This window comes from Plectropomus leopardus, chromosome 3 (assembly GCF_008729295.1).
Source record: "Plectropomus leopardus isolate mb chromosome 3, YSFRI_Pleo_2.0, whole genome shotgun sequence".
In the NCBI taxonomy this organism is placed as follows: Eukaryota; Metazoa; Chordata; class Actinopteri; order Perciformes; family Serranidae; genus Plectropomus; species Plectropomus leopardus.
Window position 1 is genome coordinate 28,093,039 of NC_056465.1, and position 137,604 is coordinate 28,230,642.

Below are 137,604 nucleotides of genomic sequence, written 5' to 3' on the forward strand. Positions count from 1 at the left end.
AAAATATGAGTACGATTTTGTACCCAAGTAATTGCATTAGTTTGTATAACCTGAGACTTATTTGTTTAATCTTAGTGTGTAACAACGAGTTACAAATACTCAACATGCAATTTGTAATCTTTCACTGACAGTATAATGTTGTGCACCGTGTAACTAAAACTATGTCGACACCTGGATTTCTAACATATAATAAACATGTAAATCAAAAAGCATGAGCTTTACCAAAAGTACACAAAGTATGTGGACGGGAAAGTCTACATAATTTTGGCAATGTGGTGCAACTATAACATAATCACAGGAGCACTTTTATTCTCATTTAGCCTAATATGTGAAAATAAAGGAACTTAACCTTAATCAAGCACTCAAGCTGACCCTGCCGATCAGGAGGTATTTCAGTGAGCTCTCACTTAATTCATTAGCTACATCGGCATTATGTTAAGACGTGTAACAATGGGCCTCATGAAATGAGATATACCAGCGAATTTTCTCTTATTTCTGCTCGTATCCAGGATTTGCTCTTTTTACCCATTTATTTTTGGGTTTCACTAATTTTTTTTATTTTTGCTTTTCTCTTAGAAAATGTAAGTGGTCAAGAACACTCATACCAAGGTAAGAGAAAAACATCTTTCTTTCACAGTCCACAAATTATTATTCAGCGCAAGGAAAAATAAGTTTTACATTAAAGGAACATTTTTTAAAAGGTTAAGAGGTTTTAGAGTAATTATAATGACTATTATTACATCTCAGGTCTAGAGAAATTCAACTGTACTTGTTGCATTAATCCCAGTTAGACCCACTGTAACATCAGTTACTGTGCGTCCCTCTGCTGACCAGAATGTAACTAAGTGCATTTACTCAAGTACAAATTCGAGGTTACTTTTCTTTTATTTGAATATTTTAGTCTCATGCTACTTTACACTTCTACTCCACTGCACTTCAGAGGGAAATATTGTACTTTTTACTCCACTGCTATTATTAGATAAACACTTTACATATTAAGATTTTAACACACCAACCAAAAATAGGACAAATATACAAGTGCAGCTGAGACAAGTAGTCGATGAATTAATTGGCAACTATTTCTTTCTTTGTGTAAGTCATTTTTCATGCAAAAAACATCTCATAGTTCCAGCTTCTCATATAAACTGTATGTATGAGGACCTGCTGTTTTATTTTTGAATTATTTAAATAATATTGATTTATTTAAACCTTTGTGCATGTGTACTTTTACTTTCAATACTTTAATACATTTCCCTGAAATAACATTTACTTTGTTTCTATATTTAACAGGACCTACATGTCATTACTGCAGACGTTTTTTTTTTTTTTTTTTTACAACCTTTTTGGTACCATTTCTCCAGTCTTGGTCACGTGCCAGAGACGTTGTACATGACACAAAAACTACAGTTTTATAGTAAAGCCACACCTGTGCTAATAAGTGACTTATTATCAGGTAGGATACAGCATTGAGCACACCTGCATAAGAGCAGATTGGGATGGTTAAGAACGTTTGGTGCATTTGGAGAAAACATCTCAAATATTTTGTCTCTAAAAACTAAGAGACTCTGCACGAGGCCCGTTGTGACGCAGCTCGATTTATCTGTGATCTTCTAACCAGGCCTTAAACAACGATGATCGCTCCCTCGCGATTAGCTTGGTCTCATTTAAGATGGCTGCCTAGTGCGGAGAAATAACGCGGTTATTACATGTCAACATGTCACTTCTCCGAGTATGTGCCTTCGCTAAATGTCTGAATCGTCGCAGTTTATTTGAAAAATGTGCTGTTCGCGTGTCCCTGGTGAACCACTTTCAGCTGTGTTTGTCGTTAAGAAACGGAGCAGTTAGACGGATATCAGGTGAGTCTGTCCCAGCTTCATGTCCCAGTCAAAGACACTGTGATGGACATGTTTGCCCAGTGTCGTCGAGGACTTTGGTGTTAAATGTAGACGTGCTTACATGTTTATTTAATGTGGGGTTTTAGCAAATAGGTCCCAGAAGAGTGTAATCGTTTGATAAAGGGATTTATTATTGAGTCCAGTCTGAAGATGTTTTGTTTGTGGACAATAACTGACCAAATAATGGTTAACGCTTTTCACAGAGAATGAGTAAATATTTCAGGAGTCTTTGTTGCTGTATCGGTCAGCTGAAACAACTTAAAGGTGATGTAAGGGACTGTTCTTTATTTTAACAGAGGAGGCAGGAGGCTGGGGTGTGACTTGGTTTGTTTGGGGTTTTTTTTACCCTCCCTGAAGCTACAGATATGTTTCTTTGTGCTTCCCTGAGTGACTTAGAAGAAGTGCATCACCCCCCTTCACCATAAAATAGTTGTTAGATTTGAAAGACTTTTATTTTGAAAGTTATCGACACGAAATCCCTGGAGTTGAAAAGAAAAGCCTCGTTTTTTCGCTCTTTCATTGCATGCTGGTTTGTTAGTGCAAACGGTTTCACTATTTTATTATGTTGTAAAAATGTGATGTAGACATGTAGAATGATGTTATTTTGATGAAATATTACTGTTACAAAGGTAGATTTGGTTATAGTGTTCGTCCCACATAAAGTTGTTCGAGGACCACTGAAAATTTGAAATTTTGACATTGATTGAAAATTTTTGTTTTGATGCTTTCTGTCTGTGATAAATGGCATAATTTTGGTGATATTTATTAATTTATTTATTATTAAAAAAATAAGAAAACATGCTTTCCAAACCCACCTGCAGGTTCAGAGTCATGTTTTTTTTTTTTTTTTTTTTTTTAAAAATAACAGTTGTGAAATAAATACAAAATAAAGCCATTTAAAATTGCATGCCTCTCCCCTAAGCCTCTAAAATGAAGAATTTAAGTCCCTCCCTAGTGCTTTGAAATGCGTGTCCCTTTTTGCACCCCCCCCCCCCCAATCCCCCCCCCCCCCCCCCCCCCCCCCTCATAAATAACAAACAGTCCTAAACTATCACTAATATTGCAAGGAACTCTATAAGAAAACCTTCTTGACTGCTAATGATGATGTCCTAAACCAGTAAATTATGTAACCATAGCAGCAAAATTAGCATGTTAGAAATGTTAGGAGGACTGTTCTTTATTTGTCAGAGGAGATGCCTGCAGTGTGACATGGTTTTTGTTTGTTTGTTTGTTTTTGTTTGTTGTTTGATGTGACAAATGTTTTCCTTAAGCCTCTCTGAAAATGCATGACTGTTCTTTGACCATAAATAGAAATTAAGGTTTTGGATCCAATGTAAAGAGCAAACAGCACAGAATTTAGAGGTGTAACAAAGCTAATTTCTTTAGCAAAGAAGATTCTCCTTACAAATAATATCTTTATCATACAAGTTTTCAAGTTTTCATATTTTTGGTCTAAGATAACCAGAGTGATTTATACACCCATTTCAAGTTGTATGTTCTTCCCCAAAGGCAAAATGACAGAAAAATAAGACTTATTATGTGTAATGATATATTACTGTTTTTGTTTTTTTAGAGACACCCTTCAAGCTTCAAAGAAGAAATGTTTCATTCGTAATCCCAAGGAGGGAAGATGCAAAGAAACGTGTACTGGAACAGTCTCAGTTGTTAGACGGTATGTTATTGTGTATGGCAGACTGTCAAGCTGCTACATCTCTAACCCTCAATTCCACAAAGTAACATACAATAAATAATAACAATTTCATGGCAAACACTGTTATGTGAGAGTTGCCTGAGGTTTTCTTCTGTATGCTGCCATCTCAAACTGCATGTGTTTCTGTTTGGTGTTACTTACTTGGCCCTTTTGCGAATTTAATAAGTAGATCTGTCTTTTTGAGTCTGTTACTCTAAAACAGTCTATTCAGTGATTTTGTTAAGACACCTTTTCTGTCTCTCTCTCTCAGTGCTTGAGGCCAGGATCCAGCAGCTCCAATCTGACACTGTTTTAAATGTCCAACATGCAAAGGTGCAATTTGTTAAAGCCCCCTCCTCTGGAAAAGTGGTTTTATCTGGTAAAGGTCCCAAAAGCACCCCTAAGGAGAAAACTGATATTCCTGAACCAGGACATACTGTTGCTAAAGGAGCTTCTAAATTTCAGCTGAGCCGCTGGATGGAAAAATTAACAAAGGAGGAGAAAAACAATCTCAAAATACAGCAGGGCCTCAAACAAAAAACTAAGACGAATGCGAAGAAGAAATGTGTGGACAAATCTAAAGGTAGCAAAGGCAGCTTGATGCTCCCGGTACATCACACAAAATTATATCTACCAAAGCTAAAAAGACTAAACCCTTGACTGCAAAAAACAGAGGTCAAACTGAATTGAGTGATAAGATTACTGCAGTTTCTCCGACACCACTTCCCAGTGCAGAAGGCCCAAAGCAGACTCTTGCTGATGCTGATGCTGATGCTGATGCAGATGTTGATGTTGAGGCCATGGCCAATGAGCTGGCTGAGGTGGAGGAGGCTGAGTTGAGGCTTGATCAACAAGAAAGCCAGTGGGAATCTTCAAGTGGACTGCAGCCTGTCAAGAAGCGCAAGAAGGGAACTGTGTGTGAGAACATGCAGCTGAGCATTCGCTGTTTCCTAGAGACTTGTGTGTTTGTTGGGGACATTGAGAGGGCACACAGGGTCCTTCTCACCCAGCACAGAGCTTTGAGTCGACGTAAACATCTGAACACAGACATCAACAACATCTTAATGAGGATGTGGGCCAAGAAGGTGAGTTCAACAAGTGGTACTTTGCAAGGTTTTTTGTTTCGCTAACCGATCAAAGCAAGTTTAAGAAACTTCAGAAAGATGACAAGTGAAGTATTAAAATTCTGCATATGTTTCCTTGTTGCTGTTGATGACTGATGGCAAACTTCCTCAGGATGGTAATTTCTGACTTGTGAATGAGATAATGTGAGTGTTTATATTAAAAATAACTGCACATTCCCTGGTTTTCAGGTAGCGTTTTTGATTCACTTTATTGCACTTTAAATCTCATCTTTGTTAACTTGTCAGATTTCCATGGTGTCTAAACATTTCTTGAGGAAACATCGGTATAAAGAGAACGTTTAAGCAAAGTTTGATGGTCCTCCCATGCATCTCTCTCTCTCTGTTTGCAGGGCTCATTAAATCCTCTTGGACGTATATTTATTCTAATAGAAGAAGCTGGTCTAAAGCCAAATGCAGGATCCTACTGTGCTGCCTTGGAGTGCATGGGCCGCAATCCCAGCTGTCCCCCAAGGGTCATCACAAGGTACACACACTCACACACACACACTAATGCCACCCAAGAGAAGACTCATTAACACCCGTGTTTGTGACAACAAACATTTACAAGTGAACACATTTGATTTGAATCTGAATTATTTTATATTTTACCAACCAATGTGCATTTACAATAAAAATGAAAATCTTTCTGTCAATATTTAGAATTTGGAATATAACAAACTCCAACACAAAACTTAATGTAAATGAATTAAGTAAATGTCGAATCGAAATTGAAATATTCATCATCATATACAGCAAGTTCCCAGGAATTTTTTTTATGGAGTCAAGTGAAAATTTAAATAAAAAATTGAATAAATAAAGAAAGGTCCCTGGGGTTTTACAAAGTAAAAGTTCCCCCCATTCTGACACTTTCTTTGCACTATTGGTATTATTTGCATTTTATTAACAGGATAAACTGTTTCGGATAATAATGACATATGACATATCTTTCAGACATTCTGCAACTGTGCTCACATAGGAGACCATAAATGTATACCATTTCATACCATCGGCAGAGCATTTTTATTTAATATGTCATCTTTTGCTTTAGAGCAACTATGGTATTACTGTAAGGTCATGGGTCAATGTTTGAGTTTGAAAGGTGAGTTGTGGTAATGCAGAGACTTACCAGCAGGGGTCATGCTGTGCTCACAGTTTACACTTGTGCACATCCTTCCTGAGTTCTTGCATATAGTATTTCTTCATGATTGTTGCCACGATTATCACAACTAATGACCATTATGATCTATAAATAATCAGAGAAGTAACACAGTGTAAGAAGTATCCCAACAGTGGTTTTTCTATTTTAACTTCTTGTGTTTTTCGTGGTTGGGTTGTTGTTGGTTTAGCTGAGAGTTGGAGGATAGCAGCAGTGGTCAGGTGGTGGTTTTCCCATTTTTGTAATATATTCTGTAATGATCTATTTTTATGCTGAATTTGTTTGGTTTTGTTGTGGCAATAATGATTTCCGCTGGGACATTCAGAGCTTCTCCTTGCCATCATGGCTCCGTCCTGACTGGTTCATTTGTAAAAACCAAGCAGTGTATGAATTGTAAATTTAAGCATGCTTTAGTGCTTAACAGTTTCATTGTTCAGTGTCTCTCCTGCATTAAGCTGACAGAATCAAGTGTTCCTAACATTTTGTACCTTATTTGCTGTGCCTCTCTCTCATCGCTGATATTGTTTCCATGGCAACTCGGCATCACAGGGTTGTTCCTTAAATTTTTTGTCGATTGTGAATGTTTCTGTAATAATTATTGCAGCTTTTCACAAAGCCACTTAGAATTGTTTTGGTTGTGGCAGCATGCTGACACAGTGTTAATGAGGTTGTCTTCAACTAATTAAATTGTAACAAGACAGCTGAACTCTGCTGTCGTGCACTGTGGTGTATTTAATTAATTTTTGGTTAGACAACCCTGGAAGTTATTGCAACTTTTTTTTTACAAGGACAAACTTGACAGTCAGTAGCCCAGTTGTGTCTCAGTAGTAACTAGGTCATCCTGACAACTCACTTTTAAGTATTATTAATCATGTTATTGTAAAGACCGTTTCAGCTTCATTCTTAGATTTATTACTTGACATATAGCACATACAGTATACACCTACTGTGCACAGCTTCAGCACAACACTACATGTGTCACTCTGTGTGTGCCTGTTTGATGGCTGTCGATACAATCAGCTGGCCTGCTGCCCAGACAGTGGCAGGCTCATATTGACTTTTCTGTTTTTTCTTAGGGGCCCTGACATTAGTCTTGAGTTATGATAGCAGGAAAGTACAGCACACAAGCTATATTTGTTTTGTTTATCCTAATGCATGTTGATATAAAGACCCTGTTGAACAATGCACTTTCATGCCCTCTTTTAAATATGTTATGTAAGTCATGTCTTAGTTCAGGAGTCTCCTCCTTCACAATGTGCATTTTAAGAATACAACATGTAGACAGGGCTTTCCTAATCCAAAAGCTTTCAACTCTCAATCATTGATATCTGAATCACCCTCAAAAATCTATTTGGTCCTAGTAGTTACTGTTAACTCAGTACATTGCCTGCCAGTTGTGAAAGACACGAGAACATGTGGAGTGAGCCCCTGTTAGTTGCCACAAGGCTTAGGTAGTATCAAGGTATTACTGTATACAGGGGTATTTAAAAATCTAAAAGGTATGATTTTCAATAAGGTCAAAAATAGATGCTCCTCTTTGTATTGTATTGATACGTAGATGCTATATTGAGGTGATGTGGTGCACAGTATGTGCCACCAGAGGTCAGTCTCCACTGGTGGAAAAGTAAGCTGAGCTGAGGAAGATGGCAACTTCGAGTGGTGGGGATAACGTTACAGGATTAATTAAAAAGCAAAATGCCTCTGCTCCTGTTTCGGAGTATTTACACATATAACTATATCTTGAAATGGCTTCTTCAAACAACAAAAGCAGTTTATTAGCTGCATGATTTCAGGGACGGCTGTGGCTCAGGAGGTAGAGCAGGTCGTCCTCTCATTGGAAGTTTAGCGGTTTGATACCCGGCCTCTTCAGTCAACATGTCAAAGTATCCTTGGGAGAGATACTGAACCCCAAATTGCTCCTAATATCTGCCATCAGTGTGTAAATGAGTATGAATGATTAAAAAACTTAGTAGCAGGAGGAACCTTGTTTGGTAGCCTCAGCCACCAGTGTATGAATGTGTGTGCGAATGGGTGATTGTGACTCTTGGTATCAAAGTGCCTTGAGAGGTTAATCGACTAGAAAAGTGCTGTAAAAGTGTAGGTCCATCCATTTATCATGTTATCCAACACATCGTCTCCATTGAGCCTACTGATGGGTTAGTATCTGCTCAGTGTTATCGGGTCCACCAGAAAGAGATGCCCTTATTTCCGATCTGTTCATTATTCTGTGGATCATAAGTATTTAAACTTAGATTGCATATTAGAAACACAGCATACCTCTACGACATTGACAACCATGGCCAGAGACATTATGTTATCGGGTACCTCCCATTCTCATGAATGCAATATCTCAAGAATGCCATGAGGGGATTTTTTTTTTTTTTTCAAATTTGGCCCATTGTCCACTTGGACTGATTAAAATTTGGTGTTTAAGAGGTCAAAGTTTAGGGTCTCTGTGACCACACAAAACTCAAGAATTCATACACTAATTATGAAAAAAATTTCATGCAAATGTCTAAAAGGATAAAAAGATGAAGTGATGCCTTATATATCCAAAGGTTAACTTCACTGTGACATCATAATGTTCTGCAAAAAGCTTTTCTGGCCATTATTCAATGTCATATCTCAGGAACAGAAGGGGAAACATTTGGTCAGACACTGAATCTGGTGACACTCTGAATCTTGGGTGGCCACCTTGAAACTCTGCTGATTCCCGGAGAGAAGGTGCGTGTGACATATTCATGTTTTTACAGACATGGATATAAACTGTACCTGCAACTTGACTGTTTGCGGAGACATACAACCACTAGGTGGTAATTCTAGTTTTTGTTTGTTTCATTTTACATTAATACCATAAAATGCTGTACACCCTTGTGAAATATCAAGAAGGTATGAAAAAAATACATACAACCCAAGCTTAGCTGCAACTTTGTTGGTGACATTGAAAAAAAACTAGATTTCTTTCTTTTTTGAGTTTATATGTTGACAAAATCTGCCTGAATACACCATAACCACACACCATTTTGGTGATTTTCATTGCGAATGTGAGTGCAGGTTCAGCCCAAACCCTTAAGTCTTCTCAAGGTCTAACCTTTAAGCCACAATATGTCCTTTGATAAAGGCACCGTGTCAACGGGGGCACAGCTACTGTAGTTTGTAATCACGCCATGCAAAGTTGCTCATTCCTCCAACATGATTTTGCAGTGAAATTATTAAATATATCACTCCCGTATGTCACTGCAGGCTTGATTAGTTGTTTGTTAGCTTCATCAGCCTCAGTCATGTCAAGTGTGTTTGCACAAACTACACAAAGAGTGACACACATACTTTCTTCCCTTGGACTCATGGGACATCACCCTATGCAGAATGGTCCAATAGCGGGACAGGTGGCAGGGAAGTAGGGTTGTGGGTAGGTATCTGGTTGGTCCATCGATCACTGTAAGCTGATGCTTGTATGACATTGTTGTTCTGCAGTGGTGCACTCCTGCTCAGTCTCAGGCCAAGCAGCCTCTCTTACAGTCGGCACTGTTATCATTTTCTCTGTCACACAATGTGTTTATAGTGCCTGTTCTTTTCTTTACTGTGTTGTCTCCCCCTTTATTATGGCCAGACTGCTGTACTCTCCTAATATCACTCTCGTCTGTGAAGTCTCCCCTGCAGCATCCTTGCCCTCAATGTACCAATCTGTTCCCCTCTCCTCTGTCTCTTTCACACACATACTGACTCACGCACACGCTCACGCACACACTTATCCCTTTAAGTTTTCCCTTTTGTAAGTGCTGTGTCCTCCAGAGCTCTTTGCTCCCTAGGGTGCAGCAGAGCAGTCACCAGGCTGATTATGCTCTATCTTTCAACCTCTCTGCTCTCTTTGTTCCTCTGGACCACAGTGCCAGCACCCAGACTAATCCTCTCTTTGTTCAAGGCTCTCTCTCATTTACTCAGACCAAAATTGCACATTGCATCACAAGAGACTCCGAGGCATGAATGAAAATACTAAAAAAATTTGACCTCATTGGCTTGCTTTAGAAATATACACTTTATAACTTCAAACACTACAGAAAATTGTAACGCAATGCTTTCTTCATTGTATTCATTCATTCATTTGCAGAAGCCTGCTCACTTCTGATTAGATTAAGTTGGCGGAAGTTGCTGAGCCAAGGTTTCCTCCAGATGGTAATTAGCACGCTGTTACCTATAATTGTCTGGAGGAAAAAGGTGTGCAGGGAAAAGCAGAGCTCTCATCCTCTGTGGTCGATGACAAATGAGTTTTGCTCACTTCTGTCTCTCGGCTTAGTCATGTAGTTTCTGCGTTAACCTCTAGGGAGCAGTGCAAGCAAACAAGGCTCCTCAATCGTTGGGCAGCGGCTTTATACTCCAAATTGTGCATGGCACTAACAAGGTTTTACCCCTGTAGACATACAACAACTATAATTACACATAAGAAAAAGTGCACACTGTAGGTCAAACAAATACCTTACAATGCCTGGATGAAATTCAGTTATTGTTAAAAATATTGCATTGGCCCAATTTTAAGACCAAAAGAATACATCAGTTTACAGCATAATAACATTGAATACCAAAACCCATAAACAGCTTACAGATATGTATCACTTTAGCCAATGAATCTCACTGATCACAGAAGAATGAAGATCCACCAGGCTGAAAATATAATTCACAAGCCCTCTTAGGTAACATATATCAAATTGAGTTATAATATAATCCTGTTATTGCAACTCTCATTTGTATTCCAGGGACTGGTTGCACATTAATATTATCTGCATTCTGCAGTCCAGTCATGGAGACTGTGCTTTCTCTCTCTAGGAGATTGTATTTAAATAAACATTTCACTGATGTTGTCAGTGCCCATCTGCTTCTGGATCAAACTCATAGTATGAGTCTGACAGAAAGGCCCTTCAATGCAAATACTTAGATTGATATTCTGCGACTGTAGATTAGGGTGGGTGAGGCATATACAATGATCCCACTGACAAGGGAGTTTTTTTATAAGCTGAATTAATCAGTAGCTCAGGAAGTTATATGATTATCTTACTCCCATTCCCACATCAACAGGCAGGTCACAAAGGTTGTGAACTCTGGACTCGTGATCAGACTCCAAAGTCTGTTCCATCATAATAACCATAATCTCTCACGTAAATGAAAATCCACTTTTTGTGTTATCTGATGGGCTGGTTCTCTTTCTGAAAACATTTAGCTACCCTGAGGAAAAGGAAGAGTGTTGTAATTATTACCAAGGGCCACAGAGTTGCATGGAGGTTATGTTTTCTTAATGTTAGTATACTGTATACTATGCATAGTATATCAGTCTGGAGACTGTAGACTGTCTCTTGTTGGCACTATATGAAAAACTGAAGACATTTAGTGGATTGATATCCTTGCAAGGATATAAGAGAATCATATTTGAAAAGGTATTATAAGTTTCAGTTGTTTTAACCAAAGTTATCACACTCTCTGATTTTAAAAGTAAATTAGCATGTGAAAAGCCAGCATAGTTTCATATCAATGACTGTTGGAAAAATTAAAGACAAACAAGGATTACTTTTGTGAGTTTTTTGTTGTTGTTTTTAACTTTGAATTAACTGTATTTTACACTGATAAAATTCTCCATTATATAAGTGAAGTCTGGTGGCTTTGGCAGTAGCAATATTCGGGCTGTTTCTGGTTTTACACAAATGATCTTCCTCTTTAACTGAAAGGTCTGTCTCTGTAGGGATACTTTCCATAGCGGTGTTATACATTTAAAATAATGATCTTTAAAGTGGCAAAAAAGCACTTTTAGTGTATGTAAAGTGATCTTGCACACTGCGCACATGCAGGGAGCAGCTTGTTTTACGGCTGCCGCCTGCAGCTCTCTCGCTAAATACTGGACCAATATCAGAAATTGTGGTTAACATTAGTCACTTAGGCACAAAAACATGGAAAAAAGAGCCCAGGTTGAAAAATACAGAGGTTACCCGTTAATATTCTTTAATAAGCTACCATAACACTCTTTATTGATGGTGCTATTGGTAATTCTTAATTATAGAGCCCATATTAGTCATCGGGGAGTGACTGGACAGTATGAATTTATTCCAAATAAACTCCAATAAGGGAGATAAAAAAAAAATGTCAAATCTCAAAACCTGACAAAAGTGAATTGTTAAGTCACTTGTTCTGATGAGCATTCCCTAGTCTCCACAGATGAAGCATGGCTGCTTAAGGGTCAGTAAAAATCTGATACACCAAATGTCCTTGTTTATCCAGGTGCCTAAAACAGATGGAAGAGGATGGCCTGTCTGTCGACGACCTGTTCAGCCAGTGTATGTTCCGGCAAGATGAGAGAGAAATGGTGCTAAAGGCCGTGCACAACGTCCGGCCCGACTACCAGCCCAGCTTCAGCGCAGAAACAAAGCAGTACATCCCAGCGCTTGTTCAGGACTTCTACACTCAGGTATCTCGCTTTGTCATGTACCACGTTTGCAGTTATTGTAATACAATACACTCAATCAGCTCATGATGTTAAGCGATGGTCTGCTTTATGAACATACAATTTTCTACCGATGTTCGAACAATCACGGTTATTTACATAAAAGATTTCTGTATTTGTGGTATTCTCGCTTTTCTCACTAGGCAGTGCCTGTCAGAAAGAAAAGATCAAGTTGTGCATTTCGAAGCACCATTTAGAGTTAAGCAATTTTTTTAAAATCAAAATCGAGCAGTTGATTAGTTAGTTGCTCATGTGTTCAGAACAGTGTTAATCAAACCTGATAAAACCACACCCACATAATCCCAGTGTTTTGACTGTCAAACTCTTAACAAGTAATATGGATGTTTTTTTATCAGACTTAAACTTTGTTGCTCATTTAGTAATAAAAATTTGATTCCTGTTAAATATTTCAGAATTTAAACCAAGTGTATAGGGGCTCTAAGAGGTAAATATATTTGTGTATCTTCGGTGTATATTGGAATGAAAATGATAGTGGGCCTTGCAGCAGTCCTTGTAGTCCGCCAAAGCTAACTTTGACATAAGAATTCAGATATGCATGGGCTTTGCATGCATCATTACTCAAAAAAAAACCCACTTACCAAGTGGCCTTGGCTAAAACTACATTTTCACCACTTTGGGTATAGTACCCTTAAAACTGTATGTAACCTGTCAGACATGTACCTCAGTGGAAGATCTGTTTAGTGTTTCCACTGCAGACATAAATCTTAATGTAGGTTGGGTTGATTACAGTTGGTAATAGTTGCATCACTGCTTAATCCAGCTCTTACTGTAATTCCTCCTCACAGATGATTTCTGCACCTTGCTGATCACCACCGAATGTTTGCATGACATTTTCAGAACAAAAAAGACCAGGGTGGAGTGTTTAGAGCAGGGTTAAAGTGCTATTGCACTGCACAGGAGCAATCAATGGACTGTGATTTTTCTAGCTCCACGTTTTTATATCTGAATAGTGTGCTGGGTACTTCATATGTAGAGTAATGAAAAAAATGTGACAGAATGGAACAGTTTCCATGGTACCACCCCTAACTTTGACAATGAAAATGCAAAAATAACCATTCTAATGTGTAACAAACTGAACCAGACTGCTTGGTAGAAATAAGTCTTTAACAGAGATGGATGAATCACCTGAAAAGTATAACGAACATCTAAGTGTTAGCTGCTGGTCTCTAAATTTAGTGGCTGTTGCAGTAACTACAACATGCTAATCTTTTGATGGCAGATGTTTGCTGTAATCATAAATGTTATACCCTTCTTACTTTAAAAAGATGAGATGTAGAATAAGCGTCCATACCATGACATGCATTTCATTAAGATTGGATTTCAACCTAAAAGCATTAAAGGATGAGTTAAATTCATTTAGAAACTGCACGGGGCTTCATGTTAAAGAGTGATAATGTATGAATGTATAAATAGAGTAAGAGTTTTTTTTTAACGCCAAGTCTTGTGTATGTTTCGAGAGTCAAAGCACCAGAGAGCTGGGAAAGCTGTCAGAAGGCTCCAGCGTGACTACGAAAGATTTGATTGTCACCCCTTCACAGCCAGACAGGCACTGGCCTATTTATAGTGAGCCAACTCTGCTTTCTAATGGGTCCGCCGCATTCCTTGCCTCTCCTCCTCTCACCTCTCCATCTTTTTGATCCACCTCACTTCCACTCCTGATTCTCACATGATTCATTAACAACAACTTCTGTTCAATTGCAGTATTTTTAGCTTTAATGCTTGCGCAACATTCACTTTGGTCTTCATCTGAGTGACATATTTTTGGTCTACTTTATGGTAGCAATCAGCAGGTTGTGTATTTTTATCTTAAGAGTGTATGCGAAACTATGCCACTTAGTGAAATGTGAAACAGGTCAAATGTGACTGCTCCATTACCGTTGCCTCTGATTGCATTTGTAAGGCCGGTTATCTGACTGTGACTTTCTGGCAGGTTGATTTAATGACTGAGAAGCTGTCCAAATAACTGGTCCACTAGATAACAGAGGAGCAGACTGGATGGTCTCCGGAGAGTTTCGAATCAGTGTCAGCAGCAGACACACAATCTAATTAGAATATTGTTTGTTGTTGTGAGATGGAATTTTGATTAAGCTGATGCTTGTACAAAATGCAGTTTGATCTAGTTTCAACTCGCCATCAGAGATTGTTTGGTATTCTATCATTTGATTATTTTCATCTGGAAGCTGGCCTATATGTGTTCCCATTTTATCAGAACATTTAATTTTGCTTACCTTGCAATACTAAAAGTAGATGCCAAAGTCTCCTGGTCAAATTTTGTTAATCCATCCAGTGAGTGCATTGTAGGCGTATTAAAGGTCCAGTGTTCAGGATTTAGGGGGGTATATTGTCAGCAATAGAATATATAACATAGAAAGTAATTTTCTTTAGTTTATAACCACCTGAAAATAGGGATAGTTGTGTTTTTGTTACCTTACAATGAGGTGTTTAAATTTACAGAGGGAGCAGGTTTTCGTCTACAGAGTCCATCATTTTGCATCACCATGTTTCTACAAAAACCCAGAATGGACAAACCCTGTCTCTAGAAGGGCCATTAGCATTTTGGTGTTGGCCACCATAGTTGGCAGTTGAGTTTGCAATCTCAACCCGAGGTCCCGAAAGCCAGACAGGTTGGACTGGGTTCGGGCTAAAAATGTGCGCTGATTGGCCAGGTCGGGTAGGGCCCACACTTTTTTTCTTTTTCTTAAATAAATAATATGAAAAAGTGAGTACTTTGCACTTTATTAATTTAAAATGATTTATCTGAAATGTAAATCCAACATTTATTATAGATGCTATATATTCGTTCGGATTGGAGTTGTATGTTTTTCAGCCTGTTAAGAACTCGAGTTGGCAGCCCCTCCGTGATGAGCAGCGTCAGAAACACAGCAGGGTTTTTTTTGTCAGTGTGGACAGTGTGTGCTTTATTCACTGTTTTCACTGGTTTAATCAACCGGTCCATTTGTTTTGGAGAGAAGAGACCTCTGTAGATAATTCAGCCCTGATAAAAATCTCCTGAAGTTCTTGATCTTATGTTATTAGAGAAATATGTGAGCACACATTAGCAAGTGCTGATCTAGTGGCCTGTCTCACTCACAAACAGCATCCGAGAAATACTAATTTGTAACATAAAACTGCTTTATTCCGTGTTTTTACAGATTTAAATCACCTAGTTTGTTTGTTTTGGAGAGGAAGAGACCTCTGTGGATAATTTGGCTCCCAGTTAAAACCTCCTGAACAAAGAATACTGAAGGAAACAGGGAGAAGTATCTACTGGTTGCAGTGTGTATTCCTCACTGCTGGATGCCAGTAGATCCCCCTAAATCTTACACAATGTTCCTTTAATTCATTTTTTTTAATGAAGTAATCAAATAAAATCATAAGATTTCAGTGCAGTCCTTTCTGTGGAGCTTTTTTACTTTTTTCTTGTACACCAGAAGCTGCAAGTTTTTATTTTCAGGCTATTGTGCCAGCACATTTTTCATTAGCTATCTATTGATTTTACCCCGCTCTGCTGATAATGTGGTGTTAGCGTCTTTGCTCATTTATTGTACTGAAGTTGTAATATTCTTCAAGAGCTGTCTGGTGAGCAATTTATGTGCCACACTACCCAAGCTTTGCTCTGGCTGCTGCCCATGCTCCATCTCTCCGAGGCCCGATTTACAGTCTATCTTCTCTGCCGTCTATGAGCTAATAAATGTTCTCACTGCTGTACTACATCCACTCATTTCTACAACCCTTCAACGATGCGTACAGATAATGAGTTCTTGGCAAGGTCACCATGTCTTTAAACAATAATTGACTTTTAAAGCACCCACTTAAAGCAAAAAATTTGGCAATGTCTGACAAGTCTGTTGCTTAGTTGGTCACCTTGTCAGCACAAACTGCTTTGATCTGCCAAGATTTGAGGAACAGCGTTTTAGGGGTCGGTCAGGAAGGCGTTTTGATTGTGAATGGTTGATTTACTCAGCTTTATTAACACAAATTATTAGCGATCAATATTGGTTTTAGCAGACCACTTTGTTTGCTGAATTTATTTCCAATTGTACAACAAGGACTCCAGTCCAAGCTGCAGGTCTGCTAACCTAGATAGATAGATAGATAGATAGATAGATAGATAGATAGATAGATAGATAGATAGATAGATATACTTTATTGATCTCAAAACTGAGAAATTGCTAATAAATGTTCACTCCAGTTTTGAAAATGATAAATAATGAGCTCTTTGTTTGCTCTCTAGCAATACTGAGCAATACTGAGCCACAGCTTGTGATGTTGACACTCTTCTTGGCAGCAGACTGAATGGTTTTATAAAGTGGCCTTTGCTCATTGGCCCAAAAATACTTATTTTTTTTTTTTACCCGCATTGGTCCTCAGGTTGTGAATTAGCAACTTTAAGCAATTAAATGGTTACATTTTGGTTAGAGGTGCACAAAGTTAAGATCAGAGTCTTTAAATCTTGGTTAAGGTTTAGCACAGGGCAAGAGCCCCCTTAATGTCTCAGTCACTGTTTTTTTGTTTTTGTGTTTTAGAGGGCAGACCACCATTACCCTAAACTGGACTTCACTCGGGTGGAGCTTCAGGAGCGTTTCAAACAGCAGCTCAGGGTGGAGCAGGCCTGCAATGTCACCATTGACTCTGTGGAAGATACCAAGCCAATCACTGAGAACATGGCGAAAATGGTAAACAAGCAGCCTCTCTTCCTCTTCCTCTTCCTCATACTCATACTCTCAATACACTAAACTGCTAGAATTGTAGATTTATAGTTCTGTGACACTGAAAATACACAAATTCTTTAAAAAAGGTGTGTGATGAAATGGAGTTCTTAATCAACACAAAACTGGATTGACATGAGTTTTCTTGTGCTGCGTTCAGACTCCTTTCACAAGCTATTTGACCTTTTCAAACCCTGAACAAACTGGTTTGATTTCTTTCAAAAACATGAGGAATGTATGTATATATATCATTTATTTATTTTTCCAAGTCATTTTCTTTTTACTTTTTTCAATTTGTTTGCTAATTTTTGGGACACGTTTTGTTGTGCTGCTTTTTGCCTTCTCCCTATGTTTAAATGAAATTAAACCAACTTGTTCAGGTTTCAAAGGCTTAATATGTGGGTTAATATTAGGTTATACCAAACCTAAAATCCTAACATATCGAAACAGCACAACATGTTGTTATTTCAAAAATCAGTTGTCATATTATGGTAACACACTGGTTGAAATAATTGGTACTCTGTGTAGACAAGAGTGTGTTTTTAATAATTGACCACATTTTCCATAAACCTTGTTGCTCCCTGATGTTAAAAACATAGCTTATTTTTTGCTGAAAAAACATCAACTTGTTTAATTTTGTCTCTTAAGCAATCCTTTAGATTTCCTGCAAAATCTTACATGCTGACTCACAATAGAGACCTTGAGCGTGTGTTTGTCTTTGCAGTTGTCTGTTTGGAGTGATTACACTAATATAACACTATTTATGTATTAATGAGGGGGTACCTATTGTCTCCTCAGAGTAAAGTTTCTCTTTATCGCTGATAAACTTTTATATAAAAAGCATTTAGGCCAGGTTAGAGGAAGAAACATCATATTCCTGTGGTGTGCCTTCTTTCCAACTCTGGCATTTACAGTCCAGCCTGGCTCGTCTGCCTCTGCAGATGGGCTACGTGGGAAGCGAGCAGGCTGAGAGTCCCTGGTGGCCAGGAAGCATTTACAGACAGGCAGGGCAGAATAATAATGTATTGTAATGGATGCCTCTGGAGAGAACGCAGAGTCACCTCTCCATCCACGATCCAGACTGTGTCTCTGCTTCAGTCAGATTGGATAAAACTCTTCAACTAAAGAGTGAACACACACACAAAGTCGTGCACAGAACACACATATATCCACAAGACCTCCACAGGCGCATGCATGAACAAAACTGCTTACCCATCTGCAGATTCTCATTTTCCATGATTTGATTAAACATTTCATGTTAATTGTGAAGATCAACGATCTTCCTGTTGATGCAAGTGCTTGTCCTGGCTGCAGGCTTAAATAACGTGTTTTCTCCTACCTTCAAAACATATGAGATGAACATTTTTTAGCACAATGTACAGAATAGTATTGGTTTAGATGACTGTCTAATTTAAAATGAAAAAGGAAGATAATCAACACAGCTAGAATACGAAGGTCTCTTCCTCCTGGCTGTCATGAGACAGCATTTTGTTTAATGAGGGTTATTGAGACTTCATTGACCAAAGGATGTCGTCAGTGCTTATGAAACAGGGGTAACTTTTGTCACATAATATAACATCCAATGCAAATTTAAAATCGCCACAGTACAGATAAAACCATATAACCATAAAACAGTAAATTGTTTTTATTTTTTATTTTTTTTGTCAAACAAACAAAATATAACATGCTTATCTTAGAGGTGCGGTAGACAGATTTTTATTTATTTATTTATTTATTTTTTAACTTTCGTCAGAATTAGATAAACCACCTTAACCCTGGCTCCACCTTCAAATTAGTGTGGTATTAATCTATTCCTTTAACCCTTGGCAAGATGGCTAATATTAAGCTTACAGTATTTCTCTGAAATGTCAGACTATTCAAATCCCATCAGCTGGAGTGTGAATGACAATGATAATTTATCATTAATAAGTGTATTTTGTAAGGGGGCAAGACTCTGGTAAAAGTAGAATCGTGTTTTCCCTCCCATAGGTTTTAGTCTTAGATGAATAAATATGTGTCCTTCTCAGAAGGGTAGTCTGTTTTCCCCCTGTCATCTGGAGGTATCTGGGCCAAACAAGCCTAACCATCAAATAGGATGCGTGCTCATGCTTCACAATACTTCATGTCCAGTGGTAGGTGGCTCAGTGCTTTACGATTTATAATGACGTTCCGTTTGCTTTATGCAGTATTTGAGAGAAACAAGCATTGGTGCAGGATTGCTTATTTTAATGGATACAGTTGTTAAGGGTTTCTTGCTGGCAGTCACTGTCATGAGATGAGGATGACTTTTAGTTGTGTTGTCCTTTCAGAGGAAGCTGCTGGCGGATCAGAAGGCACAATGGGAAAAGATCCTCCTCCAGGTCCTGAAGGAGAGAAAAACAATACTGGCCTTCAGCACCAACACCGCCAAGCGCAACGCGCTTAACATGTATCCCTACCTCTGTGTGCTGAATGATAGGGAGTATGTTGACATCATGATACAGGTAATACAAACCACCTCACTCAGCCTACCGCTCAACCATTCTGACGTCTTCAAAGACATGTCAGTGTTTGAGTCAAAGAGATGTGATTGACGACTGCTTTACTTTACTACGTTATAAAAAAGATTTGTAGCTATGCCACCGTTACGCTGCTTTCTTTCCTCGACACTGCTGTTGTGCAACACGACCCAACCAACCTGGGAAACCACAAAACACAAATCAAGGGGTTGATAGTGACAACAGCTGCAAAAGCATCAGGCTTTATCTTTGGCAGCAACGGAGAGGATGCTTTGATCAGATACCTTTATTTCCAGCAAAGACAAACACGCAGGATGTGTTGTTAATTCAGAAAATTTTCACTTTGATTTCCCCTCTGACTGAGAGATTGTTTTTTCAATAAAACTAAATCACATCTGCCAAAGGATCTGCTACTTGTAACAGAATTGTCAGTAATGTTTTCTTCTATGTGCCCTGTGTCCTTTTGTCCAGAGTATTGCCAAACTGCCTCCCAGTGGACTGTCACTGAAGGTTTTCGCCAGCGATTTAGGCAACAGGGTCCACACCAAGTACTCGATTCTGCAGAAACACCAGAACAAAACGTTAGAGAAGTTGGGCAACATTTACAACACTTACACGGACCTGCTGGCCAAAGATTCAAAGGTAGAGAAATCATGTTACTGTAAAATGTCTAATATTTATGTGCTGCTTTATGTATTAGTTTTGCAACAGAGAATGTATCACCTGGTAGTTTATATGAACAAGATTTCTTTTGAATGCACTGTATTTCAGCACAGTAGAAAAGTGGCATATGCCTCATGCAGTTGTCCTACTGAGCAAGTAACAAATAAGTTTAATGTATCCGACGTTATCTGAAGATAAATTGCCTGCTGTGTCCCTGAAGTGGAGCTTTACCAGCTTGTAATGTTAAATATTTCTGCTATATGTTACAGACTTGAATTTTTATGCCCAGAAACTAACCATCATGGCATTTGATGCATTTATAACCATATCAGAGACTCTGGAATCTGCTCTAAGCATGAGACCTCCTGTATGTTTCATACTGCGCAGTAGACACTGCATAATCAGCAAAAGTGCAAACTGAAGGACATTGCAATACATTGCTTCAGCTCTAATTACATGTAAAAACACAATACATGGCCATAATTATAATTTGTGAAATCAAAACATTCAGAACTCATTTAGTTTAAAATCTGCTGAGCAATGCTGAGATTATATCCTCTGTAGTTGTCATGAAGTGTGGTTGGTTTTCTCTCCTCTCTTCTAGTTTTACTCTCAAGTGTCAGGTAACATGCGGCTGTTAAGTTCCATGTTGTGTAGTGAATTGGAAATAAAATACAAAGTCAGATGTCAGCACTCTTTATTTAGCTCTTTGTAGAAAAGTTTTAGAGTCACGACACCACAGACTATGTGTTCCACTAGTGTTTTGATGGTTCTGGTACACTGGGGGGAAAATGTGCTAATGTCATCAGGACTGTAATGAGCAACAGCTCATTATAATCCAGCAGCTAGTTATACTAGAAGTTAGTGAAGGTGTATGTTTACATGCAGCCTTTGTAGTTAAAATTATGTCTATTATTGTGTTTTTTGCTCCAACTTTTGACTTACTTGTCTGAGGACAAAATTATGTTTTTATTCTCTTGGATCATCCCTTTCTTGAAGGCTCCGTAGCTTTGGGTTCTTTTTTGGGGGGCTGAAATTTTGATCCATCCAGACTTTTACTGTATTTATGATATTTCTTGAAACATGAAAGCTATCTTTTGATTATATCATAAAAACTGTGTCTGAACTCTGCTGCTCCAAACATGTTCAGTGGTCCGGAGTACTCACTTCAGCCAATCCTGACATTAGCATTAGCCTCTACTACACAAATATGTTTTCTGTTAGACAGTTACAGTGTAAAAAGATACATTTATTTACCATTTGTATGTGACATGTTCCTCATCAACAACAACCCCCCAAGAGGTTTTCGCAATACATCAGTGTTGTTTCTCATTCAACAACCAGCTGCCTCTGGACTGCTGAATACTTGTTTGCAGCTTCCTTGTTGTCTGTCTGAGGTATTGTGAACACCGGTCTAAGTGGTTGGATCTCCAGCTCTGCAGCCTCTTGCATCTGCTTCTCAATTAGGGCAATCAGTCCCCAAACAACAATAAACATTGCATTTGTACCAGGGAACATTGTCTTCATCACCAACAGAGACAGTTAGTAAAATACGTTTTTGCCAAATCCAGTCAGAAAAACGTCTCAAAAGTCTTTTCCTCCAAAAAACTCCACAAGTGCGAACTCTTTTTCTTGTTTACTTGTTGTTTTTGGCTCTGTTACTGAATTAACCTCACTTATTGCTGTGCTTACTTGCTTAACATTAAAGTTGGGATTGTTGCTGAGAGAGCAGCCATTACTGTTCTGTAACAGCAGCCTACATGCTATGTCATTGTCTACAACACAGTCCCTGATTGGCTGCCTACGTTTTCAACTACAGTGAGGATCCCTGATTGGCCGCGAGTGGATTGTGAGCTCTGGAAAGTGTTTGGGGTGGCAAAGAGTCCAGACTGACCTGCAGAGTGAAACCGAATGTTGAGCTCATGTCATCAGTATGGTTTTACCAAACTATAAAAGCAGCACCTGTTTGACAAATCCTTTTAGGTCTTGATCATCAAAACTAAGATATTGGGTCACACATGTCGACAAGCCTTTCAAACATAGTAGCTTATTGTGATATTATTGTGATATATTTACTAAATAAAAACCACCCATTTCCATTTTTCTCCCTCTAGGATTATGCGCTTCTTCCCCGCGAGCAGTGGTGTAAGCTAGAGATGGAGCAGAACTCGGGACCCATGATGCATGGAGAAGAGAACAGCTGGCCAAACATCATTGCCATGGAGCTGGGCACTTACATGGTGGATATGATGGTCAAGAGCCTCAAAATTAACAGCGACATCCTGAACCCGGCTATGGACAAGAAGCTCATCCCCATCCTCTACCACATGTACGCCTTCCGCAGCACACGGCAGGTACAGTGAATATACGCGTCTTTTTAAGTGCTCACAGGAATATCAAAGGAGCTGGCTAACCTGGAGTTGGTAATGACTACACAAAAGCAGCCTCGCCAAATAGACAGGGCCTTCATAACCTTGTAACAGGATTCCCGAGCATTAACCCCAACTACAAAAGATCCTTTCAACAGAGATTTATGTGGAAAAATGCTCAAGGATTATATTTAAATAGATCTCCTGAAAAGTAACATTGAGAAAACTATTCAGCTGCGCTTAAAAATAAAACACAATGAGCTTTTTATTATATGAACCCTCCATCAGTCAAATCAAATTATCGTATTCAATGTGGCTTTTTGAAAATCACACACAATTAGCCTGATTAAAAGATTTACCAGGCGCAGCTGAAGTAGTTGCATAATTAGTATTTTTAATGATATGGAAAGAACCACAGTGGAGCAGAAACAAAGGAAATACCTGAGAATACTTGACCTTCACTTTGGACAAGAACACCATCAGTCACTCTAAAGCCTATTGCATTGTGCAGACTTCTGCACCCACCTATCCAGTGTGAAGCTCCAAAGAATGTGAATTATAAAACCATTTCTCCCCTTGTGTGAATTGGCAGGGAGAACAGTCGAGCAAGATGAATAGGTCCCGGGCTAATCCCTTTTTTAGTGTCCCCTTAATTGGCTAGCTGATTTAGTGCCACGGGACCCTGCAGAAGGGTGAGCCGACCGTGTCAGGGGAGTTAGGCAAAAAGGGAGAGAGAGACTTTTTGGACTTGATGCACTTTGACACTGTTGCAGAATTTTGCTCGTGTGTGTTTTTTTTTTTTAAATATCTTTCCTGCTTTACTTTCTTTTCTCTAACTCTCCCCCCTCCCCTTATCTTTCCCTCTTCGGAGGTTAGCCCATCAGGGGAGCATCCTAATGATTTTACAGCACAGCACGACAGTCTGACTAATGCAAGCAGTGCTGAGGTGTTTTACTTTCTGTCACGTTACTGTACCTTTTCTCATGATGGTAGTTATGTCCAGTCCTACATGCTGTATGTGTTGGATAGAACTAGGACACTGTCAAAGCAGAAACCCTGACTCCCGAACAGTATTTCACCCAATTAAATAAAAGAAAAGCAAGCTCCAGCAGGTCAGCTACAATGTGGAAGATACAATATGTTGACAATATTTCAGTGAAGTTTTTGATACAATGAAAATGGGTCAAACCAGTAAAGTTTATGGAGATTAAGTTGTTTGTGGATGTCAGTAGTCTGATATTTACTGGTGACCTGGGGATGGGATGGGCATCAAGAACTGGTTACAGTTGAGAACTAGATTTAATTTGTCCAATCCACAAAATATTTGTTCTCTGTGCAGTGGTTGTTTATTATTTTTCTTGTCATATATCATTTAAACTTATATGAAACCAATGTTTGAGTATGTATCGCATCTGCTGGTATTTATTCATCAGAATTACCTTCAAATATTTTCTTTTTGTCATTTAGGACAGTGGTTTTGAACAGGTCCAGCCACGGATCCAAATTTCTCCTTTTTTTTTCATTTATACAAAGTCCACACATTAGAGAAATTGTCACATATTTATTTATTGAAATATTGCACTGTAATAATTTCGTAATTATTTTGTGAAAAATAAAAATTTTTCACAAAATATAAACAACACTTAGATAACAAAGAAATAAAACATTAAATGAAAATAAAAAACAGCACTTCAGAGTAAAAGCTCTGTGCCAGAAATTCACTGTAGCCTACTTAAGAATTTTATTTTTTTACAAACTGACGCCGTCCATTCAGAATGAATCCGCAACCCACTTTTGGACCACGACCCACCAGTTGGGATCCGTTGATCTAAGATCTCTGCTTGTAACTGGATTTCCTCTGATGTTTACCCTCTAGATCGGCTTCATCAAACCTCACCCCATCCTGACTCAGATACAGCAGGAGGCCATGGAGACCAAGTTGACCTTTGACTCCTATGTGATGCCGATGCTGTGCCCTCCTTTGCCTTGGACCTCTGTCAAGTTCGGATCCTACCTGCTGACACCCACCAAGCTGATGCGCTCAGTGGATGGGGCCACACAACACGAGGCATTGTTGGAGAAATGCCAGAACCTCGATGCAGTCCTGGACTCTCTCAACCAGCTGGGCAACTGCGCCTGGAGGATCAACAAACCATTGTTGGATATTATTATTTCCATCTTCAACGATCGGGGTAGTGAGAAGCTTGATATCCCTCCTCCTCTGTCAGAGGCCCCCAAAATACCCCACTTCAGTCTGCAAGATCCTGATTATACCACTTCAGAGAAAGCCCTCATGAAGAAGGAGATGGCTACTGCCAGAAAGAAATGCAATGAGATGCACAGCCTTCGTATGTCCGCTCTTTATAAACTCTCCATCGCCAACCAAATGCGGGATAAGATCATCTGGTTCCCTCACAACATGGACTTCCGGGGACGTACCTACCCCTGTCCTCCGTACTTTAATCACCTAGGAAGTGATGTCACGCGGGCTATCCTTGTGTTTGCAGAGGGGAAGCCCCTTGGTCCAAAGGGACTGGACTGGCTAAAGATCCACTTGGTCAATCTGACAGGACTGAAAAAGAGGAGCTCACTAAACGGACGGCTGCAGTATGCCAACACTATCATGACGGACATCCTGGACTCTGCAGACAACCCCCTCAATGTCAGTTTGTCTTTATTGCTCTTTCCTGTTCATTGATTGTTTAGTCCAACCTTACATACATAGTTCCACATAGCATTTCTTTGTAGAACTTAGTTCATCAGTTAGTATATATTTTAAAATTTTGCAGAAATACAAAAACAAATTCGGACACATTAAGATTCTAGCATATCCCATTTTTCTCTGACTGTTGAAATGGTCAATTTAAGGGGTGCCAAAACCTAAAGGGAAGAGATAAAAATATCTGTCAAAACAAAAAGTAAAAAATGTTTTTCTGGCAGTGTTTATGTATGCTGGATAATGTGCCATGTGCCTGTGTTTGTCTTTTTCAGGGTAAAAAGTGGTGGATGAATGCAGATGAGCCTTGGCAGGCTCTGGCCTGCTGCATGGAGATAGCCAACGCTGTGAGATCTCCAGATCCAACACAGTTCATCTCTCATTTTCCTGTTCACCAGGTACCAAACATTTTGAAAGAACTATGTGCCTATTTATAGAGTTGCACAGATATTTGAATGTCATTTTGGATCTCCTACTAATGTGTTCTATAATAAGACATTTAACTGCAAACGAGAAATGGAAATGTAAGTTCATTATCCTTCACTCAACTAAAACAGATGAAAAATATAGAAAGATGCCGTATATAAAAAGAACAGATTATTTTTAGGAATTTAACACATTGGGCCAATTATAGTTCCAGTTTATAGCCTCCTAAAAATAACTTGTGCCATTTATTCATGGTTTATCGTGCTGTTTTAGAGGGCACATCAAAGTTAACAAGGCAAGACCTCCGCAGCCATCTGGGGCCATTTTATGTTATCTGTCATAAACCTGCAGCCCTAATCTTACCGACCAGACCACCGCTTCAGATATCCTGTACTGAGATACAAACCAAAGCCCCAGACAAATCCTCCAGAATAGTGTCAGTGTTAGTGTATATTTACTACACTGTGTAACCCTCTAACTGTGCTGCCTTATGGGAGGAATTCACTGATAGACATTTTCATTTTTTACAGTAAAGCAACACTGTCTGCTCCTCGGGCCGTGGTTATTAACCTTGGCATAATGTAGCTCTGATTTGACACTTAAGATGTCCTCCATTTATTTTGCTTTTGGGTGTGCACATTTTATACAATTCCTTTGAATGATTAATGAAATAGACCACATAAATTATTAAAAATCATCATGTCGAAATTCCATTGAAGTGCAGCAGTAAAAATTAAAGCCATGCAAGTGGTAATAATAATAAAATATTCTAACATTAATTGCAGTGTAATCAATATGGCCAAAGTATTTAGCAGCTCCTCCTCACAGTTGTTATGAAAGGAAAACAGCTCAGAGGGTTTCACTCAACGCAGCTTTGAACTCCAACCTGCTAAGAGATGAAAATTAGCCTTTCAGCAAAGTCGGTCACATTTACATCACATTGATGTGAATTCATGTGTACTCTCCCTGTTGAAGAAAATAAATAAAGAAAAGGATAAAATCTACATAGCCAAAAGGAGGAACTTGTGTAAGGGACTTTTAATTGCACTTAAACAGAGCTCCATGGTCACTGAAGCACACTGCCGTTCTGCTGCTCCTCCACACAACACAGATGCTACAGTTAAAGCTTAGGCATAAGGGTCATATACTGAGAGCATAGCAGAGATGTTCAGGCTAGAGGCAACATTTTGATAGAAATGAAATGAAAAATTCTACTGCTAGCTCAAATATGGCCAACTTTTTTTTTTAAGTAAGCCAGGTGGACAGGTTAAAGCATTTTATTTTTGGTTGAGATATTGCTAAATAAAACAACCAAATCAATCAAATTGGCCAATTTATTTTGATTAAATGTGAATCACATATAATTGATTATCAGTTAATTATGAACTCCCCTAGTAGAGCTGCAACAATTAATTGATAAGTTCTCAATTATCAACTAATTTAGTAATCAATTAATCACTTTAAATATTTTTTAAAGAAAGAAAAAGTCTAAATTCTCTGATTCCAGCTTGTTAAATGTGAATATTTTCTGGTTTATTTGCTCTCTTTATTTGAGTAAACTAAATATCCTCGGGTTATGGACAAACAAATATGACATTCGAGGATGTCAGCTTGAGCTTTGGGAAACACTGATTCCTTTTTTTTAAAACTATTATTGGACAATTTATGGACCACACAACTAATTGATTATTTGAGAAAACAAGGTGCAGATTAATCTAGAATGAAAGTAATCGTTAGTTGCAGCCCCAGCCGCCTTTCCTCTGTCAGATGCCAAATCCAGATGTTGCTTTGAATGATACAGTCAACTAAATCTGCTCATTGAAATCTTGATAGTCAAGTTTTAAGTGCAAAATTCACTTTCTGGCTTTGAGCTGGAGGACAATTAAATACATTTTTATGAACTAACAGTTTCCACCAAATCTCCTCTCATCTTTTGATGCTTATGTGTTTTGTATTGCCCTTTTATCCTTATTTTCTCTTTCCTCTCTTCGGTTTCTTTCTTGTTATTTCACTTCCACATTCTTTAATTCATATTTTCGTTGTTTTGTTCACCTGTGACCTTTCTCACTGTGCTGCCCTCTCCCTTTTTGTGCCGAACCCTGTACATCTTTCTCTGTCTCTGTTCTCTCCTCCTCCACAAAACCGCTTTAATCGTTCCGCTCCTTCTCTCCACATCTCCTCCAGGACGGCTCCTGTAATGGTCTCCAGCACTACGCTGCTCTAGGCAAAGATGTTATTGGTGCCACATCGGTCAACCTCGTGCCCTGTGACGTGCCCCAGGATGTGTACAGCGGAGTAGCACAGCAGGTCAGCACCAGTGGGCTGCGTTTGGTTTGCATTGTTTTGTTCCATTCTTTGAACTGCGTGAATTTGGAGTTGTACAAAGTACCTGAATTGTGGTTCAGTTGCAGGTCACATTGCCGTCGCTCAGCAGTTAATATTCATATGACTCACTATATTCCATAGTGAGTGACAGATTAGGCATTAAGAATGTATTTCAAGTCTCTCACTTCAGGTCTTGCATTTAAAAGTGCTCAGTGTCTCATGCATTGCATCAAAGTGCAGTGAGAGTAGACTGCCTCCCATATCCAGAGGCTCAAGGGGCAAGTGTGCAGACAATGCTATCAAAAAACCCAACTTGCTGGGAACCAAGCAGAAACAATTTGAAGCTAATTGTTATGTACTGACATTTCAGTGCAGGAGGAACCAGGGTAAGCTGAGGAGAAAAGTTTGTCCCAGGCCGCATCAAGGGCAGTGACTGTAATCACAGAGTACATTGAGGAGTTGTCAGTGAGCTGGTTGGCTGACTGGAAGTGGTGTGCAGTTTGTTGCAGGACACTATCTCACTGTTGTATTTTTACCTCTGCTGTTATTGTAAGATGATACTGGAGATTATATCGGGCTTGTGAGATAGCAGCTATATGGATGAATAAATCTTGTTAACTCGAAAAGATAATAAGTGACAGTGGCAGCAGTCATTTATCACTGTAGACAACTGAGCTAGAGCCGAAAGGATCCGTTGATCAAGAGAAATTAAATTGACAACTGTTTAGTCATTTCAAGGCCAAACTTGCAAAACATCTTCTGAATTACACGACTAAACTGTAAGAATACGCTGCTTTTCTTTTCTTATCTTGGTGATTTGGACTGTCGGTCACACCAATAGAGACACCTGATAGCGTCACATTGGCTTTCAGGAAACTGTGATGGACATTTTTCAGCATGTCTGCCTTGGATTTGTATGCTGATTTGTTGATAAGCCTTAAAATATCCTAAAAAAGACATGCAGCAGAGGCTGTTTGACATTTGCATGTATATTCTGCACCAGGGGCTATATTACTCTGTGTGAATTATGATACCAAGGAGATAAAAAAAAAAAATCTGTATTACAAAAGCAAAACCTTACATTCCCTTATCCTTAACCTAACCTTATCCTAGGAAATCCTAAATACTCAATCCAACATTGCTTGTCCACTTTTACGTCTGTTATGTAGCAACCAAGCCTACTTTTCTCATCTCACCAAGCTAAACAACCTTCTAACTGTTCCATGATGAAACATACATAAAAACATACCAAAATAGAGCAAAAACAAAGACAGGTACATAATTTCAAGACACATGAGTTAGAGTTATTGGTAACATCTGAAGAAAAAATCTGAAAATGCTCTTTTTGGGGAAATTACATTTATTCGGAAGATGAAAAAAAGAAAGTGGGCAGGAGAGGCGATACACAGCCTAATTGCTGTTTCCAACTTTTGCATTTCTCAACAAACTGCAGCACATGTTTGGAGTCTGCCATAATTGTCTCAATGAATGAGTTCCCCCTTTTGACATTTTGTCAGTTGTGTAAAAGCAATTAAAGAGAAGCAGTATTGACAAGTTAGCTAACAGTTTCTGGTGGAAAAAGAGAAGTTAGGACAGCTTAATTACTACCTTAAAATGAAGAGTTTATTTACAAATTGGAAAGTTAGGATGTTCGTGTAATAAACTTTTCCTCTCTTATTAGGATAGAAACATTAACTTGGGAAATGTTGATCTGTAATGTCTTTGTTCCCCTAAATCAGGTCCTAATCCTAATTACCATGGGCCCAGTTGTTCATAAGTAACCTGATCAGATTTCAGCATCGCATGGGATCAAATCTTGTAAATAGGTTGTTCAAAAATTGTGTTGGTGAAGGCAGCAGTTGCTGACTGTTGTACATGCTTTTAGCCTATTTTATCTTTACGACCCTTATTGTATTCTTTTGTTTTTGTATTGATTTGTATGAATGTGTCTCGTTTGTTTTCTTTGCTTTATGCTGCCTCTTGGCCAGGTCGTCATTGTAAATGAGAATTGGTTCTCAATTGACTCACCTGGTAAAATAAAGGAAAAATAAATAAATAAATGAATAAATAAAAGAATAAAAACAGGATTCTAAAATTGGATTGGATCATGTAATCCAGTCTTGGTTTTGATTTGGATCAAATCTTTAGTATGTGTTGTTCAAAATGTTTTAGCACAAAAGTAAGATGCATTAGCTGATCATGAATAGAAAAACATGGGATAATTTTCATCCAGATTAAATATTTTAAACTGGGCTGTGTTTACCACACAGTTAAGATAGGAGCTGCAAGTAACAACTTTCTGTAATACAGCCATGTGTTTCCATGTGTTTCAGGTGGAGGAGTTCCGGGTGCAGGATGACAGGAGCGGTGTACAGATTGCTAAGGTCCTGAAGGGCTTCATAAACCGGAAGGTCGTCAAACAGACGGTGATGACTGTGGTGTACGGGGTCACACGCTACGGTGGACGCCTCCAGATAGAGAAAAGACTGAAGGAGATTGATGAGTTCCCCAAGGTACAGAAGTGGTGGTGGATTGGGGCTTCCCTCACACTGCACACTGTTTTATTTTTAGTGTTATATCAGCGTGGTATGACAGAGTGGCCTTTAGCACAGGATCTCCTCTATACGGGGCTCCTTCCTCTCAGGGTATACATTCTTACACACACACACTGAGCCCAGAGGGAGTGATAATGAAGTACAAGGCCCTCTCTATTGAGGTCTGTCCTCCTTAGGTATTATTCCTCCATTGTCTCCTGCATGTGCATGAAGGCATTTATCATACAGTTGACAGTAACTGCATATTCTTTCAACACATTTGATTGCACATTAAAAGGGATATCAGTAGCTTTGACTTTGATATTAAGAGTCCTGCCACATTGTCTCCAAATGAGCAGCAACAAAAGACACTTTTAAAGTCTCTTTTAGTCGACTTTATTTATCTTATTGCAGGGAAATAAGATATTGCAAGGTTGTATCAGGGAGGCCAAGAGTGTAATACAGCAATAGATATATTTGATATCCTGTACACAGTCATTATGCATCTATTTTTAGTTCAGAGCCACTGTTATTCGATTTAGTTGGACACAATTGACGGGCACACCCATTCTGTGAAATGACACCATGGCAGGAGAATGGAGGCATTTAATCTTCTTACAGCTCTGTGGTGCCTATTATCTGTCAAAGAGCTATATAGTTTCTTACAATAGTTTGAGTCAATCTCATCGTCTGTGTCGATGGGATCGGCATGATCCGGCTGTCAGTGTATCTGCCATCTCCGAGCTAGAGGATTGTGCTAAATGACTTCTGCATAATGTCCCTAATTGTTTAAACAGGGAATTAGGGGGAAGCATAATTGTGAGTGATTACAGGAGGATGGATGGAGGGGATGAGACAGCTCCAACTGTGGAGGAGATCATATCACTGTAGTATTTTGAGAAGTATAACACGCTTTCAGAGCGGCAGATTTTGTCACGCTATTTCCATTATATATTTAATCCCCAATAATAATTCAGCTGAAAAAAAACATATATTGTTTGTTTTAGTGAGGAAATGCTGTGAAGCAAAATAGTGTGTGATTGTGTGGAAAGAATACATAAACATAATCATGTCTTGTATTTCCAGGAACATGTATGGGATGCATCTCATTACCTGGTGCGCTTGGTGTTCAGTAGCTTAAAGGAGATGTTTACGGGGACCAGAGAGATCCAGGTGGGTCCATTACACATACATAAAGTCAAATACATACAATTTACTATCCAACAGGCTACCAGCAATGTAAACCTGCACTTGTCTTGTGTAAAGATGTTTTGTGTTACTACCAATTATATGGTATCAGCTTGTTTTTTGCTAAAATCTACATCCACACAAGCAATAAATGCTAACCCCTAGAGTATCACCCATTTCGGTAACTTCATTTTAAGTGTTTGTATTATCATTTACTGATAATTTCTTAAGAACTTTTCTAGAAAGGACTATGCAATCAAGTATTTTTTAACAACTTTTTATAGTTCCTTTTTTTTTGTTCTGTGGTCAACTAACACACTTACATTTAATTAACTACAAACAATTGCGAGAATCTTGAGTGCACAGCAGGTCAGCTAAACATGTAAAATTGTCAAATTTGTCTGCAGAAAATTGCACTTGCCGTCAGCATACTGTTAAACATTTAAACGCACTCAAACCCCAGTGGCACAGCAATCAGAAGCAATTTGGGGTTCAGTATCTTGCCTGAGGATTCTTTTACATGCAGGGGGTGGGACCGGGGATTGAATTGCTGATCTTCCAATTAGTCACCGACCCGCTCTTTCCCCGGAGCCACGGCCATCCAGTATACAGTATATCGTACGCTGAACACAGAGTTCAGCATATAAGCCTAGCCTGGTAAGACCATCTTGATCACGTTAGCTCCACATTCTGTTTCTCTCACTGTATCAGTCCTGACTCGCTCCCAACCCAAATGATTTCAGCGGGCAGGAGTTACTTGCTTTGACAGACAAACTCCTTCAGCCAATCCTGATGTTAACATTAGCATCTGCTCCTCTACTATAGAAATATGTTATTATTTAGACAGTAACAGTCAAAAAAAATACAATTTATTGATATTTACCCATTGTATGTAACGTGTACCTCATCCACAACACACCCACGAGGTCTTTTGTGATACAGTGGCATTGCCAGTATGGTGTTAAAAGATATATTCTAGCCAGGGTGCAATATGTGTGGACTGTGTTGAAATAATAGCTTTTTAAATGCTACATTGCTTATCAGCAACTTAAATTAATCATATGCTCTGATTACATTGGCTCACAGTTAACACACCAGTCATTATTGTAATAGAATAGAATAGAATAAAATAGAATGCCTTTATTGTCACTGTACATAGAAATATACAACAAAATTATGAGTGTTATGTCTGAACAGGCGAGCAAATAGAAACACCACCCACTGCTGGCTTGTGTGTGTCCTTTGGGGAATTTGTGGGGATGGCCCAGTCTGAGATGAAAAATCCCCTTCCCATCACACCTCAGTGCCGACCATATTTGTTTAACTCAACTTCTGTACTGTTTTCCCTGTAGTTAATACAAAATGACATTGTTTTTTTCCAGGGAAAAGACCTGTAAAAGAAAACGTTACCCCAGCTTCCGACTGTTGACCTACTACTCCATATAGAATGATATTTTATTTTTATTAATGACTTGTTTACTTCACTATTACCCTGACAACGGCTCCCATTCATCACATAGATTCCATTTATAGATTAAGGACGTGCACCTGCTGGGGGATTGTATATTATCTCCACAGGCAGAGAGGAGTCTGCCGAGCAAATAGAAACACCACCCACTGCTGGCTTGTGTGTGTCCTTTGGGGAATTTGTGGGGATGGCCCAGTCTGAGATGAAAAATCCCCTTCCCATCATACCTCAGTGCCGACCTGAAGCGCGGGCGCGTGCGTGTGTGTGCTGCTTTTAAATAGGTCACATCCTCTAGTGTTTTCTCAGCGGTGAGTTGAAATACGAGTGAGGGCGAGGTAGCTGATCAATTCCCAGTTCTGTCATCCCTGACCTCCTCTATGGTTTCTGTATATTTCACATTTATTCTTTCAACACTACTATTCATTCTCTTCAAACTGTGCTTCCACTGTCTGCTCACTCTCCCACTGCCTTTTATCAATCTATTGATTGATCGGTCTATTACTCCAGCTACCTCACGAGCGAATCTCTCACTCCGATTTCTTTGCTTTCGTGCTGTCTTCATTTCATTGTGCCAGGGATTATAAGGAGGCAGGTGATGATGAATGGAGGCAGCTTTGAGCCAGACTGCTACCTCGAGTTGTTAGGACATATATATCTTTCTTACAGCTCTCTGTGTGAGGACACACTTATGGGACTGTAATAGGGCTTCTATTCATGGACAAAAACTGTGCCAGACACTTATGCAAACATCAGTGTAATTTTTAGAGACAAGCAACAGCTCCTCACCTGTTCTTCTGCAAGTTTGCAATGGTTATTTGCTGCTCCAGGAAGTAGAACAGAAGAACTTAATGCATTAAGGATGAACGATAATATCAGCACGTCATTGGTATCAGCAGATATTGACTGTAAAGTGAAATATTGGAATCAGCAAACGTGCTGTTTTCTGTCAATATTACAAACCAATATTTGTTTTTTAACTGACAACATGAACATATTCAAAACATCAATCCTAATTTAAAGGTTTTCTTATTTTTTTCACAATGAATGAGTATTGCATAAATTGAAAAGCGTGTTTTATGTCTCCATCTGCTGGCGGGCCATCACGATAAGAGTATGCATAACATGATGTTAATTCCACTACAGAAGAAACTTCATGATCACTGAAATTAGGTGGTGAGAAAAGTGGATATATCAATATCTGTAGCGGTAAATGGCTAAATGAATTGTTTTTATATCATATCGGATGTCGGTAGAAAATGCCAAATCCTGCATCCCTAGTTCCTGTTTTCTGTTTGTTGTTCCAAATGCACCACATCGTCTTTTTATTTGTAGCCTGATTTATTAAATCGACCATCCAGCCATCCATACTGACTGATTTAAACATGATTGCTCTCAAACACAACAAATAGGCAGACTCACACTCTTAAATTGGTGAAGGGCTTTGGATATTTTCTGAGTATGCTCTTCAATCCAGAGTGTGCCCTCAATTTACCTCTGCTGGCATCCATGTGTTGCAGGATTGGCTGACAGAGAGCGCCAGGCTCATCTCCAAGTCTGGCCACACTGTGGAGTGGGTGACACCCCTGGGTTTACCCATAATTCAACCCTACCACTGCATACGCCACCAAGTGGTAAGTTTGATACTGGGGAACATGTGGGGGTTCTCTGCAAGTCTCTCTAACCAAAGTTGTAATAATTTGTATTCAGTACAAACATATGTGCTATTCCCGTAGCTACTTACTATCAGTTATCTTGATGCTTAGTGCCACACCCACTCATTGCACCATAGTTTCATACAGCGTATGATAGACAGTTTAGCCAATTACAGGCCTGTCTTCATTCTCTCTATTTTCAGACCTTTCTGAAGTTCTCTGCTTGTATCTTCACCTGCTTGTCTTACTCCATCTCTCTGCTCTTTCTCACCTTTCACAACACTCTCAATACTTCCACAAATGACCTTTTCATAGCACACACTGTATACACTATTTTGACTCGCATACAGTACTCATTTAGCTTTCTGTTGAATTACAAACAGGTGACACGTTCAAGGGTAAACCTGAATACATGAGAGGAGAAACATGACAAATGCAGATGCTTACACAGGTGCAATGCATGGTATAGTTAAGCAGTTAACATCCGATGTTGCTCTGTGGCATTTATAAAAATGTCAAGCATGCCCACATGATTCTGATTTAGTATCAAGACGGTAAGAAAAAAATATCTAAGTGACTCTGAAAGACAATACTGCTCAATTGGCTAGTGTTTCAATAGGAAAATGACTAAAGTGGTATCTACCTGTAGTTCTATGGGAAAGACAGCTGTAAATAGGGTCAAAAATTGTGGTCAACAGCACACATTTGATGACTGATGCTCGTGCATTAGTGCGATATGTAGGGAAAGACGAGATGAACTATCCGAGGTGACTGAGAATGTCAAAGCAGGAAGTGATCAGACTGTTAGTAAAACCAGTCAGTCGCCAATTACATAGAGAGCAATATTATAGTGGGGTTGCTGTGCACAAACCTCTCATTAGAAAGATGAATGCACATTGGAGATGTCAGTGGTATAAAAACAAAGGACACTGGTCTACAGAGATGTGGAAAAAAGTGATATGACTCATCTCTCACCATATTTTCCACAACTGGGCACGTGGATGTTTGCCGTGCGCCAAGAGAACAATACAGGTCTTAATTCTTGACCCTACAGTGGCGGGATGCTATGGCTTTGTTACGCTGTGGGTGACATATTGCAGGCATGGTTTGGGAAAAGACATTGAAAAATCAATAAAAAGATACTCTGATTACTCACCTTTATCCTATGATGAATCTAATAATGGGTGTAAAAGAACAAACAAATCTTTTTGAAGTACTCTTTTTGCATTAAAGCTATTTTTCTCTATTCATGTAAACTTATACATGACTGGTAATAGTTTGAAAAGTTTTGTGCAGCAGGCACCAATAATTGTTGAACCTGCATGTACTATAACATAACATAGAGTGTCACGGAAGTACCGACACCACTTTCTACAGAAGGTGTAAAAATTCAAATTGAATGGTTCAATACATTTTCAGGTATCAACTTGAAGGAACCAAGTCTGTTAAAAGAATCAGTCCACACATCACTAGATAAAATCTTCCCTCCTGACAGAATTGGTCTCTCCCAAGATGACAGTGCCCTCATCCATAGGGCACGAGGCTTCAGTCAAAGGTTTGATGAGTATAAAAGTTATATGAATTATATGCCATAGCCTTCACAGTCACCAGATCTCAAACCAATTGTTTAATTTCCACTCATTATATTTCATTGCATTTTGAAGGAATTTCTAATGAAGCTGATAATAAATCACTGTGGCCAGGTAGCTGTGAGGCAGTTGGTTGATTTTATGTCAGAGCTATACTGTCGGCTAACACACATATGAATCCAACAAGTATTTACACACAAATATAATAACACTCAGAACAGCAGGTCTCCTAATAGTTGTCATCTTTTAACAAGCTATAAATCTTGTTAAAATTCAGCGTTATTATCCACTGAGAGCCAGCTGTCGTCCTCTCACAGCCTGCCCACAAATGTAGCTTTACTTATTTTGGTCTGGCAAAGCTCAATAAGCGGTTGCTTGAATTAAGGGCACTGCCAGTGTGCATAGGCCAAAACTACTTTTCATTTATCAGACTTTTTTCAACCGATAGATAATTGACAAGTGCTTTTCTCAGCAAAAACGTGAACATTACTGGATGCACTCGACACTCGCTGGGCTGTCCAGGCTCTCTAAAAGGACTTTCGATTTCTATCTGGGAGAAAAAAGATGACTCTTGCGGTTGTAGCTCTGTGATGGCAACCCATCAAGACTTTTCCAGACTAATATCTCAAAGCAAAAAGTGAGTTTGTGATATATACAGTAGTCTGGCTTTGGGTTTAGTTTGGGTTAAATCACTTTGTGTTGGCCTAAAACTATTTTTAGATAAAACCCAAATTATTCATGCCTTACTTTTGTGTTTGCTCTTTTAATTTAGCCTCTGCAACTTCCTAAAATAATTATTGTGTCAGTCTTCTTTTATGCAGGACACCTAAACAACCATGAAGGTTTAAAGAACGGCTCATATAAACCCCTGTGCTGTTGTGGTCACCACATCAGTTCAGATCCAAAAGTCACAACATAACTCAAACGAGCTAAACCATCAAGTCCATGGTAGACCAACAACTCCCCAATGCTTTGGGGTAAAATTGTTGTTTCTGTAAATAGAGTCTGATGTCTGTGAAGAGGGTGATATAGCAGCTTCAGTTTCTCATTGGAAAGGGGCGTCTGGTGGCAAGATAAATCTGTAAAAAATAATCTAAATAGAGAATACACTTAACTGATATTTATTCTTTTAAGTGCGCCTTTTTTTAGGTGGCTAAAATAAGTGTTGCTGCTTCCCCTGTTCACATCCACCAGATTGCTTTGGTAAAATTAGGAAATTTACTTTGCAAAACACAAGTCATTACTGGTCCATCACTGCCACTGATTGGTTTGTTTGTGTTATTGTGTTACTTTTGAAACCAAACTAACATTTATCCATATTAGGGGTGGACTCTTTGACCCTAAAATAATACGTATTACAATACTTTGGGGTATTTTGCGGTAATGATATCCTTGATTATATGACAAAATACTGTATAATATAAAAAGTTTTTGATATTACTAAATTAAAAAACATACAGTTGTGACAAAACAAAAAAGTGTTAAAGTCTTACATGTCAACATAAATGCAACAGTTTGCCATCAAATATTCAGAAAATAATTTAAAAAAAAAAAAAGATCTCTCATTTTTGGGTTTGTAAACATTAACAGAAACTCAGAGTGAGATTTAGATTCTATAGAGAATATTAATAGTCCAACAAAAAAAAAGTCAACCAAAAAACTGTCACCCAACCGCTAATTATCAGACACCACTGAATCCACACCACGGCAGTAGCTCCCCTTTTTTTAACTTAAGTCCTCCACCACAGAGCCGTTAATAATTTCACTTCCAGCCAAGCTTGTTTTTGCCGTGCGTAACATTATGGCGTCATCAGGTCAACAAATTGGAATATTGCCATTATTACGATATGAATCTTTTTTTTTTATCATTTTAAAAATATCGGTGGTATTATTGTGAACTATATGAAAGACACAGTCCTGGTCTACAGCAGAACATTACTCAGCTTCTGTCCTTTCAAAACTGGGAGCATGCTGACTACTTTCGGTAATGCACTGACTGAGGATCTATAAATGTGTTTACAGAGAGGACCCACCCTTTAAGTACTGCATGCTTTGCAGATGGAATGTCCCAGCTGGGCCTCCAAGTCTTGATAGGTTTGGTGCAGGAGTGCAGCACTGATGGTGTAATGTGATTGCCGTGAGTGGCCGAACTTTAATGGAGCTCAACAACATCACTTGAGTTGTTCATCGCTATGGAGATCCCGTCAGTAGCACGTCTAAAAGATAACATGTCTTTATGCTGGTACAAAGATAACATGCTGTTGTGTGTGTACATGGAAAGAAGTAGCCTGCATATGTTTATGTTCGTGTGATTATATAAAATCCATTCTAACTTCTAATATGTTTAAGCTCTTTAACTAAGTGAAAGTAGAAGACGGACATATAGCCAGTATAGCTGTATGCCAAGCACAGGCAGCAGGTAGCTCATAGGCTGAAACAGCATGCCACCTGCTCTTTCGGTATGACATCAAGCAGAAGGTTGGCTTAGAGGGGGAGTGCCACCTCATAAGAAAGTGCAGGAGAGCGAGGGTGACAGATGGTGGGTCCCCTGAGGGTGCATCTCTCCCTGTTGACGTAGTAGGGTGAGTTCCCTTGATTCAATCTCCTTCTTTTAATGTCCAGCAGAGACATGAAGCTGATTAGCCCGTGCTTGTTTTTTCACGGCTAATAGATGAATAAATGAATCAAACAAAGATTTAATGGATGAATGGGGTTTTAGTTTACATTTCACAAATAACTTTTTTTCATCCCCCGCAATAATTCTCTAATCCAGTTGCATCATTGGACAACAAAAATGAAACTTGCAGAAAGGTCACCTTTTCCCTACGTGGCTGGATTAAATTCAATCTCCCAGTCCCCTCTCCGCCTCTTAAATCCAAGGCTGAGGGGTCATTAGTAATTAGACTATAGATAGAACGAGCAGATGAAGTGTGATTCACAAAAAGAAAACCAGTAAGTGCTAGAGAGACAGTAGCTATCACATAATCAGAAAGAAGTGAGTCTGCATATTTGTGCATCTTTGCATTTTTGTTTGTTGTTTTTTTGCCATCATGTATACAGAGATGAGTACACATGCCAAGCTTTGCAGTTGAGTATTTTCCATGGCTGATGGGAGGTGCGGAAATTAGAGTAGGATGGAGTCACTGAATGGAGCATGAACATACATCAGGGAGGCTGCTTAACAGGATTGGGAGATACTAATCGGATCAGAGGTCACTCTGGCTCAGATTCCTTGTTTATTTTTTCATTCTCCCCACCCAGGCAAGGTTACAGTGAAATCTCAATCTCAGGGGATGGTGACACAAGGCAGTCATCAATTGGATTGGCTGGATTTGAGTGGATTTGCGAGTTTATAGTGTGACTAAAAGCTGAGTGATCTAATGTCCTCTATATGGAAAGATTCAGTCAGGTTTTGATTTTGGTGGTAATTGGTCCAGTGTTAACATTACTAAATGGTTTAGTATAATATGGACTAAGCCTTATACCTATAAAAAAGCCATTTAACTAATCATGGATGGATTATGACACTTTACAGGCCATTTGTGGTCTTGCATCTCTTTGTTGTCGCTTTGCATCTCTATTTAGCTGTTTTTTGTCTCTGTGTTTGTGTTACATCTTTTTGAAGTTGTTCTATATCTCTTAATGTAGAAGATTGATGATTGATGATTTTTTTCTCTGGTTGTGTTGTGTCTCTAGTTGTTCAACATCTTTTTGTTGATGTTTTGTGTCTCTGTGATCATTTTCTGTGTCTTTGTGGTCGTTTTGCATCTCTTTGGGGTTATTTGACATACCTTTGTTGTTGTTTTGTGACTCTTAGTGGTTATTTTGCAACTCTTTGTTGTTGTTTTGTGCATCTTTTTGGTCATCTTGCATCTCTTTGTGGTTGCTTTGTATATTTTTGTAGTTGTTTCCATCTGTTTGTTGATGTTTTGTCTCTCTTGTTCTAAAACTCTTTGTTGTTGTTTTGTGTGTCTTTGTGGTCATTTTGTGTCTTTTTGTAGTCAGTCTACGTCTCTTTGTTGGTGTTTTGTCTCTCTAGTTGTTCTACAACTCTTTGTTGTTTTGTGTCTCTTTGTGGTCTTTTAGCATCTTGTTGTAGTTGTTCTAAATCTTTGTTGTTTCAAGTCTCTTTCCGATCATTTTGTGCCTCTTTGTGATTGTTTTGCATCTTGTTGTAGTTCTGCATCTCTTTGTTCTTGCCTTGTGTCCCTGGTAATTTGTCATCTTTGTGGCCATTTACATCTCTTTGTAGTTGTTCTACATCTTGTTGTTTTGTGTTTCTGTGGTCATTTTGCAACTCATTGTAGTTTTTCTCCACCCTTTTGCTATTTTGTGTCTTTTTGTTGTGGTTTTGTATCTCATTATGGTCACGTGATCAGTTTGAGTCTCGTTGTAGTTGTTATGTGTCTCTTTGTAGTTCTGTAAATCTCTAGGGTCACTTTGTGTCTCTTGTGGTTAGTATGAGTCGGCTTTTGACTATTTTGCGTCTCTTTGCTTAACAGATGATATACTGTGTCCCTCTGGCTTACTTTCCCTTTGTGTAGCAGCAGGATTACCGCAGACTTGGAGACATTCTGTGGGTCTGTACAAACCGAGTGAGCCGACTTTTCTAATTCCGGGGAAATACGTTTCTCTAAATGTCGGCGTGATGCCCTCCATGCCTCCTTCTGCCTTGGAACAGAAGCGAGCCGTTCCCAGGGGTAACATGGTGTTTCGTTGATCTTGCAGAATCTTGTGGCATTTTGGGGTGAAATAATGAATGCAGTCTGAGTTTCAAGGACACCCCCGAGTTGAGGAAAAAGAAAGTTTGGTAGAACGAAGGTCTTGAAAAGGTCAGTGTAAGTGTGGCAAGACTCAGGGGTGTTGACAATGAGTCTGCAGCAGCTGTCATCATGGGGAGACGGCAAGGGACAGGACCTGGTGACCCGGAACAGCAGAGAATGAAGGTGTAGCACAGAACTGCCTCCACTCTAATTGAAGAGACGTGTGTTATTAACAACTATGTGATGAATGGGGATTCCCCTCTTGGCAGCTTGGCTTATATGTGGTTAGTGATGGCTGTTGTATCATGACCATCTGTGCTGTAACTCTCATGTGATTTTAGACTACAGGAGCCTATTCCCCACAGACACATAGCAGGGTGAATCAAGGTCTCATTCATCACAGCCTCAGGGTTGGAGTCAGGTCTTGTACACAAATCATGCACGTATGCATTATAATGAACAGGGATCCAGTGTAGAGTGGTGACCTCATTTAGAGTTTGGCAGTCCATTACTCACAGCAAAGGTAACCTCCATCTCTTTCACCCTCGCACCTTTATGCGTCATGGTTTCTACTTTTCCTCTGTCTAATGTGAATGTGTCCGTTAACACACAATGACGGCATGTAGAGAGGAAGATGATGGACAGATCACCCCCACAAGTCCTCCTACAGCAATGATGGATGAGATAGCAGCCATGGCAGAAACTAATAGGGGTTTTACCGCATGACACTTCTTTTTTTAAAAACCAATTTTTGATAATTGTGTGATTCTGTCATTCATCACACTGCGACCTTCAAGCAATCGACTGGAATCACAGAAGCCAGGCTTCACAGGCTCCTGGAAGCTTTAATGTACTTTCACCCATGTGAACACCTGTCACTTTAATCCCTTTACATACATGCCTTTTTAATGCATGCTAATAATTTCAGTATTTGATTTTTATGACATTTTTTTTTCTACCCTGAGAAGTAGATGATGTAGAACAGTGTTTCTCAAATGAGCTGAAGGTACCACACAGATACTTTGGAGTGCTATGTGGTCAAAGCAAGTCAATTTTATTTATAGCGCCTCCCTCCAGGGCATATGTGAGATTTTTTAAATAAACATTAAAAAATGTCATGCACAATTCCTAATATAATTATACCATAGTGAGTTCTATAAAAATGCCAAATTAAATTCAATAAAACCACATTTTACACTTAATATGACTATTTTCAATGCAATCTTTAACTGCTTTTAACTGTCAATTGCTGCATCAACACAATTACATCCATTTTGTTCACTGCGACTTACTACCGAAAATGTTTTGCACTGGCCAGGGGGGTACTTGGCAAAAAAAAAATTTCAGTGGGAAAAAAACATTTACTCGTGTAACATGTAACATCACCTCACTGAACTTGAGAAAACTAGATTTTTTATGCAGTCATTTTTATACAAATGTAATTTTTATCTGTCTGTTGTTTGGTCCACCACTTTGGTTCAGACTGAAATCTCTCAACAGCTGTTGAAGGTGAAAATTGCCCCCCTTTCAGAAATTCATGATCCCCAGAAGATGAAACATAGAGATCCCTGATTTCTCCTTTAGCACCATCATCAGATTGACATTTTTGGTTATTTGGAAAATATCTCAACAACTATTGAGTAGATTTCCATGACATTTGGTTTGGATATTAATGTTTCTGAGAGGATGAATCCTGCAGACTTTGATTATCCCCTGACTTTTCCACTAGAATTGCCAGCTGGTCAAAGTTTCCACTTTTGCAAAATATCTCGAGATGTACCTGATGGAATAGCACAAATTTTGGACAGACATTCACCATTTCCAGGCAGTATATCCTTATGCCTTTGGTGAGCCACCATGAGGTTGGCATTAGTGTTTTTGAAATGACTTCAAAACTATTGCATGTATTTTTATGCAATTAGGTTCAGACATGCATGCCCATCTAAAGGTGAATAATAATTATCTAGTTATTCCATAACTTTTCATCCAGTGTCATCAAGTCATATTTCTCAGTTGCCTAATAATTTATAGACTCTTTGTATTGTTGACTTTGTGGAGACAGAATTTGAATGACGGACTGAAGTGGTGGGATTATATAGAAAGACATCCTGGAGCTTGGTACAACTATTACAACATCTAGCAGCACCCAAGACAAGTTAACTGGTATATGGAAACATTCATTCACTGCTGTAAGTATTTAAATCATCACTCTTACATTCATTTTGATCGCCCTTATTTCCACCCCGGTGTTTTTGTTAGTGCTGATTAAAATCCGTAAACAGAATTATTGGCATAGCAGATTTTAATTCTCTCTCCGGGGTGCATTTTTCCTTGTTAGATGTGTGAAAACACCTCCACATCAGGGCCCAAAAATATTGCACACCTTCTAAAACCTTTACAGCACTCAAGAGAGCATCCCTCTAAAATGTCTAGTTTCCAGCTTCTCAGGAGGTCATTACAGACTCGGATGAGCACAAAGCAGAACAGGGAATAGCTGAAATTGCACAGGGATGTGCACTTCAAAGGGCTTGTGTGTCCTCAGAGTTCACCCTGCAGAGAAGCAAGCAAGAGCAAATAAATGAGTTGTACATTAGCACCAAACACAGGTTTGTTAAAGGCTCCTAAGGGTGTCAAATGGTCATGCAGTGGTCTCCTGTGCTCCTGTTCGGAGGAGCCGTTTGTATTACAGACAATAAAAGAGTGAAATTTAAAAAGGAAATGTCAGAATTTACAGTTTTTCAATGGTAGTAAAAATAGATCAATAACTAATAAAAATGGATCTATCAATTTTCGTCACACTTATCCTACCCCACACACACACATCATATTGAAAGGCTCAGCTCTAACTTTGCCTGTTTGTTACACAATTCCATGTATTTTACGTAAAAACAAGGAAATAAATGCACATTAGTCCTCATGTGAGCCTGTTCACAATTTGAACAAAAAACCCACACATTTTCTTTTCATTTACATTCTTAAAGGTAAATATCACTCTGATCAATAACAAACACTAATGATGTCTAATGACTTTTCACAAAAACAGCACTTTATTTTTTTTATAGCACTGTGTTTTCAGTGCGCAAGCATCGCAAAATGTTCCATCAGTGAAAAAACAAAATGTATTCAGGCAGAGACAAAGAGACACTCAGATACATTAGTGAATGCAAGGTAAACACACTAATGCTCACATTCATGAGCAGTTGGCTGCCTGTTGCCGCTCATATCTCGGTCCTGATAGTGGCCTGCCGTTCCCACCGAGGCATCGTTCCAAGGGTCAGTGAAAGACTGCCCTGCCACAGATGCCTTGGCACGGCTGATTGGATGGACCCTCAAGGCTCGGGGGATTAGAGTGCTAAGTCTTCTCTCCACAAGGACCTAAAGGCTTTGGTGTTGGTCTTAGAGTGTGTAAAAAAAATGATGGAGTGAAGAAAACAGCAAAAAGAAAAGGTGGATATAGCCTGATGCCTTCTCAGCTTGCACAGACTGGCAAATATTGTGCAGTGCTTAATTTATCCATACTTGACTAATAATTGGTCATTTGGGTTGTGTTGATAAAAGTACAATAGTAGTGCTTAACTTTAATTAACCTGTACTTTTACTTAAGTGTAGTTTTGTAACACACTCTTCAGGTTCAGCAATATCTTAAATGTGTTGTTGTCATGGGGACGCCAATACCTGGACGTTTCCTGTTCTTGATTTCCCCTCTTTCTTTATCTTTTCCACTCTCTGCCTCTCGTTTCTGTGTTTCCTATATATAGTGAAAGTGCATCGCCACAAACTGACTCTACTTCCTGCCCTGTTCTTGTATGGGTGCATAGGTGTGTGTATTTGCATAGAAGTACCTTGTTCGATGTGTCCAGTATTTGCGAGTGAAGTGAAAACATGTGATACTCTAAATCAGTGGTTCCCAACTGTTGGCTCGCAGTCTGGAAGTGGGTTGTGTGGATCGCAATCGACTCGCTAACATGTCAAGTTTGTAAAGAATACACATACATACATAATTTTAAAGTACAGTTTCTGGCATAAACAAATTCTTGCAATATGTTTTGGTTCTTTGGTTTCTAACCCGACATGTTGTTTACATTTTGTGAAAGAAAATCTTGGAATATGTGTTACTTTAATAAATATAATAAAATAAAATATAATGTGTGGACCTTGAACTAATAAGTAAGGAGAAATCTGGACCCTGTGACTGGATCAGTTGGAAACCATTAATTAACTAATTAAGCAGGTCGCCAAATTTGGTTCACAACAGAGTCCTCATCTAAGTGTGACTGAGGCTCATACATGTATGGCTGAATTTTTCCGTAGTTTCCTCTGATGCTAACTCTTTTACCGGTCAGTGTTGTGTGAGCACCACTAAAGAAAGCACAAAGTGTAACATACAGCAAGCAGCAGTAGTGAGTGGGGCAAATGCCCAAACTAGCATTTGTAAATAAGGGAGACAGAATAGATCTGCTTCCAGACCCTTTTCACGTCATTATGTGGGGCAACCATGTTAAACAAAATAGCAGTTTTAACAGATTATTTTTGCATCCTTAAAAATGTGTGTGGCAGGGAACTTTAAATCACAACAGTTATCAGCCAGCTGGACTTAAAATTAATAACCCTTTCATTTCTCTGTCTTGTGTTTTACCTCTCCAGCTAAAGAGCAACATGCAGTATATCAGCCTCGAGATCAACTACGACATCAAAGAGTAAGTCTTTCTCTAACAAACTTTCTGAAACTGACCCACAGCAGATGTTATTTCGTTATGTTCTCATAGCACTCTTTGAAATGTTGTAATGAAAATGTTATAGAAAAGACCTGAAACAGAGACAAAGGATAGTTGATGAGAGAAAATGTGAGCAGATTATTTTTTTAATTTTTTTATTGTTGCTTTAGTGAGTTTGCTGTCAAAGGTTTTTTAAAATGTAGCTTCAGACTGCTTGACAACTTTCTGTTTAGCTTTTAGAGGTGAATAGAAGTAGAGAGTGGAGCTCTCTGGAGGCAATTAGCTTACATTTTCAAAAACTTCAGCTGCACAAAAGCTCCGTCTCCAGTGAATATTCCTACTAATTGCCTCCTCAAACTCGGATGTAACTTTGCATTTGTCATAAAGTGGGAAATGCCATCATAAGCATTTGGAGACTCCTTTGAAAGCATAGTTTTACGCTTCCAGTTTCATGTGGAAGAAGCTGAAGTGGCTCTTTGCTAACAGATGTTAGTTTTTTTTTTTATGTAGTTCAAAGTCTTTTGTCCAGAGGCTTCATTTATACATGTACAACACAATCATACAAATTATATTGCTACCAATATACACACATAAATTATAAGGACAGGGGGTTTGCCAGAAAAAGGTTTAAAATGTGGCAAAATACACTAAGTCAGATGTAAAAAAAAAAAAAAACACATTAGAAATGGTCAAAAATGAGTTCTGATTGTTTTGGAGAGAGGGAGACATCTTTTGATTTTTGGCTCCTGGTTAAGACCCCCCCTAAACAATAAACACTGACAGATTTCTAACCGGGAACAGTTTCGGCTGGTTGCAGTCTTCAGTCCTCACCACTAGATGCCACTAAACTCTGCAAAATCTTACACTCTGTTCCTTTAAGTAGAATTTCAACCCTTTGATTTGTTTTACTCCAGTGAAGTTATGTATGACAAGTAACAGAAGCTTTTTCCCTCTGATGCTGGTAGATTTATCAGAGGAGATTAAACACGTGAATGTTCTCCAGACATTTCACATTAAATTATTACACCAGCTTCTTTTGCTGCTGTGATTTACTCAGTGGGAGTCTTCAGGAGATGCTATCTGACCTTTTAGGATTAAGAAAACAATCATTTGTGGACTTCTCTGAATAAGTGGAAGTTTGGGATGTGTGAATGACTGCTATAGCAGGGAGGCTAGAGAACAATGTCTAGATAGAGCTTTAAACGAAAAGACAGAGATGAGTAGAGGACAAGAAGAGACAGAATGAGAGACGGAGAGTCGAGGGAAGACGTGAGTGAGAGCACTGAAGGCGTAGAAGACACAGACTGACAGCCGTCCTCAATCTGACATCTACAGTGCTCTACACATCCAGCAGTGTGAATACTTAAAAACCAGATGGAGGGGAGGAGGGAGTTGAAGTTGAGACAGAGGGGAGAGAAAGGGCAGGATGGCGCTCAGAAAGGCCGTCTCGTATGAAACTTGAAATATGCTGTCAGAGGAAACCTCAGTGTTTCACAGGCTGACATTCTGAACTAAACTTGACACAATCACCATGGCCAATTTTCCTCTGCTTTCCCCTCCATGCACGACTGCACTCGCTGTAATTAAAGACCCTAAAAAAGCTTGTCCAGAGTCTAAATATGTAAATAGAGTCACAGATGGGGTAGTGACAGCCTTCAAGCCCTCGCTTTTCTTGCTTTTTCCTCCATCCCTCTCGTCTTTAGAGGAAGTGCTGCTGATTATCCAAGCCTCTAAAAAACATTAAGTTAAGCCCTGTGCCAGCTTGCAGTACCTCTTGTGATATGAAGTGAACCATCAGCTCTATAGGGACACACAGTTACACTTAAGAGAGCTGTGGCTGCTAACCCTTAGAGCACTGACTGTGCACCTTTCCCGTCTGTCAGGCCTCTGGGAATTAAAGGTGACATGTTTGTTTAGTTTGTGAGACAAGGGGAAAGACGGTCGGTCTTGTTCTTAGTGTAGACAGCCAAGTGAGCTTGCAAATAAATCTTCGGAAATCTTGTTTTTGTTCAGCTGGAGCTCGAAACAGCAGAACTAAAAGCACCCTGATAAAAGTCTAACATTTCCAAGCCGAAAATAAAACGGACAGACGGTAAACGAGACTGACAGACAGTGTGCGCCTGTGTGTGCTTGTGTGTGTGTGTGTGTGTGTTTTAGCTTTGGGTTCAGCCCAAGCTCTCTCCGCTCTGTCTCCATTCCCATTAGAAGAGCGTTCTGGTCTGTGGCAGCCCAGAGGATTTGAATGGCACAGGCTCAGGGTAATGGGAATACGGGGATACAGATTGGCAGGATGCTTTTATTTATTTTTATTTTTTACTGCCAGTTCCATCATCAGTTGCTGCAGCACAGCATTTATATCACCTTGTACTATTTTCTTTTATATCACTTCTATATTTGTATGCTCTCATATTGACTATTGTTTTGAAAGCACAGAACCGTAGTGTCTCCCGTGGGTCACATAAGAGAAAATAAATATTGATGTTGAAATCCATGCACACAAACAGACCCTTCTTATAACAGACTATCTGACTTGTCATTGCAGAAAAAGCAAAGGTGTGATGCAGCTGCTAATAGTGTTATTATTTACACTTGTTGTAGTCTCTAGAAGCCTCTGGTCTAAAACTGAACTGATAAAAACACAAGATTTACTTGACATGTTATTTTAGAGCAGCAGGCCACATAGTCCAGTTCCTGAATGAATCAATGTGAGGGTGAAGGCAATGTTCGACATGAATAAATATTTAATTTGATAAAAGGCAGCGACAAACAGAAGAGTCTTCAGTCTTGATTAAAAGAAGTCAGAGTTGTATCGGACTTGCATTTTTCTGGGAGTTTGTTCCAGTTAGTTGGTACTTAAAAACTAAACGCTGGTTCTCCATGTTTAGTCTGAACTCTGGGAGACCACCCCTTTGAGGTGGACCGGAGACTGTTAGTTAAGCACCAAGACTGTAAACAGGGGGAAACGGCTGGCCTTTCTTTGTTCAAAAGTAATGCAATTCCTCTGTTAGCACCTCTAAAGCTCACTTATTAATATTTTATATTCAGGCTTTGTACAAAAATACAATATTTTTATACTCTGTGTGAAAAGTCCTCTCTTTTTTTCCTGAAAAACCTTTTTTTTTTTTTTTTGTTGGCTAATTTTAAATTTGCATTGTATTGTCAGATGTGGTTTGAAACAATTAGATTTGGTCAATCATATAAAGCAGCTTTTGTTACATCATGGGTCAGAGGCCAAACGTCCTCTACAGCTTCATATCTCGCTGCAGTTCTGTATCACGCTGTATTGGCTAAGCTACAGCCACTTTAAAGATTTAAATACATGTAATGGATTTGATTTAAGTACCTCTTGTAATTTCCTGTCCACAAAAATTTCCTCTAGAAAATTCATCACATCGTTTTTGATAAAGGCATTACCACTAAATGAAAGCGCTGCTTTAAGTATTGCTAATCAAAACAGTGTTTAAAATGCAGTATATCAAACAATCAGAATAATTCCATTGTGATTGTTAATGCACAGATTATATGTTCACTCCTCTGTTACTCATCTGCAAATTTACTGTAGTGTGATCAGACAACATCCCCACGGGTACAGTGGTTTTTAATGCAGTCGTTACTGTCTTCCAAGTCATGCACAAACTTAAAAAGGGAATCAAAATAAAGTATTGCTAACTGTGTCCCTGGGAATTATCAGCATGGTTCATAATGAGGCCACTTCAGAGTTGTTAAATAAGAAACATCCCGTTTGATATTAGAAAGCTGCAAAGTACAGAAGTGTTTTTTTAATATGTCTCTGCTTGGCTTCCTGTCCCTTCTCAGGAGACCAGACACAGTTAAACAGAAGAATGCCTTCCCGCCAAACTTCATCCACTCGCTGGACTCCACACACATGATGCTGACTGCTCTCCACTGCTACAGGTATGGTTCAACACACCTGAACTAAAACAGGTCTTCCCTATGCAATTATTTTCCTGAAGGCAGTCTATAATTTGTTTCTGATATTGACTCCTAATATATGTGTGCATGGGCGGAGTAGGAGACACGGGTCCCTGGGCACAAACATGTAAAAAACTCTACCACCCCTCCAACATAACAGATATAACCAACAGATATTGCCTCTTTTTTTGTTGTAGACATTTTTTGTCTCGTAATTCATTTTGTGTCTTTTTGGGGGTTTTTTTCTCTCTCTTTGAGCTCTGTGTATTTTTTAGGTAATTTTGTGACTTTTTTGTGGTTTTGTGTCTCTGAAGTCATTTTGGGTCCCTCTTTTGATTGTGCTGCCCCTTTTTTTTTTAAAAAAAAAAAAAATTGTATCTCATCAAGGTAATTTTGCATATTTTTAGGTAATTTGTCTGGATTTTTTGGTCATTTTGTGTCTTCTTTGTGGTTGTTTTGCCCCTTTTGTAGTATTTTGTTTCTCTTTGCAGTGTCTTTTTTATCTCTTTTTGGTCTTTTTGTGTGTCTTTTGGGTGGTAATTTTGAGTCTCTTCCTGGTTAATTTGAGTTACATTTAACTAGGAGGGACCCCTTAAACTTTGGGCCTTGTAGGCCCATTCAGTAATCCATCCATCTATGAATTAAAATGCACTCTCACATCTTAAATGTTAAGCGTTGTATGATCTGCCCTGCAAAATGAGTTCAATTGATAGAATGTGTCTCTTGACAGGTGTGATAACTCACACTGGCTTTGAATGAATGTATGTCAGGGTTTATCAATTATCGTTGCAGTAATACACCTTTTTATAAAGTCTACCTATCTTTAATTGCTGTCTACTCTCTTCTTTATGTTCTTCCTCTGATTTGAATCCCTGCATGTGCACTCTCTCCTCTCAGTGCTGGCCTGACTTTCGTCTCAGTTCACGACTGTTTCTGGACCCACGCCCTCACTGTGGACAGCATGAACAAGGTATCACATTTACTCCCACCTGTCCTGATTCCTCTGATGGTGTATCATTCAGTTGCAGAATTTTCCTTTTGGTGCTGAGTAATTGAAGCTTGAGGTGTCACATGATTCAATTCTCCCGTGTCTCTCTTGCCTTTACACTCATTCTTTTTTTAGCATCACTGGCGCTTCTGCTAAGTCGAAGCCTCAGCTTGGTGGAGCCAGTAGAACAAAACAAATATTTCCACAGTTTCATACATTTACAGGCTGCCGGCTGCAGGTAGCACCATCAGACAGAGCCCGTTGTTGCTTAATAAATGAATGTCTGCCCCCGCCTGCAGAAACTAGCTTGTCAACAGGCCCAGACTAAGACACAGCGTAGCATAAAATGGATCAAATTACCATAAAGTCCCAGTTCTCTGTAGATGTAGCTTCTGAGCACAGTCACAGTTTTATGTCTTCATCTAATCTCAGAGGAGTTGCAAGCAATGAAGCAGTTCCCTCTCAGTACATTTATTCTCTCTCATATTCTCTTGATGTGTGAGTGTACGCTTTCCTCATTACACAGGTAATTGAACACAGCGGCAGAGGAGGGGTATTCAATATTAGTCAACACCTAAACACATGAAAAGGTCCCTATTATAATGGCAACTGATCCTTCCTTCATCCAGCCATTTTCTGAAACTTTAAGGCTGCCAGTATAGACTGTTTTAGGTTTTTTCGGTGATGTCAACATGAGATGTGTGCGCATGTAGGGTTAGAAAACAAACCCGAAAGACTGACAGCTTATGAGAAGATCGATATGAGGATTGTGCCTGTTTATGTACTTTAAACTGCACAAAAAACACAAAAGTAATGAGTGGAAAATGTCCTGTTAGCGTCGGATAGGTTGCCCCCAAACTTGTGAGGAATAAATATAAGTTTATATATACCAGTTGGGCTATTTACACAAGACCTGCTGCAGCCCCGAGATCCACGGCCGGCTTACACTCTGCATCAATGCTTTATGCATCTGGTCTGTTTTTTTTCTTGCTCAAATCTAGAAAGAAAACATGCTAATAACCTATTGAGAATGATATAAATTATATATAAGAGATGATAAAAATGATCTGATCATGATAAATCACTTATTTCTAAGATGCACTCCATGCTTTTACATACGTGTCTGTTTAAACAGAGAGTGAGAGAAACAGTAACTGATGTTAATAATTTCTGTCTTACACTGGATTTCCGCGTGTTATGCTCACTACCCAGAGCTGCTACATGTGCAAATTTAACAACTTTCTGTATTTCTATGTACTCAAAATGTCTTTACATTATCTATCATTACATTGTGGCAACACTTTTGCGAACACCTGCTGAGCTCATAGCGGGGGATACCATAAGTATTCTGATAACCTGCAATTGCTTCTTTTTTTCCAGGTGCCGTACAGGCGACAGTGATGTAAATCAGATCCCAACTCAGCCTTTTATTTTACAGTCTACCTTCTTTTCTTTGCTCCATCAGGCTGCATATTTTCAGCCCCAGGCTTTCCTTAGCTTAGGGCTAAGAATAGCTCAGGGCTAACTTAGGCTCTTCTCACATATGCTTTGTTAACCCAGGTTTAACCAAGAACCAGGGCTAAATAATTCACCCCGACTTCAAGTGGCCTTTGAGTTAAATGTCCTCTGGATGCGTCAATAATGTTTACAATGTTAAGTTGTGTGACTGGACAACTGTGATGTGAATTTCAGTAGCACCGTTCCACACTGGCAACTTTTAGCCCCGTGTGTAGTTGATTTTCAGAGGATAACTCCACTCACTCTTGAATAACATTGCTCCGCAGCAGGGACAGCAGGTCCAAGGCTTAGGTCTGGGTTAGCCCATTTTGGAAGGACCAAGGATTCTTTATTGGCATTTTAGCCGTGCAATACATGAAGAGAACAAAATAAGGACTCAGGTCTCAGTGATCATTAAATAAAAACATTAAAATAAATAAGACACTCAGTTGACAAATAAGTAATTAGATAAAGGAAAAGACAGATAGAGAGAGTGAGCAGTTCAGTCTGTAATCAACAGTAAAATCCTAACATCTTAAAAACAGAGAAACATATCTCAAAATGCCCTGAGGAATATAAAATATAGAGTGTGATATAAAATATAATTACAATATGTGTGAAAGTTCCTTTAGCCGCAGGCCCAGCCCCAACAGATTAATTAACCTCTGGTTAACTGCAGTGCGAAAAGGGTAAAATTTAAGCAAGAATGAAAATATATAGTCAAGACAAAGTTTTCATCTTGTTTTTGGGCAAGAGAGTAACTCTGGAGTACACTTCTGTCTGCCTCTTCCTCCTCATGTCAGGTCTGTCGGGAGCAGTTTGTCGCCCTGCACAGTCAGCCGATCCTTCAGGAGCTTTCCACCTTCCTGCAACAGAAATACTGCAACAGACTCTTGTGAGTTAACACAGCTGCATGCAGGAACACATTTGATTGTGCACACTCTCACACACACATGCACACACATACACACACATGAAATCCGTCAACACTGTGGTCAGGTATCTATTATAATAAAAACAAGTAGTGCTGTCTTTTTTTAACAGCATCTCCTATTCAGGTACAATTAATAATTGCCCAACAGTTTCTACATTTTAAGAAAAATGTTATTTGACACTTACACGGTCATATTTTCACACTTAGTGACCACCATCTGTAATATGTACCTGTTTTTCTGTTTGAATTCTTCTTACACAACAGCCATCAGTGTCTGTCTCGCTGTCTGTGTTTATGCGACGCCGTAGGAGCTTTATGGACTTTTACAGTATAGACAGAGGCCATCATACAGTAAACATGCAGCCGGCATGTGCACACATTATAAAACAGTCCAAACAGAAGGCACACACACACACAAATAAGATTATAAGATTGTAAAAGTTACATTAGCATGCCAGAGTTTTTCCTCCACTTGTCTGTGACATTAGGTACAAAATGATTTCCTCCCCTCTCTGCACATCCATCTTACTGGCCTCAGGCTGGGTTACGCTCATCATCTTACTGTGTTTTTTCTCTCTTTTGGATAATTGGAACCTTTTCTCCAGCCTTTACTCCAGAGCAGCCCTCATCCTCTTTGCACCCCCCCTCACACAGACACATTACTGTTCCCTAAGCCCCGCAAACACATTATTCATTCTTGTAGGCGCCAGAGAAAGACGTGTGGGAATAGAAAGACTTTTAGGGATTCCTTCACTTGTCGACAGTATGTAACTGGATAGATTGTTAACCCTCGCTAAAGTTTCGGACATAATTTTTGAAAAAATTTTGATGGTTGTTGATTATTTTCTTAAATATGATAATTTAACCCCTTGCATTATTTTTTAAGCCAGACTGCTCTTTTGAGCCATGCTAGTGACATCACTCTAGGGAAGGTAATGCCGGTCGGTCCATGATCTCTATGAACAGATATGCATATGAAAGCAGATGGGACACAATTTTGGTTTCTGGAGAATTTTGGTTTCTGTTTGTAGTCCAAGTAGTATTGACAGGTCAGGCTTTGGTTGCACAAAGGTAAGTGGTCTACATGGAGAACAAAAGAGGCGAAATACATCGTCCGAAATGCAATATTGAAACCGCTCGGTTAATGTCTTAAAATGATTTAGCTTTTTTTAATCTTTATAGGCAGATTATTATTAGACTAATGCCACCTAATTTTAAAACTGAGTATTTTTTAAGGGAAAAAGTCAAAATTATTTGATTCCAGCTTCTGATATTTGAATATTTTTCTAGTTGTTTTACTACTCTGTGTCAGTAAACTCAATATCTTTGGATTGTGGATAAAACAAAACATTTAAGGAAGTTATCTTTACATTTTGGAAACACTGATAGACATTTTTCACCATTTTATGACATTTTTCAGACCAAACACAAATTAATTGAGAAAGGACAGATTTATCGTCAATAAAATTATTTGTTTTAGCCTTAGTGCTAATTAGCAAATGTTGGCATGCTAACACGCTAAACTGATGAAGATGATGATCATGGGAAACGTAGCTGCTTAACATCAGCATGTTTGCATCATCAGTGTGAGTGTGTTAGCATGCTTTTTGGCTGTTTTACAGTACTAGCAGTCTGTAAAAGGGTCTGTTATCATCAGAACAGTATTAAAAGATGTGTTGTGCCACCTAAAGCACATTACATTTAAAGTACAAATTTTGTGCAAATTCGAAGGCTGTAAGGTCTCAGAAATAACTCAACTCAAATAACGCATGTAACCTCAACAACTCAATTGTGACATCCAGGTGTGCACAACCTTCAGGCGTTTAAACACCATCAGTCAGCAGAACAGATGAAGACACTTGAATGAAGGCTGAAACTTCCCCTGAGACAACTCACAAAGTGCAAGTTGTCTTTGACTCAGCACTTTTTAAACACATAAATCTTCCTTCTCAGAGTTACTAAACTTTTCTTTATTCTCTTCGTTTGTGGCAGAACGGAGGGCAAGAACAAGAAGTACCAGGAGCACAGGAGGCTGCAGCAGCTGCTGGACAATGTGCCCCAGACAGGTTAGTTTTTATGCAGCTGTCTGGCTCCCAAACACCTGGCCTCACCAGGGCTGGGGTATTGTTTGAGGGGGTCCAACATACAGGATGTTGTTTTTTTCCTAATTGGATTGAAAAGGACTTGTATGTCCTGAAGCTGTGTCTGAGGTTAGCGGGAATGACAGGAATGTAATCCTGTGTTATCCATCCTGGTTTATAATTGCGTATTGTTACCACCTATTGTTTGTCTAGTTATCCCATTGTCTGCAGTTGGTTGTCTAGCACTCCGTGTTGCCCAGAAGTGGCATTCAGCCTGCTCATAAAAACTAGAAAAGCCATTCAGTTGGGCTGAAAATCAATTTTCAGCTTTTGTCATGAGTAGTGTATTCTGCGAGGCCACTAGCAGATACAGTTTTCCTTTGACGCCACTGCAAGTGTCTGTCAATTGTTGTCCAGAGAGAAGGTACAAAGGCAGCATCTCTCCGTCAGTCAGGTGGACGGAGGCTTTGCTGTTATGTAACCCCTCGCTCCATCTCCATCTGTACACTTACTGTCTGCTTGGCACTGACAGCTGGGTTGTATAAATTGATGACTATTAATTGTGTCCTTTCTCTGCATAATCAGCTTATGGGGCTGAGACCAGTCAGGTGTGCTCCTGTGTACGTTCCCCTGAATGCCCACAGTGCTCAGTGTTCAATATGAGACTCAATGGATCGGGACTAAAATCCACTATAATCTTCACTATGACTGATCCTGAACTTGTTATTAAGGTGAATCGGGTTTCACTCCTTGTAATTCAGCAGGAGATCAGATGAATCAGGTGTATCTATGACCACAGAGAGGGAAAAACTGGAGAACACACTGAATAACGTAGAGTCAGTATTATATTTTTGTACAGCTAGTGTCAGACTTTCATGACGGTACAGTAGTTGTCCGTTAGGATAGTAAATTCTCTTGGTCATTCAGTGTCTTTTCTCTTTTAAACACTGGCTTTTGCACTAAAGCAAGAAAGAAAAAAGTCTCTTTATTTTATTTATTTATTTAAACTCACAGCAATTTTTATAGTGCAACATTTTGATCAGAGACCGTCGTCAGGCTTTGTCAAAACATTAGCCTTTTTTACATTGCGCCATAGGGCAGCTACTTTTTCCCTTCTTTTGTGCTGTCTTTGGATTTTTACACAAAACCAAACAAAGGCGGTATCATGCTGCTTTATTGTGGGATTTTAGACAGTATGCCGGCATCGCAGAACCAAGAGAGGCGATAATACCAACCAACAGTGTCTGCCTCTAGTGTGGCATATAACATATGCATCAGAAGTGCTTTTTTTTAACAATGGCATAAAATAGCAATAAAAAATAATTTACCATATCCGTTATATGTCAGCTGATCTTGTCCTCTGCTCTGAGGGTCAGAAGTACAGCCACTTGCTGTTTATCTTTGAGTTAGCCTCTAACTGATGCTGCTTTTTAAATCTCCTGCGGTGAGTTACACACATAACTCACCATGGAAACAGCTAACCTGTTTACATAGACCTTGTTTCTGTGCTGTAACTACCTCCACTGCTGGCTCAAAGGCGAGAGACCTCTGTCACCCTATTCTAGGATTGTAGCTTATATACAGAGCAGCGAGGCAGCAGAACAGCATGTTATTCCCTCGTTTAACAGGCAGTGTAAAAGGGGCTATTGACATTTGACAATGCCTGACAAAGATTTCTGATAAATTGGAAAGTTGCACAATTAAAATTGCTGGGAGCTTTCAATAGTGGTTCTTTTGTCTGATAGTTGCCTTAGCTTGATTGTTTGTTTTTTTTTCTCTTCAACACCTGTAAAAGTTTTTTGGATGTGTGTACCCTCCGACCCGTATCTGTATTTTTATATGCCTTCACTTCAGCACACAATGCAGCACATTACGTCATCATGGTAACAGTCTGTCTCTGTGTTTCCATGATTACATAATAGTCTTACACAATACACAGTAACTTCAGATAAATACAATATAGAAAGTAAGCTACAAAAAACCGAATGGAGTATAGGGTAAAAATTTCATAGCTACGAGATTTAGTATAATAATGAGCAAGAGACAGAGTTTATATTAATTCCTCACACATGTCAATGTTTGCACTATTACTGAAACATTTGTGTTGGTTAGTTAGTTCAGCTTAGGCATTCATGTCAACACCATTTTCTAACTATGGTAAGTTTTTGAATTCTTAAACTTTTAATGGCCTTTCCTCAATAATTCAGGCTGCAGCTCCGGCTGGTGAGAGGCAAAGAGCACACAGAGTGCAGGACAGGGCCTCATCCAAAGCTAAAATTAGTATTCAAGTGGTCTGTTGACGTTCATAGAAATGTTACTGGTGCCCAGTAAAACTAGAAAAGTTGTATCTCTTTTAAAGATTAAAGGTCTTGAGTTTGACCCACTTCAAAAATCAACTTTCCTCTCATGAAGATTGTAACTTTCTCCTTTCACCAGACTCACAATACCTCAGAACAAACTAATCCAAACATCCGACAGCGCACAGCAGTTTACTTAATTGACCTTTAACCACATTAAGGAGTAAATAAATAAACATGAAGCACTACACATATTCCTCAAATGCATTCTGAATCAGGAAAAAAATAACACCTTGAGATGTAATATTTCAAAGGCAGTGGTCTGTTGGTCGGTTTGTCCACCACTTTTGTCCGGACTGTGATTCCCCAACAACCTCTGTTTGAATTGCCATTTTGTACAAATAGCCATGGTGCCCAGAGGATGAATCCTGCTGACTGTGGTGATCCCCATGCTTTCTGCTGTAGTGCCATAAAGGAGTTTGAAATTGTGGCTTTTACTGAAATGTTTTGACAAATATTGGATGGATTGCTGTGTAATCATTTACAGACGAGTTTGTCACACTCAGGCAAAAAAATAATATCTTTGGTGATCCTCCAACTTTTTATCCTGTGCTACCAGTAGGTCAGAAAATTTAACTTGTTCAGCAGTCTGTTTTATGACTAATGCAAGCAAAACCAGTGACATTCCCATCAGCCTCAGCTGGACTTCTTTTGTGCTCATTGGCACATGTTAGCATTAGTCTGGTCAAAAGTAATCAAGTCATTAATACATCTTGATTCTGAACATTTTTTTGCAGTTTCAATTTACATTTTCCACTGTGTTCGATACTCCGGTACCAGCTGTGTTTTCTCACTCTCTCTTGTTAATATTTACTATTGTCATTCTGCAGTTTTCTGTTACTAACCAAGAAAAGAAAATTCAGTGAGGTCATGTTGCAGCCTTGTTATATTTACCTTTAATGAAAAAAATATGTTTTGTGCCCTACAGGTGAATTTTGCATTGGAAATTAATACTTTTGAAAATATTGCACCAAAGTTAGAAATTCTAATATCATGACAACACTGGCAAGCATTCTGACACACTAAACTAAGATGAACATCGTAAACATTCAACCTGCTAAAAATCAGCGTGTTAACATATTTCATTCTGAACTTGTAAAAATGCTGATGTTAGCATTTAGCTTAAGCACCACCCTTCCTAAGTACTGTCACCATACTCAAGATAATTTGAAAACTTGAAAACATTGAAAAATGTTGATATTTGAAACAATACCACAGAGAAAATTTGACATTGAGGACAAAAATATATCTGTCAGTGCAATAAAAATTGACTTGATTGACTAAATTACTGAGAGTGCTTGTATAGCTGTGTTAGCTGCTGTGTTAGTACATGAAAGTTTTTCATGATTAAAGCTGCAGAATGTAATTTACTTTGTGTAACTGCTATCCACAGATATAAACCTTCTCTGACACCTCAACTCTTGTCTCTCTAGGTGATTTTGATCTCGAGCAGGTGAAAGAATCCACTTACTTCTTCAGCTGAGAGACTCATGAGGGCGAGCCAGCGGAGGGTGATGAGTGGAATTGACAGAGTGCAGCGGGGAGGCTGCAGGCCCCTGGGTCTCGCCTGGCTTGGTCTCCCTCAGACATTGGGACATTGATCCAGCCGCGCCCTGCCTGCCTCCTGGTCCGCAGGCTGGCGGGAGCTGCTGGAGGCGTTAACTCACAGTGAACCCGCCTGATTAACTGACTATTGGGCTGATGGAAGGGAGGGTGGGATACTCATCCGTGCAAAATGATGATGGAATCAGCACCAGATGGGAATGTTAAGACTTCAATCAGTAAAAAGCACTTCTAATAATGGATACTAAGGCTATATTCAGGTGTGTGTGTGCATGCGCACACACGCGCATGTGCGTGCGTGTACATGAGCCATACTGACTTCATCACTCAGCAACACTTCGGCTGCTCAAAAAACTTTTCACCTTCACGGAGTGACTAAGCACCTGACAATTGCTCTATAAAATAAATGTTTTTCTTAAGATGTCTCCTTATTCATTCAGTAGTTCAAAGAAATAGCTGGTATTCTTAGTGCGCTTAAATAGGATGAATGAGAGCCTGTTATTTAGTTATATCTGCATATTTCAATCCTATTGTGTATCACAAGATGAAGGCCTTCTTTTAGATGCACGACAAAGCATTTGCAGGCTTCACTAATCAACTCAGATCTTATTTTTCTGGGCCAGTGCCGCATCTAGAAGTAAAAATAGCAGAAGTGCTATCTGATCATTGCTGGAAACGTTACAGCAGTTTCAGACAAAAGGTGCCGTTGATGTTCAAAGGCAAATGTAGACTCAGCCAAACAAAGCTGGCTGAGTGACAGTGTAATGAAATGGAAATAATCTGTGAGGGGGCATAAATAGTGTGCTGATTAGACTGTAGGTTTACAGATGGTGACATGGAGATGCTCCTCACATTCTATGATACAAGGTACGATGTGGATTTATTTGTGATTTTTCTTAAGCGTGGTTTAAGAAGAAATGAAGTAAAAGTTGACCCTAAATCCTGCTGCATCTTTTTGGCGTCAAAGAAGGAGTTGAGGAGTCTCGCAGCCTGGTGAAAGAAGCTGCTCCGTAGTCTGGTGGTTGAGCAGTGGATACTTCTGTATCTTTTTCCAGATGGCAGCAGGGTGAACAGACTGTGGCCGGGTTGGCTGCTGTCTTTCAGTATCCTTTGGGCTTTGTGTAGACACCTCACTTCACTGAGGTCACTGATGCTCTGTAGGTGGGAACCAGTGATCTTCTTGGCAGTTTTAATCACCTACTGTAGTGTTTTCCTGTCTTGGGCCAAGCAGAGTATGCTTTCTATTGTTCCTCTGTAGAAGTTAACCAGGATCTTGCTCTGAAATTTAGCCTTCCTAAGTTTCCATATGAAGTCGAGCCTTTTCTGTGCTTTTTTTTAACCTGGGTGGTGATGTGTGATGACCAAGTTAGGTTCTCAGTGATGGTAATTCCAAGGAACCTATAACTGTTCACCTGCTCCTTATTAGCTCCACTGATGTAGACAGGAGTGTGTGTCTTGGCCTCCTTCTTTATAAAATCAACAATCAGCTCCTTAGTTTTACTGACGTTGAGCAGTAAAGTGAGCAGAGTGTGCACCACTCCGCTCCACTCAAGATTGTTGATTTCCTCCCACTATGAACTCTCATTGCTTGTAATACGTCTGATGGTGGTGGTGTTGTCCACATACTTCGCAATAATTGTTTATATTCACTCTCAGCAGGAGTTTTCACACATCTGCTTGGTCACAGAGAGTGGCCAGACCTCTGGAAGGGTAGTAGACTTTACAGCTGAGTACTTATTGAGGAGGTAGAAGTGAGTGTAAAATGTATTCAGCTGGTCCTGCAGTGTGGCCTGACTTATGATGTGGGTGCTCCTGCTTTTGTAGGCTGTGATATGTTGAAATGTCTGCCAAAATGCAATACTATACTATGGCAAAAAAATGTAGAAATTTGACAAAAACACCATAATATGGCATGTCCAAAAAAATACCGAAAATGCCATACTGTAGTATTGCAAAAATGTCAAAATATGACATATCCAAAAAACAGCTAGGAACTGCCTAGTATAGCCTGCCGAGACACGCAGGCTGTACTAGGCAGACAGAATGACAGAAAATGCCATACTATAATATGGCAAAAAATATCAAAATCTGACATAATATAGCGTTTTGAAAAAATGACCAAAAATGCAAAACTATGGTCCAGACCCCTTATGATGAAACACATAAATAGTCCAAAGTTTCCCTTGTCCGGACGCGGGTCGGGCTCGATGGCGAGTGCCTGGTGGCCGGGCCTTAACCATGGGGCCACGTGAGGCAACGTGGGACCTCCTTCCTGTGGGCTCACCACCCACAGGAGGGACCAAAGGGGTAGGGCGCGATGTGAGTTGGGTGGCAGCTGAAGGCAGGGACCTTGGCAGTCTGATCCTCGGCTGCAGAAGCTAGCTCTGGGGACATGGAATGTCACCTTTCTGGTGGGGAAGGAGCCTGAGCTGGTGCGCGAGATTGAGAAGTTCCAACTAGATATAGTCGGCCTCACCTCGACACATAGCATGGGCTCCAGAACCAGTCTTCTTGAGAGGGGTTGGACTCTCTTCCACTCTGGAGTTGCCACTGGTGAGAGGCGCCGGGCAGGGGTGGCAATACTTATTGCCCCCCAGCTCAGTGCCTGCATGTTGGAGTTTACCCCGGTGAACGAGAGGGTAGCCTTCCTCCGCCTTCGGGTGGTGGGACGGATCCTGACTGTTGTTTGTGCCTATGGCCCAAACAGCAGCACAGAGTTTTCACCATTTTTGGAGTCCTTAGAGGGGGTGCTGGAGAGTGCTTCTTCTGGGGATTCCCTCGTTCTGCTGGAGGACTTTAACGCTCACGTTGGCAGCAACAGTGAGACCTGGAGGGGTGTGATCGGGAGGAATGCCCCCCCTGATCTGAACTCGAGTGGTGTTTTGTTATTGGACTTGTGTACTTGCCACAGATTGTCCATAACAAACACCACGTTCAGGCATGAACCCATATGTCCATATGTGCACTTGGCATCCGGACACCCTAGGCCACAGTTCGATGATCGACTTTGTAGTCGTGTCGTCGGACTTGCGGCCGCATGTCTTGGACACTCGGGTGAAGAGAGGGGCGGAGCTGTCAACCAATCACCACCTGGTGGTGAGTTGGCTCCGATGGTGGGGCAGGACGCCGGTCAGACCTGGCAGACCCAAACGCATTGTGAGGATCTGCTGGGAATGTCTTGTTGAGTCTCCCGTCAGAAGGAGCTTCAACTCCCACCTCCAGGAGAGCTTCGACCAAGTCCCGGGGGAGGTGGGGGACATTGAGTCCGAGTGGACCATGTTCTGGGCCTCCGTTGTTGAGGTGGCTGATTGGTGCTGTGGCCGTAAGGTGATCGGTGCCTGTCGTGGTGGCAACACCCGAACCTGTTGGTGATCTCTGGCGGTGAGGGATGCCGTCAAGCTGAAGGAGTCCTACTGGGCCCTCTTGGCCTGTGGGACTCTAGAGGCAGCAGACAGGTACCGGCAGGCCAAGCGGAGTGCATCCACAGCGGTCGCCAAGACAAAAACCCAGGCGTGGGAGGAGTTCGGTTAGGCCATGGAGAACGTCTTCCGGACGGCTTTGAAGACGTTCTGGACCACCACCCGGTGTCTCAGGAAGGGGAAGCAGTGCTCTGTCAACACTGTGTATGGTGAGGACAGTGTGCTGCTGACCTCGACTCGGGACATTGTGGATTGGTGGAAGGAATACTTTGAAGACCTGCTCAATCCCACCAACACGCCTTCTGATGGGGAAGCAGGGCCTGGGGACTCGGGAGTGGGCTCTCCCATCTCTGGGGCTGAGGTTGCCATGGTTGTCAAAAAGCTCCTCGGTGGCAGGGCCCCGGGGGTGGATGAGATCCGCCCAGAGTTTCTTAAGGCCCTGGATGTTGTGGGACTGTCAAGGTTGACACGACTCTGCAACATTGCGTGGACATTGGGGGCAGTGCCTCTGGACTGGCAGACAGGGGTGGTGGTCCCTCTTTTCAAGAAGGGGGACCGGAGGGTGTGTTCCAACTATAGGGGGATCACACTCCTCAGCCTCCCTGGTAAGGTCTATTCAGGGGTACTGGAGAGGGTCCGCTGGATAGTCGAACCTCGGATCCAGGAGGAGCAATGTGGTTTTCATCCTGGTTATGGAACTATGGACCAGCTCTGGACCCTTGGCAGGATCCTTGAGGGTGCATGGGAGTTTGCCCAACCAGTCCACATGTGCTTTGTGGACTTGGAGAAGGCATTCGACCGTGTCCCTCGGGGAGTCCTGTGGGGGGTTCTCTGGGAGTATGGGGTATCGGACCCCCTGATACAGACCATCCGTTCCCTATACGACCGGTGCCAGAGCTTGGTCCGCATTGCCGGCAGTAAGTCGACTCGTTTTCAGTGAGGGTTGGACTCCGCCAGGGCTGCCCTTTGTCACCAATTCTGTTCATAACTTTTATTGACAGAATTTCTAGGCGAAGAGGTGGTGACTTCAGGATTGGGTCGCTGCTTTTTGCAGATGATGTGGTCCTGTTGGCTTTATCAGGCCGTGACCTGGAGCTCTCACTGGATCGGTTCGCAGCTGAGTGTGAAGTGGCTGGGATGAAAATCAACACCTCCAAATCCGAGGCCATGGTTCTCAGCCGTAAAAGGGTGGAGTGCCCTCTCCAGATCGGGGAGGAGATGCTGCCCCAAGTGGAGGAACATAAGTACCTCAGGGTCTTGTTCACTTGTGCACCGTCTGCAGTAATGTGGACTCTGCATCGATTTGTCGTGGTGAAGAGGGAGCTGAGCCGAAAGGTAAAGCTCTCTTTTTACAGGATGATCTTCGTTCCTACCCTCACCTCAGGTCATGAGCTTTGGGTAGTGAACGAAAGAACAAGATCGTGGGTACAAGTGGCCGAAATGAGCTTCTTCCGTAGGGGGGCTGGTCTCTCCCTTAGAGATAGGGTGAGGAGCTCGGTCATCCGGGAGGAACTCGAAGTAGAGCCGCTACTCCTCTGCATTGAGAATAGCCAAATGAGGTGGCTCGGTCACCTAATTAGATTGCCTCCCTGGTGAGCTGTTCAGGGCATGTCCCACCGGTAGGAGACCCCGGGGAAGACCCAGGACACACTGGAGAGACTATGTCTCCCAGCTGGCCTGGGAACGCCTCGGCATCCCCCGGGAATAGCTGTACGAAGTGGCCAGGGAGAGGGAAGTCTGGGCTTCCCTGCTAAGGCTGCTGCCCCTGCAACCCGACCCCAGATAGATGGATGGATTGATGGCGAAAAATGTTGAAATATGACGTCCCAAAAAAAGCTGAAAACACCTCAAAACAGCATAAAATAGCATGCCTAGACAAGCCATGGCATAGAATGTTGCCAAAACAGTCAAAACCCACAATAATAATGCATGTTGAAAAAATGACGAAAAAGGTTATAATATGGCTAAAAATGTCCAAATATGACATGTTCTAAAACAACTGAAAACACCTCAAAACAGCGTAAAAGTTTGTGTCGATACAAGCCATGGCATAGAATATCACTGAAACGGCCAAAAACAAAGTAATAGTTCATGTTGAAGAAGTTACCAAAAAGGCAAGGCTATAGTACGGCTAAAGATGTCAAAATATAACATCCCAAAAACAGCTGAAAACACCTCAAAACGGCATAAAATACTGTGTGAAAAAAACACAGTAATAATGCTTGTCGAAAAAATTACCAAAAAGGCAACACTATAGTATAACTTCTATAGCAAAATTTGATCCGTCCCAAAAACAGGTGAAAAAACTGAAAACCACCTCAAATAGCGTGTAAAAACTCGCCATAGCAAAGAAAGTTGCGAAAATGACCAAAAACACCCATAATATAAAATTTTGAAAAAATTACCCAAAATGCAACAGTCTTTGCTATGGCGGGTCTCTGCACACTATTTGAGGTGGTTTTCAACTGTTTTCAGCTGTTTTTGGGACGGGTCAAGTTTTAACAATTTTGCCTTACTATAGCCTTGCATTTTGGGTCATTTTTTTGACATGTTATATGATGGGTTTTTTGGCCACTTCAGCAACTTTCTTTGCTATGGCGAGTCTCTGCACGCTATTTGAGGTGGTTTTCAACTGTTTTTAGCTGTTTTTGGGATGGGTCAAATTTTGACATTTTGCCTTACCATAGCCTTGCACTTTTGGTCATTTTTTCGACATGCTATATTCTGGGTTATTTTGACCATTTTTGCAAGTTTCTTTGCTATGGCGAGTCTCTGAACGCTATTTGAGGTGGTTTTCAACTGTTTTCAGCTGTTTTTTTGGACGGGTCAAATTTTGACATTTTACCTTACTATAGCCTTGCATTTTGGGTCATTTTTTCGACATGCTATATTCTGGGTTTTTTTGACCATTATTGCAACTTTCTTTGCTATGGCGAGTCTCTACACGATATTGGAGTTGGTTTTCAAGTGTTTTCAACTGTTTTTGGGATGGGTCAAATTTTGACATTTTACCTTACTATAGCCTTGCATTTTGGGTCATTTTTTCGACATGCTATATTCTGGTGTTTTTTGGCCATTTTTGCAAATTTCTTTGCTATGGCGGGTATCTGCATCCTATTTGAGGTTGTTTTCAACTGTTTTCAGCTGTTTTTGGGACGGGACAAATTTTGACATTTTTGCCTTACTATAGCCTTGCATTTTTGGTCATTTTTTTGACATGTTATATGATGGCTTTTTTAGTCTCTTCAGCAACTTTCTTTGCTATGGCGAGTGTTTGCACGCTATTTGAGGTGGTTTTCAACAATTTTCGGCTGTTTTTGGGCTGGGTCAAATTTTGACATTTTGCCTTATATAGCCTTGCATTTTGGGTCATTTTTTCGACATGCTATATTCTGGGGGTTTTTTTGACCATTTTTGCAAATTTCTTTGCTATGGCGAGTCTCTGCACGCTATTTGAGGTGGTTTTGAACTGTTTACTATAGCCTTGCATTTTGGGTCATTTTGGGTCATCCCAAAAACAGCTGAAAACAGTTGAAAAACACCTCAAATAGCGTGCAGAGACCGCCATAGCAAAGAAAGTTGCAAAAATGGTCAAAAAACCCCAGAATATAGCATGTCAAAATAATGACCCAAAATGCAAGGCTATAGTAAGGCAAAATGTCAAAATTTGACCCATCCCAAAAACAGCTGAAAACAGTTGAAAACCACCTCAAATAGCGTGCAGAGACTCGCCATAGCAAAGAAAGTTGCTGAAGAGGCCAAAAAACCCATCATATAACATGTCAAAAAAATGACCAAAAATGCAAGGGTATAGTAAGGCAAAATGTCAAAATTTGACCCGTCCCAAAAACAGCTGACAACACTTGAAAACCACCTCAAATAGCGTGCAGAAACTCGCCATAGGAAAGAAATTCGCAAAAATGGCCAAAAAACCCCATAATATAACATGTTGAAAAAATGACCCAAAATGCAAGGCTATAGTAAGGGAAATATGTCAAATTTTGACCCCTCTGAAAAACAGCTGAAAACACTTGAAAACCACCTCAAATAGCATGCAGAGACTCACCATAGTAAAGAAAGTTGCGAAAATGACCAAAAAAAACCCCATAATATAACATGTCAAAATAATGACCCAAAATGCAAGGCTATAGTAAGGCAAAAATGTCAAAATTTGAGACAAGAACAGCTGAAAACAGCTGAAAATCACTTAAAATAGTGTGTCGAGACGAAAAATGACCCAAAATGTCAATATATGACATGTCCCAAATACAGCTGAAAACACCTAAAAACAGCATATAAATGTGCCTAGTTAAGCCATGGCATAGAATGTTGCTAAAACGGCCAAAATATTTTTAATAATGCATGTCGAAAAAATGACCAAAAAGGTATGTTTTAAAATGTCAAAATATGACCCAAAAACAGCTGAAAACACCTCATAACAGCTTAAAATAGCGGCTAATCAGGCCATGGCATAGAATTTTCCAAAATGGCCAAAAACACAATAATAACACATGTTGAAAAAAATGACCAATAAGGCAAGGCTACAAATAAGGCTAAAAATGTCAAAATATGACATTCACCAAAAACAGCTCAAAAGACCTCAAAACAGCATAAAATAGTGTGCCTAGCCAAGCTATGGCATACAATGTTGCAAAAATGACCAAAGACACCATAAAATTACACATTGAAAAAATTACCAAAAAAGCAAGGTTATAAAGGCTAAGGCTGAAAATGTCAAAATATGACATATCCAAAAAACAGCTGAAAACACCTTAAAACAGCATTAAAAAGCATGCCAAGACATGCCATGGTATAGAATTTTGCAAAAATGGCCAATAACACCATAATAATGCATGTCGAAAAAATGACTGAAAATGCAATACTACAGTATGGCAGAAAACTTAAAAATATTACATGTCCCATAAAGAGCTATAATGCCTCAAAGCAGCATAAAATAGTGTGCCGAGACACGATACAGCATAGCAAGTTGTAAAAAGGGCCCAAAACAGCGCAATATAGCATGTCAAAGAAAACAACCGAAAATGCCATTAATATCGCAACAAATGTCAAAATATGACATGTCCAAAAAACAGCTGAAAACAGCATAAAACAGCATGCCGAGATTGTCCTCGCATAGAATGTTGGCCAAAAATGGCCAAAAACATCATCACGTAGCATGTTAAAAAAAACGACCGAAAATGCCACGTATGACCAAAATTTGGCAAAAAATTTCAAAATGGCAAAATTTCAAAATATGACTTGTCCAAAAACAGCTAAAAAACACATAAAAACATATGTAGAGACACTTAATAGTTTAGAATGTCAAAAGAAACTGCCCAAAACATCATAATATGGCATGAAGATAAAACATGACATTGTATAGTATGGCAAAAAAAATCTCAAAATATGATACATTGAAAAAACAGCTGAAATCCACATAGTACAGGATGTTGAGACACGTCATAGTATACTTTGTCATGATGCGGTCAAATAGGTTATAATAAAGCGTGATGAAAAAAACAACCAAAAACGACATAGTATAGTATGCTGAAAAATGTCAAAATATGACATGTCAAAAAAACAGCGGAAACCACATGGTACAGCATGTCAACACACATCATGGCATAGCATGTCCAAAAAAAGCACATAGAAAGTGATTATTTGGCTTGACATTATTATAGACTATAGCCTGTTTTACATTTAAATTACATTTAAATTACACATCTGCTGATATCATAATATGTGACTGTATTGTGCTCATCTAACACCAATAGTAGAGTGCCGACTTTTGCAAGATCTTGTCTCCAGCAACAGGATTGTTGGGAAGGGGACAGTATGGAAGTGTTGCTTTCTATCTGAGAAGCAAGCCAGAGCTGGAAGCCACTCTTAGATAGCTGGACCACTCACTCTCACTGAGAGCACTTTGATTTCCCTGCCAGGCTCCTGGGCTCTCCCAGCCCTATCTGCTGCCCCGTGGCGTCATGAGTGGCCAGCACTCAGCGGCACTAGCAGGGGGAGCAGAGTGTACAGACAGTCCCGGAGTGAGGAAGTGGGGCCTGAGCTCTGCCAGCAGGGCGAGAGGAAGCAGAAGGAAGCACAGCGGAGAGGGAGTGCTGGTGTTTGGGAGACAGGTGGTACAGTGTTGGCAGGTGTGTGTGTGTGAGTGTCAGTGTGAGTTTCCTTCGTCTGACCTTTATTCTGAATGACAGGCAGTGATGGGTTGATTAACAACCATCGAACACATACAGTGCACACACATCTGGTGCTTAATGCAGCGATGCTTCAGTGAACTGGGCCTGCTTAGAGGAAAAGGATCAGTCTGTTTTTAAAGGTCCTTCCTTCAGATGTGTGAATCTAGTTTAAATCTAAGAAATACGCTTTTTATGCTTTTAATGTTAATGTGTTTCTGTTGAAGATTTTTTTAGAGGTGATTTATAACTTTATGGAAGTTTGGGCTTCCACTGTGGCAAAAATAACCAGTAAATTACAGGCAGGAAATACTAAATCTTCAGGGGCTTCTTTTATAATCTGCATTGAAATCTTTTGATGACAAACTCACACAACAAGTGTCTGAAGTCTTTTCAGTTTCCCCTTCGGAGACCATCTGTCCTGACTGTGCAGGAAAAACTGGCTATCTACCAGCAACATAGACGCAACAGCAACTCCAAAATACCTCAACTATCTTATCATTTCTGGTTCTTGCTCATTCCAACTTTTGATTCCTGGAATATTATTTCAACAATAAAACAAATAGGTTTAAAAGCCAAAAACAAAACAAAACAAAGAACAACCTTTGATTACATTTCATTTCATTTCAAATGACAGCCAAAACATGTTTTCTGTACCACTAATCACTCAGGCAACATTTCAGGCAGAAAACACATTCTCAGATTCTTTGTGCTGTGTAATAAAGCTTCACTCAAAGGTAAGTTTACTGTAACTGCTTCACAAAAACAGTTTCTCATTATGGTGCATACGTCTATTTAAAAGACATTTTTCATGTTTTTATGTAAGCAGTAAAGACAGAATAAATACAACCATGCAAGTGACAAGTGGTCACTGTGGTTTAAGTGAACACCAATCTACCAACATGAAGCTAGTTAAGCGGTCCCCTCAAGTGGTAAAGCTTTAGCTGGCTAGCTAAACAAGTTTACATGCACACTAATATTCTACTATTATTCAGAAAAAAGGTCATGTAAATAGGATATTTCATTTGGATATTCCAAATAAAGGCCTTATTCCCAATGTAGCATTTTCCAATTAAATCACGGGATATGTTGGTTTAATTCGTGCGTTAGGAGCAATCTTTGGACGATTATACAGCATATTGGGAATATGCATCTCAGTGGTGGCTTATCTTTTGCAACATGCCGCTACCTACCTGTGGGTCAGCTCTGTGTGTTCAACACAAACCAACTCACAGTTTGTTAGGTTGTGGTAGAGGTGCATGCCCAAAAGAAAAAGCCAAGATATTTAGTCGGAAGGAGAAACACACATGCTTTTAAACTTTATAAAAGACAGGTTTTTGGATATGCAGAAATATCACATCGGCGACCTTTTCAAGAGGGTGGTTAAAGGAATGAAAGAGGAAGGCTGTGTTTGCAAGGTTGAGCAGGTGCAATGAAAAAAAAATGTAAAAAAGTCCAATTTTGATACAAAGTAGAAAAAAATCAGAAGCTGCTCCAGCAATTCCAGTTTTTCCATGTTTTGGCGTAATAAACAACATATTAAGGTAGATTAATCGGAGTATGCAGGCCTGCATGTACATGGTAATTCTAGTGAAATATTTATTTTCATTAGCCATGTTAACACTTTAGTAGGAATATTGTATTTTCTGGAATAAAGGGAGGAACATTTCTTCAGGACTCTGCATAACAGTCTCTATTTTGGACAGTACATGAACATCAAATGACTGTATAAATAACAGTTAACTAGTTGCATTCTGAAATATTGACAACCGCACATAAGAAGGCTTTAAAAATGTCAACTTTTATAATGACAACATTCAAATACTCAACATATGATTCCACTATTCCACACGAGAAATATTGCAATCTTTTACTGAGTCTAAATGGTATTTTTTTTCTCCAGGTACCCAGGCAGATAATCAGAGGATATTAAATCAGTAAGAATGTAAACAATCAATAACAAAGATTCATAGGCCATTGTAACTTTTACACATAATATCATGACAGAAAGCAGAGACATTCACCATCACTACCTTTTATTGCATTAAGAGGTTCTGCTTCTATTAAGAATACGCAAAATAATCATAACCTGTTTGTGCTTTTCTAATACACTAAACCAAGATTATTCACCTAAATATGAAGCAGTGGGATCAGTCCGTATTCAAATTCAACAAATTTCTCGTCCTTCTTACATGTATTGCAGTGGGAGGAGCTTGCATTTTATTTTAAAGCCACACACAAAGAATATAGTACATGTATGTGGAGACTACAGTATTTGCTAGGCACTAGGTATGCACAGTACATGTTATGGGATGTGACAACTGTAGCGTGGCTCAGTAAAAGAACATCTGGTCCCTGCCACAGAAATGTTTGTACTGCACTGTTAGTATATGATTTAACACACAGTGGCTGCCTGAGATCGCCTGTTTGATTCAAGGGTGTTCATGGTTACTGATGAAGATCTCAGCTATCCAGCCTACATTTGTCTGTAGTGCGTAGATATGGATTGGTGTTGGCTTTGTACTCGGTCACTGAGGGCCCTGACACACCAAGCAGACGGTCAGCTATAAGCTGTTGGAGAGCATCTATCGCCCTAGTTTTTGTAGTGTCTCCTGCTCTGATGGTACCAACCGGCTATTGGCGGCTTTTTTTCAGCCGATTCAGCCGTTTGAATAGTCACTGGACCCAATGAACTCCGTCGGTGAGAGAGATCACACTTATTGGCAGTTCGGCTCAGTGCCCAAGAAGAGAAACAAAAGTGAGGAAAGCAAACAAATTGGGTGAGATATTTTTAGCCATTGAGGTTTTGAGCAGAAACGATCTGTAATTTTTGTGTTATTATTTACGTGAACAGTAAACATGCTTTGTTCTTTCACATCGGGTTATGTTCTTATTGTGCTAACTGGCTAATTAGGGTCTTAAATCTATTAAGTCAGTCCTCTGGTTTCCCTTTTTGAAAGACGAATACAGACTTAAGCCACCTACTGGCATGGAGAGTTAATCCTTTCCTGCATGCACAAAACATGCTAGTTGACAGCTGACTGTAGTCTTTACAGTGTGTTCAGGTGAAACTTTTTGGCAGAGACGCACCACTAGTCACCACATCACCACTAGTTTTATAATGTCTATTTGGTGTGTCTGGGCCTTAACAGGTCTGTGATCTGAGAAAGAAAGCAAGTTAAGCTAACAAAAATCAGGAATGTAAAGTAACTAACAAATATCTGCTAAATGATCATTGTTTGATACTGAATCATAATGTTTTGTATCCTGTTAAATACAGAAACAACTAGTATAAAAAGTGCATTATACATTTTTCAGTGTTGGCATAATCATTAATAGCCAGTAAGAGAGAAATAATCTGAAGTCATTAGAATGAATGTACTTGCATGACAAAGTTAGACACAAAATCACATCATTGCCCAATCCAAATGAACAGCCCTTGTAGGTAAACATTTTAAGCACTCTAAATCTCCATGCTTTACTATCAGTAACCAACCCAAAGACACATTGGAATTGAAAACAGTTTCAGCTGAGCGTTGAAGACAGGAAAGAAGACCTATGAAGAAAGTCTTTGAAAAGAAAAAGAAGTTTGAAAGCACGCAGCTTGGCAAACAAATGATTCAGTTGATGTTGCTGAATGTGTGTGTGTGTGTGGTACAAACACCATCTCTCCCAAAGCCTGGAAGGTGAATTGGGAAAGTCGAACAGCTGCATTGTTGTAACATTTACATAACACTAAATATGTTTGTAAAGTTGCAAAAAGAGGGAAAAGTGCTTTTACAGAGGGCAACATGCTAATTGGATGTCAGAGGTAATGGCATAGAAGAGAAAACAAATTAAAAAGCAGCATTAGTCAAAGAACCAGGACTTGCAAGTGGAGTGGGGTGAGAGATTAGAAAAATAAATGAACAAATTAAACATACACAGCAGAAGAAACCATGCAGACCTCACAGCAACTGGCACAGGATTATATACAAACTGTGGGTGGTACTGTGAGCGACTGTAGAAAAAGAAGTGATACATTTTCTGTAATGCAAATGGTTTTGTTCTATATTTTATGTTCAAGTAATATAGGTTCATACCAGATATCATGAAGTTTGTCAATGATTGAAAAGTTATTTTATTTTCCAACACTGTCATTTTCAGTATGTCTAAAGTTACGGTAAACTAGGCTAAATAAATAATAAATAGTCTGACTTACATGATGTTTACACGTATAAAAAAACAACTGTGTTAATCGAATTATTGTCACTGAAGACATCAGATTTAAATCGGACTATTAGTTTGAGTTCTTCCAAAAACAGACTTCAAACAAATTCTCATTAAAGTTTGAGAAACTAATCCAAAAGAATAAACCTAAAGGATACAGTAGAACATCATCTGCATAGAGTGACAACTCATCCTTTTTCTAACAGTTATTGCTGTTAATATGACTGAATGATTTTAGTGTAGTATTGTCTGATTAGTACTTTAAGTTAACGTAAATGATTCAGTCCATGACACATCATTCAAATTATAAAGTTTTCAAGCAATTACATACAAAAAAAGAAAAAATGAACTTTGGTTTCACTCTTCTTCAGCTTTAATTAAAGGGAGCTTTCACGCAAAACTCAAAGATACATTTGTCCTCCTACCTATAGTACTGCTTATTAATCTAGATTGTTCTGGTATTAGTTGCAGAGTTTTGGATATATCAGCCGTAATGATGTATAACTTCTCTTGAAGATAATGACACTAATGGCACTCGGCTGGTGGTGCTCAATAAACAAAAAAACACAAAATAAGACTATAAAAATTGAAAGAGTCTACAACAATGTCTCTTCAAAGATACATCATGTCCCAGTTACTCAGGATAATCCACAGACTTTGTTGTGAGACGTTTCATGTAGTAACTATTTTCTCTCTACTGAACTACACCCTCCGAATGAATCTCACAGAAGAAAGCATACATCTACTCATAAAAAACTCATGCGTGTAACAACATGAGATGTAATAGCATGCTCCCTGGCTGAGCTGTAATGTTGGCTAGCTCAGTGGTGCTACCAATGGATGCATGCTTCTTTTTGCGCTGTGGTACGGTTACTGGGTGTAGTTTGGTAGAAAGAACATAGTTCCCACATGAAACTGCTGACATAAAGGTCTGTAGATTATCTTGAGTAGCTGGGTCATCATTTCTGAAGAAATGACATTGTGGTTGAGTCTTTCCAATGTATTTAATGCTTTGAGTATCACAAGTAGAGTGATGTCTAGTTCCATTACATTGGAGTGACAGCAGACATCTCTACAGCCGATACCCAACAATTAGCAACTCACATCAAAACAATCTAGACTGATAGAAAGCACAAAAGGCAAGAGGAAAAGTAGGTGTTTTGATTTTGGGGTTAACTGTCCCTTTAAGATTGTGGGGTTGTTTGGAATTATTAGAGTTATCTGCCTGTGATCTAAGTTTAGCTACTGACCCTTGTTTTTGCAATCCATTCTCTCTGTCTCCTTTTGGCTGTCTTTTGCTACTCTGTGCTTTCTAATGAAGTCAAAAATGTCTCCAAACTTATTTTGTCACTAAACTCATTCCCTGTCCAAAGACGGTGCCTCCAGGACACAATATTAAGTTCAGTAAAACACTATTCTCATAACAAGCCTCTATATTAATTATTTTTCAAACCTCCAAATAGGTTCCACAGGGCATAATTTGGGCATAAAACAAAAACACAACAGACCTCAAAAGCACTGTATAAAAATACTTGCAAACCTTCAACTTTGTCCTGTTGGAAACTCTCAAGGTGGATTACAGCTCAGGAATCGAAACTAAACAAAATGGAAATATGAAATGATCACAGAGGAGGAACTCATCATTGGCACTGAATAATGAAATCCAATTGAAGGAGAATAATAACAGTCCCAAACCGACCCGAGGGATTCCAATTTCCACTCTCATTACCCAGTAATGGTTTAGGCATTAGTGAGATGAGGTGAATAGAACGTCAGGTCCGGGAGAAAAGGTTCGCTTTCTAATGTTTTTTGGACACAAATCAGTGGCATTCGATGAACTCTCACTGAGGCATTAATAACAGAGGCACACTGCAATATACATCCTGCAAAGTATCTGCGCTGTCCTTGGCTGTTGATCAAAGCTGTAGCATTTACAGTACGGTTGAGCGTCGCAGGAGTTTCATTATCTGTATGAATTGACTTTGGCATAGAGACACATTGCCCAAACTGCTGCTGCGAGAAATTCAAGATTAAGAATGAGAAAAGAATGGATTTATATTTTTGATTATATGAGTTTGACTAGATTTACATTTTAAGTCATATAAAATTCTTTGTAATTAACTGGCAGTGAAGTATAATTTCTACAGTAGAATAGGCCTACTTCCACAAAGTGTGAGATATTACTACTCACATGACTGCAGTCCAAAAACCCATCACTTCAGATATTTAATCTAATGTTAAGAGGGAGTCAGGTGCATTTTTATTGGATCTTGATAACTAATTCATCTTAAAGCTGCATAAATCAAATCTGAACACAAACTGAAAAACAAGCTAACAGCCCTGACTTAATACAAGTTGTCATGGTGGACGTGCTAGCAAACAATTGGCTACTTACACATTCAGCAGTCACAAGCAACGTTTTAATTCCACTGGTGCTGTCTTTCTGGTCAACTATTTCTACATATTTACTCTGCTTTTAGTCTATGTCACCAGAGCAGTGCAGGTCACACATAGCAGATTTGCTGAAAAACAGTTGGCTTTAAAGGGGACCTGTTTTGCTTATTTTCAGGATCATATTTGTACTTTGGGTGTCTAGAGCATGTTTATGTGCTTTAATGGCCTAAAAACGTTTTTTCTCCCTCATACTGTTTGTGCTGGAACACCTGTTTCTACCATCTGTCTGAAACGCCCCATTGTTAACACCTATCTTGTATTAATTATTTAATCACAGAGGTCATTCGCCTACGGAAGTTACCTGCTCGGGCACAGTCGTACGCACTCAGCTGCATTATATTTCTAGTGCTCATGCTCTATGGGCCCAATGATGCAGAAGATCTGGGTACTTTCATACTGACAATATAGGTTTTTTTTGCTTCATACCCTACTGAGCAGCTCTAATAGGGATGAATTGATAGATACTTTATTGTCCAACTCAGTGGAAATTTGTCCTGACTCCATGCTGCATCCTGATTTATTTAATGCATCCATGGTGTCTCTGCACCTGTCCGAATATTTTACAAAATAAGAGAGAAATTAGTAACATCGGCAACCAAGATAACATATTTTCCTGATATTAACATGTAGCTACATGTAGCAGTGTATATGTAGAAGAGGAATGACAGTACCCGAGCAGCTATAATGGCACTGTCTGCCATGCAAATCTTCAAAACCAGTAAGACTAGTAGGAATATGATGCAAAATCTGTGAGAAATTAGAAACAACGGCAACCAAGATTAAATGCTTCCCTGACATTAGCATGTAGGCTACATGTACATGCAAGCGGGGAATGACTGTAACAGAATATGGCGGCACTTTCTACCATAAAAAATCACAAATAAAAGCTTCTGAATCACAATTTTCACAACCTGACATGTTTCAGAAGGCATTATGATCTAAAGTTGGTGATAAATTAACAACATTGGCAACCAAGTTTACATGTCCTAATTTTTGCATAGCTACATGTAGCAGTTTACTTTAGGCCAGGGAATGCAATGTGGCACTTTCTACAATGAAAAACCAATTACAATTAAAGCTAAACTAAAATATGCACAACCAGACATGTTCCCACGGGAATACAATCTGAAATCTAGGAGAAATCGACCACGGAAACCAAACATTTTTCCTTGATGTTAGCATGTAGCTACATGTAGCAGTGTACTTGCAGCTGGGGACTGGCTGTAATGGAAAAAAGCTTCACTTTCTATCATGAAAAATCACCAACAAGAGCTTCTAAACCATCATCTTCAAAACTGGACATGTTCCAGCAGGAATATGACCCAAAATCAGAGAAGAATTAACATTGGCAATCAAGATTATATGTTTCCCTGACATTAGCATGCAGCCATATATAATAGTGTAGGCTACGTGATATAAACACCTACAGTCGGATGCCTGGAGCAGATGACCAAAAAAAGAAATCCATCAGAAGCTTCCTCTTTTAGCCAAAGTAGAAAACATCTTGGAAAAAGAGCATTCAGAACAGACCTGAGGTTTTTGATCACAGGGATTACTTTTACATACCTTTACCTCATTATTTGAACCTATGGCCATGTTTAGTTTGAACATCTGCCATTATAACATATATGACAGAAAAAAAGGTAAAGCATAACTGATCCTCTTTAAGGTCAAAACAATGAGCTAAAAAGCGCCATAGAGAAGCAGAGATAAGTGATTATTCTCTGTGAGTTCATCTCAACGAGCAACTCCCCTCACATTACTCTTAGTCATTTTATTTACCTGTTAATATAAAAAATATTGATTGATGCAGCTTTAAACTAAACAAACATGCAGACATTTCCTGTTGAAATCAATGGCTTGGCTGGGACTGGACAATTTGTCCCGCAGCTGTAATTTCAGTATGAAGGATATTTATTGTCCGAGGTCGGAAAATCCCAGGGGCTCACATATTTATCAGTGGGTACTAAAGAGGCAGGGAAAACTTACAAAAGAAGCCAACTGGATTGTGAAAATGCCAGTTTGATTTATAAATATACTCATTTATCCATTCATATCAATAGTATGGGGAAAACATGGCTTAGAATATTGGTTATTATTGAATGTTATCCAATTTTGTGCTTACAAATTTGGTCTACAGTGATATTTGAGAAACACAAGAAAAACACAGCATTTTAATGTTTCAAAGTTTTTATGACTTTTTACGATTGGATCGTCTTTTACAGCCAGCCTACTGACAAAATGTGGTAGATACAGTTATTAAACCCCATTAAAGTGCCAACTTCTGATATCTGAAGCAGGTCCCTGATTTTCTTTTAGTCCCATCCGACCCCAAGTCTGCATTAAATGAGGCGAATGAGAAGATAGTGAAGCAGATATGCTCATATGTGGTTGACTATACTGTAAAATACAGAAAATAAAAGGAGTTGGAGATGGGAAGATGCTACCTTACCACTACTGTGCAACTACTATGTCTGTGAGTAGAAACATCTCAATGCTGAAGATTCAGAAGTCATCATATAGACTTCATTATGTTAGAGCAGTCCTCTCTCAGATTCTTCCTGTTGCCACTCACTCAACATTCATACATTCGGATAGTCAAACCAGAGCAGAGAGAGAAGAGGAACTATAGGTGAAAGAGCAGAAATCCACCACATGTTCCTGCAGTCAGGCCCCTCATTGAGTCACTCCCCAAGATGAGTTTAATTAGGATCACAAGTTTGAGGATAGCCTGGATCTGACTTTAGTGTGGTCTGTCTCAGGAAGGCTCACTATAGAGTCCTTCTTGGGTTGCCCCGAGTCCCCAAGACCTGTTCCCACACCCCCTACTGCCAGCCCTGCACCAGCCCCAAAGCTCTGCACAGAACCGGGCAGGGATGCTACAGGGAAGGCGCCCACAGACATCTGGTGGGGCAATACCACCCTGTATGGTATGGCACTCCGGATGCCTGTGTGACCCGATGGGGTCTGAGGGGGTCCAATGGTAGTGGAAGAGACTTGTGTAGACTGGGGGGGGCTAGGGGCGCCAGGTTGCGCACCCTCGTGAGGCAGTGAGGGCTGAGAGGCTGACAGTGCCCTGGCGTCTTGGCTCAGACTGCCCATTTGCAAGGAATGAGTACTCTTATGAATGCTGGGTCGGTGTGCAGGGCTGGGTATGTGCTGCTGCACTAGAGAGAGCTGGGAGCCTGAGGTGTGACCAGCCAGGGCACTGGATCCATACTGGAATGACCGTCCCCCAAGGGCCAGCGGGCTTTGGATGGGGGGGCTGGAGAGGATGGGAGCGAAGGCACCAGAAGCAAGGAACTGAGACTGCAGTGGAGAGGCTGAAGCAGGGCTGGACGCGCTTTCCATCACCTGGAATCTCCTCACCATCCTGGGGGACTGAAGGTCCCCTGCTCCCATCGTGTTCCTTTGCATGGGGGCACAAAAGTTCATGGCTACGGCCTGCTGCAGAGTGGCAATTGCTGAATTCTGGGGTTGGGCGGAGGGACCTGGTGAATTAAACATTCCGCTGTGTAGAGGAGGTGTCATGGACATGGCCCGCGGTCGTGGTACGTCAACCTGTTGAACCATCTCTCGATCATATTTTACTATCTCTTGGATCATCTCATTCTCACGGTTGTTGAAAACACCCGAGTTCAGATCATGTTGAACTTTGTGCATAAGGATTGAGTTCTTCTTGCCTGCAATGACAAAGAGAAGTTAGCACTGTTGCTAAAGAAGGTGCTATAGAGAACCCCAGTAATGAGTCCTAAAACCCAGAAATTAATTAACCTTTCTGCATCTCTGGTTCCCTTGTCTCAAAGTTAATGGGTTTTTTGAATGAACTTTTGGTTAGATGTCTGAAATAAGGTCTGTGGTTAACACAAGCTTAAGAGACTTTCACGATTTGTTCATAAAATATGTCAGTAAATACCACATGTGAACTCTGGAGCTTTTCTGTGTCTTTAATAAGGCGGTCGCTAACATGAGACTATAAAGCATCATCACATTGAGCCGTGCCAAACCTGGCTTTATAGCCTTGTAGGTTTTTGGCGATACAACTGTAATTCAGTTCCTAGTAGCCTTACATTAGCTTTTTACTTCTAGTGATCACATTTAAGCTTAAAAAATACTGAAAGTCGTGTTCATGTTTGTTTACCACAGATCTTATTTTCTGCAATGATCCAAAATCCAATGGAAAAATTCCATAGGCTTTTTGACAAGGAAACCAGGGCAACGTTAGCTTCCAGGTCAGCCTACAGTAAAATGTCATCGCTGGGATACTCTATTAGTTGCTAAAAGAGAAACAGCCTTAGTTGTAAAAGTTTGGTCCCATAGAATCATCCGACCCTCTCGTATTCTTAGTGAGTTTTTTGTAAAGACTGAAATAATAGCTGAACTGCTTATTCCACAGTGCATAGCCTATATATAAAACTACCTGCCATTCTCTCCATGCAACATCCATAGTGACAAGCATACAGGTAAAGAGAGAAATACTGTATTTTATATTTTCCACTGGTGTTGATATAGGGACAGCATTTTTGCCCGCCAGTGCTGCAGATGTGTGAGAGAGAGACCATGTCTGTGGCCAAAGCATTTGTTTACTTGTGCCTCTATGTCTATTGATGCCACCTGTATGTGATTAGATGATGTGCTGAATGAGGTAACACAGTGGTAATTGAATCAATGAACCACTGATGAAAGCCCTTGTACTTGCAGTATTACAACGAAGTGTCTTTGACACAACATTCCCAGAAAACCCCCAGCAGTGCACAGTTAGTGAAGCTATTGCAACTGACTGGCTCTTCAACTTGTACGTGTGTTTAGCCGCCCTATTCTTTGCCAGCATTGCAAGTAAACAGTACTTTGGCCAACAAACAACTGCCACCTGGCTGACGTCACACAGGTGACACTGACTATGGTTACATGCACCCCAATACTCCCCTATTATTCCAAATATGACAATATTCTGAATTAGATGTGGGTCATATAAACAAAATATTTAATTTAAATATTCCATATGAGGCCATTTTCTGAATTTAGCTTTTTCTGACTAAGACATGTGGGATATGCCAGTATAAATTCAGGTTTTAGTTACAATATTTGGGCATCTATACAGCCAGTTCAAAACATTTTTTTACGGTTGGCTCTTTGTGTTGTTATGGATACTTTTACACAAACCAACTCACCAACATTTTGCAAAGCTGTGGGGTAGAGATGCATGCAAAAGAAAATCCCACATTTCTGGACTGAAGGAAAAAAAAACACCTGCTTTTAAAGATTATGAAAGACTTGAATATCAAGGTTTTTGGATATGCGCAAATATCGCAGCGCCAACCTTTTCAAGGTGACAGAAGGAAAAGAGGGAATCCAACACATCCTCTACCAGTAGGAAATGGTCAAAAAATCCTATTCTGACGCAAAGAAGCAAAATGACAAGCAGCTCCAGCTGTTTTACTTCTCCATATTTTCGGTATGTTTGGGCATGTTAATCAGAGGATACACGGCTTAGTAACTGTTTACATGTCTTAGTAGCTTAGTATTGTCTTTTTTGGAATAAAGGCAAAAACATGACTATTTTGTGCATGTAAACAAATTCACTGTTTGAATGTTTTGGGGGGTGAGATCCCAAAACACACTTGCAAGTTCTGCTTATCGTCATAGGTGTCGCCAAAGAGAAGGAAATGGAGGTCTTTGAGATGGAGACTTCAATTCAAGGTGCAGTGATGAAGGATATGAGGGTTATGCCACTCACAAGTGATCTTGCTCCCATGTGACATCAAGCTGTGAATGAGATTTATTGCTTGTGAGTATGTGAAACTGATGAAACCTCTTGGAAGAGCACACTTAAGACTAAAACAGCGAGTTTCCTTCTGACTCACTGATAGATTAGAGGAGGACTTTTGTAGAATCCGCGTGATTGCAGATACATGTAGGACGGTGACTGAACTGTTCAATCCCACTTAGTCCTGGAAAAGCAGGCTGAACAGGAAACACTAGGCGAGGTATTGCTAGATAGAGACGTCACAGCAGGAAAATGTGTGAGAGAATCATCACATGTGATCTCACATGGTTTCATCACGAGCTGTGCTGGTGAGAGGGAGCAGTGTGTGCGTCACAAAGTGGTGAGGTTCAGACCCCCTGGGTTCTCACCACTGTCAGGTAAGTAAGATGAGTGTGTTAGAGGCTGCTGTGCCTGAAACCTGCTGAGAGATGAATCTGAGAGTTCCCCCTCTCTGACGCAACGACTAGGAAGGATGATGGAAGAGGTTAACAGAGACATCTCTCTTCCTAATGAAAAAAGAGAAGGAGCTTATTTGAGGAATGATTTTTTTCTAACCAGTGAATCAATTGCTTGGACACGTGAAGAAAGGTAAATAATGGCAAATCACTTACAGAGAAAATTAGAGTTAAACCAGGTGGGAAGCCTCTCGCTGTGAAATACACATTCAACTCACTTTAACTTTAAGTTGAAAGAGATAAGTTTTAAACTTTTCTATTCTACCCCCACCTAGTGTCTCCAAATGGTATTATTGTTGACGCCACTGTAGAGCTCAGCAAGTATCCACAGACAAGCGATCGTCACTAAACAACATCATCACACAACATTGAAGAGAGAAGAAAAAAACAAATCAAAGATAGTTTCTGTAATATAGTGCAGCTGGATTTTGATATTCATCACGGACCACCTACACTCAATTGCTTCGAATAATTCCTATTCGACCCTCTGCCGTTTCCACTACTACGGTGGACTGTAATGAAAACTGCAAAATCACTTGTTCACTGCAAATTACTCCTTTGCTGCGGATAGCTACTGCTGGACCTGGAAAAGCAAACTGCACAGTTCTCCTCCTGCTTTTGTAACTATGGTTGACGTACTTCATTTTGTGTTGTAAATTGATCCTTCATTTTTCCCGGGAGATCATCATGTTAATGCAGGTTTTTCATCATTGTATAGCTATTACTGTTACGTGGGACTATGGTGCGCACAGCCTGGCGGATGTTTTTGCTTTCTCTCTCTCGTTCTCTCTCCTTCTCTCCCCCTGCTGTTTGCTTCTGGTTTCCATGTGGATGCAATCAATCGGAGGGATAAAAGACGGGGAATGGAGAGGCGGAGCTCTCCCTCTCTCTCTCACTACCGACCGGAGCGCCAGCAGCAGCAACAGCACTTCCCAGTAGAGTGGGCCTGTGGGCTTGTTTTGAGTGTTTGCCTTTTTGTTTGTTGTTTTAGTTTGGGTTGGACATCACCAGCAGTCTTGTTTTTGGTTATTGTTTCTAGGGTCTTTCGTTTAGGGGGATGAGCTGGGTCCGACAGCCCATGCTTGGTTGGCCTAGCAATTCCCCATTTTATATTTGTTTTGGCCGGGATCCCCGACCCCTCTTTGGTTACGCTTTTTGGTTGAGTTTTAGTAATAAACTTGTGTTGGTTTTCCCCACAATTTTGGTGTGGTGTCCTTTATATGGTCGGCTGCTCCCTGAGCCATTGTTTGTGTGTGTGGCCGAAATAATAACATTGTGCAGTCAACATTAAATTCAGAATTAAATGTTTAAACTAAAAACTTATCTCTAGAGGCTTTAACCAGGCTGAGAAGGATGCTGTAATTTGTTTTCATCCGGTTTTTACTCGACTTTTGCAGGACAGATGTGGTTTTTGCACTCTGTCTTGCACCCAGCTGATGGGAGTGCTGAAATATCTGGAACAGCCAGCCAATGAGGATGATGAAGATGATGATGATGATGATGTTAGAGCCCAGTCTCAGAGCTGCTCTCTGATCATAAATGCTGCTGGGGAAGAAGGTTGTGACCAAAGGCAAAATTTCAGCTGCTTTTAGCCTTCATAGCTGCATCCAGATGATCCACCATCTGCTGTACCTTGGGGATGAAGAGGGACTCACAGAAAATGGGCATGATCCAGATCCAGTATAACTCCTGTGATTTTTTAGGATGTTGCATTGGTTCCATCTATGGACTGAAAAAAAACACAAAGACTGGCAGTCGAGGCTTGGTGACGATGTCCCCTCTAGGGTTTTTGGGAAGGAAACAGAACAATCCCCATTCACTATGCTGCATCTTAGAAAAGCCCCGGTGTAACATCGTAACATCCATCCATCCATCTTCATCCGCTTAGCCCGGGCAGCAGGCCAAGCAAAGTACTTGATGTTCCTCTCTCCTGCAACACTTTCCAGCTCCTCCTGGGGGATCCTGAGGGATTCCCTTCCAGATGAGATATACCAATACCAATATCAGTACCAGTGCCAAACCAATACTAGTGTTGGTATACAATAGTAGTTTTGTTATGCAAGATTTGACGGTTGGTCTCTGTGGTTGACTGTTTGATCCGGCCCTCCTCCACTGTGATTGGACGTCTAGATAAGAAGTGACATTTTACCCAAAGTTGGATATTTGTCCATCCAAGGCAACCAGAAAAAATGTCAATTGCAGCACTCAGTGCCTTGTCACACACTGTTGCCGTTTGTAGCAGAGTGTTACTACACAAAGCTCCCATTGCAAAGAATTAACAAAATATGCTAACCTCAAGAAAAAACTCTTCTTTTTGTCAAGTCGAGGCAGAGCCATTACTGCAGCTGCACTTATCGCTGTCTTCCAAGTGTTGTTGGTGTACTTCCATGGTTTAGGTGTTCTTCCTTTGACATTTAACGGCAGACTACAGCATTCGTAGGTGCATATGCTGTCCCACCAGGTCTGCAAGAATTGCATCCCCAGTACCTACGAACCTATGGTACTGGAGAAAAACAAGTATTGCCATGTTCCCAGAATTTCTTGTGACATTAATGGCAAGAAGCACTGCCAGGTTCCTCAAGAAAGTGTGGTCATTTTTAGTGTACCTCCTCCTGAGGGAGCAAGTAACAGCAAAAGTGTTTGCCTCTGCTTGGTAGAACTACCCCAGTGTCCATCTTGGGGAGTCAAGGATGGCAAAGAGATGCTATAGGTGATACCTTAAGCATGACAATAACTCACTGATGATGCTTGAGAGTGAGCTGTAAGTAAAGGCATCAGGGCAAACACCAACTGATTGACGTGCCAATGGAGAGCTTTTCCACATGAAAGAGCTGCCTCTTTTGCAGAACTCACACATCAGCTGCATTACTGTTCTCTCAACAACGCCTATTCATTATCCAGTAACACCTCCACCCCCCTTAAATCACTGCTATACTGCCTCTTCTGCTGATCGTATGTGGCACTGTGTTTACAAAGTGATGCTTTAAGGGTTTGAAGACGATGGACAAGGGATTAGCCGCTCTCTATATAGGTATGGCTCACAGGTCGAGGACTGTTTTTCTGAGAAATGATTGAAGAAAGCCTAGTCCCATCAAAAATGTGAGTAATTATGGTCTGTCAGGCTGAACTGATCCCAAATAAGCACACCTGGTCACAAACCCTCAACAACAAAAATATGATGGAGCTTAAAGATGTCAGTTTGATTGATATTTGAAGCACAAGATTATCAATCCAACAATAACTAATTTACACTTGAAAGGAACAAAGCTTGTGTCATTATTTGCAGGTCTGTATTTACATTTCAGATTCCGAACATGGCTTCTAATAACCCCCCGTGTGTTTGATCCAGATGTTTTTTCTAAAAACAACTGCTAACAAAGCCAAACAAAAGAACAAATTATTGGCCGTTACTATTCATCACATGGAACTCTGCAGGAAAATTTGGTCAGTGATTCAGTCCTGAAGCAGACACATTCGTCTCCCCCTAAATATATCAATGGGCTCACTGAAGGCTGCTCATGTGTGGAATCTGGCTGCTATGGCAACAGCTGGCAGGTGGCGGCTGCTGGGCTTTTGTAAACATGGAAAATGTGGTCATGTGACAGGGGGTGTGACACCAGCAGCACGGCTGACCTTGGGGGGCATGATGCGAGGGGAGAGGTGTCTGCATTGTGAAGAAAAATAACATGTTTGTGTTTACTTGTTAAGAATGGGCTCCAATTGCTTTGTTAAGACAAAACATGTCCATGTGGTGTTTGTTTGACAGATTCACTGCTGAGCAATCACTTTAACAAATTAGAAAATTCATCTAGAGAGAGTACAGAGGTTGAAAACTGACTTTGCTCAGCAATTTTTGTCCATTTACAAGTGTCACATATGTTAAATATCTGTTTTCAATATAGCATTCCACTGGAAGCATTCAATTGCCAGGTCAGATTTACCCTGAAAAAGCTCTAAGACAGATGATTCACAGCCTTGAATACATTTCCATCATCTACTTTTCCTCCACGGCACACATCGTCCCCGTTGGGATCATTCACACAGCTGTCAGACAGTGCAGCCATTTGACAGAGACATCAAGTTAATGAATGAATACATTTTCCATATGCTTCTTTTCATCTTATGAATGACTCATATGCTGATGAAGACATCATACCTGTGGATTTCATCAGTGAGACATGATGTTAATTATCCGTGACTAAATCCCCCAAGACATTTTTCACAAATCAGGTCTGGATGGAAAGATGAATTTCTTTACCTTTTGGACTGAGATCTGACAATAATAATGTTACCTGAATTTGAGTTTACGTCTGCCTCAATGAACCAAAAGGGGGAAAAATACAAGAACAAACTAAACTAAATGAAGGTAGAATAAGAAGGTAGAAGTTAGATTTATTGGTCATTTTTGAAACAACGTTTAAAAAACTAAATTACATTTATCCTTGATCCTGCTACATCTTTGGAGTTGAAGGTTGAGTTGATTAAAATCAGCAGCCTCTATGAAGATCCATCAGGTTGCTTGGTGATGTTGCTGCTGATGGCATCGTTAAATTCCTGCTGTGCATTTTTTGAACTTGCATCAGAGTCCCGAGTCCTTTTAGGTCCCTAACTAGGTCTGCCAATCCAGTAATGCAACAGTTCGATCTGGGATGTCAGGTGTTAACCATGTCTCTGTGAAGATGTGCGCAGAGCAGTCCTAGATCTCCTGCTCCTGTGTGAGCCAAAACCACATCTCATCCACTTTACTCTCCTGCAATCAGACATTAGAAGAAGGATTGGTAGAGGAAGAGCTCCCGCTCTGAGTCAGGCCAACCCCACCATGATACCAGGTCTCCTCCCTCTTTTCGTCTGGCACTGTCAGTTTTTTTTTGTCCCCTCTAGTCCAACTGGCTTGTTGGCATATGCCGTTGGTGAGTACCCTTTTGCGGTCTACTGCATTCAGTCCAAGACCCACACAACTTTCCCCGATGATGATAAGTGCCACTCTCTCGTAGAAAAGTCGTGTTTCAGCAGAAGGGGCCACGTGTTGAGAAACCGTTGCTGAATGAGCCTTAATCGCATCTCATCCACTTTTTTCTCCTGTGAGCGGACGTTAGACAGAAGAAGGCTTGATAAAGGAACAGCTGTCGGTCCAAGTTTGGTCAGCCTCGCCCTGATACCGGCTCTCCTCCCTGTCTTCGTCTGATGCCTTTGGTTTCGTTTCTCTCCTCTGGTCTGACTCGCTGTTCGACACTGGCCACTGATGGAGATCCTCTCACGGTCTGCTGCATTCAGTCCAAACCCCTACACAACTTCTCCGGAAGTTGATAAGTGTCACTCTATCGTAGAAAAGTCGTTCTTCAATAGAAGGGGCCACAACTTGGATACATTTTTGTGAAAAACTGACTCTTTTGATCGTTAGACCCTTATAGGCTTAAGGAATACAAGTAATAAAGTAATGAACATAACTGAGATTTTATGCCCTCTTCAGAGGTGGGGAGTTAATACTTTTTTCTTGCCATGCCGGTATATCTGAATTAATACTATTTTGGTGTCCATGGATTCACTAAAATCAACTAAATGATTAAATTGTGAAGAATGTAACCGAGCTAACGATGTGTTGCTTGTCCATGTTGACAAAAAATTCAACATTTATAATTGATTGAGTGTGATCCAAGCAGCTTAGCACAAGCTCAAATAGGTAGACAAAAAAACAGACCAGGTCTCTATTTGAAACCTGCATCCATTTGTCAAAACCTGCAGCCACAACTGGCTATTGAAAGGAACTCAATGTTTGTTCATTCACTGGTGCAGTTAACTGATACAGGTGGTAGTCTTACCTATCCTGTCCAATCTGTCAATGGCAACCGTCTCGAAGGCCCTCCTCATCATGGGATACTCCTCCAGCACCTCATTGAAATTGTCCACAGAGAGAGAGTACAGGCGGCAGTAGGTATCTGCTCGCACGCTGGCCGTCCGTCTGCCACGGGTCAGCAAACAGATCTCTGGTGAGGTAAAAGAGAGAACAGAAAAGAGACAAAATCACAAAATGACACACTGACAGCTGTCAGGGTGTCAGACGGTGACAGAGAAATACAGAGATACCATAAATATGGAGAGATTTGTTGAGCAGTCTAAAATTGACACCACCAAAACTCTTGGCCCTGAGCAAATGCATGATCAGAATGGAAGTGGTTTATGCATCCAGAGGTTGTGTGTCGCAAGTATGACCCAATGACAGTAAACCTGAGTATTTCCTCCAGCACTGGCACAGCACTGACAGCTGTGTGAAGAAAACACACTCTATATTTAGAGATGTGCAGCTAAGCTTCATTACATTCAGTTGTTCCCCTTCCCTTCCCTTAGTATCTTTATCTCTCCAGCTTTCTTCTTCTATGATCTGGGGCTGACTGTTGTCTTGACAACCATATGTTCTCCTTTTCCCTCGCCTGAAAGGTCGACCTCCTTTGACACTCTTTTGGGAAAATGGAGGAAAATAATGAAATGCAAGGAGACTCTGTTAACATGCATAACATGCATGGGGCACTATAGTGGAATGCACTGTGATCGTTTCATCATGACTGTGGAGTCTCCAGGTGCAGTTGGGGCAACTCACAGAATAAACAAACCAGGAGGGCTTCAAGAGGAAGTGCAGAAAACATCTGCATGTCATTAAAGCTAGAGTGCAGGACTTTTACATAAATGGACATGCATTACAGTCACACCCTAACAAAACAAGAGCACACAACACTGATTCAGCTGATTCAGACACCAGGAAAAGCTCTCTGTATTTTTCAGTATACTGGAGTTAGAAAATCGCCACCTTAACGTGTAGGAGGGCTTTGCATGTCCCTGTGATGCTGTGAGCTGTGTTGTCCGAGCCAAACCAAGAGGGATTCAAAAGGACCCTGATGAGAGGGCGCATTCTGATAACGAGTACCTCACCCAGTACAGGAACACTGCCACCCTTGGGGCCACTACCTACAAGGACAGGCATTGGGGCCTCTTGCATTGTGTGCTAAGAGGCAGGCAGGCGCCTGTCCCAGGTGTACTGACCTGCATTGCAGACTGTCTCTTGGGACATGAAATGTCACCCTTCTGGCAGGGAAGAAAAAGGAACTGGTGTGGGAGGTTGAGTACCAACTAGATATAGTTGGGCTCACCTCTAAGCATAGCACTGGTTCTGGAACCAATCTCCTAGAAAGACTCTCTCCTTTTCCGGAGTTTCCCATGGTAAGAGGCTCCAAGTAGGTGAGGAAAATACGAATACATTATCATCTTAAGCTGTCACACATTGCCTCTTTGCAGTGGACTCATATTACATCATATTACATGTCTACATATTAAGATTAAGTTATCCCTCTGTGTATGGTGTTTACAATCCGGTATGTCCTTCCTGGGACATCAACACAAGCACATGGTGTCTGCAAGTGGTTATGTTTGGGAAATAACAGCACATGGCAATCAATATTGAGACGTCGATAAAAGCACACGCTAGCACAGAGGGTAAGGTTTAGGCAAAAGGGGCACATGGCGCCCATCCACATATCATGGTGCTGTGGCAGGTGCCATTTGGCCATCTGCCGGGGTATAATAACACCACAAATGGTTCTGTCCAGCCACATTCTTAGTTGACGCCATCCAGCTGTGATTCACACAGATGCGAAAGGTTGATTCTGGTGACGTGATCTTGCGCCGAAAGCACTGCAAAAGCGGCAGTATTTGACGACTTTGGAATGAAAACGGGCTGGGGATAATAACGAGCCCCAAGCAAACAGGTCCCTTCGATGCGTTTTTTAGTGAGAACAGCCAGGTGAATGCAGACAGGCAGATGCATGACAATTGACATATAAGGACAAATCTGTGTTTACTGTGAACATGCCGGTTGGATGAGAATATTGAACAGAGCCAGGTGAGCTGTTTCTCCGTGTTTTTAGACTTTAGGCTGAGCTAAGCTAACCTAATGCTAGCTTTAGCGTCAGATTTACCATAAAGACATGAGAGGGGTATTAATCTTAGCTTTTGACAAGAAAATGATCAAGTGTACTACCCTACAGTTGTAACGATTCCTTGAAAACAAAAAAAAAGTGAGATGAGCCATAGTGTTATTCAGGGCCAACATTTTCAGGGTGTCTTTCTTTGCATAGCGATAAACACATACACTGTCTATGTGCAACAGATACTGTGCATATAGCACATTCACATACATTCACTGACTATGAGTCAGGACACAGCAGCTTTTTATTCAGAATGTGACCTTGAGCATGACTGTGTTTTCTGCCGACCTGATAAAGGATTTATAGTTCCTCTTTAGATTAATGATTAATAACCTACGCAGTGTGATGTTCTACTGCTTACTGTACGTTGGTGGTTACGTCAGCAGCTGTATGAACTGTATGAACCTGTTCAGACAGAATGACATGCAAGTCGTCATAACATTACTCCATCTATTCATGGACAAGTTGGTGATCCTGAATATATCATATAGTGTAGTCAAATTACCTACATGTCAGTGGGAAGACATTTTTTTAATAACAATTTTTCTGAGTTTTCTTTTTGAAGTTTTGTGTGGTCACGTTAAAAAAAATGAAGGTCAAGTTTTAAGCTTTAAAGAACCTCCAGTTTTGTAAGAGTTGTTAAAAAAACTCCCAAAAGAAGCTCCACACTTCCTTTCATAAATTGTCACTTGGGATCTTTCTGCTTATACATAACACAACCATTTACATATCGCTGGAATCATTAGTGGGACGTTCTGGGAGAGAAAAATGTTCTAATGAAACCGCCGGGGCTGCATTAAAAAGCTGTTCAAACCACTAGGTAATCATTTGTAGCTTGTGGATAGGGCAACTGTCACACTTAAAAATAATGACAGATAAAGAGACATCCAGGATGGGTGAAGTGTATTTTAGCAGTGATTTGAAATTTTGTAGCACTATGTGGGATCATGAGTACCTTAACCTATTCCTTTAGACTGAGAAACAATGATTCCTGTTCCTGTTCTAGCGCCCCCTAAAAGAAAAAACAACCCAATTTTGCATTAAGCTGTCGTTCAAGGAATGAATGCTACTGTAAGGCATGTGATGGCTTCCAAACAGATCCACATTTTGGAAAAATAGCTAAAGGTTAAGATGCAGACTCACCTGCATTTACAGAAAACTGTTCACAAAGCTCTGCCTTTTTCGAAATGTATTAATCCAATAATGGAGCCAGTCCAGCCAAAGTTACAGAAATATTCCATATTACAGAACAGAAATACTAAAACTTGAATCAAATCTGGGATCTGATGTTTCCCGTCACGTATCTGAATGCAGCTAAATTCTAAAAATAGGAAACAAAGCCTGACATCACCATCTACTTACTGCTACTTACTAATTGAGAGATTTTACCACAAATGCACACTGTGCTGCACCACACTGCGCTGGTTAAACATTTTTGCTCCTCCAATTCAACCCCCACTGCTAGTTTTGTGTATAAAGAGGAATCTGTGATTTCCTCCCTCCTGGCAGAGACGCCTCTAAACAATCTATGCTTGACATTACAAATTGCCCCATCATCACTGTTGTTCTGTGCTAATTAGCTGCTATTAATTGGATATGCCTATGTGTGATGTGTATGTGTGTGCCATGTGTCACTCCAACAGCACCCCGGGCAGCTGGCACATCCACATTACTGCTGGTGAACTCTGGTCTGCTGCTGAGGGCACCGGAGTTAAAAAAATGCAGCCTGAATCATCTAGCCACGGAAAAAAAAGTGTGTGGGTGTGTGTGTTTGTGCATGCTTGTGTGGGTTTATGGGTGGCGATGGCAACATAGGCACCACATGTTTCTAAACAGCCACAGAGGAACAACAGCCTGGGAAAGTGGGACAGAAGTGGCTGTGAGGCAAGAGTGCACAAGAAGTAAAATGTCAGGGTTTTATTTTGTTTTAACTGCTGGTTGCTACGATTCTTATTGAAATAGTAAAGACACACATCTGTGATATAAATGTGGTGGATTGCACTGGGACATTAAGTGTGAATAACACACGCCTGGAAGCACAGAATAGAATAGAGTAATTAACAGAACAGAACAGAGGCCTCTTATTCTATTCTGTTATGTTCTATTTTCCTATCTTTGGTTCTATATTGTTCTATTCTGCTGTGTTCTGCTATGCTACTTTGTTATGTTCTATTATGTTCTATTCTATTATATCCTACTCTATTCTGCTCTATTATATTTTACTCTATCCTGTTCTGTCCAGAATAGAACAGATTAATAAGGTAGAACAGAGTAGAATGCAACATAACACAACTCTATTCTACTGCTATTGTGTTATACTCTATTCTATTATTTCTGTTCTACTATATTCTACTCCTCAAAGAGTAGAATAGAATACTGTTTGAATATAGCTTACTCTTTAGTATTCTATAGTATTTAGTATTTTTTTAGTATTTATTTATTTGCACAGTAAAAACAAAACAGCAAAACATCAACATGATTGAAGCAGATTGTGCAGATGAGATACAGAAAAGCCCTAGAGGCTTTTAAGAGAATCTCACCACAAAATAAATCACAGAAGCAAATCAAGTATACCTCAATAAACTAATAAAAATAAAGAAATTGAGATCAAGCAGGCATAGGATCAATAAAGTACAATAACAATGCTTATATGATATAGCAGAGAACAGAAAATAAATGGGGGAAAAATACAAAAAACCTCAATAGAACAGAATAGAATAGAATAGAGCAGTAACTGACAGACAGTGACATACCTCCAAAGTAGGAGCCGTCCATCAGCTTCATGCCCATGTTTCCTTTGGTGAGGACGCTGACCACGCCGTGCTGGATGAAGTACATCTTCTTGCCCATGGTGCCCTCTCTAATGATGTAGTCCAAAGGCTGGAAGACTTCGAATCTCAGTTTGGTCAGCATGGCTGTCACAAAGTTGGGATCAGCGTTGGCAAACAGCGGCATGGAGGCCACCAGCTTACGGCAGTTGAAGTTGACAATTTCCTAAATTTTAACAGGAAACAGCGGTAAATCATCAAACTGTACTGACGCTTCTTGCAGCAGTACATCATTGCGTTTGTCTCTACCTGTCAGAGGCTCTGTCACAATTTGACTTTTTATCCAGCTTTTATCAAGTTTTACACCATATCTTATTGATATGCTTTTAAACCTTTGTCATTTTAACAATATTTTTTAACTGGATGAAGGATTTTAGTCATCGGACTTGTTTTATGGACATGTCTCTACTGACCAGTCATGGAAGAGAGCGCGTGCCAGAGGGCGCCACTTTTGTGGCCCAGTGCCAAACAAAACTTGGTTCTTACACCAGTGACACTCAGTATGGCACTTTTAAATGTCAAAGAAATCTTTTCTCATCAATGACTTGATCTTAGATAATAATATTGACTTCATGTTTTTCACTGAGACATGGCTTGGCACAGATGGACAAGCGACTCTCATTGAAACTTCACCGCCAAATTATGACTTGGTTTTAAATATAATACATTTAATGAACATACTTCATTTGAATACCATTCTAATGTTTTAGCAGCCCTCCTGTACTGTGTATGTCTGTTAACTTCTGGCCTGTCTGCACAAATATCTCCAGTAATGGATTTGGGCATCTCTGATCATTTCTCTGTCTTTTTTACTGTCATATTCCAGAACGAATTGTCAAGAAACGTTACCTTACTGCTGAAGTGGCTGCAAATTTTTTTTAGAGCTTTTAAGTGGCACTCCTGCAGACCTTTTACCGTCCTCTTGAGATTTTATTGTAGACAATTTTAACAGTAAATTAAGGTGGCAAGTAGCCCCCGTAAATATGAAAAAGGTCACTACCAAACCAACATAATTTTGGTTTTATTGTAGGAAGCACTTTGTGTTACAGTTTTGCTTGCATGAAACGTGCTATATAAATAAAGCCTGATTGATGGAAGTCTCATTGGGCTGCTGTGCATTGGTATTTCAGGAAAAACAACTTGTAAAACTATTGATTTTAAGATTGATTCAGGGTAAACTTGATGGTACACAATTTTCATTTTTGTATTTGAAAAAAGAAAATGATCTCTGTTTATTTATTTCAAATGTTTTAGATAATCAGATAATAAAAACACAGTTTCCTGAGCAAACACCCTTTTTGTTATTACCTTGAGGGACCCTGGCAGAGCTCATTCGAGTATTCTCCCTATTTTTCTCCTCATTTTCTGTTTCCTCAAGCGTAATTTGAGCTGTCCTTGAAGCAAGAGGACCTTGTTTAGTGTAAACTGCAGTAAACAGTGTTCGCTGGCAGCAGGAAAAACAACTCTTGGCTGTGTGGGAACATAAAGTCCATGTGAAAATCACTTTAAACCCATCTGTTCCTTCTCTATCACAGCCTAGTTTCAGTGAAAACTGGTAAGCACTTCAGGTGACTTAATCGGCTACATAGCAAATAAGTAAATTAAGAACAGTTAATAAGTAAATCAATACAGGGAAGGCTGAAAATGTCATCTTAAACTACTGGATTTTCTCTGTTCAGAAAAGCTGAGCATTATAATTAATTCATTTCGGTCCACTTCATCAGTGGAGAGTTGAGAAGTGTGTGTGTTTGTGCCTGAATGAGCACTTTATAGTGGATTCGTGTGTGTTTTCATACCTCGCGCAGTGGCTCATTAAGCTCCTCCAGGATGCTCTCCTCATCAAACATCTTGCCCTGGTATCTGTGCTCGTAGTAGTCATGGATTTTCTGTCGGAAGTCAGCCGGTAGTTTGTGGAATGACATGTACTGCTCCACTTGTTTGTACTGAAAGATGGAGAGAGGCGTGAGAGATAGCGTCAGTGAGGAGAAACAGCAGCGTACGTCGATGAAATCAAGATTCAGGAACACTTTTGTTAATTGTTACAGAGTTTGTCCTACTTTGCAGCATCATGAGCAGCTGCGGGGACACCACACATTTGTCGTATATTTTCAAACAGCATTTTTCTCTGTCTGTCTCGTCATGTGTGCAGTTACTGAGACTCTGCAAACATGACGATCCTGTGACCCATTTATACCTCGTAGCTATGGGAGGAAAACTGTGATGAAGTTGTTAAGGAGACATGACAGCTCTGCTAAGCCCTCGAGGATTCATCACGCTCTGCTGTGTTTAGAGAAAAAAGACGCTGCTATTGTTCATCTCTGTCTCTCTCTCTCTGTACTTTGGTGTACTAAGTGCTTTATTTTGAAGGAACAAATGCACTGAAATTGATCAGAATTTCCACAGGGAAAACATGGCTAATGTCCTGCTCAACCGTATAGCACAGTTTGAGTCACTATTTCTTCATGAAAATTCGTTGAACTAAACCTAATTGAGCTATCTCTATCGTCCACTTAACGTACGATATGCTGAAAAAAACATTAAAAACAACATTAAAAAATCACTCAAAACGTAAGTGCTCTGTGAACGTAGGAATATTTTTTTCCAACATGTTTTAGTTTCAGAGGTCTTACGGAATAGATTTATGCAACCATACACATAATAAAAAAAGAAAAAAAATAAGGTCAAATATTCTTTCAAAGACATGTTCTACCAAACAGTTGATTTGTCCTTTGATGGTAAAGGTCGAAGCACTGTAATGGTATAAATGGAATAAATACATGGATCTAGTATTAATATTGGTAATACTACTTATTCTATGGTCACAGATTGATATGTGTTTGTACATATACATATTATCTTCTAACAAGCATTATAACAGTACATGTTTGTCATTTCATTTTGTTTTCTTTTCTGTTTTACCACTACCATGAACATCCAATCTGTTTGGTAGACGCCTGTATTCAAAAAACTATGGGATCTGTTAAAAAGAAACAACAATAAAAAAAGAAGATTTTTGTTATTATTGCCCTAAAAATGTAAAAAAAAAAAAATCAATTTCTTTTTTCTTCATGAGGACATTAGAGAGTTACTTTCTCTGCATTTTCCATGAGTAAAATATATGACACAGTTTTTACATGATCTATGAAAAGACACAGGTAAATAATTAAATGGAACCAGTGGGCATTTGGGTCACTATTCTCAGAAAAGGAAGATGTTTGGTTTTTATGCTGGAATTGATAAATATGTAACTATGTGACGAGGAAAAAAAGAGCTGAAAATGGAGGTTGGCTGCAGCACGTTGGTTGTGTTTGCTCTCCCAAGTGATTCACACCATCACATATTCGCCACTGTTCTGTTTATCTACATTGAATGCAGCCAGATCGTCCACTTCTCTCAACTCATTATGACGCTCCATAACACATTTCATGCCTGAATTCCCAGTGAAAATAGCAGCCACTGGATCTACTGTATAGCTTCTGCTGTGAGGTGGAATTGCATGGCACTGAGTCAACTGGAGAGGAAATCTTGCTATTATTCATCATTCTATGTACACAAATGGCTTTTGGGGGTTGCTGTATTCATACCATGAAGATGGGACATAGTATGGCTGTTTCACACATCACTACCTTTCTACAAACAAAAAAATTAATGCTACATGCACAACATCCTGAGGGTGGAAAAGTAGTCACATGACTTGTGTTTTAGAACAAAAGGCCAAGAAGATAACCTCTGAAAGTAGCAGAAAGCTGCTTGCTTCCTGTTATATCAGCAGCAGATTTGCTTACACTCTGTAAAGATGCAGAAAGATGGGACACAAAAGGTTGAGTTGTATGACTTTTCAAACCAGTCTAGTGTCAGTTACAGTTTACATCCCTGTCTGTGAAATCATGGGGAACTTACCATATCATCCCTCCGGCAGTACAGAAGATGTATACAGTCAGCACAATTTTAATATTACTGTCACCAATTCAGTATCTGACCAAATGTCTCGCCTTCTGTTCCTGAGTTATGATGCAGTGTAATGGCCAGAAAAGTGTTGTTTTGATTGAAAGTTGACCTTCTGAATATATAATATTATTACTTCATCAATTTATCCTGTTCGACATTTGTGTTAAATGTAGTCAAAATAGCGTACAAATTCTGGAGTTATGGTCAAAAACATGTTTTGTAAGGCCCAAGTGACCTTGACCTTTGACCTTAAAACACCAACTTCTTATCAGTTCACCTTTGAGTCCAAGTGAACATTTGTGCCAAATTTGAAGAAATTATCTTACGGTGTTTTTGAGATATTGTGTTCACGAGAATTAGACAGATGCTATGTCACAGTGACCTTGACCTTTGACGACCAAATTCTAATCAGATCATTGCTGACCTCATATGGGCGTGTGTACCAAATATGAAGAAATTTGAGATATTGGGTTCAGGACAATGAGGCAGTCAAGGTCACAGAGACCTTGACTTTTGACCTATGAAGACCTAAGTTGAATTGGTTAATTGTTTAGTCAAAGTGGATGTTTTTGCCAAATTTGGAGAAATTTCCTCAAGAGATATCACATTTAAGAGAATGGGGAAGCCAACCTGAAAAAAAAAAATGCCTTCAGCCACAGCTATTACTGGTGTGGAGGAGCAGGAATAATATGAATGAATCAGCTTTCCACAGACCCAAAGCTGTTTTTGAAACAGTTGATCAATCACTGGCATTACTGGTTATAAAATGTTATGTAAGGTCTCTCTTCTCTCACCCTAGTGTTTGTGTGTGTTTGGCAGTGTGAGTCATCCCTCTGTGGCATAAACTGTCAATTGTATGAGTAGATATCAAGCAGAGGGGTCAAAGGAGAACCTCCCCTGTTCAGCACCACAAGATGAGCTTAAATCTTCTATACGGAGCTCACATATGATGGTAAGATAAGTAATAGTCAAACAGCCTCACAGTACCACTTACTGCCAGTGAAAAAAATCTACTGCACCCTGTCAAGCAAAGCCGTCACTGTTTACAGCTCACCTGTGGTTTTGCAACGTCTATAAAAATAAGCAGAGTTATGATTTTTTTTTTTTTTTTTGCCTTCTACCTTTGAAGTTAAAGTTTCTCCTGGCTGTCAGTTTTCAGCCTTTTAACCTCAACAAAGGAATAACATGTTAGGGGAAAAACAGAATATGACCAAATAAGACTATGCACAGGGAAATCCTTTCAATTATAAGTTGGATATACTCAGAAAATTGTACAAACAACAGGCTCAGGCTTCTTATATTGGTGACAAATGAAAGCAAAAACCTTAATGAATGGAGAAACACATGCAGATAACTCCATACAGGGCACAAGGGGTCAGTAAATGATTTGATGATTAATGATGTGAATAATATCCTTTACAGATGAGTAGGTAATATGGATTTAAAGGAAAAAATCAACCCCCAAATGATCATTTGTATATCAATTACTCGTGTAGTTTAACAATAACTTTGTATAGAAAACCTTGTTTTTCTTGCATGGCTACGGTGAATAAAATACCCAAACATGATGAATTGAAGTCATTGGGGTCCACATTTAACATCAGCAAAAATTTATCAAAACATCCATTTACAAACTCTCACACAACTAACTAACACAGTGTTATCCAAGTTTCATTAACACTGTCGGATGATCAGCACTTCCCAAACAGACAGGTCTTTTTGAAGGGGCAAGTGCACTTAAAGTTAAACGTATCTACACTCTCTTCAAAACCAGACTCCAATGACAAAAACAGCAATTTTACCTCACCGAAAAAAACAGCTGCTGGTCTACCACTGCCTCAGTCAGTCAATGTTACAGGGACATGAAGACTCTGTATTAAATATATACAAAGGAACAACTGTGTTTTTCCTTGAATTTGTCATGCATCTGTAAACCACAAAGTAACTGGATGGCCAATTGAAACCTTGAAAAAGACTTGTGTGTTACCTGAAGTGCGAAACAGTGCAGTTGATATAACAGAGAATAATCTTTAGCTGCCTCTGTGAGTACATTCACTCCTTTAATCATCTAGAGTGCCGATACCTTCTGACCAGACAATCAGGATTTATAAGGACACACACTGTGCGGAGGACCAGCAGTGGCGCTGACAATGACCTTGCTTGTAACAGTCGATGACACGTGCATAGGATAGGATGGCTGCCGTGTACAGGAAATTACAGTGTGTCACACTGTAAGGTGACATATGGGTTAGAGAAGAAAATGGAAGCTTGACCCTGGTGGCTTGGGTGGCACAGCAAATCATAATCTCCTTTATATAGCACATACTGGCTGTCATGGTAGGACATCATTAATTTTGTTTCTCTACGGGAGGATTTTCTCTCTAGAATATAAAGCAGTGAGTGTTTTTTATGAAAGATTGTAGGAATTATGTAAGAATTGCAGCATTGGTGGAAGAGAGTGACATTTATCCTTATTTTCAGTAAAATGTTTTGTCAGGCACCTTTATCCAGTGATTGCCCAGTATCATTGTTCTCCAGTGATATACTACACAAATAAATACTACAAACACACGATAGAGCATGACCTTACACATGACAAAATAAAAAATCAGAGTGGATCACTTACTTTGATGAACCACATTATGGAATTACATCTGCAAAAACAATTTATTGCATCCTTTTCTTTATTACGTAAATCAATTTTAATCTCAATCTCATTCAGTCTTAATTAATTGCCTCAGGCCACAGTTCATTTAGCATGAAAAGCTGTGAAAGCACTAAAAGAAAACCTTACAGGGTTTCATCCTCAGCCATCTCTTAAAGGGATAGGTCTGATTTTTTTTTAGGTAGGGTTGCATGGGGTTATCCATAGTCAGTATATTGCATACAATAGATGTCAGCTAGCAGCACACACAGGTTTGGGTCTGACAATAGAGGCTAAGCTATGTAATGCTGTGGATGGGGTCAGTGAGAAAATGTATTTTAGCCACCTCAAAAAAGTTCCTCGTAAAAAGGTCAACATCAGTTTAAGTGTGTGCCATACTGAGGCTATTTTCACCATTTTACCTTAAAGTCAGATAGCTAGTTATGGCGGGGAAGCCATAAACAAGTTCAGATCTCAATTTATGCTCTTATTAAAGCCACCAGACTCCATTGGAAAAAAACAGTAATTTTAGTTTGCAGGAGTTGCTGGTCTACCACTGCCTCAATCAGTTAGTTAGTTTGTGTTATTGTGTCACTTTTTGATTCTGAACTAACCCTTTAAAGCCACACAATAATACAAACAAACTAACTTACCGAAGCAGTGGTAGACCAGAAGCTCCTGTTTTTCTCAAGTTTTCCGTTGTTTGTCGTTGTCATTAAGGTACAGCAATGAAAAATATTCTCAAAATCACATACACTTAACTTATATTGATTTTTTTTGGTGTCTAAAATACATTTTGTTGATGAGCCCTCCAAAGCAGTGTATTGCTTGTGAATAAGTACCTCATACAACCCCAATTTAAAAAATTTGAGCTGTGCCTTTAAGATTTCTAACACATCTTGAAAGTAAACACATACTCAAGATAACAAAAAAATTGGGTAGGGCCTAAGAGAGGATTGCTCAAAATGAACATACTCCTAACTAACCCAATAAAACAAAAATGGGCTGAAGCCATATCACTTAAACTTAACAAATTTCAGCCCATTTGCCACATGACAGTAACAGAAGACGCAGCCAAACTTCCAGAGTATGCCGCTCATTCACTCAAGCATGGGGATAAACTAGGAGGCCCCTATTAAGTGTTTCCCGCCTCAGGATTCAGTGTGTGGCGTCTCAGTTAAACTGAAATGACATCTCTCTCTCTTACTCGCTCTGGTTCACTCACTTCTTTAAAAGTGGTTGTTGAAGGAGCTGAGTTTTATTGACTTTCTGATTTTCTCAGCATTAAACTTCTATTAGCAACCATGTCACTCAAACATCAGTGGGATGGGTGTTAGACTAAAATGGCCTTGTGTTTACAAAAAAAAGTGCTCACTTCTTGACCACAAAATTTGCTGTAGCGAAGCACTTCAATGATTTCTTTTAAGGGGAAGTACCAAGAAAAAATGTGATAGAAATCTATAACGCTTGCTGTGTTACCACATGTTGCTGTCTGAGAAAAAGGCAAAGGGGATGATGGGAGAGATGACGGGTGTTTGGCACCCTGAACTGTCAATTAAGGGTTTGACTCATAATGTAAGAAAAACACTGAAAGACATATATTCCAATGTTTACAGCCAGATACTATTAATATTTATCACCTCTCTAGGATGTCAAGTTTTCAGAAACTGAAACTCCAAATTCTACTCAGTTTGTTTTAAAGTCTCAGCACAAGCAAATAATACATGTCGGACACAGCTAAGATCCTCCAATATTATGTTAATAATGCAGTGTCCATCTTACATAAAGTCAAACTGCAGGGGGTGCACATAAGATTTGACTTAGACCCTCCAGCAGTTCTTGTATTAACCCTAACAAATGTATTACATTACTGAAATCCAATCTGTTCTGGACTTAGTTAAGAGGGGGGTGAGGACGCACTGAGGTTTTTTTTATGGGACATAAAGCCTCTAGTTGGTGGCTTGCGAGCATGATCCATGGCTGTCACTGTAAGCTGCCACAGAGGGAAGGGAGAAATTGAATTGGCCCTCCCATTAATGGGCCATGTCACTGAGCGTCAGGGCTCAGGATGTGACAAGTCCTATCTGTGTGTGTGTGTGTGTGTGTGTGTGTGTGTGTGTGTGTTGCCCTGCGTGTCTAAAACCTGAGTTGACTTGAGCAGTATTCTGTAGCTCACTGACTAACGAGTGGAGACAAACCCACAGAAATACACACACAAACACACTTGTAGGCAGACACACACGTATGCATGCATAAACTCACTACATTACTGTGTGTGCTAATGTTGGCATGGAGGGAATGAAACATATGGTTTATCCAAGATAACACTATCTAGGTCTGCAAAATATGCAAAAAAAAAAAAAAAGAAGAAAAATGTTGAGATTATTTTGCCAGAAAGATGAGTTGTCATTTAAATGGGAATAGTAATTTTTCAATTTCTCTTCATGGAAAAAAATCTAAAATTGTTGACTTTGTCATTTTGCTGGGGTCTGTACCAAACAATAATATTTTTCCTTGGATATGGGATATAATTTGTAGGCTTTAGATCCACAAATATCCTCATTTCTAGTGGTTTATAATGTTATGACACATTTTACCTTTACCCAAAAATTTCCACTCCAGTGGTTTTGAAGTTGCACTTAGCCATCTAGTGATTTTGATGGTATTATGATTAATTGTGAAGCCCCACTACAGCATAATAATTACTGCATACACAAAGAGTGTGATGTAAATCAGCTTCTTTAACTTTTATACTTGCATGTATTATTCAGTCATTGTGCAAAATGAAAAAATACTTCAACTTAGGGTTAATGTTTTGTAGATGTTCACTTTGTCAATTAAAATAATTAAATAAAAATATTGGTTTGTCATATCTGCAGAAATAAGCATGCTGGCTGGCAACAATATTTCATTTTAAAGCCACTATCTGCTGATACTGATGACTTGCTGATATTATCATGCATCCCTAAAAACAACATAGCAATAAGACCTGGTGATGTCATGAGGCTTATTTCCTTTGTTTTGCCTTTTAAACGGTCTAACGGTAATGGGTATTGACGGTTCCAGTGTTTTTAGGATTTTGGCCCATGCCAGGGACTAAAGATAAAAGATACAGGATATTTTCTCCTCCGCTTCATCAATTTGGACCATTCTTTATGAAAAACATCAAAATCTCTAAAGACCTCATTTGAAGCCACAATGTGAATAATTTAAGAAAGTGTGACATGTGCATCTCCAGTGGTAATAACGAAAAATACACCAGTGATATTGAGAGCCTGGACGTTTCCATTACCACAAACTAAAACAAATGACATCTGAATACTTTCTTATAACGCGAAAAATCAGTTTATATGGACTCTCTTTACAATATATGTTTCAGGTGAAGTTGAGTGTAGCTGGAAAATAAAATAACATGTTACCTCAAGGTCCACTTACTTGCAATTTCTGGAGCTTTCAACCACATCTGACTCACTTCCAGCTATGAGATGTGGCTGAAAGCTCCAGAAAAAGCAAGTGAGTGGACCTTGCATTAAATTAGGATTTTTTTCAAGTGTCAGTGACTCAGGTAGTCCAAGTCAGGCCTCGATGCTCATCCAGGTTATAAAGTGAGCAGTTCCTCAAGTCGCTGTTTCGTGCGTCAGGGGCCCGTCGATCACTGCACATTTCCAGGGGCCCCGAGGGGGGTCACATCTCCCTCCTCTCACTACTGTTTGGACACGCTGCTCTATTGCTCTTGCAGGGGAGAAAGTGATGGGGGAGGAGGAGCGGGAGTGCAGTTACATAATAGCTAATGCCCTCTGTCCATGTGTGGTGTCCGCTGGCAGATGGTGTATTGCCCAACAGTCAAGGGCGAATGGACGTATGAAGCAGGGGAGGGCCGGAGGGACGGAGATGGGAAGAGTGTTGTGGAGAAACACGGGATGAGGGCACCAGTCAACTCAACGTGAAGAACGGGATGACAAGGGAACGCTAAGCTGCTGCCACTGCCTCAGTTTTACTGTACCGTAGTCTACATCTTCATGTCAGCCTCCTAAATTCTGGCCACATTAAATTCCTACTGGTTTAGGTAATGGGATAATAGTTTACATAATTAACTAAAAGTGATGGATAAACTGGTGAAATAATTAGATTAAAATACCCTTTTTTTTTAACTCATTAGCTAAAAATATGGATAATTTGCAAAAACATAATTGCCTAAAAGCGATGGTTAAATTATTTAAATAATTAGCTAAAGTAATAGATTATTTGTTGAAATAATTAGCTAAAAGTAATGGATAATTTGTTGAAATAAATTTGTTTAAAGTGATGGATACACTGGTGCAATAACTAGCTAAAAGTGATGGATACATTTTTAAAATATTTAGCTAAAGGTAATGGTAAAATAATTAGCTAAAAGTGCTTGATAATTTGTTGAAATAAATAAGTTTAAAGTGATAGCTAAACTGGTGCATTATGAGCTAAAAGTAATGGACAAATGGTTGAAACAATTGACTAGAAGTGATGGATAAATGGTTAAAATAATTTGCTAAAAGTAATGGATGCATTTTTGAAATAATGTATTAAAATATGTATAAATGCTTGAAATAATTAGCTACAAGTAACAGATAAACACGTAGCTAAAAGTGACAAACCTTAAATAATTAGCTAGAAGTAATGCATAAATTGTTAAAATAATGAATTAAAACTAATGAATAACCTGGTTAAGTAATTATCTCAGAGTAATAAATAAATGGTTGAAATGTCGTATACCACCCAGAAGTGGTAGTATAAGAAGGCAAAGCCACCCAAAAACACTGACAAATTAACTGAATCAAATAACTGTTTACAGTTAGGAACCTCTGCTTTGCAATGTTTCTCATTCGTGTCTCTGTTTCTTATCTCACACTTAACGTGTCTCTATTTATATTCCTGTAGCTAGATCTGCTGAACACACCACTAAACAAACAACATGTGTCCGCTCTGATAAAACAGAAAAATCACCAGCATGCTCGGTCCAACCCTGGAGCCAACAGTAAAAAGTCAGAATCCACACTGTCTTTGGTCAGCGGGGCGTTTGCATGCAGACAGGAGGAGATGCTTGGAGCCGCAGCTATTATGACATTTCTGTCTCAACGCTGAGCACGATGCTAACTGTTTACTCTGAGTTATGTCAACACAAGTCCATGCTGTCGCTAGCATTTACATTATCTTAGACAAAGAATCTGTTTCGTCACAGAGGCGAATTTCAACCCACAGCTCTGTCTCCAGTCTGTAATCTGATGGCGGCACTTATTGCGGACTGCAGTTCAGCACGGTTCAGTTCATTGGTTAACGATGAACAAACAGTCATGGGGGACCGGAGAGGGACGGCATGTTGAATGAGTTGTCTTAGTGCAGCCTAGCAGGGTGTTTCCACTCTGTTCATTATTTCACTGTTGTGCATCACGGAAGAGGAGGTAAATGAGCCTGATGGCAGGAACTGATTTCTGCAGACGTCACAGCACTGACAGAGTGCAGCTACACATAAATGACACTAAACAGAGACTCCAGCATAGACTCAGCAGCTCATTTGCCCGCACTCTCAATTTTTCTCTTTAGTGTCTAAGCCCGCTGCAAGACATTGCCCTTTAGACTCATGGCATTAATGTCAAATAGCCCATGTGGAAACCAATTACAGTATAACTTTACAGAAACTTTTTATCCAACTAAGTTCCACACAAAATTCAGTGAGGATTGGATGAAATTTTTAGGAGGTATGGTTGAAATGGTGGAATGTCTGTTTGGGCAAAGATGGGCAGGCTGTTCTTATAAACTGTATTCAAATGAAAAGTAACACACCCAATCTTGTACATATTCCACATAATGATGACCCAGCAATTCGTGCATAAGCCACATATTTTGGAAGTCTGCAATAATGTGGCCAATGCGCTGACAGGAGCTGGGGTGGTTCCTACTTGTGGCCCTAACTATAGCCAGGAATACGATAAATTAAAAACAGAGGAAAAGGGTCAATATTTCACAATTGTTAGCTCACCTGACACAACAGATATCACTTTAAAAACTAATTTGAACAATCTGATAAAATATCTTCAACATTCTCAACTCCATCATATTGCCGGTGAGCTGATGCCACAACACAGATTTTAACACAAATTTTAACACAATGTGTTGTCTGTTGCAATTGATGGGGTATTTATAATAGCAGATTAATGCACTGTGTCCTTCGAGAGCAAAAAAGACAATTCTCTCTTGACCAATCAATGGACTGCAGTGTTTCTAGCTCCACCTTTTAGTACCAGATCAGTGGCTAGGCACCACAACAGAGAGTAAATAAAAAGACATGATGGGATGGAATGGTTCTACCGGTACTATTAAATATTTAAGACAATTGAAACACAAAAATAATCGTGCTAATGTGTAACGTCCTGAACTGTGATACGTCAGACTGCTTGGTGGAAACAAGTCTCAACAGATAAGCCCAGGCAGAGCCAATAACATAAGCCTCTTTGTAGAGACAGCAAACTTTGAAAATACCACTTAACTAAATAAAGTTTATAACAGAAAAGCATAAAGGCAAAAATGAAATAATAAAAGGCTAAATAATAAAGAATAAAACACAACCAAGATATAAAAATAGAAAACATGATCAAAAGAAAAAGAACTTTGGAAAATGAAATTAGATTTTAAAAAATGCATAGAGAAACAACACAAGGTTAAAAGTTGGCAAGATCAAAAGGCAATTAGATAAAAGCGAGTCTGTGAGAGTGTATTTTGAGAAGTGGATTTAAAAGATGGGACTGAATTAGCAAGTCTGAGCTCTTTGGGCAGTCTTGACTGAAAAAGCATGATCACTGTCTGAGGGTCTCAAACTAAAGTTAATGTGATGTGTTAGGAGACTGAATCAAGGGATTATTACGATTAAACCAGAATTGCTGGTTGTTAAAACAGTGGAATAACCAACTAAACAACTAACAAGACTGACTAACATGGTTTTGGTGAGTTTTTTTGTTTCTGTTGAGTTTGAATGAAGTGTGTTTTATGGTGTATGGTTGTCTTTCTCTGTCCAATAAGTAAAATTGGTGTAAAAAATATAAACTTTTGTGGACATCTTGTGAGTGCATTGTATATTGAGTAGACTGAAAACTGAAAACAGCCTACAGAACTTGGTGACCTTGCCGGTGTCAGGGATGGGAAAGGGTGTAATTTTTGGGGAATTTTGGGGACTCTCTTGCTGACCATCTTTTACACACAGTAATGTTGTCCTGATAAAGATAAGATAAATATAACAAAGCTATAATAAGACAACAACCTTCCTTTTTCTTTGCTAGTAGCGAAAAAAAGCACAATGACTGTAAAAAAGAGTAAGAGAGAAAAAGACAGTGCAGCTCGTGACAGTATACCAAAATTGCCAACATTAGTATTGAAACTGTTTCAAACAATCAGAATATATATATTTCGATAAATCCAATTTTTTTTCTTTAGTAGCAGCTTTGAACATCACTGAGGTGAAAAGGTCACACAGCATTGACTTGTTATGTGTTTCTATGTATCCACTGTATACAGTGTATATATGGTTTACCCCAGATCCATTGATAATGTACCCATTCCCTGCAGCATTGCCCATGCTCATGAATCTGACTCATTCATACAGTAGCTTCATTACTTTTTCATTTTCATTATTCTACCACAGCCCCTCCCACAGGAGTGCTGGTCTGCTATAAACTCAACATCATCATGGATGCTCATTGATATCATGACCTAGAAAGTAAAGCAAGATGATTATCTCCTCAACATGAAGCACAGCATCAAGTCAAGAGCCAGAAAACAAGCAGAATAAAGCTATATGTAAAGGCCAAAACAGTATATGATTCAATAAGAGGGACGTAAACCTGATCAGCCTTTGTTCTAAACGTTAGCCAGAAGCTTCAACTAAACAACAAAGCTCAACCAATCACTCTGATGTGCATGGGTGCCTGCATGCATGTGAGCGAGTGATAGATAGCATGAGACATCTCCGCATCACGCAGGATCTAAGGATGCTAACAAGACGCAGAGCACCGCTGACACCATGGCCTTATAAAGCAGGAGCCTGCAGACACCGAAAGCTTTGATCAGCCACCGTACAGAGACGTCAGACAGGCTGAGGCCCGGCGAGCTGCAGCTGTGAATATTGAACTGATAGAACAGATGCTGTTCCTATCAAAGTTTGTTGGAATCAGATGAGTGGACCTTCGTATCAAATGTGAAAACCTTATTCACAACACTGTAGAGGACAAGCGCTGCAGATTAAATCACTTCATGGAATCTCCATATGGCGTCGTGCCATGCTCTATATCAAGGGGCCACCTGGGTTTGAGTAAGGTAATCCTGTAGTTCACCCGGAGTTATTTCACCAGTGATCTAAAAACAGACTGTAGTAAAACCATCCATCCTTTTTTTTTTTGAAAAACTTAGATATGTTTAGGTTTAAAGGGTTAGTTTACCCAAATGAAAAAGAAAAAAATATTTCTGCCACCACTGCAATGTGGTGGCGTTGCTCAGTAAAAAATACTATTTTAAAATATCAACAGCAACATCTTTTTTGAGAGAAAGTGTCCCTGTAACTATAATCAACAGAGCGCACAGTCCACAGTTTTCACAGGGATTATTTCTCTGCTAGGAGGCAGCTCTAATGACAACTTTTTACAGCACAGTCTGTGGATTACTCAGAGTGCCAGAACATGGTTTCAAAAGAGGTGCTGCTGCTGGATTTATCTAAAGAATAGTTTGGGAAACATGCTTATTCGCTCTCTTTCCGAGACTCAGATAAGAGAACAGTGATACCTGTCTCGTGTCTGTCCATTACACATGAAGTTACGGCCAGGAATAGATTTTATCTTTGCATTAAGACTGGAAGAGCTATCCTGGAAGATTTCTTTACTGCACGTAAGTCCCTGCAAAAACACACCATTGTTACATTTTTGTTATAAATAATGTGTCTATTGTCAAGCTTTAAAGGTGCTTTAAATTTTACAAACTCTCACCCAATGCATGCAGTACAATCCAAGTTATATGCTCAGTACTTTCCTTTCCAACAGCGGACTAAACTGAAAGTCAAATTTAGCGATGCTCTTTTCAAAGCTAGACTCCATTGACAAAAACAGTGATTTTACCTCCCTGAACACAGGAGCTGCCTCGATTCTGTTAGTTGGTTTGTGTTATTGTTTGACTTTCATGATTTTAAGGGTTACTTCAGAAAGTAACACAATAACACAAAGAAACTACTGATGGAGGCAGTGTTGGACCAACAGCTCTTGTGTTCATTGATAAAATGTAACAGTTTTTGTCAACAGAGTCTGGCTTAAAAGACAGCATAGATACGTTTAACTTTCAGTTCAGTTCCTGGTGGGAAAGGGCTGTCTGAACTGAGCATACAACTGGATACATGAGACTTGAATTATACTCGAGAACTGTGTGAGAGATTATGTTTTGATATAGTTTTGCTGTTGTTAAATATGGACCTCTATGACTTCAATCTATCATGATTCTTTATTCCATTTTTGGCTTCGTCATTCACCGTGGAGGCATGCGAGACAAACAAAGTTTTCTTCTCAAATTCAACATTACACAGGTGAGTAATTCATATACAAATGATCATTTGGAAGGTTGAAGTATTTTTTTCCTGCAAATACATCATAGTGGTATCAATCTTCTCATTTTACTTCTCAATAAACCAGACCCTTACCTTTTCTTGGTACTGCCGTCTGGATGAGTCCAGAGACTGGATGAGTGCGGTTGCGTGGCCGATGAACATGGCGTAGCAGGTGGCTCCGACGATCATACTGAGCATGGTCAGCCAGATGTCCGACATGCTCTCTGGGGCTTGTCTTCCATATCCAATGCACAGCATGTGGCTCATAGCCTTAAAGAGGGCGAAGGAGTAGAGCTCACTCCAGGTGTCATTCTGTAGAGACAAAGAAATGACAGACAAAATAACTTGTGGGGGAAACAAATATAAGGAAGATGGAGAATAGATGAAAAATGAGACTTATTCTGTCCTCCTAGAATAGCACTTAACTTCTATAGTTTCTTTCAAGATTCTGATGTGATGAGCTGAGCTTGTCGTCTCAGCCAAAGGTGGACTGTTAAGGCACACTGCACTAAAAAATTATACAAGATAGAGTACGGATGCACAATATGAGTATGCATAATATTATGTCACCTCTACAGAAGAGACTTGATGATCGCTAAAATTAGGTGGGAAAAAAGTGGATATATCGATATTGGTACAGGTTGCCGACAAAGTGAGTTGTTATGTATGAGCATATTATATATCAGCAAAAGATGCAATCTTGTGCATTCCTAAGTTAGAGTGTGACAGAGGTGGTGATAGAGCAAGGGAATGAAAGCATAAGAGGGCTAAAGAGTAAGACAGTGTGAGGCTCTGTGTCTGGTGATAGTTTCAGGTTTGGTGGAGAGCTTCATCATGTGATTGAGCGGCCTTGCCTCATCTTGGCCGGAGCAGAGGGAGAAGAGAGAAAAAAAGCGAGTGCTAATGAGAAGCCTGTACATCTGCCTGCTCCAGTCTGCCTTTGATTGGTGCTCAGACACTCAGTCAACCCTAATTCTCCCGTGTTCGATTCATTAGGAAGCCCTCCACAGGCACCGCTGAACCTCACAGCCTCCCCTCTAACAGCTGTGGTTCACACACTGTCCGGGCTTCACTGCTGTATGTGTGTTTCTTCTCAAACTCCCCCCTGTCCCTCTCTGGGACGAGTGGTGTCTTGAGTCACTGATTGACTGGTTGGATTCGTATCTGATTTGTGTTTTTCCAGGTGTATTTGCATTTCATTTGAGATTCAAATGCAGTTGGTTTTAGAGGAGGTGAAAGAGGACGCACTAGCAAAAGGCTGCCGTCAGATGACAATGAGTGTTTAGGAAGGGGGTTTACGAAACAGCAAAGATAGAAGATTTTAAAGACATGTAGCCTCTGGCAGCACACCCTGCTGGCTGACCGTGTGCCCCGAGCGTGGCTCAAAGTTTCTTATCTGTTTTGAGCTGTCAGCTGGATCAGTGACTTGGATTTGTTTAAGGAGATAAAACTGGGCTTAGTAATATAAAAGAAAAGAAAGAGAAACCCAAGACAACAGTTTGAAGCCTTTAAGATTATACGCACCATCTTTGTTGGTATTTCTATAACTGCAGTCCTTGTCTCACTGTCATCCTCAAAGTTTAAGCCCGTAATAATAAGCAATATTGCAAACAGAACATTTAAAGGAGCTATATATAAGATCTGGGCATAATTCAAGTTTATAACTAAGCCTATCAACAACTCTGACATTATGTCTAAGATGCTTATGTATTGTACTCCGGAGATATCCACTGCTAAGCAGCCAGGGACGCGCCGTTGCTCCTGTAATAATACATCCTGGCCTGAGAGGCGATAGTGAGTCACTGTCACCTCTTGTGTACCGCAGAAGAGGATGAAGAAGTTGAGCCAGCCGTGTTGCGTCGAAGTGTGTTTCTCTGTCGAATAGTGGTCATGGTCATGGTCAGGGCTAAGGTTTTGGGTCAGGTATAGGTGGAGAGGAAACACATATCGATGAGGAAACAGTCCTCGACACAACACTGGAACTGTAGGCTCACAGTTCGTGATAAACTTTTCTTTTAATGTTGTGATGTGACTGTTTTCCTGTTACTGTAGCGCTGCTAAAAGTGAGCTAAGTAAGCTATAAAGTAAATTATACACAAACAACACAGGTGAAGATCATAAGACAGCAGCCTTATTTTGACCGGCTGTTTTGTTGCTCCGCTGTCAGTTATGAGTTGCCTTTTTGTATGACTGATGACTGTAAATTGCAGATGTATGGACACAGTAGTAGACCGAGATTTAAAGGGTGAAATACTGCCCCCCATTCAGTTGGTGGCTGGGTGGCTGGAAATTAAAAATAGATCCTTTAAACCACTCAGTCCAAGCAGTTCCCATTCCAAAGTCATTAAATGCAGCTGCTTTTGCAGTGATTTCGTTATGAGATCCCTAACCCTATAAGACGCCTGGGAGGGGTGGAGCATGGATTGAACAAAGCCTGGACTTTCATGCGGGAGTCTGGTGTTTGCTTCCCAGATGAATGTGATGTTTTTTGTCTACACCTTACCATGTGCCTCTTTTGCCTAATCGTAACCATACATGCCAGCATGCGGTTTTGTTGATGTCCCCACTTTGGTTGTTATGAGCTTTTGTTAACATCGCTGAGTGGGATCACTAAACATTAACAGTAGATGCAGAGGGATATCTAGAGCATAATATGTAGACACAAAAGTCGACTGCGAAGCAACAATATGCGACAATTTGGGATGAAAACATTATGCTTGGTCTCAGCGTCATCCCCACTGCCCATGGGGCGGTGGACAGACCCAGAGCTGAACCCCTCTAGACAGCCATCAGCATGCTGACCACACTGCTGCTGGATAAACAGCAAAAGAAGGAGGCCCTAACCCAGAGCCCGGGCACAGAAAAAACACCTGCTTACACATGGCTGCATCTGTCTCACTCTCCTACAGACAAACGCACACACACACACACACACACACACACACACACAAACACAGTATTTTAGTGGAGAGAAGAGCAGAGAATAAAAAATAAACTTCACTGCATATATCCTAAATGTACTGTACAATGCACTATACAAATGAAAAAAATGAAGAAAAAAAATACTGCTGAGTAGATATTCTACTTAAAATCAAGAAAAAGCCCCTCAGCTTGTCTTTCTGTGATCTATACTCATCAACTACTGTCACATGCTGCTGTGTTATTTATACATTATGCAATCGAGTCGGTAAAGTGGATGTTTAATCATCTTGCTACACATACAGGATGTAAGTAACTGTAAAACTCATCTGCATGTTACTCTCACTGTCTGTGTGGTTGTGTGACTGTTAGTGAAAGCCCAGGGGCATAAAAAAATGTTTCTGCTTGTTTCCCTAGAAATGCTTTTGTCGATGTTCGAGGCCTACGTTGCAGCTGAGTCTCCTGTTTCCGCTCTGATTTCCATACAGATGTCAAACACCACCTTTAACCTGGATGCAGCAGAATTGGTACTCCAAGCATAAGTATTAAAACAAGTGAATGCATGCAGCCGTATGAATGTTACATATACTGTAGTTAAGGTCAATGGGTACAGCACGAATATGGTGACACTGACTCATGGTAAACTCTTGTATCTTGTGTTTACTTGTCTTGTTTAATTCCTTTTTTTGTATTGAACACTGTTGTCACTTTGTATGTTAAGCCCTGTCCTGTGCTGTTGATTGTGAGTGTAAAAAGGAGGCCAACTCGCTCACTGTAAACTAAATCTACATACTGGTATAAATAATGTTACCTTACCTTAATTTATTTAAATATAAAGAGTATACATTAAAGGAATAGTTTGGCATTTTGAGAAAAACACTTATTTACATTCTTGCTGGGCATTAGATGACAAGATTGATACCACTTTCCTATCTGTATAGACCCTTTAACACATGCACTGCAAACCTTAAATCATCCAGACCAGTGGTTCCCAACTGGTAAATCACGGTCCAAAAGTGAGTCGCGTGTCTATTCTGAATGGACCACAAGTGACATGAGAAAACAAAACGTTTGGAAAAACATACACTAGTTTGAAGTTAAGTGAATTGACAGCTCAGAGCTTTTATTTTGAAGTGCCGTTTATGTTTATTCTTGCAATATGTATTATTTATTTGTGTTCTAATCCAACATGTTTACATTTTGCTAAATAAAATTGAATATGTGGTAATGTCTTTAATGTGGGGACCTTGAACTAATGACTAAGAAGAAATCTGAACCTTATGGCTGGACTAATTAGGAACCACTGATCGAGACAATACATGAAGGAGCTGTATGTGAGAATGCAAAATCAGTTGGACCGAAACATTAAATGGACTTTACCCCGGCAGATATGAGAGTGGTATCAATCTTCTCATTTACTGCAACCCTCAGCAAAATAAGTGTTAATTAATTTATAAGAGACTCCATGAGAAGTAAAACGCTTAGAGACAGAGACACACATACTGACCAGCTGTAACTGCAGTATGTGTTTATGTTTGAGCTAATAGCTGATTAAAACCGACAGTGTACAGCTGTCTCTTACTATCAGAAATTACAGCCTTCATAGTAACACAATAAACTAATTCTACAGAGATAGGATTGTGAGTGAGGGGTGGGGGGGAACAAAGAGGAAACAAATGAATTTAACTCTGGTGTTCATTTTATTTGCCCTCGCTCTTCACTGAGCAGTGTGGATGATAGCTAATTGTACATAATGCATTTAGGGAGGAACAAAGGGAGTAAGGGACATCTATGATACGTGATGAAGTATAAGAATAGTGAGTGTACGTGCATGCTGACACATCCATCTGGATTTGCACACTGTTTGTTTGTATTTGAATGTGTGTGTGTGTGTGTGTGTGTGTGTGTGTGTGTGTGTAAGATTTGTGCCAGTCATGCTGCCGAGTACCTCTTTGACAGGGTGCAGTCCCTATCTGACTAAAACTGATGTGGGGAGTTTAGTTTGCTTGAAAGGAGTGACATTTAGATGACACTGATGTTTAGAATTTTAATATATAACTGCTATAAAAGAGCTTGTTAGTGATGTTAAGATTCATTATTTAGAAGCAGTGCATTCGTGGTTTTATTCATTATTAAAAACCAAACGTGCGGAAGGTTGCAAGATGGTTTGATGTCTGCTGGAAGTACTTGACAACAATAATATGAAACACTGACATTCAAGGCAAAACTGTTTCTACTCATGCATAAAGTTAAAGTGGAGTGTGTGTGTAATGGAAAAATAAAGGATTAATCTGCACAGTCTCAGGGCATCATGGCTGCTGTGTGTATACTGTGAATAATGCTATGTGTGTTTCTGTGAGGGGATTTGTTTTGTAGTCTTAACATGCTGCTCTTAACTAACTGCCCCTAGAAAGATTAATAAAACTGGATTAGACTGAATTGAACTGAACTGAATTGAATTGAACTGAATTGAATTGCATCGCATCAAATTGAAAAGTAACTGAAACCTAAGTGTGAATTCTTAACTTGAACTGGAACACTTTCTTTCTCAGAATATATAAGGCAGCCTATTAAAAGGTCTCAGTTGATCAAATGTGGCATTTTTCTGTTTTCGAAAAGATGAAGCTGACTTAACTGTAGCAGCGTGTAACGACCATAGTTCTTTTTTTCATAGAGCAAGGTACTGCACGAAAAAAAAGAAATATTCTGATATAATCATAGTAAAAGGGATAAAAGACGATCTAGTCAATCTGTTTTACTAAATAATAGAGTTCACAGCCATGCTAGCAGCTCTGTGTACTTGGACACGGCGGTGTTTTGACCTAAATGCTAATGTCAGCATGCTAATATTGCTCACAATGACAATGCTAATGTGCTGACGTTCAGCAGCAATAATGTTTCCTATATTGCATTTTTTGGTTTGGGCATTTGCTGCTTAGCACTAAACACAGAGTACAGCTGAGGTTGATGGACATGTCATTGGGTTTGCAGGAGTTTGGTATGGATTTATAAAGATATCGGGGAACAACGTTGGAGGCTGTTCCTTTGAAAGTTGCTCAGTGGTGCATAAATCCAAAAAAGTTTGATGTCGCAGGTGTGAAATTATCCACATTTTCTGCTTCATTGTCCTTAAAATAGCAAGCACACAAGAGATTTTGTTGTCCAAACCTACCTCTGGGTTAGCCCTCTGCTAACCTGAATGTGGGATTTATGAATTTAGGATTTTGAAATATTACTGGACCAAATGGATCAAATCCCAATAGTGAAACGACTCATTTCAGGTAGTTGTGACTAGGGATTACCAAAATGCTTCAGTGCTTCGATCGTTTCCATGGTAATATATGTCGAAATCTGGACAGGGAACTGGACAAACACCACCATCCAAAGAGCCAAACGGTTGGAATATAAAGTGTGTTGTGTTGTAAATGCTGATTTGAGTCTTTATCTCAGTCTGCTTTATAGATGTATTTCTCAGCTGACTCCTGTGTATCTTTAATGCTGACTTCATCTAATGTGAAATGGATGCTTGTAAATCATGTGGCAGGATTTTAATTGATTTGTGAGAGGAATTGGACACAGTGGATCTTCGCTTTGCTGCTCAGTAAGCTGTTGTTATTGGGTTCGAGTTCATTAGCTGTAATTGGTTTTTCATCTTAGACAGATATCAAGAGGAAGAAGTTAAACATCATGTAGTCGATGAACATCTTCCTCATAATGTTATAGATTAGATGAAACGATCTGGACATGTTGGTTAACTGTATTACATGTCTGTTGTGTAGTTACAGTGGACACTCAGCAATCACATTATTTATACATCATTGAACTGTTACATAAAAAGATTATAGCAGCTAAAGAGAGGACAGTCTGTAATATTTGGGAGAAGGACCAGGACAGGGCAGGGACCAGGTTTCCAGGTCTTCCTTTTATATTCTGTTTTACTTCTTTAAATATCCACTTATCCCCCATGCCAACACAAATACAAAGATTCAATGAAATTTGTGGCTTTGTGAATTGTCATCACGCCCTTATATTCACTATACTATATATAGAAACTGAAAATTGTTCAGCTCTTTTCTAACATTCTGCAAACCCCAAATCAGTAGTTTTTTTAAGAGTTGCTTTTTTCCATCCTCCCTGAGGTATTACACATTAGCACAACTGCAATGTCATTCTTTTGCTTTCAACAAAGCAGAAAACTGAGCATTGCAAGTTGAACTTTTTGCAGAGAAGGTGTGCAAAGGGATAAGAATTACAGGTACATGATAGGAGATTCATTTGCAGAAAAGGAGCAGGTTCAGTCAGGCCTTCAGGTCCTCTGAAGGAACAGCCTTCATAGGCTGTGTCCTTCACAGGATCCAGCCTCTGAACTGAGGCACAGCTGTAGATTTCAGACCACTTCTGGTGTGCAACCATGTGCATCCCGAGAACGTATCTAACTGATGATGCAAGCTGTGGCCATATGACTCAAGCCTAAAGCATCTGTGCTGCCATGGTCATGACAAGTATGAGGTGGGCCATTGTTGTAGTAATGATAATAAGATAAAGAGGAATACTTCTTGTATTGCTTTAAACTTAAAAACACTGAGAAGAGCAAGTTGCTTTTTTTAGCCATTGCAGTGTGACTCTATGGATGGAAATGTTAGCCAGTCAATTTTAACAAATTTTAATTTGTCAGTCAACACAAAATGTTTGCTAAATTAATGACATTCTTTAATTCAATGTTTAAATGAAAACAAGATTTTGTGAGTTGAGTAGATAGCCTGACAAACTCAAAATGTATAAACTAATGTTAAAATTGCCGTTAAGAATATGGATATTACAATCACGTTTTTTGCTCCCAATCCCGATGTGAGGCATTTAATATTGAGTATCTGCCAATAGCGAGTACTGATCTGATACTTTTTTCTAGTTTTTTAGATAAGACAGTTGCTCATTGTCCACTTGAAGTTGGTTATTTTAAAATATACCCGCATTCAAGATTTTGCCTTGATATTTTTCTATTCAATAGCTTATTATTATATTTATTCATTTTACAAAATAAAATATAAAATGAAAAGCCTGTTGACATTTTTATTTTGGCATTGTTGTTGTCTCGAGAGAATTTCTCTGTCCCTTTAAGAAAGTATTCTCAGTGTTAGTTGCTTCGATGCAGCCTTTGTCTGAGTTACCTAGATGAACTGTCTTCCACTGAGTGTTTATTTCTTCTTCGAGCAGGGCGGAGAAACACCATGCACTATAGCAGTGGACAGGGATTATGATCTATACTGCAAACTGCCACCAGGGGGTATTCACAATAGTCTGGCTTTACTTCTGGTGAACTTATGTGGTCTAATCTAATTTATTATCAAGCTCCCAAGAACAAAATGAGTGGAATTACAACCTCTGGACTTGCACTGCAAAAGAGACAACTGTCAATAAGTAGATACGTTTTTGTGAGCATCACAATGCTTGCAAAATTACTCGTTTCACTATTTGAAGTTGATCCATTTAGGCTAATAACATTTTGAAAGCAACTTACTACATAGAAATAATTTCAAAACACAGGAGTCAGTTGCCTTGCTTTCAATGCTGTCAAGTTCTCTTCATACATCCACGCTTCGAGGGAGCCTTGATATTCAAGAAAAACCCCAACTCACTGCATATCGATGCTCAGATAAATATGACAACTTTTCTTCTAAAAATGGGGTTGGTCTCACAGGGGAAACTTGCCCCATAAAGACTGCAGTGCCAACCAGGCTGGGCAGCATTTTTTTTTTTTTTGATTGACCTCGCAAAACACAAAATGGCTCAGAATGGAGCTAATAACCATTTAAAAAAATAGTCAACACAATCTCCAAACTTAACTTGATTTTGTGTGTACTCAAAACACATAACATACGAAAGACGCATGAAATTACCTTTCTATTAGCTTTCTTGAAGGTTTCATGTCACAAATATCCTGAGACAACCTGTTTAAATGAAGGATTCAGTCTCTCACTTGATTTGCTTTCATTCCAGATCTCTCTCAGTTTTATACTTCCCCCTTCTTTGATAAATTTATTTAAGAAACTGATGTTGTCTTATTGTGATCTGTTACACTTTAAAGGACATGAACCGAATTACCACTGAGAGAAGCTGTTGGATCATAACAAGCAGTTGTCACTCAGCTCTCACTCACACACACACACACACACACACACACACACACACACACACACACACACACACACACACACACACACACACACACCGTAACTGTCCATTATTTTTATGTGCGCTGACAGGCCTGCCTGCCAGTCCGATCACTTCAGTAATTGAATGAATGGGGGATGTCCTTATTAACTTTCACAGCCAAAGGGCTTCTTGACATGCATCTCAGTGTGTGTTTGTGTGTGTGCTTGCGTGCATACAGTGCACATGCTTTGACAATAAAGCCACCCAAATTGGTGTACTATTGCAACTCTTCCTCTACAGTAAAATGTCTCAGCAGCCTAAATATTAAATTCCGAAACTGAGCTCAGGAGAGAAAGAGAGAGGCTTTATCGTAATGCCATTGATCCATGAGCCAATCAGAGCTGAGGCAGATGGGGCAAACCCACCTGTCATTCATGTAACAGAGACCCACTTAAATAACGGACCATAATGATTTGGTATCTTGTGATCACTGTGCTGTAGGAGCCTGATTGTCGGGCTTATAATAAACACCACTGTCTGCTGTGTGAATATCTTTTACAACTGACATACTGATACTGTTTTTGAGGCAGAGCTGAATACATTACAGGACGTTAAAGAATTGGAAGAAGGCTATTTTGATCATCACATACACACAAAAAGAAAGACACTCTTATACATACACAAGCAGATATAAGAAAGCCCGTAATGCAAGTTTATGTATCACGTGTTGTTTCTGTCTGGCTGTATTATAGCCTAAGTGCACGTTTGCACGGACGATACAAATAGGAAAGCAGGGTGAGGTCTAGTTAATGTCCATGCAGAGCAGGCAGTCAGCCTGAAGTGGAGCATGAGGATCATTTAACGCTGCGTCTTTCATTCAAAGCCACTCTGAAGAGGATCTCTGACCTTGTTTACCCCGAGATGGAAAGCGGCGCAGCACACCAGGCCGCCGCGCCCACCTCAGTGCTCGCTGGCATTGTGGCATATTGCTTGAAAAATAGCACACGGGCGTAAACAACCTGCATCACTGTGAGGCATCAAAAGGAAAACTAAATGTAAGCATGGCGAGGTGGAAGGGAGGGAGAAAAAGGAGTGAAGCAAGCAATATATATATTTCTCTGCATTCATTCCCTTTGGCGATTATAACCATAATGCACAAAAATGTCTTTGTGCAATATAGAAGCGGCCTGAGATTGGAAAACATCCACACACAGTGTGGCTTTGAATTGGAGTTTAATGCCTGTAAGAGTCCATCAGCACATTTATATTTGCAACTGTGAGCTGAGAAAACAACTCCAGATGCCGAGGGAGCAGCAGGCATGCCTGAGCACTATGGGCAAGAGACAAGAGGAGGCTAATAACATCCAAACTGCTGTCACTTTTTTCTCTCAGTCAAACTAAGTCAAAGTCTACAATACTGCTGATGGTGGTGGCACACAGAGTTTAGTGATGCACAGCAACGATTTTTTTCAGCTGATACGATAACCGATAATTACCTGCTTCACATGGCCAATACCAATAAGATAACTTTAACTTTATAACCTGTAGTTTATGCACACCAGATGGGAACAGAGGATAACTTGAGGTGAGAAAATATAGATAACTTCATATTTCATAGCTCTGACCTAACCAAATCTAACTGACATCACTATTGTTGCTACAACAAAATCGGCATAATCTGTCAAGATAGAAATATCAACGTTTTATACAAAAGTAATTGAAACAAAGTAAGTAGCAGTAGCAGTAGAACTAGTCCCTCCAACACCGGTGTTGACACCTGGAGGCTAACGACACAGGTTCACACGCTCTGCGTCAGGGACAGTTGGTGAGAGTCCACTTGCACACACAGTGACAGGGAAGCAGCTATTGTTATCTAATGCTTATAACAGGGTTTTACAACAGAGTTGAGCCTTTCTGGTGTGAGTTTGTTGGGGATCGTTTTAAGGTCTGGTGTTGGATGTGAGCTGCTGCTGTTGTGGCTCGTGCTTATGATGCAGCAACGAATCTTCAGCGCTGCATATAAGCTGTTTCACGGCAGCAAGAAATTTGCTGATCGGGTGAGGAATCAGGCAGTCAGGGATCAGACCCTCAGTGCAATTGTGTTGTCCTTCTCTGAAACTGTGGGTGACGTCCACACCGGCAACACGACATGTTAGCTCTTTAATCAGCGGGCTGCACTTGTTCCTCTTTTTCTTTTTTTCTTTTATTGGTGGTTTGCAAACCAACAAAACTGTACTAAACTAAACTAAACCAAACTAACCTAACCTAACCTAACCTAAAGGTGTACTGCTACCTACTGTATCGGGTTGTGCAGATGCTGCCATTAACCAATGAAAGCAGTCTGGCTTTGCATTACTTTGTATTATTATCGGAATAAAACATTGAAGTAAAAATGTCCTATTATTGGTCCGATATAGTATATCGTGCATCCCTAATAGAATTGGCGTACTGTTTCTTGTTGGCCTCCATAGAAGTGGTGTGTGTGTGTGTGTGTGTGTGTGTGCACATGTGTTGAGGGTCAGAATGAGGAAAAATATGGCCAGAGATGAAACGAGAGGTGGAACGACAAGCAACAGTGACGCCCCCTAGGGTTAATGGGTGTGAGATCCATCTGTTCCTGGAGATCGCTCTCACACACACACACACACACCACCGTGTCAAAGCACACAGTGTTTTCAGACGAGTATTTTCGAGGGTGGAATGTGCCAAAATTAGAAGGTTCAGCATATGAAGCATTTCTCAGCGTCAGCTGCGTCAGACAGCTCAGGAAACAGCCGACACATGACAAATGCATGAGGAAGAAATCATCCAGTCTGCTGAACTTTCTTAGACACAACAAATATGTGATTTCACTCCAAGAAATAGTTTCAATGACGTCGCAAGCCGGTTAAAGTCATTCACAGCTTGTGATGCTCAGTAGCAGTAGGCGAGTAGCATCTTTTGGCTCCATCACTGTGACAGTGTTCAGGGCAGATGATATTGATGTCAGTCAGGAAAATGTGTCATTCACCAGCAATGCCAACTATTTCTCCTTAGCCTTAAGCAGACAGTTTATTCCACATTCCTCCTGCAGTTATTACCTCTGCAGTCAATGCAAACTGTCCTCTCTAATTACCAATCAATTTATCCTAACAGTGCAATTCTCTCTTTGTCTAAAATCACTCCCAAAGCATTCCAGCAGTGTTTTTTTTCCACTAATACACAATATATCAGGCTGCAACTAATGATTATTGTCATTATCGATTAATCTGATGATTGAACGATTAATTGTTCAGTCTAATAAATGTTTAAAAAAAAAAGTGAAAAATGCGTGTCACAGTTTCCCAGAGCTCAAAGTGACATCTTCAAATTGCTTTTTTTGTCCAACCAGCAGTCCAAAATCCAGAGACTATCATCCATTTACTTCATCATATATCATTTCATATCATAAATGACAGAGAAAAACTGAGAATTCTTACATTTCACAAATTGGAACCAGCAAAACTAATCGCCTAATCAACTAATCGTTACAGTTCAAGCATATACATCCTGTATACTATATGGCCACCAATGGAAGTCACAGCTCCTTCATTTAGTCCATTATACATGAACCATCAAGATATTGATAAGACATTTCAACCTGAATATTTCAAATTCTGAACATCATAAATATCTAAATTCATATTGTGGGTCTCTCCTGGCTGCACTGCTAACAGTCCCATTGCAGGTAATAAAGCCAATATGTGTGTATATGTAATAGGATGTCAAATCACCTGATTTTGCCCAAATTGCAGTAACATTATGTTAAAGTTTCATAACCCCGAGTTTAAAAAACTCTCTGAATCTTGCGGATATCATACTACCTCCTGTGGAGGGCTGTGGGAGAGGCTGTTCTTCCTACTGTCGACCCTCCTTATTCATATATTTTTGGTTTAAAGTAGGCTTACATATTTATATACTGTCTTCAAAAGGTACATACTGTATTTATTATTTAGATTTCAAAAGGCAAACAGCTTTTCCAAACTTTTAACATGTGTTTTAAATATAAAGTAAACTAGGCTTACCCTACAGGATGTTTTCTTTTTTCGTTTTTTTTGTTTGTTTGTTTATATTTTTGTTTGCTCATGTTTATTTTGTAAATATGGAGTAATGTGGTCTGTTTGCATTTTGTTAGTCTTGCACATAATTAATTTAAAAAAAACTAGGCTTAATTTGCAGTTCCAAAAGAATGTGAAAATAAAATAATTTATCAATTAAAAATTCTTGTGTGCCCTTTTTCCTTTAATTGTTTTGAATAATAAATTCCCTCATTAACAATTGTGAAAACTGTGAAACTGTGATATTTCCTCTGACAATAATCTTGATATCAAAATCTCATATTGTGGCATCCCAAATGTGTGTATGTTAGTGAAATACAGTATACGGGATAAGTAAAAAAAAGAGAAGAAGTGTGACAAAGGCAGGTATTGAGCATCAGCGCAAAGAGGCAGATTTGTCTCACTGCTCACATCGCCAGACTTCTCCGTGCCTCCGGCTCTGTCTGTCACCAACTCCCAGTCACTTATCTCTAATACAGAGTGACGAGTCAGACAGCATGGAAGGGTTTAGATTAGAAAATGATACATACACATACAAGGAGAAACATTTCCCAATGTCCCAATTTCCCAATGTCCCCCTGTATTTTGGTGTTTTTCCCTTCTGTTTCACAAGTGCAGCTAATTTGTGATTTGTGACATATTTGAGATATCTAATGATCTTGTTAGAAACTTTGGTGTTGATCTTTCTGTTAACCCCTCCTGTTAAACTGGGTCCCATATTATGCTCATTTTCAGGTTCATACTTGGATTTTTGGTTTCCAATAGAGCATGTTTACATGCTTTGATGTAAAAACAACAACAAAAAAACCCATTTTTTCTTTTAACTTTCTTTTACTGTCAACTTGAATATTGAATATCCTTGAATATTTGTAGCTAGATTGGTCAGTTTTTCCATGTCTTCCACATCTGCACTCTCGGGGTCTCTGGACATTTTTGCAGTCGGGGGATGACTGTAACAGCACTGCAGCTGCACTTTCTCTCTTTATGTCGCATAACTGTGACATCACAACGTCCTTACAGCTCGTTTAAAGGAGCAGTTCCTGAATACGAACTGTGTGCATTTCTCTGTGGGTTGACCATTTTGATGCTTTCAAAGTATTTATATAGCACCTTTACATTTTTTCTTGCTGCTGCCTTTTATTAAATTAAATATGTATTTATTCCTTACACTGCACTGTAACTTTTTCTTTTTGTATCTCAAATCTGTCTTAGTAATTTAGCTTGTTTTTATTTTCTAGTCTCTTGCGCTTTAAGTTTTTACCTGCAATTCAATGTCCTTTTATCTTTTTTTTAACGACGATGTTTCAATCTTCTAAAGTTTTATGTATAGGGCACTTTGAGTCCCTGAATTATGCTGTATAAATGAACTTGCCCAGATAATATTCATGTGGAACTTTTTCATCTGGTGTAATACTGCACTCCAAAAAAAAACATTTTTAATAGTGCTAAAATAAGTAAATATATACAGTTCATTAGTCCCACGGAGTTACGGTTACAACATCCAGTGTTCCTTGAAACAGTTTTATAGAGGTTTTGATTCAACTTAATGGTCATTTGGATTCTGTTGTTTGTGGTACTGATGAATTTTACTAATGTAGGACATTGATGTAAATATTATTTCTAGTTTTAAAGCTTCTTGAGAGTGGCTTGAGAGGGTATATTGGGGTTCATGAGGTTGTCTGAACAAGCAATGCTCCTGTTTGGCAAAATACTGGTTCATAAAGGGTTAAAGTTCACAACAAACATCCTTTTAATAACAATGATTGTACATTAATTATCTGGTTAGATCATCGTTTCGTGCAGCTCGAGAGTTGCACCGCTTGCTCTCCGGAGAGGTTTTTCTTTCAAGCCAGCTATAATTTTGGAGAAAAACCTCTCCTAATGGCCTGTCTATCAGCAGATGGCCAGCAGCTACCTGCCAGCTAGAGGGAGGAAAGGACATCTGAGAGGAGAAGTAAATAAGAGAGACAGAAAGAAGAGAATGGCTAAAGAACAAACCACATGGCGTGCTGTATGAACCGAGCGAAAAAAAGGCTCTTTTTTTTTCATCCCTCACTCCTGCTTTCTGTACACTGGCATGTCTCCTGGGTTTAACTAGAGAGGGTTTAATTGAGGCCGGTCCTGTGTGTGTGTGTGTGTGTGTGTGTGTGTCTGTGTGTGTGTGTGTGTGTGTGTGCATGTGCGCGCACTCAACCTTAAATAAATTCTCTTTCCCCATCTGTCTGCAAATAACACCCCCTTGTGCTCCACAGGGGATCTGTTTTATGCTTTGCTTTTGCAGCGATTGTTCTTTGTATACTGGTATTCATGTGACTGTGTGACTCACAAATACACATATATACGCATATATACACACACACAGATCATTTAGCTTACCACCATCTTGTTGAGGGAGACCCAGCAGTCAGACGGAAAATCCTGCAGCATGGGAACGAGGAACTGGAGGCAGCCATCCCAGTGACACAGCAGCAGCATCATACCAATCAGGTTGAATATTCGCATCACAGCACTGGCCAGGTCATAGGTCATGTGGAAGATCTGTCAGGAGGAGAGGAGACGGGCAGAGAGAGGGTTAGAAAACTGGAGAGGAGAGAGAGATGTGTGAGGGGAATGAAAAATGAGTTTATGTTTATACAGATAGATGTAAAAATGGTTGAATCACATCCAGTGAGCAGTAACTCCAGTATACTGTTACAGCGAGGAGAGAACTGGAAACAGGTGGCAAGATTTGCTCCAGTATATGGCCAACAGTTAGTGCATCAAGGGTATTTTCAGAAGATGCAGCTGTTAAGTTTTGCATTTTGTGACAGTACAGATCCGGATTCGTTCTGAAGTTTAGATTTTCATTATTAAACAGAAAACACAAAGCATGTTACAATTAGCAAGAGAAAGTCCTCAAATCAATTTAAGTGGCTTTTCAGTAGCCACTTTGGCGGCATCAGAACATATTGTAAACACAACATTAACATACCGTCATTGTCAGGCGCAAACCTCGTATCTCCACATTTCACTATTTTCATTTATCAGTGGGTTTTACCATTTCTCAAGCAATGAAATGTATTTAAAAACTGCTTGTGACTAAACCTATCTCCACTGGATCCTTTGAAAAGCACAGCTTTTTTTCTAATTTGTGAAAAATAGCAATTTTGGAGATAGGAGGTTTGAGGTTTTTTATCATCTCTAAGTCTATTTAAATATCTGGCAGTAAAAAGAGCTCTATGGGAAATTCAGAGCGTAAGAGCGGTCCTGGCACAGTTCTCAGTGTGGGGGTTGTTAGTAGCAAGCGGTGCGAACTCCATTAACAGCACTAAATATCGACAACAGTGCTTTCAGAGCCAACGGTGTTAACCAGGTAGGAACCAGAGGATGGGTGCTACGCTTTAGTAACAATGCTGTCCAAGTATCAGCGACAACTTCTACATGAGCACATTGCAAAGCGGCGAAAAAACTACAGACTACAAAACTACAAACTACAGAGAAGCTTGAATTACAACACACAGAGATAGTGTTTATTCAGTCTCTGTTCAGGACGCTGTTACTTCCCTCGGTCTTAACATAGCAAATAATGGCTTGCTGCTACAACGCTTTAATGTCATACACAGAACCTTTAACGACCAACATTATCATTCACCTAATTCACTTTGAATTGTGTAGTCCTGCGTTTACAGCTAGCTGGCTGCTTACTTTGTTTTTTTTTCTTATAAAACAGCTGCCTGATTTGTCTGGCAATAACACTGATGAGAGCAGTAAGAGTGAACCAAAACATTAAAATTGCAGGTTGAAAAACCAAAACAATGATCTAAAAGACTCAAAAGGAGGTTAAAAAGTGGGGCGATAATTCTGGGGTGCAACCCCTCTCACATTATAGTCAACTGACCTATGTATACAATGATGCATATGTACTTTAAATAGTCAGTATAACAGAGGGTACATTTTAAAATATGGTATGATGATGAAACTTATCATTGGCACGGGCTGTATGTCACTCCTACTCAGTCTTACTAGAATAATATGGTCAGGCTGATGGTCCACAATATAAGCAGGTTGGGAAAATGAGCCGGAGTCTGTAGTCTGAACTCATTCATGGTGAAACCTCATCAGAGGCTGATGAAGCTTTGATCAGCAGCGCGGGCCGGCCCTCTCTACTGTTTCTTCAATTTACTCCCCTCAAGTAAGAAGGCTCATTTGTGTGGAGCTGGTGTCGTGGTCACAGCCTTGTAAACACCCCTCGCTGTGGCTTTGTTGGCTAACAGCCCAGCCTTGTTACCACTTTGTGTGTCTGTGCATGGGGTTTACGTTAATGTGTGCGCACTCCTGTTAAATCTTTGTTTAGCTGGGCCAACTGGAAGCCACGCTAAATCATAAGTAAAGCATATTCCCCTACAGGGACGTAGAATTATTGTACAAGGGAAGTAGGGCAGATGCCGTATGTATGTCTGCATTTAATGTATATATTCATGCATACTGGAAAGCCCTTCGTTAAGGGCCAATTTGATGGTTTCTTATATCAAAAACAGAGGCTTATTTCTCACTTGAGACACGAGAGTCGTCCTACATGCGAACTAGGCCAGATACGTGTGTGTGTGTGTGTGTGTGTGTGTGTGTGTGTAAGTGTACATGCACAAGCACCCGCTGTTGTGAGTTTACAGTTTGGGAGAGCCTGGTCGGGACATTCAATGACTCATCCTGTCACCTCGGAGACCTCGCTGCCCTAAACTCTCAGCTCACTTGAATATCAAAACCTGCATCTCTTACAAAACCCCCCATGGGGGGAGGGTCTTGTTAGTTACAGTGCAAAGTCAGAGACAAAGATATTCCCCCATCATGTTTTATAACTCCACTTGCTAATGTGCATGATTGATTCTTCCTCATATAGCTCAGGGCCTTTTCTTAAAGTCTGTGTTTACTGAATCTCATGAATTTATTTGACTTTTTCTACATGTAATTTACATAGAAAGTGCTTTAATGCTCATAACTCTTTGGCATTGTGTAACTAAGCTGTCTGCACACTAAAAAAATCTCCTTATTCCCCACATCTTGAATATCTTCACATACTCAGCATGAAGATGCTGTTTCTACTCGGTGGATTACACGCTATTTGAGTAGTTATTAAATACATTTTGAGTGTTAAATTTATTATTCACTCTTCTGCATATTTTGAAGGAACGGTGTCTAAGATTTAGGGGGATTTAGTGATATCAAGTTGTGAGGTTTGCAGATTGCAACCAGCTGAAACTTCTCCTGGTTAGAATTTCTTCAGTGCTCATTGTTAAGAAGGTTTTTTTTTTTTTTTATCAGGAGCCAAATTATTTGGTCTCTTTGTTTTCAAAACAAACACACCAGTAGATTAGAAACCATCAAAAACACTGAATAAAGCAGTTTCATGTTACAAATCAGTGCTTTTCCTATGCTGTTTGGTATGTTGCAAACAGGCACAAGCCCAGCGCCTACTAATGTGTGCTTATCTTTAATGAAAAAAATCTCTTTTTTTCTGATGCTGCTCATTGCAAAAGGTATGCTTACAACGGTGGCTGATGCAAAAACACAGAGCCAGTGTCTGATCGAGGTGGAGGAGAAAAATCAAAACAGCACAGTCTCAACATTTTGACAACATTTTGTAACAGACTTTCAAAATAAGGGCGCTGAAAGAGGATGACATGGATCGATGTTTACACTTTGATGTTGTCGATGTTACCTGATCGTTGCTCATTTAATCAATAAATCGAAGCAGACTGATGGGTCGTTACACCCCTAATAATGACTTACCATAAAACTTGAATTAATATCCCAGTCTATTATTTGCTTTAATCGCTGAACTCAACAGGCTTATAGTATTTGGGACAGGTATTAATACGGGATGGGCTTTTATTTCCTTTCATACAAAACTGTTGCCCTGCAAAGAGGGGAAATACAGCCAAACTGATTATTTAAATCTCTTTTTCGCATTTCTCTTGTTAACTTTGCTAGTATTACTGTTGTCTTTGGTGCTCATGTAATTGTAGAGAATCTTACCAGGCTAAACATGTGTGTAGTGTGTCCATATTGACAAACTTTCTTATCTAATATATATAATAATCTAATGGGTGTCGGGGGTAACATTAGCCCTGGATTATAATCCATTTCTGCCAATATATCCCCCTAAATCCTACACCCTGGACCTTAAAAGTTTTCCTTTCTCCTGGTAAATTAGCTACTGACTAAATGCCAAACACATTGCTTTTTCCCCTATAGAAGCTAATGGCCTTTGCTAATTTGAAGAAGGAGAAAGGGAATCACACTGTGAGGCCCTGCCCTGTGATTAGGAAGCATTCCCATCATGATTAATGAGGCTCCAGGACTAATGTTACCCCCGACACCCGAACAGCACCTGGCCATGTGTCACTGTCAGACCACAATCTGGGTCAAAGCGCATTAGTGTGACCACGACTCACAGCCTGAAAAACACAGATAAAGTACTTTTCAACTCCTGTCTGCTGCACATTGTCAGACTCAGAGTCCGGGCAGCTCAGATGACAACGTTTATTGAAGCTGATGAATATTACACCCACTACCAATCTCCGCTCTTGTGCATACACACCCGCTAACACCCATTCACCATCATTGTCTAGCTCATGAAAAAGGCATCCCCTGGGGCATGCCAGCAAGTGGAGAGTCTTGATACAGGCTTCCTGCCTCAGGAAATTGCTCTGGTTATTCCCGACAACGCTTATCTGTGCTTTTGTGTTGGCCGCACAACAAACACACACCGCTCTATTCAAAGTCAAAAACACACAACCTGCTTTTTCTTTTTTTAAATTATAAGCACGGCCGTTGATCCGGCTGGCCCGCAGCTGAGCTGAGCGGTGAAATCATCACAACTCTTAAGATGATCTGTGAGGAAACCCCGCTGCAATGAGCTGAGCTAAGCTGAGCCGAGCTGAGCTGGACAGAGGGGAAACACAGCCAGCCACGTTTGGATCAAGCTGAGCTCGGCTGAACTAAGCTGATCAGGGGCAGGGCTGAGTCGAGAGCTAAGGAGCATTCAGTTGTGAGCATTTGAATCAGTAATTAGGGTTCTCATGGAGCTCAAATTACCACTCAGTAATCAGGAGAGCAGGGGTTATTTTCAGAGTGAGAGGACACACACTTCTGAGTCACAGACGCTTGGTTAGTTATAGGTCATTCCTCAGGTTATATACAACGCACATGGCTGAGCAGCGTTGATTGTTTTTATGTAGCATATATGAGGGATGATAATGCATCTATATAGATGAACATTATGTGCATTGTGATCAGAAAGCTTGTGCAGTTCCAGTCACATTAAAATAATTATAAAAATGCAATTAAAAAAAGGTAGCTTTGTTATGAGAACCCAAAAAAAGGCAATTAGTGTCTCCGGTGGTTGTGTTCAATCCTCGGAAAATCCCTCTTCACTTTCCCGCTGATAAGCACAAATTAATTTTTCATGAATTCTTAACTACATCAGTATATTCTGTTATAATGAGCCATTATCCAGCTATCAGGCGTACTGCTATACAACACTGTGAAACCTTGGTTTTTGTGTGTCAGGAAGTAATTATACAGAGGATTGTTTTGTTGACGTACAAACAGAATTGCTTGTATACTGACATAAACCACTGTGCTGGTATTCAATATTGTTTTATTAATTAGAGCAAAAAAAAAGTTGTTTTTTTGAGCAAACACAACTCAAAGCAGTGGGGAAATACTTAATCCTATCATCTAAACTGCAGCTGGAGTCTTTACTGAAACGTCAGTGATAATCAGCACAGCTCTGATGGCTCTGATGTGTGGCAGTGAATTTAAATGTATGGGCAGGATTCATTGGGTGGAGGCTTTCTTACGATCTGCACATTCCTTCACAGTCAATGGTGAGCCTGAATCACGGCACTGTTTCTGTCTGCGTGTTAACTTAGGACGCAGCATGATGTAAAAGTAAACGCTGAGGAAATATTAGGAACGTTGTCTGCAAAGGCTAACTGATATTACCTTTTACAGCCTGTTTGTTATCAATATTTATTTTTAAAACAATCGAATACGGATAAATTGGCTGATAATTTAATTTTTTTTTAAAACACATCAAACAACAATCTTGTTATAGAGCTGGGAATTTCACAGTTGAAAAATCAACTCGTAAGTGCCCTCTGGTGGAAAATTGAAACATACTTTGGCATTTTTGAAAAGCTGTAATCAGTAATGTAATGATTAGCTTCACTGTCTGTTGATCTTTCAATTATTTATTCGATTTGTTGATTAGTTTTTGGGCCTACAACATCAGAAAATGGTGAAATATGTTGATCAGAGTTTCCAAACGCTCAAGATGACGTCCTTAAACGTCTTGTTTTGTCCAAAACACAAAGATATTAAGTTTACTGTCATTAAGGGGTAAAGAAACCAGAAGATATTCACATTTAAAAAGCTATATGTTTTTTTTCCTAAAAAATGACCAATTAATTTGTTATCAAATTAGTCATTAATCAATTCATTGTTGCAGCTCTAATTGGCTAGATCTAGTATCTTTTCACTCAAAACAAAACAAAAATCAATTTCTTTTCCACAATTGTTTTAGGAAGTAAAAAAATATTTTGTGAGATTTCAGTAAGCAACAAACCAGTATAAGCACACGTCAGCTAACAAATAGAGAAAGTTAATAATATTGGTCGATACTGGCTTATAATAGATATACAGTATTTATGACTGTGTTGGTGTATAGAATGTACAAAGATATAAACGCATACAGACATTGCAGTGTACAAATGGTTTAAAAAATGCATTTTTAGTAGTACTGACCCTTGCTTCAAAATAAAAAAACTTGATGATTATTTCTGTTTCTATAGATGGTTACTTTATAAACAAATCTACTTTACAGTGATATTGCTGGTAAAGCTTTTAAAACTGACTGTTACCGTAATTAAAGCAAACTGATTTTGACATTTATTATCCAGCCATTAAATATTTACCCCAATTTTCTCATAATCAGAAAACGAAAATGAAATATCTGCCCATATATCATGCCATATCAGTCAGGACACAGATAGGCACAGCTGTACAGATGGTTCAGATTAGCGTGACGGCTACAGTTGCCTAAATATAGCACACAGTTTAAAACAGTGGTGCTCGTGCTTTGTTCTCCCCGTGTATTTGTAGATGATTTTGTCATCTGTGTTACTATCATGTGCTTTCGGCCCATGTGCTCACTGTATCCCTTATTTACTGTTAAAGGGATAATAAAGATTAATTCTCCACCTTACTCACTCTTCCTCGAGCGGTCAGAGTAAAACCCAAACCCTGTCATAGGATCATAAATGTTGAATCAGCCTACCTCCTCCCACTGGTGGATGTAACGGATGAGTCTGGACAGCCTCAGCAGCCGCAGCAGACTGAGGATCTTAGTGAAGCGGACGATGCGGAGCGCCCGGGCCGTCTTGTACACCTCCGAGTCCATCCCTTTCTCCACGATGAGGAAGATATAATCCACAGGTATGGAGGAGACAAAGTCCACCACAAACCAGCTCTTCAGGTACTTCTTCTTAATCTTCTTGGGGTCGAGGATGATCTCAGTGTTGTCTTCAAACACGATGCCCGTCCTAAAGTTCAGCACCAGGTCCATGAGGAAGAAGGTGTCGGAGATGACGTTGAAGATGATCCAGGGCGTGGTGGTTTCGTCTTTGAAGAAGGTGATGCCAACGGGGATGATGATCAGGTTGCCAACCATGAACATCAGCATGGTGAAGTCCCAGTAGAACCTGAGAGGGGGAAGAAGTGGGAAGAAAATGGTTAGAGAAAGCCAGCTGTAAACACAAAGAAAAATGATTTAAAGTGCACTGTATGTTCCCGTGGTGAGGTAACCTACACCATCTGACTCAAGACAAGGTCAAACCAAGGACAAGCAGAGAGATGGGAATATAACAGGAAAGATAAGCTGTGTGCAGGTCATTTCAAATCAAAGAACAGACACCAGCCCCCTTAGCAGGAAGCCATATCTAATTCATAGTAGTGTTGGGCCCCACAATACGATATGATCACAATACAATATTATGGCGATTTTTAACATGTTGCAATGTATGATAACATCTTGCAAAATATAGCAATTTATTTCCCTTTTTCAACTGCTAAATACTATTAAACCATGGATCTATCAATGATAAATCAATGCATCGATCTGGATCCGGATGGATTCAATGATCAACCATGCAATTTGATCGATGCAAAGTGAAAACATCAATCCATGTCATCATCTTTAGGTTACGCTTTTATTTTGAAAATTCTGTGTCACCATCAAACTGCAGATAATTGCAAGCGGCCAACAGAAAGACGATGAGGATAATGGTATTTACTCTGGAATAAATCTGCTGTGTAGAAATATTTTGGATTTCAGAGAAAATACAGGTCAACAGACAAAGCACATACTGTTTGTTAACCGTGAGTTTACGGATTAACGTTAGCTGCTTTCAACAATGTTAGGCTGTTTGATGTGTGTGAGTCAGTGGAGTCAAATTAAAGAAATGTTACTGCATTTAACCGGTTACAATTTTTAGTGACGTTTTTATCTTTTGTGCCCAAAAGCAAAATAAAAAGGGGTGGCAGCTCTTCCTGTAACCAACTGTGTTAAATGGGAATATGATACCATCTCATATTGATCACAGGTCCCTGAATCAAAGGGAATCTAATCGAAATTGTACTGTAGCAGACTTTGTGATATCAGCAAATATCGTATTGTGGTCCAAAGAATCGATATATCGAATCGTGATGAAACTGGCGATTTATACCACTACTAAATACGTCAAGTCAAGTCAAGTCAGTTTTATTTATAGAGCCCATTATCACAAAACATGGTTTGCCTCAGAGGGCTTTACAGTGTACGACATCCCTCTGCCCTTAGACCCGTCACCGAAGAAGAACTTCTTTTTTTAATCAGATATAAAGTTTTCAGTCTGTTTGTCTCAGTTTAGTCGATTAATTTGTGTTTCAACATTAATATCTTATTAAATGAATTAAATCATCTATACTTGGCATCTGTGCAATGCTAAGATATTGCCACACAAAAATATGGTGGTACTACGCTATATCGTCCCCCACCCCCCAATCCTGCTATGTAGCTGTTTGCATTTTGTCTAAAACAAATGAGCCACAATGCAACATTATTAACAAAGCCTAATCATGTAACAAAACCAAACTGTATTTTGGAATTTCAAGTACTGCATTAAAAGAGTAAGAGCTGATATGATTAGTCGATATTCTTTTTTTTAAATTAGTAGCTATTTTGATAAATTTTTCAAGCAAAAAAGCCACATATATTCTGGTTTTAGATTTTCTAATGTGAGAATTTTCTGCTTTGCTCTCTCTTCTGTTATCGAAAACAGAATAGCTTTGAACTGTTGTTCAGACAAAACCCCACATTTAAAGACGTCCCACAGGGCTTCAGAAAACTGCAATTGTTTTAAAGCTATTATCTAACATTTTATACACAATATGTGACTTCTACAATAAAAAAAAAAGTCCTTAGTTGCAGCCCTTTGTTGTTGTTTTTTTGTCGTGGTTGTTCAGAAAGTCCCACTGCTGTCTGATCGGCTAAAAAGTACGTGGGAGCTTGCAAAGCAACGGGAGGGAGTGATTGAAGAGTGATGCTGAGTCATGAATGTTCCCTGACATAATACCCCACGAAAACACTAATCAGTATTGTATTAAATCATTTTTAATGGTAAAATCTGAGTCACAGCCAGTCAAAAGCTGTTATAGTTGGCTTTATCCTAAGACTGCTGCTGTTTTACGCTCAGGATAATTGGAGGAGCTGTCCCTGGTGCTGAAACAGATGTGCAGATGCATTCCACGTCCAAGACGTTACTGTTTCAAGTTAACATTAAGTTCATGGTTAAAACAAAAACTCAGGCTTACTTGCTGGTAAGAAATATATATATGTCATATTGCAGTTACCCTTAAATTTTGAGTTATTTAGTGAGCCAAATACAACAACAAGACATGTCTCCATCTGTCCCTTGACCTGGAAACCATGCACTGTTAAGATCAAAAGAGTATTTGCTCATATTCAGAGTTAAACCATTTTGCATCAGTAGACTGTAAGAATAAACTAATTGTTTTAGCTTCACAAAGCTCCATAAGACCAGTTTTGGTAATTTTGTAACGATTCAACCTCTCTTTTCAGATTCAGTCAATTTAAAATCTTATTCTTGCACATCTTATTCTCTCACTGTACCTTACTGCACTCTGAAAACTCCAACTAATTTTGTATACTGGCAGTACATTATCTTATAAATGTATTCAATATTCTAGTATATTTAGAGTGAATTATAGTATATTCTTTGATTATGTATTCTAAATGGTAAAAAAAAAAAACTATTTGTTTTAACAATGAACTGAACTAAAACTTAAGTTATAATATTCGACTTCACTCTGTGACAAAATAATTCCCCAATTTGGGATCAGTAAAATACATCTATCCATCTATGTATCGATCTGTTATTCCATCTATTTGTCTTTCCATCTATCACAGTGTCAGTAAAACATTATGGATCAATTCTCCTCTGAAGTTTCAAGTTGGTTTTTTTTCAGATAATTTTGTTGTTATTTTTGAATTATTTTCATCTTGGCTACAACTTAAGTGTTTTTATTGAGTGCTTTCTATTCTCCAAGTGCCTTGAAAAAACCCTTAAATAAATACCCTTTTATCGTTTTTTGTCTTTACATTTGATAAGGAAAATGAGGGCAAGACATGTGTATTCATAAAATGAAACTTTTTCCATGTAGACCAACTCAATATGTGCCTTATGAACCTAAGTCAGTGTGACCCATACCTGAAGTCGCTGTATGGGTGGATAATCCAATTACCCGCCGACTTTACGCGCTCTTGCTCTTTCTCCACCGCCTTCTGGCTGCCAAACATGCGCAGGGAGAATTTGTTAACTCCGGGCTGCAGCATGGAACTAAACTGCCGCTGCATGTATGTCTGGTTCCCCCTGGTGTCTCCATCATCCGGCACTATCTGAGAGCCGTCCTCAGCTTTGGTAAAAGTGACAGAATTTCTCGACTGGCTCGGAGTCTGTCCTTTACTAGTTGGGGCGTTGGAGAAGGAAACTCTGGAGTCCTTTTTCTCCATCACGGCCGCGGTCTTGACCTCGGCGCCCGGCCCCTGAGTCAGGGACCCAGCTGAAGTGATAGAGCCGTCCATGCTTGCAGCCTGCCGCTTGCCGTCTTCAGCCGCCACTACTCCATCTGCCTGCTTCTCCTGCCTGGAGATGAGAGAGGAGAGGCTCCCAGAACTGGTCGGGTCCCTTCTACAGTCTCCGTTTTTGTTGCATATCATTCCGATGGCTCCCTCTCCTATCACGCTTGTTTCTGACACTGTGTCCCCTCCAGCAGCATCCCTTCGGCACAGCAGAGCTGAGGCTGAGCTGCCGCTGGCACTGACAGGTGCGGAGTCCTCGTCTCGCAGCAGCCACAGCTCATTGTTGTTGGAGTTTTTGCGCGCAATGGACGCGGCCCCGCCTCCTGCCGTCAACTTCTTCATCTTGGTTCCTCCGCTGCTCCCATGATCCTCGCGTCCGGCCGAGCTGGGGACTTGAAGGGGTCGAGGCTGCTGGAATTTGGGCTCCTCCTCGCCGTCCTCCGCCTCGACGTCCATCACAGGCTGAACAAAAGGCGAGAGAGATGCTGCCCGTAGCTTGAACCTGGTGAGACTGGGCGGAGGCGCAGGGAGCCCTCTGCTTTCCACTCACACCAGTTTAGGAGAACGGCGCACCGGTGGCGTTGCCATGGCTGCAACCTGGTTCCTGTTGTTGTGTGTGAAAGAGAGAGAAACAGCATCACCTTTGTGCTGCAGCCACATACAGGTAGATTATAGTTAATTAAATATAAGAACAAAAGGACCATGCAGTGTCATTAAAAAGAAAACTATTTGGATCATAAATTAACAAATATGATTTAACAAAGTCATAAATAACTCACCTGACAGGAGGGAGGAGTATGAGGACAAAGGTGACAAGTGAAGGTCAAAAGAAACAACCGATTTTCCATCTTTTGTCACACACAGCTGATCTCAGGGAAACTATCAGTAAATTACCTAAACTGCCATTATCAATTATCAATAGTGGCCTCATTATAATTTTAGATCTAGGCTTTCTTCACTAAGAGGTTGTCTGCCTGTTGCTTTGGTTGAGTCTGCCAATGTGGTAACGGGGCCCGCCATTATTGGCTAAATGGCGCCACCTTGTGGAAAAAAGGTACCCATTGCAGACTCAAGCTTTCTTCCTTCCATATTTTTGATCTAGCTTTTTACTTTGGAGTAACGTCACAATCTTAAGTATTAATCGTTGACTTCTTTAACCTTATCTTATCTCTGCTGTTTATCTACATTCTATTTATATATTATCTCTTTATTTTATAAAGTCAAACCCTTTGAAACCTGAGACAATAATTTGCTTTCTTGCAAAAACATTGGGAGTAAGAATGCAATGAGCAACTTATGGGGACATGGCTCAAACAATAGCAAGAAATTTGTTTAAAAAATAAAGTTACAGGAATTTACAAGAAAATATGCAAAGAAAGAGTCATTTAAGCTTTCATAAACTAAGATAATTCTCACACACAACACAAGGTGATCATACATTCACTTACCCCTCACAGTGTGACAAATCATGCTTTCTATTAGCTTTTAGCGAGTGTCTTGGTCTGAAACAGGATTTGTGCAGGGAAAAGACGATAAGAAAGCATGGATAGAATTAGCAAAATAAAACCTAAACTAATAACTAAAAGGGTATGGGGAAAAACAAGATATTTAATAGACTTTTGAAGAAAGAACTGTGTACTTGCCAACTATGTGCAATTCTCTTGAAGAAGGTCCAGAGGAACCGAAACGGTAGTATAACTAATAAATTGTGATTCTGAGGAAGAGGAGTACTCAGGGATCATCTTTTCAAACATACACACACACAAACACAAACACACACATATATAGGAACTGTCTTTAGTTTTAGTCTTTGTCAGTTTGGTCAAATTTGTCTGCACAAGCGTAAGGCATTTTTGCATGTTTGTAAAGAATGGGATGACCATCTGACTGTTACTGACTGGCCTTCACAGCATGTTGTTGTAATACTGTAATACCTGTTCTGCACGTTATTAAAAAAATAAAACAACTACATACTGATACTAATAAAAACTGTATTAAAATTTGACATTTTTAAAGAACAGCAATCAATGAAAATGTCCAAACCCACTCTGGAAACTAACCGAAACTAAACTGAATTCAAAACAAAAAAGAAATATGAAATAAAAATAAAGACTAATGAAATGTACAAAACATTTGTACTTTACTGAGTTTCTACTTTGAAAAAATAGAGGGAGCATGTTCTTGCCTACAAATGCACTGTTGTGTAAAGCTGCAGTTAGATCTAAAAAATAAAGCTTTCAGTAAGGTTGGCGCTGCATGTTTTTATACAGTAAAGAACATTTCAATAAGGTTTGGGTTGAAGACTAAACAATTTTTTTTAATTCTTACTTTTTTCTTGTAATCACTTTGCACATTTGTTTAGGCATGCAACAGTCATCAGAAACAGAGCTGTCCAGGTCATTGTCAGCTAAAGACTAAAAATAAGAGACACCGGATGTCA

At 39.7% G+C, this 137,604-nt stretch overlaps 2 protein-coding genes across 2 annotated transcripts; one reads left to right on the top strand and one right to left on the bottom strand.

The window, feature by feature from the left end:
- The first annotated feature begins 1,696 nt into the window (after positions 1-1,696).
- Positions 1,697-59,735, top strand: polrmt (polymerase (RNA) mitochondrial (DNA directed)). The gene is given in 22 exon segments (XM_042484064.1): positions 1,697-1,856; positions 3,469-3,567; positions 3,857-4,186; positions 4,189-4,670; positions 5,060-5,193; positions 12,127-12,313; positions 16,897-17,046; positions 19,389-19,562; positions 20,049-20,219; positions 22,355-22,594; positions 24,486-25,271; positions 25,601-25,723; positions 27,936-28,058; positions 30,410-30,589; positions 31,697-31,783; positions 34,784-34,897; positions 45,915-45,967; positions 49,802-49,900; positions 50,816-50,888; positions 53,207-53,298; positions 55,330-55,403; positions 59,209-59,735. Coding segments are annotated over 22 exon segments (3,963 nt in total). The 5' UTR covers positions 1,697-1,714; the 3' UTR covers positions 59,259-59,735.
- Positions 59,736-77,780: 18,045 nt separating this feature from the next.
- hcn2b (hyperpolarization activated cyclic nucleotide-gated potassium channel 2b) lies at positions 77,781-135,898 on the bottom strand. The gene is made up of 8 exons (XM_042513980.1): positions 134,794-135,898; positions 131,304-131,727; positions 124,361-124,522; positions 108,930-109,148; positions 94,431-94,577; positions 92,560-92,800; positions 87,650-87,814; positions 77,781-79,291 (listed from the first exon to the last, which is right to left on the bottom strand). The coding sequence occupies exons 1-8, from the start codon at positions 135,618-135,620 to the stop codon at positions 78,321-78,323; spliced, it is 3,156 nt and encodes a 1,051-aa protein (XP_042369914.1). The 5' UTR covers positions 135,621-135,898; the 3' UTR covers positions 77,781-78,320.
- Positions 135,899-137,604: the final 1,706 nt, after the last annotated feature.

Excerpts from the sequence above, each read along its gene's own strand:
- hcn2b (XM_042513980.1), bottom strand. The coding sequence starts at position 135,620 with ATGGACGTCGAGGCGGAGGACGGCGAGGAGGAGCCCAAATTCCAGCAG. Across the intron at positions 124,523-131,303 it reads ACATCCACCAGTGGGAGGAG|ATCTTCCACATGACCTATGA; the intron begins GTAGGCTGATTC and ends TCCTCCTGACAG. Across the intron at positions 87,815-92,559 it reads GGACGGCTCCTACTTTGGAG|AGATCTGTTTGCTGACCCGT; the intron begins GTATGTCACTGT and ends TTACCTCACCAG.